Here is a 127,966-nt window from a genome sequence, read left to right on the forward strand (position 1 = left end):
AAACTTGCTAAAATATTATAAAATTTCAAAATCATCATTTTGGCTGTTTTTGTAAACATCCAGAAAGTTCTAATTCAAGCATCTTATTTATGTTTGATTAGCTAGCTTTAACAAATGAGTAAAAGACATTGACATTTTCTCATTCCCTGTTTATGACATCAAATATATTTTACTCAGAAAATGAAGACCTGCTATAAAACAGTTTTCATCATGAGATTCAGTCTTTGAAGTCAGCTCTACAGGAAAGATGATACAGCTCATTTTTGTCTAAATATTGCCTACAGCTTCTTAATTTGTAACTGTAAGAAAAGTTGCATATTGGTTGTTTCTATGTCATTCCTAAAGATGATGGTTAATGATGTGTATTTTTAATTTTTAAAGGATTTTTAGCTGGCATTATTTTATTCATGTCATGTCTTTTTTAGCATGATTGACACCCTTCATACGCATATGAAGTTCACAGAGTTAGTTGCTGCTTGCCAGGCTGTTGCTTAGCAGACGTACGTTTTTACAAGCAATGCATGAAGGAGGCCAGCTAACAGAGGCACAGTTGAGGCAGCCAAGAATTGCAGCAGTCTGCACAGCAGATTGCTGTGAAGGAGTGTGTGTCAGTGACTGCTTAGAACAGCAGACACACCCACAGCGACGGTGATGGTGTGCCACAGGGCATGGTCCCAACAGCTGTTGGAGCAACTGTTCCTGGAGCATCAGAGCCACTGATCCAGTCAGAGCTCTGAATGGAGGATGCAGGTCTCCAGGGAGTGCCCGGGGCCCCTTGCTGAGGCTAGGGCAGAGGGAAATGGCTTTCTGTACTTCAGAAGATGTGTCCTTGTTGAGAAACATCTTTACCAAGTAAAGGAGCTGTGGGAGCAGGTTGGAAAACTGCAGCAGTCATAGATAATGAGAGAGATTGGGCAGGTCTTCTGCTGTTGCTTCAAAAGTCAGAACCTAAAGTGTTCTGAATTAGGCACAGGTGAAGTCTGTGCTTATTGGTCTGAGAAATAAATACTTTCATTATGGCAAAGGGTGGAAGTTTATGACTTCTGGCAACATGAAGACAGTGCCCACTTCATTTGTGGACTTACTATTATTGAATATATTCAGTGCTTCTGCAGCAGACAAGAGCTGAGAGCTCTATCAAATGAAATGAAAGTTTGGCTCAGCTGGAGCCCTGCAACGACATGAGGTGGAAGTGGCAAGTGATGGTGGTGAATGACTCCCTGCTGTGGGGTACAGAGGCCCTCATCTGCCAACCTCACCTATTGCGTAAGGAGCTTTGCTGCTTGTCAGAAACTCAGATTAAGGATGTGGAGGAAAGACTGCTGAGGCTGCTGTGGTACTAAGGCTATTATCTCCTGCTGCTCTTATACATGGGTACCAATTATATTGCCAGACATCACCAGGAAAGTATCAAATATGACTACAATGATCAGGGAAGAATGGTCACAGGGTGTACAATGGGGAGGTATAAGGGGTGTTCCTGATCAAGGAACAAGGAATCATAGAATCACAGAATTTTCACAGAATTTTCTAGGTTGGAAGAGACCTCAAGGTCATCGAGTCCAACCTCCAACCTAACGCTAACAGCCCTCCACTAAACCATATCCCTAAGCTCTACATCTAAACGTCTTTTGAAGACTTCCAAGGATGGTGACTCCACCACTTCCCTGGGCAGCCTGTTCCAGTGCCTCACAACCCTTTCAGTGAAGAAGTTCTTCCTAACATCTAGCCTAAAACTCCCCTGGCTCAACTTAAACCCATTCCCCCTCGTCCTGTCACCAGGCACGTGGGAGAACAGGCCAACCCCCACCTCGCTACAGCCTCCCTTGAGGTACCTAAAAAGAGCGATAAGGTCGCCCCTGAGCCTCCTCTTCTCCAGGCTGAACAAGCCCAGCTCCCTCAGCCGCTCCTCGTAGGACTTGTTCTCCAGGCCCCTCACCAGCTTCGTCGCCCTTCTCTGCACCCGCTCAAGCACCTCGATGTCCTTCTTGTAGCGAGGGGCCCAAAACTGAACACAGTACTCGAGGTGCGGCCTCACCAGAGCTGAGTACAGGGGGACGATCACCTCCCTAGCCCTGCTGGTCACGCTGTTCCTAATACAAGCCAGGATGCCGTTGGCCTTCTTGGCCACCTGAGCACACTGCTGGCTCATATTCAGCCGACTGTCCACCATCACTCCCAGGTCCTTCTCTGCCTGGCAGCTCTCCAACCATTCCTCTCCCAACCTGTAGCTCTGCTTGGGGTTATTGCGCCCCAGGTGCAGGACCCGGCACTTGGCCTTGTTAAACTTCATGCAGTTGACCTCAGCCCATCGGTCCAGCCTATCCAGATCCTCCTGCAGAGCTTTCCTACCCTCAAGCAGATCGACACACGCACCTAACTTGGTGTCATCTGCGAACTTACTGAGGGTGCACTCGATGCCCTCGTCCAGATCATCGATGAAGATATTAAAGAGGACCGGCCCCAGCACCGAGCTCTGGGGGACGCCACTAGTGACTGGCCTCCAACTGGACTTGGCTCCATTCACCACGACTCTTTGGGCCCGGCTATCCAGCCAGTTTCTAACCCAACGAAGCGTGCGCCAGTCCAAGCCAAGAGCAGCCAGTTTCTTGAGGAGAATGCTGTGGGAGACGGTGTCAAAAGCCTTGCTGAAGTCAAGGTAGACCACATCCACAGCCTTTCCCTCATCCACCCAGCGCGTCACTCTGTCATAGAAGGAGATCAGGTTCGTCAGGCATGACCTGCCTTTCATAAACCCATGCTGACTGGGCCTGATCGCCTGCTTCCCCTTCAGGTGCTGCATGATGACTCTCAGGAGGATCTGCTCCATGAGCTTTCCTGGCACTGAGGTCAAACTGACAGGCCTGTAGTTTCCTGGGTCTGCCCTCCGAATCATGATCAAGGATTGTTTGGAAGAAAAGAGATTCACTTGATCAAGTGAGCTAAAAGTGAGCCAGAATACAGCCACCTTTGTCCTGTGAAGACTGAGTGACTCATATTCTTACAGTTAAAGCCTTGGTCTAGGTTAGGATTTTATCATGTGCTGATTGATAAGAATTTGACCCAGTTTGTATAGGGTCCAGGTGACTGTACAAACAAACAAACAAACAAGTCTCAGTCTTCATGATAATATCTGTAGAGTAAATGCTTCTCCATTTTCTTGGGATTAAGTGGATCTGAAGCCACAAAATGCTGTATAGTTCCCTTGTTTTTAAGCTTATATTGCTGTTCTCTACTAAAAGTGCATAGTATGTATGAAAGAAGTATCCCCTGGTCTTGATCACCCTGTCTACGGCAAACAGGAGAGCTATACAGCATTAGAAGTGGACCCAGGTGTCCTTCAGCATGAGATATATTTACATGTCACCAAAGGAAGTCTTCCTGTAGCCACTGGTGCCTTTAGAAGAGGAGGCTTTCTTTGTTGTCCCTGGTATTCAGTTCCTAGGTGCAGAAACACTGCTTAAAATGTATTTCTTTTACTTTATACCAGCTGCCATTACTACAAATCTGCAAGAAGTGGAAGCACTGGAACCAAAAAAGTGCTGCTCATGAGAAAAACTGGCCTGTTGCTACTCAAGAATCTGTCATATACTTTGTAATTGCAAGTCTGTCAGAGATAGATCCCGTGTGTCAGTTTTCTTTGAAGTATTTTAAGCAGGTTAGTTCAATATATCTGTTAAGAAAATACCATTTGGCCTTATCCATATCTAAAATATCCTAAAATAGTATCTTATTAACTTTGCATTTAAAATTTAGCTCTTCTAGAAAATACATTAATAGTATTTCTCAAAATATGGCATTGCTATGGATCTTCTGAATTTACCCTGAAATTTGTTTGTAGACTAGATTTCATTGCTTTATATCTCATGAGAGTTCTCATTCTATTTGTAAATATATTGTAAGAAGTTCAAAAAAATCAGTAAACTTAAAAAAAGTGCTTTATTACAAAAGCAGATTATTTATTAATCCTTATTTTAGGTGACAGAAAAAATCTGTAATTTCCGAAGTGTGTGCGTGTTTATATATATTATACACATATATATGTAAATTTTCTTTTTAAGGTCATGATACTTAAATAAATCTTACAAAATACTCTTGGACATTGAGAGCAACTCCCCTGTTCCAAAGCACGGCTGGTGATGCCTGGGTCTCTCCCTGCAGGTATTTGCTTAAGCTGTTATTAGTTATCTTCAGTGACAGAAATTCTGCAAGTTCTTTACACCAACTATTGCCATCCTGATTAATATTCATCACCTTTTAAAATCAGGTCACTTATACTGTGAGGTGACTGACTTTAGGCAACTAAGTATCAAATAGTGTTTGGCTAAATCAGCTTTCTCCAAGGTCATACAAAACTCTGCAAAAGGGACCAGTTATTCTGCTCTTATTTTACCTGATATTTCATGGCATTTGTGCTGTGGTAGTCAGTCACCCCCATCAAAATAAAAATAAGAATATGTAACTATGTAGTTTTCTCATCTTAAAACAAGTCAAATTTTCTTGTTGTTTTGCCTCCCTGAAGATCTTGGTACATGAGTTGGGCATCTTAGAAGTTGCCTATAGTATAGAGAAAGTAGGGAAAGTTAATGGGAAGTTGTGAAGACCTATGAGATCTTCATTTTAAACTGGAAAATAGTGAGTATAATTTAAGAACATGTTTATAGATATATTTAAATGCTATTTTCAGTTTATCTGTTAATTTAATAATATATATACATGGCTTTTCAAATAGGATGCTATTAGTAGTGGTGTTTTATAGCATTTATATTTTGTACATTGAACATTGTATGATTCTTGAGTTTTTCTTTACCTTCTCATAATTTCATTTTCACCGATTCTTCTCTCTACTTGCCAGCTTTGTGCAGTTAACCTTGGTATTCCACAACCTGAAGATACCATGTGATAGATGTGTTACAAAAAAGCACTCCCAGATTTCAGTGGAATTCAAAAGGACATAATTTGTACACCTATCTTAATTTAATTAAGTCACAAGAGAAATTAGATTGGAAAGATTGTTTCATGGTTACCAATCCATTGTTTCAAGGTGTTTTTGTTTTGTTTTGTTTTTGTTTGTTTGTTTTTTGACTAACACTGCTTTGTTTCATAGAACTATTATGAACAGTTTCAACAATAGTGACTCAGCTCTGTTGGTAGGTGACTTCTCAAAAGTCATTTCCTATTTCCTCTTGCATAGGTGAAAGGCTCTTGTCATACCTCTGCACAGGGTAGTCTGCTACTGGAATCTGACTGGATCTGCCTCCCTGGAAGAGCAGTGGGAGCACTTCCACCCTGATACCTCATTCCCACACTTTCCCGGTCTTTCTCCTGATCTCAGTCCGTATCAGTGATTATGCCTGTTGCAGTATTCTGTCCTCACTCAAAATTTCCGACAACAGGGGCCTGGGTAAGTCCATCAATCATACAGCAATTCATGTCTTGCTTAGACCAGTGGGGCAGACTATCATATCAATCATATTGTTTACAGCATTTCTACTCAGCTCACTCTTTCAAGCACTCCTTCTTAACTGCAGGGAAAAGGATCTATATGTTATCACAGAATTGCTGAGGTTGGAAGAGGCCTCTGGAGGTTACTCATTTCAAATCCCTTACTCAGGACACTTATTTACTGATATTTATGAAAAAAGGAAAAAAAAAAAAAAAAAAAGGCTTCTGACATCATTTTATCACCTAGTCTATTTTAGTGTGCTTCCAAGTGAATGTAATAAAAAGGTACACTTGCTTTGAGAAAGTTCAAAGCTTTTGACTTAAAGGCAAAAAATGTTTCTCATATTTGTGTCATACATCTGTTGGATAATTGACACAACATATTAATACAAATAATGACAGTTTCATATGCACTAAGCCAGAAAACTGGTGAGACTACAGTTCTGAACCATTTTGTACAGGGCAACATGAGAAAGAAAATCTGAAATTAAGAGAAAAACGTGATACTGACCATGCTTCAGAAATTAATTGAGGTGAAGTGCTTTATGGAAAAAAAGTTATGGTTCTTGCAGAATTCTACCTACTCCAAAAAGTCAATAATTGTCTGTGAGAGGAATCATAACATGAGATGTGAACTGACATGGAATCCCTACAAGTCATGTCAAGCTTGATGTAGGGTAGACCCACACTAACTTGTTTCTTTAGAGCTGTTGAGGAGCAATATGCATCTGCAAGATCTTGCCTGCACTTCCTGCACAGAGGAATAATCAGTCTTTTTGCAGACTGAAATACTAGAAGGCCATTTAAAGTCTTTCCCTACGAATGGAATAGGAATTGTGGCTTCAGTGAAACTGCCTGGAAAGACTGCTCTGTTGTAGTTTGACCCTGTGTTAAGGAACAGTTCCAGCTTCTAGTGTCTGTTCACAATTTCTTGAAACATTTCTAGTGTAGAGTTAATGTTGTTTGAGTTCATAGTTTGCAAAGATCTGTGAGTACATTCTGCTTGTGGGTACATTGAGATAGTTGTTTTTAGATATCATAGTTTTTCAAATTAGTACCTTGAGTGGTTTGAATTTTTGATTTATATCAAGGCTTGTCTGCCTTAACTGCATGACTGTTTGTCATAAGCTTGGACTCTGACACAACAGAGGCTTTTCAGGAGTTTGCAGAAGGTTGAAAATATTCAGAATGGTAATGTTTACACTGTTTTATTGTATATACCAACTGGCTGGTATTTTCAGATATCAATATTAAGTATCAAATGTCTAATTGTTTTAGTAATATTTGGGAAATTAATTCCTTAGGTTTATTTGAAAAACAATTCCTGCAGGCCCCATTGAAATACCAGTCTCTTCTTTGTTCTCTTAAAGTATATAATTCTACATTGCCTGTACACAAAGTCCTAGTCCCATAACAATTGATGAGATTTTACAGTTGACGTTGATGAAGCTGGGATATGAAATCCCTGCATAATGAAACTGTAGGTAATTCTTTCCACTCCTGTTTATGTGTGCCGTGTACTCCATATTTCTAAGAACAGTAAAGGTTTTCTAAGAATATGCTTAAATTCACATAAAACAATACAGTGCCTAATGATGACGTGGTTTCTGGCCATTAAACCACTGCCAGCAAAGTGATGGGATCATAATTTTGGTTGTACGTAGCTCTTCAGAAAATTAAATCCCTTTCATTTTGGGTCTAAGTATGAGACTGAGAACCCTGAGTTCAACAGTCAAGCACAAAAATGTGGCAATATTTTTTAAAATAGCAAATCCCAAAGCTTCTACTATTGCAAAAGTGTACTTAGAAAGAACACATAAAATTTATTCTCTATTTCAGACTGGGGTCAATTTCACTAGGGTAAAGTCAAGTATCTATTGCAAAAACAAAAGATAAAGGATGTAATAAAACTATGAAATTGGGGGTTTCTGGAAATGTCATGTAGCAGTTTCATGGATGTTAGTTCCGTAAAAGCTTTTAAAATATGCAACAGTATGCAATTTTCATGCTGTGATCACTTTTATTCTCAGTTGTAGAGATTAATGAGCAAAGATTATGTATTTTTATATATTCTTAATATGATGCAATGTTTTCCTAGTTTTTGTTTGTTTGTTTGTTTGTCTGTTTGTTTGCTTTAACCTTGCATTCACAGAAAGATGAAGAATTTTCTAATCCAAAGACTACAATCAAAGTAGACATATAGTCCTCTTACGTAGTACAGTAGTTCAAGGCTCTTACTTGCTGCCTGCAAGCTCATAGGTACTCATCTTGAAGTCCCCTATCCCAAAATAAGTATACAAAAAATGATTAATTTTACACTTTAATAGGTAGTGTCTGTTCAGATTCTACAATGTGCATCCATTTTCCAAGACCAAAAAAAAAAAAAAAAAAAAAAGCAATTTTCTAATTTTTGCCTTCTAGCAAAAAATGTGAAGTCTTTTCTTTCTTACAGTAAGTAGCTTTCATAGACTATAGCTTTCATAGCCCACATCTTTCAGTCATAGTCTAAGCTGCTGCCCTACTTGAACTCCCCTATTATCTTGTCCATGAACCCTGTTAGCCACCTCCCAGATAATTATCCCCCCTTTTTTTCTGCTGTCACTGAAAGAGCCATCATACACTAGAACATTAATGTCTTTGCAGAACAAATAGCAGTATGCTCTCACCCTCTGTGGCAGGAGCAACCCACAATTACTCAACTTTATACCTTCACTGCATTTGCTTGGCAATAAAATACCATCTGCTTACCAGTGTGACTGAAGTTTTTTCCCTTGTGGCTGACTAGGCATCTGTTCCACATATTGAGGTAGTCCATGCACAGATTTGCACAATTTATTTCACAATGTTTTCACTCTGGAGCCATAATCTATGTTCCACCTCTGTACCCACACAGTGATGGAGTACCACAAGTTACTGCAGAAGGCACTCACAGTCATTTCTGCAAGTTTGTTAACAGTTCTTCGCTCTTCTAGTCACCTTTCCTACTTTCTGCTTTATAATTAGTGGATAGTATTCACTTCAGTTATCATAGTTTTCCTACCTGCCAACATTCATGCCAAATTCAGGCTACTCAAGGCTGCATTGTTACTGTCCAAAATTCCACTGGAGTCACAACCTCTGCCTACAGGACTAATGAAAAGTGAACCACATAGTCAACAGTAACTATGTTTTCCCTCTTAATACACTCACCACAGCTCTAAAAGGACTCAGGGTTGACTTAAGTACGTATCATCATTTACTCAATGTTTTCTACTCTAGCCCCATATACTTTTGATTTGGCCATTACTTATTTTTTTCTTACTTACAATTAGCTAAGAGGGATTTATAATTCCTTTATATTTCTCCATCTGTGTAAGTTCAAATCTGTATGTGTTTAACAGGTTCCTCCACAGCACTAACCAGTTGTATCCAGTCTGTGAATGTTCTCACCAGGATTGCAGAGTGTATATAAGGTGCTGATTGCTCAGAGTGAAACACTTTGTCCATTTCAATTTGCATTAATTCCACTGAGAATATTTTTAGTAATTTCTGAATAGTCTAAGATTATTCTTTCCCTGAATGATAAGTAATGTTCATTATGATATTTTGCATATGTGTAAAAACAGATATTTCAAGGCCCTCACCCAGGACATTCCTCATTTTTCCCAACTGAAAAATGTTGTAAAATTTGTAAGACACTTGACAGTCTTTCTTCCACAATCTTCTGCACCTGACATGTTACATTGCCAAAGCCTGTTTTGCTTTTTATTTTTATTTTTTTTTAAATTTCATGTGTTCCTTCAAATTCTTTTTTTTTTTTTTTTTTTTTTTTTCTTTTCAGGAATATATTATTCTGCTTTTCAGCACATTTTATTCTGATTTTCTCTCCTAGCTATCTTTATTTAACATTCATTCAGAATGATCTCTCTTGATGTTATTTATTGATTAATCGTTAGATTGAGTAATGTGGCTTTTTTTTTTTTTTTCCTAGCAGGAATGTTTTGAATTTCCTTTTCCTTCACCGTGAAGCCTTGAAGAGAGTGTAAAAGTATCTTATCTCCTTTGTCATTAAAATTCATTACATTCATGTCATTATAAAATTCACTGCAGAGTGCATTGTTAGTAACCGCTGTATTTCCTTTGGCATAAACTTATACACTGATGTATATTGAGATAAAGGTTTGTATATTGTAATAAAGGTTTTCAAGCTCTTCCTTAATGCTGAAAAAAGTCAATCTTTTCAAATAACTACTAATTGTTAACTTACAAAATATCAAGTATGCCACTAAATCAGCTTTGCAGGGATATTCTTTCTAGCTATGAAAAGTTTTTAGTAATTCATAGAATTCTGAATTGCCTCTGAATATCTATACTAATCTTATAGTCATTACAGGCTGAAACTGAGGAATTACAGTTACAGATAAACCACCCCTTTTTCCTAGATTTTAGTTTAATTATGTTTTTAATTGATTATCTTTTTTTTTTTTTTAGTTTTGAAAATAAAAAAGTTTTTACCATACTGATTAATTGTGATTAATAAATGCATCTTGCTTTGCATTGTTATATACACAGGAAGCAAATATGGAAACTTGTGATAATAAAAGGAAAGTGGCATGTGTTATAAAGGAATGTACTAGTGTTGACAAAACCCGCTGCAATGATTTAGGACAATGCACATTTATATGTTGAGGCAAATGTTCTATTCAAACACATCTCCTAGATTTCTTGACAAATGAAAATATAGTTTCCAAACACACTTTGTTACGTTTTATATGTTTTTATATGATCTTCTATTTATTAGAAGCCCTGTAACTTGTCTGTAATATTCCATTATACTTAATGTTTTTTTTTTTGTTGTTGTTTTATTTTTATTTTATTTTATTTTATTTTATTTTATTTTATTTTATTTTATTTTATTTTAATTTAATTTTATTTTATTTTATTTTTGTAGAGCAAATATTTTAAAAGATAGAATCATAGAGTCACAGATCATTAAGGTTGGAAAAGCCCTCCAAGATCACCTGGTCCAACAATCCCTCTATCACGAATGTCACCCACTAAACCATTTCCCTAAGCACCACATCCAACCTTTCCTTAAACACCCCAGGGATGGTGACTCCACAACTTCCCTGGGCAACCCATTTCAATGCCAGACTACTATTTCTGAGAAGTAATATCTCCTAATTTTTAGCATGAGATTCTTTAAAGAAAGGTTGGACCTGGTGCTTAGGGACATGGCTTAGTGAGTGACACTGGTAGTAGGATGATGGATGCACCAGAAGATCTTGGAGGTCTTTTCCAACCCTAATAATTCTATGATTCTATGTTTTTAAATGAAGAGAAGCGCTTTTGAGCATTCCTCCTAAGTAAAATCCTTCTTATTTTGCAAAACATATCCCAATATGAGTTATAAAGATTTGTTCATTCTGCATCACAGAGTAAGTTCTTGTTTACAGATAATTAATTTCATTTTAACATCAACATTACAGTTCCTCTGACAATCTTTATTACTATGTTAGAGAGGTTATATGTGTGAATATTTGACTCTTCTTATATTTGCTATGGAGAATGAATTGCTGCCTCAGTTCAAATCTTAAAATTTAGCTTTTTTGATATTTTTTGTTTGTTTGTTTGTTTCCTTTTCCTTTTGAAATATGACTAGCCAGTCATATTTGCTTTAGGGTTTTGCAGTCCCATCTCTGAGACTCTACTAGAGAAAAAGGAGAGCATTGGTTCTTATGTATTACAAAAGGAATTCAAAGAGATGCTCCATCTATGAGAATATCAATTCTATTAGCTTGCTTTTACAGTAAATGCCAGGCCCTGAAAAAAAAGTAAAAGTTACTAATACCAGAAAAATCAATGGTTGTGTGGTAAAGCAAACCTACAAGGTAACATAGAATTATCTCCTACAAAGCATGTACATTAGACCCTGGAGACAAACTCTACAAAATATCTGTATATTCATTCACCATAAGCCATATAAAGGTTTGTTGGCTTGTTTTCATTCAGCTTCTAGTGGAATGAAAACTGATTAATTCCATCAAATTTAGGAGCTGTGACATCCATTTAGTCTTCTTATAATCACTTCTTTATCACTATTCCTTCTTGTTTATCGTGTCACATACATTTATATTTGTATGTGACGTATATATTCAGTGAAAACTCTGAAGCAAAGGTCAGAGCATAGCATAATAATTGTCTTTGTTTTAGCCTTTCCCTTTAAAACATCTCTTCCTTTAATTTCTTAAGCCAAATGTGTGGGGTTTTTTTTGATAGCATCCTTTTGCAAACACCCTTGTAATTTGCAATTATGGATATAGCATTAGTTTTAGAATCTTTCTATGTCTACTAAGTTTTATTCATTTCCTAGTAAAAAACTCTTTTTCATGCATAGAATTTGAAATTATTTTTTATACAGTCATTATCTGATGTTAAGACAAAATTAATTCAACAGTTCTGGTGATCATGCTGAAGACCAAAGTTTTAGGTTACAAGTGAAAAATGCAAAGACAAGCATTTGTTTTACTTCTGCGGTGATTCTGTTTATACAGGAAACAGAGCAGTTGTGTGTATAGACGGGGTAAAATTAGGTGTCCATTCAGATGGCTAATTAAGCAATGAAAGGATAAAAAGTATACATAGGCAGGTGCAGCAATGACTGTAGTGAAATCAGTATGCAGCTTTTTATGGACAATGTTAAAGACTCAATATTTTCGTGATTTTTATGTAAGATAGATATTTTCTAGTATCACTTTTTTTTTTTTTTTTAATTTAGCAACTGAAAGGATCTAATTATTATATATTAACACTCCCAATACTGTGCACATGACAACAAGAGTCAGTTGCTCCTACATTCTGAAAAACAGGTTTGGAAATAAAAAATACTATTTCTTTGTACATTTTAATGTTCAGTAGGAATCTGTCAATATTGTAACTGAATTACCTGTGGAAGGCAAGTTACTGGTAGCTAGGGTCACAGATGTTTTTGAACAGCCATAAAGAGCTTTTTTTTTTTTTTTTTTCTGACACATTCAAAGATGATTACTAATAGTACATATAGAGCATAGAGTTACGTAAACATATTCCAAGAAAAGGATGAAAATGTTTCAGTTGGTTAAAAATCTGAGTAGAAGCACGAATTCAATGTCTGGTGTTGTATTTCTCTTCTATGAATGTGAATTATCATTTACTTTCATGTGTTTTTTTTTGTTGTTTGTTTTTTTTTTTTTATGTACAGAAATGCTAATCCACAGCTCTGCCGTGGGACCCATGGGCTGCAGGGGGACAGCCTGCTCCACCAGGGGCCTCTCCCTGCACAGGCCATAGGGGAACTGATGCTGCCTGCCTGCAGCACCTCCTGCCCTCCTGCGGCACTCACCTGGGGGCTGCAGGGCTGTTTCTCACTCCTCTCTCCCAGCTGCTGGAGTGCAGCAGTTTTTTCCCCTGTCTTAACTCTTCTTTCCCAGAGGCCCACCCAGCATCGCTCCCTGACTTGGTTCTGGCCAGCAGTGAGTCCCTTTGGAGCCATCTGGAGCTGGCTCTGTTCTGACATGGGGCAGCTGCTGGGCTCTGCTCACAGAGGCCATCCCTACAGATCCCCTCATATCAAAACCCTTGCCTCATAAACCCAATACATAATATTGTCTGCAAACTCACTGAGGGTGCACTCAATCTTTTCATCCAGATCACTGATAACAACATTAAACAAAACTGTCCCTGGGACAGCCCTGGGGAGCACTACTGGTGACCAGCCACCAACTGGATTTAACTCCATTTACTGTGACTCTGATTAGCCATCCAGACATTTCTTCAGTCAGAAAACTGTGACCTGTTCAAACCATGATCAGACAGTTTCTCCAGGAGAATCCTGTGGGAATCTGCCACTACTCTTGAAAAACTTTGCCATCCATTTGCATCTTCCTGCACATGTTTCCTTATGTTGAGTTGCATACATCTTCAGATACCTTAAAGCCAATCCTTGTTTTATATTGGTAATATGTATTATATATAGACTGACACCTATTGATTGTTCACACAAAACCATTTTAATATGTAAGTCATATGAAATACATTATATATATACATGTTTGTGTAACTGGTGTATGCTTTGTTCATTTGGATGAACTTTCCAAGATTTTAAGAATATATCGAAAAACTTGTTCTGACTGATGATCCAGAAATCTTTAGAATGCATGAAGATGCCAATTTAGTGTTTCAGGTTTGTAGGTTTTTCTTAAAAACATTTCTAAACAAATATGTTAAATGAATTATACCTTGTAGCTTAAAGGGCAAATTTGATTTAACAATCACAGTTTGTTAAGCAGAAATAACAAGGAGTGGCTGCGCAGCTCATTAGATTTGGCTTTTTCCACATTGGCATGAAACAGAAAATTCTTGGATGTTTTCTTCAACACGTCTTATCAAATTACTTATTATTATTATATTCTATGTTATATGTTATCCATGGTTTTGCACAAATCAATCAGTTTTCATGTGCTAGTGGTTTTACACTGTCCAATTTCACAAAGAAATACACCAAAGGAAGACTAAGAAGCTGTTCATATCCAGGTTCTCAATATTAAATTAGTTAAATCTTTTTTATCTTTCCTAGAGGGACTCCAGTAATCCTCTAAAATCTGCTTGAGCGAGACTTTTACAACAACTGATAATGTGATATGTTTACAACCACTTAATATAAGGAAGCTTAAGACTTTCCATACAAGCTAAAATATAAACATGAAGGAAAAAAATGTATTTGTTTACGGTTAAGGTTTTGGGGTAGAACTGCAGTAATTTTGTACAGCTGCTGACTGCACCACAAATACCCAGAGTAGACTGGAGTAAGTCATTTGATCTCTTTATATTTTTGCTTCCTGTCAGCAGAAAAAAAATGTAATATTTCTTGTTTATCTTCCTATACCTTGTTTATCTAATCTGAAAGCAGTTTGGATTGACTGTACACAGCCAACAACATATGAAAATAATTTTGGTAGTTTTATTAGTGCTTCTGAGTACACAATAATGACATTGCATGACTTTAGAAATACATATATGTTAATATTCCCTGTATCATTTTTAATAACCTGATATGCAAATCACACTTTTACCACTTAGCTACCAGTTGCTACAAGATTTCTAATTCTTTACATTTCTATTCCAAATTTATCAAGCATCAATACACATATCAGTCCTTTTGCAAATATATCAACTTGAGATTTTAGATGCAGTTTTGAACAGAAACAGTTTACTTACATCATAGCCCTCTGTTAGGGAGAAGAAATGTCAATTTATGTCTACAGTGCAATATTAATTATAAAAACTAGACTTCTACAGCAATAAACTGAAATCCTAGCACAATAAAGATGGAGGTTGTACCTCCTAGAAAATAAGGAAGATAAAGGACATGATATTTAATAAACTTTGTTCCTCCAGGCTTGAAATGAGAATTTAATAACATCTAGTCCTAAGATAATTAAGTCAAAGTATTAAAATTTGAATACGTTTTCTTATGTTTAAGACCTCATTCGGTAATACATCTAAGGATTTTACTGGCAAAATTAGGAACATGCTGAGGAGAATAAACCTCTTTATGAAGGAAACAGTGAAAATTGTCCTTAGAATGATCAGCACAAAGTATTAATAAACACTTGAAACCAACTTGGAACATTTATCTTTGATTTAAGTAGTATTCATGGTCTACAATTTAGTGCAAAGGAATAGATGCTGTGTAAAATTAAAAAATATATTTTTTCCCAATTCCTTGGAATATTTTTCCTGTGCAGTTGTTCTTTTACTAATAGCTGAGAACAAGTAGACATTTGGTGTAGAACAGCAATTTTAAATTTTGAATGGAGCAACTTAAATAAGACCATCATTCCAAATACTGCATGGAAGCATTTCCCATGGAAAATATATATATATAAATAAATAAATAGGAAGGAAAGAGTAGTAAACATGAGACTTCAGTTGGAAAGTGCTCTGAAGGATTCCTGTTTTTCTATTATCTATCCTCTGTCCTATATAAAGAGACCGATATTTTAATTACAATAATATCTGAGTTGCAGCCATGGTCAACAGCACAAGGATGAGGGAAAATCAGTGAGGAAATTTTCTAGGGCTCATTAACAATATCTTGTCCAAGCTCTATGATATTTCAGTGTCACATATCTTTCTCAGTGCTGATATTCTGTATTATAAAGTCTGGTTGTTAAAACCAGTGAAAATTGGTCCACTGTTTAATAAATTCACTTCTCACTGGAAGCACTACAATGGACGGCTACAAACTCTACAGAAGGGATAGGTAGCCCTGTACATTAGGGAGTATTTGGATTGTCCTGAGATCAATAATGGTGATGACAGGATTGAATGTTAATGCATGAGAATTAGGGGGAAGGCCAATGAGGCAGATGTCCTGGTGGGCGTTTGTTATAAACCACCTAACCAGGCCGAAGAGGCAGATGAAATACTCCACAAGCAGCTGGGGGAAGTCTCAAAATTGTTAGCCCTTGTTCCCATGGAGGATTTCAATATACCAGATGTCTGCTGGACATACAACATAGATGAGAATAAACAGTCTAAGACAACTAGCGATGGCACTCTGCTAGGCCTTTTGCAGGGCAAAATATAGAGAAGGAATTGTGGGTGATGTGAAGGTTGGAAGCTGCCTTGGGCAAGTGACTTAATAGAGTTTTCAATTCTTGGAAAAGTAAAGAGAGGGTTTAGCAGAACTGCCACCCTGGACTTCCAGAGGACAGCCTTTGGCCAATTAAGGAGGCTGGTTGGCAGAGTCCCTTGGAAGGCAGTTCTGAAGGGCAAAGGAGTCCAGGAAGGTTGGACACTCTTCAAGAAAGAAATCCTAAAGGCACAAGAGCAGGCCATCCACACATGCCAAAAGATAAGTTGGTGCAAAAGAGGACTGGACTGGCTGAACAAAGAGCTAGGGCTAGAGCTTAGGAAGAAAAAGAGGGTTTATGACCTTTGGAAGAAAAGGTGGCCACTCAAGAGGACTACAAAGATGTTGTGAGGCTGTGCAGGGAAAAAGTGGAGGGCCAAAGCCCAGTTGGAGCTCAGTCTGGCTAGTCCTGTTAAAAACAATTAAAAATAAATAAATAAATAAATAAATATTATAAGTACAAGAAAAGAAGGACTAAGGAGAATTTCCGTCCTTTATTGGATGTGGGAGTAAACATAGTGACAGGAAATGAGGAAAAGGCTCAGGTATTTAGTGCCTTTTTTCCTCAGTCTTTCACAACAAGACCAGTAGTCCTCCGGGTACTCAGCCCCCTGAGTGGATAGATAGGGACAGGGAGCAGAACAAAGCACTCATAATCCATGAGGAAATAGTGAGTGAACTGCTACTCCTCTTAGATGTGAATAAGTCTATGGGACAAGATGGGATTTACTCAAGGGTACTGAGGGAGCTGGTGGAAGTGCTTGTCAAGCCTCTTTCCATTATTTCTCAGCAGTCCTGGCTACCAAGTGAGGTCCCAATTGACTGGCGGCTTTCAAATGTGACACCATCTACAAGAAGCATCAGGAGGATCCGGGAAACTATAGGCCTATCAGTCTGACCTCAGTGTCAGGGGAGCTCATGAAGCAGATTATTGTGAGTGCCATCACACAGCACATACGTTATAACCAGGTGATTGGGCCCAGTCATCATGGGTTTATCAAAGGCAGGTCCTGCCTTATGAACCTTATCTCCTTCTACAACAAGTTGACATGCTCAGTGGATGAGGTAAAGGCTGTGGATGTGGTCTACCTGGATTTCAGTAAGACTTCTGACACAATTTCTTACAGCATTCTCCTGAAGAATCTGTCTGCTCAAGGTTTGGATGGGTGTACAGTTCATTGGGTTAAACACTGTCTGGGTAGGCAGGCCTAGAGGGTAGTGGTGCATGGAGTTAAATGTAGGTGGAGAATGGTCATTAGTGGTGTCCCCAGGGCTCCATACTCGGGCCAGTTCTTTTCAATATCTTTACCAGTGATCTTGACGAGTGCACCCTCAGTTAAGTTTACAGATGCCACCAAGTTAGGCATGAGTGTTGATCTACTCAAGGGTAGGAAGGCTCTGCAGAGGGATGTGGTTGAGCCACCATCCCTGGAGTTCTTCAAGAAACACATAGGTTTAGAACTTAGTAGCATGGTTTAGTGGTGGACTGTAGTACTAGGTTAAAGGTTGGACTAGATGACCTTTGAGGTCTTTTCCAACCTGAATGATCCTATGTTTCTAATAAAAGTGCACTTGTCATAATGCCAGTTTCACATAACAAAATAGTAAATATGCATATAGCATATAAAAAGCCAAACTTCTAATACCCGTGAAAAATTGCTGTACTTTGAATGTTAAAAGGAGGAAAAAAAAAAACGATCATAATCCACTGTTAGTGCATGAAAATTGTTGCATAAAGCATAATTAGGCAGTAAATTCTCATTTATGCATGTGAATATCTTCAAAAAGGTATGATGACTGGTGAATATAAAGCATGTAAGATTAATCAAAACAGATTTTTTAATATTAAATATATTTATCTGCTAAATGTTAACAACTGCAACACAGCATAAACACTTAGGAGTAACAATCCAAACACTTCAAGAAGTAAGAGCTCTGAATGGCAATTGGTGTTTACAAGGCAGATTATAAGTGTGTTACTGGGACAAATTACAGTGTTGAAAGCCTCTTTCAGAATACCTTCCTCCCCCCCATCCCTCCCCGGGCCAGTGATGCAAATGTTATCTGGCTGTATGGAATAGACAAAATAGCATTTCATGGGATCATACCTAGTTATTTTAACTGAGGATTTGGCTACTCTTAGATTGCATGTTACACAGTGATTAGATACCTGGCATAAAACCATTCCTCTCAAAATAAAAGATAACCATGTGGGAGTAAAATTTCCTACAGGTGTTTTTAAATCAATGCTTTTCATTATGTTTTAAGTAGAAAACCTTGAATAATAGTTCAATTAAGATTAAACTCTTTTAAACCTGTCATAAAACAGAAACTAATTAAACACCTTCAAAATTATGGTGGTCAGTAATTGTATTCCTATCTGCAACAGGCACAGGTGTCCATGAGAAAAACATGGTATAAGAATGACTGTGTCTGACTTGTTTGTGTATTGTCTGCACATAAGTGGAAAAAAAGGAAGGATCTCTAAATGGAGTTGGAAGTCTTAGGCAATTAGAAAAATCATCTATTCAAATAGATGTTCATGATGAGATGTCATAGCAAAAATAGATATCTTTTGTTCCATTAGTGAAAATAACATCCTTTTCCAACACCAATTTTTTAAATATTCCCTTAGCTCTTAATTTCATTTATTTGCTAAAAGAAAATTTTAACACTTACATCACCTGAAATGCATAAATCTCACAGCAGTTTACATGGTTACTAAGCAGCCACAACTGTGCTACTGAAATGCTTTCCCTGCTTAGATTTACACATGTATTGAAGAGGTATGGCATTTGCCATGGATGACACAGCCTGAGATATCTCGTTTGGGTAGTTTTTTGTCTAACTATATATGATGTGGCTGCATTAGCAAGGTATGGCCAGCAGGTCAAGTGAGGTGATCCTTCCCCTCTCCTCAGCACTGCTGAAGCCATACCTGGCGTACTGTGTCCAGTTCTGAGGCACCCAATGTAAGAGAGACCTACACATACTAGAAAGAGTCCAGTGTAGGGCCATCAAGATGATCAAGTGACAGGAGCACCTCTCCTACAAGGAGAGACTAAAGAGTTGGGACTGTTCAGCCTGGAGAAGAGGAAGCTCAGGGAAGGTCTTATCAGTGGCAATAAACATCTGAGAGGAGGGTGCAAAGATGATGGAAATGGGCAACAGTGCCCTGTCCTTATCTCAACCCTTAAGCCTTTTACATCATATTTTCTGCACTTTCCCTTTGAGGAGAGGGAGTGAGAGAGCAGGCTGTGGTGCAGCCCAGCTGCATAGATGAGTAAAACCACTACACAGGAGAACCCATCTCTGCACATTTTTTGGAGGCCTACATAGTTGAGCCCTTAGTTTAGATAATCTGTGAAAAGCAAAGGCTCTGAAGACCATTCAAAATAAAAGTAACCTGCACTTAGATACTGAGGTGTGAACATAGAACCCCAGCTGCAAGTCTTATTTGAAATCACTTCTGACATCCTTGCCACCTTTCAGGTATACCGCTTGTGAACAACAAAAACAATGAGATTTCTTTATGTCTATGAAATCAGTTGGAATCACAGAGAGTCTGTGTCATTAATGTTTCCTAGAATTGAAAAGTACAGGAATAAACTGGAGTTTAGGTGTTTCTCACTGTGCAAGTCATTCATTAATCTTTACTTCAGTCAATACGAAAAGAGTAAGTTGACAATATAACGTTTTTTGTGAAACAAGGTCTAATTCTACCTCAAATATAGACAGTACAGTCTCTCATATCTGCCTGGTGTTAGCTGGAATTTACATTCTCCACAAGGACAGGGTCAGCCAAAAACACTACATACATTCTGCACACGTAGTGGCTCTCTTCCATGTAAAACCACTGAATGAGGCGTGGCTGTGGACTGTGCTTTCTGAATGTCAGCAAATACAGCACTGAAATCTTTGGCTCCCTTTGTTAAGAGAGACAGAGATGAAGAAAATAGGTTTAGGTACAGGTTCTGTCTCACCCAGTATTCAGAGAAGATCTTATTCAGAAAGCTGAGCAACTTGAAGTTACCTTACTTGTTCCACAAGGATTTTTGCTTTTGTGCTCAATTTAAACATAAACCAGTGGCAGGAGACATTTTTGTGAGACTTGAAGCCATACTGGTGACATGTGCTTGCTTTGTCAGGTTCCTTTCAGGCCTGCAGTGACTACACATGATCTGGAGACTGAACTTCATCCATGCCCCCCCTTCTCTGGGGCAATACATTCAAAAGAACCCACAAATGGTCCTTCCTTCAGTATCAGTTACTTCAGCTTGGAAAAAGATTGATTGGACCTAAAATATGTGACTGATTTTTGACCATCCAGTATATGTTGGGTTTTGCAAATTTCTTAGCTTACAAACGTCTATCACAGTATAGAAAGTTTTTTTTTTTTTTTTCTCATACAGTCCATACCAGGATTTTGTTAGCCTCACTCCTGAGACTATTCTATAAACTCATAGAAGGTTTAGGAAGGAAGACTGAAAGGTAAAATGGACTTAATCACAGCTCATGATTTTCAGAGATGTGTAATTTGTTAATGGAGTCTCCTGTCAGGAAGTGTTCACCTTTACTCCTTAAAAGGTTTACAGATACATGACGATACTGATGTTGAGCCTGGTTATGAAAAAGCTGATATCAGCCAAGGGAACTTGTCTCTCCCTTGACAGGTGCAGTGTTTTGTAAGGAAAGTGAAATGCTCAATCCAACATTTACTGCTAAATGTTCAGTAGATATGTCCTGTCCTTAGGATGCCCTTAGGATGCCCTCTCTGCAGCAAATTAAGACTCCCATGCCAGGCACCTGCCATAATGTTATCTCTGAGCTCAAGATAATACAAAGCTCTGAGTGAGATTTTCTCCTAACACAAGGAAGATGTTAGAAGTACACCAGTGAGTTACAACCTGAAAGGGAGTTAACATAGTGCATGCCTGAAAAGATGAAATTAGTTATGTGTCCTCTGCCCATTTAAACTGGTGAATAATACCACAAGATTCTGCACATGGTGAACACTGAATCCCAAACAGCTGGCTTTGCCACTTGACAAAAAAACATTTTCACTTTTTACACTTTAACATTTTTTATTTTTTATTTTTTTTTAGGCGTTGGACTCGATGATCCTAATGGTCCCTTCCAACTCAGGATATTCTATGATTCTATGATACATTTATCTGTTCAGGAATTCCATTAGACATACTCCATCAGTGCCATCCAGGAAAAAACAACAACAACAACAACAAACAAACAAACAAACAAACAAAAAACTCAACTGAGGGGAAACATAGGGTCTGTCTGCAAGCAAAACACTTTGTTATTTTGCCAAGAACACTTTACTAACATGTAGTAGAAAACATATGGTCACTGAATTACAACATGGAACTAGTATGTGATCTTCAGTCAATTAGATAAAAGACAGGCTCTTTTAATGTGTTCATGGAACTGGGCATGTCCAATATTAATAACAGAAGTGATGACAAAAGTCACTTTATACTATTTCTGCATTAAAGCCTGTTAAAATGACAAATCAGGTTGTTGCTGATTAGATGTCCACAGTACCCACAGCTTCCATTTTATAGCAGCTCTGGAGGAAACACATGGACAGAAACATGGTTGACTTTTTGTTTCATACCAGTTTTGGAAGTGACTCCTCATGTCCAGACCCTGACATGCATCCCCTGGTATTGTGTAACAGAGAGTTCTCCTTACAAATAGGTCTTCCGCTCTCCCACTAACAAATTCTATCAAGTTCACAAGAATCTTCCATGCTACGCAGATGCTTACTATCAACAACTAATTTTCAAAAGCTCAGATTTTCACTTGGCAATCTTTTTCAACAGTGGTGAGAACCTGGCTGTTTCTTGCTCTGAAAACTGATCGTCTCACAGATACCCAAACACAAAAAGTTGAGACTTTATATATTTATATATATGATGTTATTCTTACTCTGCAGAAGCAACAATTAAAAAGGCAAACAGATAGACAAACAACAACAACAAAACCCAGAGCCTTAAATAAGAGGTATGTGGTTAACTTCTGTTTCTGTAACATTTTAAAATTATGACTTGAAGTCTCTCTGGAAACACTCAAAAATAATTGCTGGCTTTGTGGTGATGACAGAAGAGGTGGAAAAAAAATCTATAATAGTTTTATTTAAAAAAAAAAAAAAAAGTTCCTGCTCTCTGGGCCAATGCAGAATATTCTTCTCCAAAGCCCTTAGGAAGCTGAGTACAAAATTTTATCTCAGGACAGCAGTAGATGCAAGTATCTCACTTTATTAGTTAAGGATTTGGGAATTTCATGCTGAACTTGATGTCTTTCAGCTTTAACTATGGGAGCTGCTCAGCTCCCATATGAAAGAAGATGCCAACCCAAGTTTGCTGTGTAGTCTTCTCTCCAAAAGCCATTTGGAATTGAAACACAAAATTCACACAGCACAGCTGCTGAGAACTCTGCTGTTCATCATTACCATTATGGTAGTGGAGTATGTTTCTGGACACTGGGATTTCAGCCTGCTGCTAGTCTTCGAGGCATTTGAAAATTCAGAGCAATGGGAAGGATGTGCTGCAGAAAGGCCCTTCTGGCACATTTGAAATGGTGTATCCAGCATTGCTGCAGCTTGAGCCTTCCCAGCTATTGCACAGCATCAATCTCAGGTCATTACCTTGTTCTGTCTGATCTCATATGGAAGGTGTATTTTAAAGTATTGGAATCTAGTCTATATAATTAGGTGCTAGTGATTCCCAAGCAGTTGTAAAATATGTCTGGGATGCATCTGGAAAACTATAAATCCTCTGTTATTTGAGTTTTAAGATTAGTTATGTTGGAAGCACTTGAAACACAGCTGCTGTTGATCCCATGTTGGTCAGTAGAAAGATTGTGTGAATGAATTGCGTGATATTTGATAAGGAGTCAGAGCTAGAGATCCAAAGAGAATCTTAAATGGTGACGGAAAACAGTTGTGATGGAGTCTAGCTTTAAAAGCTACCGTGTCAAATATAAATCCAAGAGACATTTCTACTCTTTCCTGTGCAAAACCTGTGTGAAAGCACAGTAGACCCCTAGCAGCCTTCAGTCTGTTCAACATGAGAGAAAGGGAGCCAACTTTCTGAGCATACGCATTTTTACAAAAATTGAAATGGGAAGTTTTGTATATTTTGGGTCCTTTCTCCCTTGCTCTGCATGCAATCAGGAGGAAAAAATGTAAGAAACCCTTGTTTTGCTAATAATTCCAAACTGGATGTGGAATTCTGGTAAGGGGAGGTCTTCCAGGCAAATTTTCTTTTCTGAGCCCTTAGCACAGACATACATGTATTCTCAATGAATGTTTTACAGAGGTTCAAAATATTCCAAATTCCAGCAAGAGGAGATTGATGGAAGAGATTTTAATTGAATCATAGAATATCTGAGTTGGAAGGGACCCACAAGAAGCATAGAATAGCCTGGGTTGAAAAGGACCTTAAAGATCATTTAGTTTCAACCCGCCTGCTCTGGGCAGGGTTGCCAACCACTACAGCAGTGGTTCTAACTAGTTCCCTGAGCAGTCTGAAATCTGCTCTCCCCAAATCCAGGTTTTGGCAGCAGTTTTCCTTTTATGACCAAATATTTTGAATTCTACTATCTCATGGCTTCTATGGCCAAGACAGCTACCAATGCCACCTCACCCACAAGACACCCCCTGTTTACAAGCAACAGGCATAGGAAAGGTACCCCCTTTCCTAGTCAGATGGATTCACCTCTATTTATTTCCATGGTGGTTTCACAACGTTTGGCACTCTTATAGTATAAACCCCACAGTTAGCCATGTTCTTCAATAATATTCTGCTGATTTATACAACTCTCTTACTCAGGGAGTGTGGTAACTTAGTATAAGAAAATATTTTTGGCTCAAAAATCTTCTACATCTTTATTATTATCAATACGAAAAAGTTAATGTTAGTTCTAAAGAACTATATGGTTTTACTGTAGTAAATACATTTCTGATATGCACTGATAGAAGTTATACAGCCACACTTTCCATGGTGGAAGGCAAAACAGCAGACTTTCAAGGGTGACTGCCAGTGTTGTAAGAAGATTGAAAAACATATTGTTCCAGGTGTATCTAGGTATTTGAGTCAAGACACCTCAGAAAACATTGTAACCCGAGTCAAAGTGAAAATTAGACATTGATGGTATCTATTGTTTTTTATGCTTCATGAACAAATCAGGGCTGATTCTCATCTTCTTATGCTGAATACTACCATACCAGAAACCTACCATGCCTTCTTACAAATAAGGCTCTCTTTAGCAAAAGACAATGCATAAGGGCCTTTACTGTTATGTTTCTGTGTTACCTGGGAAGGGTAAGAGGATCAATGCTCTTCATGTATCACTTGTGTAAGTGCCTCGACTTTGTAAGGGACATTGTGGGCTAGTTCCTTTTTGCCTTTTACCCTTTGTAGTCATTTTGGGATTTTTTTCCTTCTCTTAGAATTATGTAGTACTTTGACAGATACTCTGTGACACTATTTAGCCATGTCATGAAGGACTGTTTATCAGTAAATACAGATGACGCATCATCCTCTCCAAGGGTGCTGTGATTCTCAGAAAAATATTAAATGTATTGGCACTTTATTCTGCATTGTCCTGTGTGTACAGTGACTATTTTCTGGGCCATTTTAAACTAGGTCACCCTACAATTTCTGTGCTGATGGTGCTATTACCTTCCAAAAGGTTAAGTGACTACTGAATATCAAAAGGATCTGCTTTACTTTGTCATCTTAACAAGTAAGCAGAAAGCAGTTTCAGTCTAGTTATAAAGATTTGTAAACTGCATAGAGCTAACATAATTTGAGTTTTAGAACACTTCTGTAAGAGACAGTCCAGCCCTGCTATGTAACAGTATTACATAGTAAACTGTAAATTGAAATTTTTATTTGCACTGGAATTAATAAAACAAAAATGATTGAAATTAATATTCCGTTGCTGTTTTCAGACAGTTTCTGTCCTTTTTCTGATCCTAACATATACACATTCAGTTAAAAAGACTCTTATACAACAAATCTACGTTTCTTGAAAAATCATGCTTTGCATTAGAACACTAAGCTATTCTGACTGTGTGCTTTAACTTTAGCTTTTATCTTTTTATCCTGTCACTGGAGATTACTTTCAAAATGGAGATCTTCAAGCAAAAATATTAGTGGTCCTTGAGCAAGTGTTCCAAAGGTCATTTAGCATCCTGCATCATCAACTGCAGAAGTAAATGATATTTAGGCTTTTTATTCATCTATTGTCCCTGTAACTAAAGCAATAAGATACAGTGAGCACTTCAGCTGCAGTCCAGGAACAGAGCCTGATATGACTAACCCAAAACCCCATACCAGTACTGCAGTTCAGTTAAGATATTTTTAATAGGCAAACCACTCTTGAATTGCATTCTGCAAGGTCAATTTCGTAAGCAGAAGCAACAAAATGGGCAGGAGAAAGAATGAGAGATCATGGCAGTTTTGTCTTGCTGGCCCAGAAAGAAGTACTTAGAGCACTAAAGCTCCTGTGGAGGAGAACAAGATCTCAGAAATATGGATTGAATTTTTAGTGGAGGTTTTTAACCATAAATCATTGCTACCCCTCTGAGCTGCACCCAGAGCTGAAGAAACTGCCATAAGTACAGAGCACAAAAGCTACATGAAATACTGAACAGGCAGCTGTAGTCAGAACCACCAGGGTGCTTTTTTGAACACAACTCCAAGTGGTGTGATAGCTCCATTGATGTGATGGTCTAATTTCAAAGCTACAGAGGTAGCATTCATAACAGTGAAGTCTCTGTCTGAAGGGAGCCATCACACCCCTAATAAAGAGCACTAGAGGAGAAGCTCAAGAACCTGATCCTAAAAGAAATAGTTTCTTGTTCCTGAAGACTGTATAGCTATCAGCTTCACCATCACCTTTTAAATTGAAACGTTTTCTCTTGAGTAATAGTTCTCTTGCTAATTTTCTTTTTCTCTCCAATACTGATGGTGAGAAGGATTCAACAAGCAGGTATGGGAAATATTAATTCTGGTGCACTAAGACTTGGAAGAAAAGGAAGGTGTGGGCCAGCCAGAGAAAACAATAAGTTCATGTTTTCTTTTAGTGAACACTTAGAAAAGTGCTGTGTTACCCCAAAGAGGGGAGGTGCCTGGATCAGATCATATCCTTTTGCAGGTCTGTGGTGATCAGTTGGCAAAATAAAATCATACCAAGAAAGGTGTCATCGCCACGACATCAGTGAATGGAAAGAAGCTATTGAGAAGAGTGCCGTATTGCCAATATCTTCCAGCCAAATGTCATGATATAAATATATATATATATATTTATTAATTGATACTTTGATACTTTAATTGAAACATTGCTGCATGAGAATTTAGCAAAATAAAAATAACCTTTTACACAATCTTTTTAACAAAGTCATATACACCTAGCTTGAAAGTGGACTGTACTAAAAGATTTGCAAAAAATGTTGCTTAAATGTGGTGTAGACCATGGACAATAAATATGGAATCTGACACCAATGAAATCATTGGCAAATTTGCTACGGATTATGCAAAGCCAACATTATTGCCCTAATCACACAGAGTTAATCACTCTATGTTGGCAACTGTGACCCAAGAAATCAGAGATATTTCAGATTAAGTGAAGATGACAGCTACAGTTAAGCGGCAAGAGCACTGGAGGTGTTCTGTTAATGATATGTGTGACTGTCAGCATGAATTTTCTTTCCATCCTCAACAGCCAACATTTCATACATTAGAAACAAATTAACAGAAAGGTGATATTCTGGCAAAAAACAATAACAATAATAATAATAAAGTCTGTTAACATATTTACTGATAAAACATTCCAGACACTGCACTGGTAAGAGCTAAGAAGATGATAGTTTATTTTCTTATATGCAATATTCAGGATCATAAAACTGCAGAGAGATGTCTGTCAAATCTGAGAAGTAAATTTCACAACCGCACTAAACAAAAATGATAAACCATAAAGAGATTGAAAACAATAAAACGCTGTAAATCTTACAGTCATGAATGTATCATTTAACTTATTAACAATATTTAAAAGTTCACAAATACATAGTAACACATTGACACTACTGTTAACTTGTAATAAATGCATTGTGCACTTGAATTCTTGTCTATTATTTGTAGCAGATGATGACAGAATTACGCGTGGAATTAGTCTAGGAAATAAGTAACAGAGCTCAATATGTATACTATTCAGTAGCTACAATTACTAACATCAGTAATAATTATCTCCTAAAATTAATTTTATCCCCATCAGTGTATGTTAGCACATAAAAGTACACTTCTCTCTTTTGAGTTAAATTACTTAGCAGAATTACTGGTAATATTCACTTTTAAGTTACCTTTCTGCTCTTTGTGTTTATCTTTGAAATCCTTATGTAAAATCCTTTGAAACAGCTTCTATGAAGTTTGGAGCAGACATGAGTATTGTAAATGTGCAAATGATGGCAAAAAGGGTAAATGCAACCAGGCATAATCTGTCTATAACTGCAGCTGCAAACTTCCACTCGCTGCAGATTTCTTCACCCTCGTCTTGCTTCCTGAAGCGCGTTGCTATGAACTGAACTTCCTCCAGGATCTTCACAATCACTGGGATAGTATCCATTAAAGCTTTCTTTTGAACAAGCTCATTGTCTTCTGGCAAGGGGCAAGAGATCTTTCCACTCTTGCTACCGAGGTCATTGTTCTGGGGGCAGCATGGATTCTCCATTGCATGGTAGCTGTAGATCATGTTGCCATTGCTGGACTGGTGCCCAGGCAGGGTGTTCATCTCCACGCTCTTCACGCTTGGATGGTGCTTGGGGTAGCTATATTTGCAAGAGAGGGGCTTTAGGTTTTCTCCAGGTTTTTTCATACGTAAAAACCACGCACACCAATTCAGCAGAATGACACGGACCTGAAAGAAAGTGGTCATGATATAAATAAATGGAAATTTAGTGCAATTTAACAGGTTTTGAAACACTCAGTGACTGTTATAGTCAGTCTGTATGTTCTGCTAGAATGACTGGCTGCTGTTTCTAAAGAAAAACAGAAAATAAGTTAGACTGGGCAGTTCAAGTCCTAATGCTTTTGTTGGCTGCTGATGTCTCCCCATAATCATGTGTACAATTGCTTGAAGCATTGTGAGAATGCTCTAACCTGCACATGGCAGACTGTGGAGTGTACATTTCTTGTAAAGGTCATCAGTTGAGACAAATGCGGAGAGTGCATCCATCTCTTTTTCCTTGTGAAACGATCTTCTGGTGTCCTGCCTGAAATCTGAGCCTCCTATAATTCCTGTATTCGACATCATTTGTTGTGAACTAAATCAGTAGATCTTGTAATTGTGAAGTCCTGCAAGCAGTATGTATACAAAATGGACATTTGCATGGTGCTCATGAGTTACTCCAGGGAGAGAGAGGACCTCTGTAATGACTTTGTCATTCTGGCTGCAAGTCCAATAATCCGCTGTTTGGGAAAAAACAAAAGTGATCACTGGTTTTGGGAAGAACAGGACTCTTTCTGCATTTCTAGTTGCAGTCATGTCAGCCACACATAGCTCAGCACCACCCTCTGCCACCGTGGTTGTTTTAGATAGAGGCTGAGTTGTCTCCTATGTTTTGCACAGTGAAGATACAGGGATGCGGAAATTGCAGCAAGCACGTCAAGTTGCTGCTGTAATTACAAGCATAATTTCAGAAAGGAGAAAGCATTAATTACCACAGTTGGGAATAATACTAATAAAACCCCCAAGCAATAGAAAGTGGAAGATGGTTACACAACTTTGAAATTCTACAGTAAGTGTTCTTGTGGTTTGCAGTCTCGTACTGTTTTCTGTGATCCTTCCTGCTTCTCTCCTATTAATGAATCATTTACTCTTCATCATGAAGAATATTTCCTGTGTTTCAAATTACTGTTTTTTTGTTTGTTTGTTTGTTTGTTTGTTTGTTTTTTCCCAAGGGCTTTAACTGTTTTATTTCCTCCGTGGTCAGCACAGACAAACAGAAAACTGTAATGTAGCAGCTTAAAAAAATCTGTCCTCAATTTAATTGAACTTACTTAATTATAATGTCCTCTGACAGCCTTTAGACAGAAAATGAAACATCATTGAATAAAATAAGGTCTTAATTACTAACAGTATTTTAACAGTGTTTGTGGCAAGGGGGAGAAAGACAAATTTATTCTTCAGTACCATGAAATTCCAGAATACTGCACCAGGCGAACTTTCTTATTAGAAAATGTTAATAAGTCTCTTAGCTCTGGAATGAGACGTGAGGTAAAAAGCTTTTTTCTATGTGAATGTTACTTTTCCTTTCAAGACAAAGTGTTTGCTCCCTAGGGAAATTAGATTTATAAATATAGCCAAGCCCATTTCCCATAGAAAAATAAATATGTGCAAGAAAGCAACACAGCTTTTAATTTGCTTGAACTTCAAAATGCAATATTTCTTTGAAAATAGAGATGCTCAGGCATCAAAATGGTCTGTCATGCCAATTAACTCAGGAGACAGACACGGCACAGGAGCTGTCAGAAAACAGCCAGGATTTGATGGTATGAGCCTACATTCTCATCTGCACTGTCATTTATGGGTGTCTGTGGAGGAATGGCACAGGTATGCCACCTTCAGAAGTTAGCAGCCTGCCACTGTTGCAACCTTGCCACCACCACACCCTTTCTGCTCTCTGTGCTCTCTGTCCTATACCTCTCACCTATCCAATCGTTTTGCTTGCCAGCAGAGGTGGGTTGGTGGAGCTGAACCTCACACTTGATATTATCCACTCTCAGATTGTCAGCAAGCTGGACTTTGCCTCACGCTATTTCAGCAGATGTTTTAAAAAGTGCCACGTTGCCATGAGATCCCACTTCTGAGCTGAGTAACCAGCAAATACCATGACTGAACACCTCGGATTTAAGCTTCTCTCTCGGAAAGATGCAGGCTCTAGTAAATCATCTAAGATTAATAGACAGAATGGCACAATTCTCAACTGTGGAGTAAGGGAAAAAGCAAGAACTTGCGGAGAGCTTAAAAACTAACACTCATATCTCCTCCCTCCTCTGGCCCAAAGGCCAAACACCAAGCCCTTGAGAGACAGGCAGGGAAAAGAAACTGCTCAGTTGTGAAAAGTTTAGAAAGCAGATGTTTCAGCAGTGCAGTTGGCTAGGTTTGACGCTGCTTCCACACAAACCCAGTGCCTTCCCCTGGAACTTACCCCAGCACTAATTGCATCGGAGCAGGAGGTGAAAATAATTGTGTAATGTTATCCAGTCAACTAGGGCGAGAGCTCTGCAGTACACTGGTGTCTGGCTTTGTGAGGAGGAGGAGAGTGTGGGGAGAAAGTAGCTGGTAGGGGAATCTGATGAAACTGGAATTGCAGAGGAAAAAAAACAGTATTTCCTACTTTCTGCAGACAGATGTATTATATCCCATTTTTTTTCACTGAGCAAAAGTCTGTAAAGCTGTCTGGGACAGAAAAATGTAACATGCCTTGAAAGAGAGGGGACAGGAAAAAATGAAAAATGGAGAATGTGCCATGAATCCTAGTAACTGAGACTTGGGCATGTATTGCAGAGGACTAATGCCCAATTTTGTGGAATTAGGCTCTTCCCCGAGTACCTGTCATTTTTTTTCTCGAGATCCCTTAGCCCTGTCAACTTGCCTGTTCTGCATATTCCATAGTCTTATCATCTGCTCTTTGCAGAGGTCCATTAAAGAGTTTTTGCTTCATAATTGTTTTTTGTTTGGTTGGTTTTATTGTTTCTATTTTGTTTGTTTGTTTGTTTGTTTGTTTTGTTTGTTTGTTTGTTTGTTTGTTTGTTTTAATGCATGCCAGTTCACCAGTTCAGCAGTCAGGGCACTGAACCATGTTCATCAGGAGTGTTAATTCTTTATACTCAGTGTTTCCAGATGAGAGGGTGGACCTCAGCAGCTCTGTGGCAAGACCCCAGACTACTCAACCAGGTCTTCTTTTATCTGCAGTTTTGATTCTTTCATCCTTTGGTCCAGATGTTGTCAGGCACAGACCAGGTGGTAGTCACAAAGCTTAGCAGCAGGTCTCTGGTGGGCTCATGAGTCCCACACAACATGCTTCAAAACATAGATCTAGAGTCCTCCATTCCCTCTCTTCTCACATCCCAGCCCCTGTATTCCCAGACTGGTTTCAAGAGTCTGGTTAGGTCTAATGCCAAAATGGCCAGGCCTAATGCCCAAACTGGCCAAATTAGTAGAAGCTCCCGTCTTCGTCAGCTGTGTTAGCACAGGAGGTTGCCATGGGACTTTGCAGCACTGTTCTCTAAGGTTCGTGCTCTCTCATGAGAACCTCCCAGAAGAGTCCTGAATCATCATTTCCTGCAAAATCTGAGCACCATATGACAGTTTCCTCAGCAAAATAACTGAGGAGGCCTGAGAGGATCTCCTGCCATTCTGTGAAAGAGAGAAAGAACTGACTTGGAAGGCCTTGTGAGCATATTTAATATGAGCCATTTTGTCCAGGCTCCTCAAAAAGCAAGAGGAATAATAAAATTGCTCGTGGGAGCTGTTAAGCTGCTACATACTCTGTCTAGGCAGGTATCTGAAACATGTTTACCCAAATTTTTGCCCTCAAGTCTTGCTTGCATGGAGGTTTATCCACAATTCACATGCTCTGGTGTCTTGAAAGTAAAATGATCTTCAAAGATATGGCACCTTAAGAAATAATTATTAGTAGACTTATTACTCTTGGACTTCCTTTCATTTATTTATTTTTTAATTTGCACTGATGTTGCAGTTTATTTTTAGAGAAGTCAAATTAGAAAACATTTCTGTTCTCAGGCTGACATTGGTAGGCTTATGACATTTAACATTGTGTCAGGATAATTGTCTAGCATGACAAATGTGGTGAATGAGGTACTAGAGGATGCTGTAGGAGCAGACGTTTGCAAAACCAAGGTAGGCAGATGACTATTTGTATCTGCTTATGCCTTCATTGCTTTTCTTTTTGCAATAGCAAAGCATAACCTTCTTATTCTGAAACCTATTCTAAGGGAAATGAGAGAGGAAAAAAAACAACATACTTTTGTTTTAACTGGAAAATCTAAAATAAAGTCATTCCTCCTCAAAGGCATCTGGGACAGGTGCCAGACCTCAGTGGGAAAACAGAGTCTTCTGCTGCAGAGAAAAGAGGGTCCACATGTGAGCTGAACTGAGAAGTGATCAGATGGAAACAGACAGAATTAATTTTCCACTTGGAGCAGTAGATATGCTTCAGCAAAGGGCAGATAACTGAGCCAGTGATGTCCAGGGATCTCCTTGATGCCAGAGCGAGCCCAGCCTTTCTGTTTTTGCTGATGGTGCATTAGGAGCCATATCCAAGCTGTGAGAAGCATCTCTGTGCTCTGTGTTCAGTAATGAGTTGTTGGTGTTCCTGGTTTTCCAGCAGCTCTGGGAGCCAGCTCGTAACTGGGGCAGTTGCAAGAGAAGATAAGCAAATTGGCCTCACCTCCTGCCTTTGTTCTGGGGGATTACAGCTCTGATGTTAAATTCAGTGAGAATCTGTGAGGGAGCAGAGCAGACAAACTGCCCAGCAGAGACCAGTCAGTGTTTGCTGGTGCTTTGTAATGCCACATTTTATTGGTGTCTGCTGCATAAGAAATCAAAGGTGCTGCCCATGCGGTTGGTGCTTACAAAGCAGGTGCTGAGAGAGATTACTCTTACCTACCCCTGTTTAAAGTTTAAATTAAAAATAAATAAATAAATAAATAACAGATGCTATTTTTAATGGAAACCCCAATTTAGTATGTATGTTCTTCCACCCTAACAGCAAAAGTAACAGTGTAAAACAGTGTCCATATTGACACTTAGGGTTAATGAGGAACAACGTCTGCCCCTCATCAGTTTGCCACCACATTTAAATTTTTCCATCAGTAGGTTGTTGAATATTTACCACCAGAGGTACTTACCCATCTGGGCATCTTTCCGGCTTGTGGGTCATGATGGTGAAACTGCAGAACCAGCACCGTTACAACCACAGACAGACCAACGATGACCATGATGCTAGCGAAATACTGAGCTGCAAGTAGAAGGAGGATTTGGTTAGGAGGAAAAAAAATAAAATAAAATAAAAAATTATTCCTTGCCCAGGCCCTGAGAGCTACATTTGAGAAGCACTGCATCTTATCCAAACACCCTCTTCTCTGATCTTCAACATTGGAGCATTTGAGGCCTCTGAGGCTTTCAGTCTACCTGCTCAGTTCCCTCCTCTCCACCAAGAAAGGCCAGAACCAGTGAAAGGCTTGTGTTGGTGAGTTTTTGTTCCCAGAGAGGAATGTACAGCTCTATGCCAGGGACCTGCTCCCTGTCTGCTGCCAGGACAGCAAGGTGCCTGCAGAGCTGACCGGAACACCTTCATGCCATCATTGCTCACAAGGGGTTAGGTGCATTTTTTCAACATCCTCCTCAGCCCTTAGGGTCACCTTCTAAGTGCTAAATTTAAACCTTCCATGCAGGAAAGAAAAGATCTTGAAAGCCAGAACTGGGACCTGAAACTGAGTCTCCTCAGTGTCAGTAGAGCCTCCTCATTCCAGCAGTGGGGTTGATGCGCCAGAGCATACAGAAGAATTATCCACAGGGCTAATGACATTTGAAGGCATCTGTGTCAAAACACCAGGGACCATTATAGCTGGGTGACAGGGAGAGATGTGGGAGAGAATGTGACACCACCACCACAGGCTGCAGCCTCCTTCCATCATCAGCCCTCCCTCCTGCAGCTTGCAAAAAAAAAATTAGAATCTAATTAAGACTCCGAGGCAAGTTTTTCTATCTCAATTTCTTAATGCTGCATCCCACTGCCTCAGCAGGAAAAACAAATAAAAAAAAAATCTTGTTCATAATAATGAGGTTCTGAAACCTTTCTGAAACCAACGCTGCTATTGCTTCAAGAGGCAGTTGTGGGTTTCTGAGACAAGATGAATTTCACAGCTGTATGCTCCTGAGAGTGAGGTGAATTGAGAGGTCTTTGCTGCACCTACTCGTAAGAGAACAGACCCAACAGCCAGGCAGAAGAACAGTGTGAGGAATGTTTTAACAATTTGTGTCCATAAAGAACAATTCTGTTTGAATCCTGTCTGCCTCTGGGCCTTGCACTGGCAATTTAATTCTTGAACCACAGATGCAGTGTGTCCCAGTCTCCCCCTCATTCTAGTCAATTTATCAAGTCTTCAGAAAATACTCCTTACATTTATGAACCTGTTTGCTTTTGTTATTCTGGACTTCTATTTCTAACAGTTACAGTTTTTTTTTTCCCTGTCTTCTTTGAGATTAACTTAACACTGCTATAGATGTGTCTGTGAATGGCTGGGGAAGAATGTTTTAATTACTCGTGAAGCATCAAATAAGAAAGCTGTTTGTGTTTGATGTCTGGGAGTTTCAGAACAACTGATAACAACTAGTGACTGTTATGGGATACTATGCGGATCTTTGGTATGTGGTTAGGGGGGGCCGAGAGATAAAGAGGAAGGAGAAAGAAGCTGAAGGACGGCTGGGAGACAAGACTTGAAGAGAATGTTCTACAAACTTGGCATGGTGCCAAGTAAGTAGAAAGGGGGAGAGGAAGACTACGAGCCTTCAGCATGAAAGACCCCAAACTCGGGGTTGAAAGGAGATGTCTGATTTGATTCCAGCTTGCCCCTTACAAGAGAAGTGTTGGTATAACTGTTTTAATTACTGCCATAAATCACTAAATACTACAGTAAATTCCATAAAATTTGGTGCCTTCAATAAGACTGTGTGGCCTGAAGTGATCCACTTAAAGGGCTTTGGCTTGGATTTTTTTCACAGAATCTTACAAAATTACCTGCCCTGTTGAATTTGAAAAGTACTTGGTATTACCTGACACTATCAAGGTCCAAGCCAATGATTAGGATAGGAAATCAGTCTTAACTTTGTGTGCTGTAAACCCAGCAACTGAGGTCAGGAACTTGCTGTAGATATCTACTAGTAAACAAGGAAAGCTGTTTTTTCAGGAACAGATTGGGAATTGTAGGGGACCCGTGGAGCCATAAAGAAAGGCGTTTTTTGCTTTTGCCTAATGATAGACAAAAGAAAATAGATAAGAAATGGCTGGGTGAGCACCATCCAGTATTTGTCAGGTAGGTTCAATTCAAGGCACAGTTAAGTTTTCAGTTGGAAAGTAAGAATGGAGGGAATAGGGAATTGTACTTCAGCCCAGTTACCAGGGTCAGGCAATGAAAAGTCACAAGAGAATCTGTGAGATGAAAATTGGCCAAATTGGCATGGGTAAACCCATGCACCCCAGGTGCTGAGTTCATCTCAGGGGAAGAAAGCCCCAAATCCATGGAGAAGCCCAGACTTGAATTTTGCCAGCCCGAAAGAACCAGCAGTGAAAGGGGTGGAAGGAAGTAGCAGTGGGTGGCATGCTTTGCATGTTAGCCTTTCACAGCTCCAGTATGCAACATGATAAATGATGTCTCCTGCTCTTCTGTGGCAAGGCAAGGTAGACCTAAGAGTCATTGTTCACAAAGAAATTGCTAGATCCCCACGTCTATCTTTGATCAAAATAAGATTTCAACTACAATCCAAATCTTGTACTGGGACAGAGATGCAGGTAGAGATGACCAAGACCAAGCTGGGCCTGGGTTCAGTGACGGTTCACGTGGAAGGGAAGGAAAGACCCCAGGACTCAGTGTTAAATTCTGCAAGGCAAACAGATGCCGACTTGGTAAAAACATGTGTACCCACTCAGCATTTCCTGATCTTCCCTTCCAGGGTTTGATCTTACAGCCTTCTATTTCCCTGCTGAAAAATGTGGTCCTTCTGCAATAGTCAGGAAAACTGGTGAGTAAGATTCCCATGCCATCTCCCATGCACCTCCCCAAAAGCATTGCTTAATGGTTTGAGAATTCTCCAGCCTGCTGACTTGGCATCTCTGCCCCTGGCAGGTTTTAGCTGTCACAACAGATGGATCAACCCCATCACCTGGTGAAAGCAACAAGGACTGATGTCCCATTTCACACCTAGCACACCCTCTGCTTTGACTGTGACTTTCTCACTTTTCTTAAGCCACCCTATGAGGAGAGGAGCAGGCTGCAGCTGCCCCACACTTGGCCCAAATTAGCCCAAATTAATGAACTCTACTCCTGGGGCACCACTGATGTTGCTGAGCACTGCCACCAAAACAGAGATTCTCTCCCATGAAATGCGGCACAGGAAACAAGTGACACTTACGGGCTTAGGGCTTTGAAGCTGCTGCTTTCACCAAGCCCTACCCTCATGTGTGCCTGTTGGCAGGACTAAATCTGAATCTGATTTCACAAAAGCTCATCCCCTCTCACTGAAACAGCAGAAGGGAAGTGCTCAATCTCTCTCACTAAGCATCTCTCTGTATCCTTCTTAAGAACTCCTGCTTACTGAGATCTTCCCTCATAAAAATGGGTCATGCTAGGGGCTTTAACAAATCACCTCCCAGTGGGTAGTGTCAGCCCTTGGATGAACAAAGGGCAACCCCAGACCAGGGTGCATTAGCAAGAGCACGGGACCAAGTGCTGTGCATCAGCTGCTCTGAGGCACATCTGGGAAATGACTGACCCGTTCTAGAAGGCAACTGCTTCATCTACACTCCCTGCCCTGGACAGCTGCCACAGTCCAGGAAAGGGAGAGATCCGCATTTCCAGCCCCACCAGATACCTGCCTTATACAGCAACATCGCCCAGGAATACCAACGCCTGCTAGATGCTCTCCATTGATTTCAGAGCTGCATGCCACTCTCTTTAGCAATTACATGTGAAAAGGAAAGCTGTTTAAGATTGTTGGCTGATGTCTTCCAAGCATGAAATATTTGCTCTCCTACAGCTGATATTATTCCCTTTGCCAAAGGAGGCGTGATGTAACACGCTACATGGACAGCTGTTCTAACATCTGGGAGTTGTCAGCCTCCATCTCAGCACAGTCAGAAGAAGATCAGGTGCTGCTGTCATAGCAAATACAGATCTAATATAGCCACAGAGACCCAGAAGCTCTCTAAAATATCAGTGACAACAGCTATTTGTTCTTACAGACATCCTCTGACATTGCCTATATCAAAAGGATGGCACTGACTTGCAATTCATAACTCAAGGAGCTTCCAGCATGATTTATGGACCCTCTGTGCCCTTATTTGATGTCAGGAAAGCACCTTAGGATTATTTCAGGAATTATTTGGATCTGATGCTTGAGTGGAACTGGATTAAGTTTAAGGGCTGATTAGGAGCAGGGTAAATAAAACAGAAACCCTGAGGGGTGAAATGATTCCAGATGGATGCTTCACTTTGTTGATTTTATCACTGAACACTGATTCAGAAAGCAGTATATTACCCAGATTTATTAACACAGCTAATCATAGGAAAGGCAGAGCTTCTCCATTGTGGCCATTTACAGTCTTGCTGTTACTATGGAAGAGGGGGAACAAAAAAAGAGTGTCATGATCAAGTATTTACAATGATGAGGTTGGATACCTGCCACTGCCTTTCCTGTTCATATTCCTTCTTTGCTGCAAGCACCAGTTTGTGCATCTGAAGTGCAGGACTGGTTCAGAGCTTCTGTAAGTCAGGTCATTTCAATCATTTAGCACTGAGCACTTCTGGTGAACTCTCACAAAATGGCAGAAAAATCCCAGAAAGTATGCACAGAATGAGATACACGCTGCTCTTCCCTCTGGAATGGCTCCAGGTTAATAAACTGACGCCTGTGGAGGGTGCAGGAAACCCCAGATGCCAACACAAGGACTTCCAGCCGTCCTCCTTATGTCATGGAGCAGGACTGGTGCAGGTCTGGACTGTCGCAGTCTGCAGCAGGTGATGGCTGTACATGGGCAGAGCTTCTTGGAGACAAGGGAAATCAGAAGGTGGAGGACCGACTGCCTTGCTGCCTGACTTACTGTTGCACACGGACGGTAAAGAGACAAGGAAGATGACAAGAGCAAGAAAAAGTTGTCTGTCATTACCATTTGCTGTAGCTGGGACACCTTGTGTTAATCCATTAGGTCTCACTGGCAGTAGAAGGCAAAAAAAAATTGTTACTGGTGCCTCACAAACATGAAATGTATTAAAGGACTGAGAGACTTCAGGATTAGACCCCATCTTGACCTTCTGATTATGGTATTTGTAGAGGGCATGGATTTTCTATCTCTTTTTCCTCCCACGTGCTGCTGAATAATAGAAGCAAGTGTTTGAGGAATAAAACTGTTCTTTTTTTTTTTTTTTTTTTTTTTTTTTTTTTTTTTTTCTCTTTTAAACAATGTGCATCCAAGACTCATGGATTTCTGCAAAGCACCATTGATCACCATAAAAAACTGTTGCAAATAAGAATTTCTGTAGGGTGGAAGAGGTTGGGAGGAGACCTGGCATCAGCAGGTCACCAGGAAGGACCATGAAAAGGGAAGGAGAAAAGTATTCCACAAAACTGGAAAGAGACAGAGAAAAATGAAAGGGCAGCAGCTGAAGACATGCAGGCAGGTAAGAGAAGATGCAATAGATTAATCTCATTTTCTCTCTCTAGTCAGTACCATTAATAACATTTTATGCTCATAGCTTAAACAATCTGTAACTCCTGGAGGTGGCAAAGCACCACACTGCTTCCTTGTCTTAGCAATTTGCAGTCTCATTTGCTGTATGACTAACTGCAAGAAATCACCCTAAGCATCTGCTGCACACATACTTGCCCACAGCTTACAACCTCGATTTGTATTGAGATAACATTGGCAAGATAATGAACGGCAAGGAGCGGAGGAGGCTGAAAACAGGTCAGCACAGTAGAGTCCTGAGCTGCAAATTTAAGTGCTGTGGATTTAGAATAAGCAAGCAGATGAAGAAGACAGAGGAAAATCCAGTTATGCTGTCTGGAGACAAGGGTAACTTGAGGGGTTTTGTGCAGCATTTGACACATCCAGCCAAGGTGTCAGGCATCATGTGGAGGTTGATCGTAGGAAGTGACAGTTCCTTACATTTACAAGCCCCACTGTCCACTTCCAAATGCGCTCTGCACATGTTATCTTTCAGGTGTTTCATGTGTAAGAATCCTTGTAGAGAAAACACAAATTTGGTTGTGTTATTCTGGAGATAGAAATAGTGATTTGCAGTGTTTTTTTAGACATTTGGCTGTGGGGGAAAAAAATCTGACATGATTGAGGACTTCTCCACAACAGGATGTTCTCTGACTGGTTTCAGAACATTTCACCTGAGGATTTCGCTTTTGGGCAACCTGATCTGACATCCTCAGAGCAGTGGCTAGGCTGGAGGGAGAGCAGCAGACTCACAGCTTATTGCAGATTTGGACTCAAGCTAAAGCTGTCCTGCTGTGAGTGCCTCTAGTGCTGTGAGTGCTCTGTATAACTGTCCTGCTCTACCACCCAGGACCTGAGCTCAGGGACTCCTGGTCTGCTGTGAGCTGTGGACCAACAGGAGAGTAAACCGCCAGATTAATTGCAAAGTGATCATTTTAGGGTATGTTTCTCCACTGCATTGCAGACATCTGTCTTTCCGAAAGATTGGTTAGTATTCGTGGTAACTAAACATTGCATTAGAAGCTAAAAATTTTTATGGTGTTTAGTTTACAAGTCCAAACCAGAAGCTTAAACTGAGACACTGATTTTTGAAGACATGCCTACAGCAGCACAAGATTAATGAGATTCTGGCCACAGCTTTACCAGGTACTGCTGGATGTGTGTAGGCATGGTCAACAGCTGTGACATCTTAAGGAGGCTCTACTCAAAGGAGAGTCATGAAGGGACACAGTTACAGTCAGGAATCTAACTTGCCATAAGTCTTGACACAGGGGGACTTGTTCCTCAGTGACTTCTTAATGCATGATTTACTAGCATTAATTACAAGGTTGCTTCCAAACGGGAAACACAGCCTAATGAAACAGACCAGAGATATAGAGACCGTAAGCAGGGAGGCAAAGAGCTCTTTAAAAAAGAGAATTCAGGCATATGTCTATTGCCAGAGGAAGGAACTGATCCTATCTTCAGAGATAGTCATAAAATATTATCAAAAATGGACTTGATTATCCAGCCCTGTTTACCTGAATAACTTTGTAGAGATAAAAAAAAAAAAAAAAAAAAAAAAAAAAAAAAAACCACTCCCAGTTTACATCTGAACGACTCAAATGTAGTTCTCAGATGAATTACCTAAGCCTTTACTTTCAGTGGATAGGACCTAAGCTAGTACAAAAGCTCTAATTTAAATAAGCGTATTTGCTTAATTTCAGTGTGGTCAGTGAACTGGGAAATCAGCACAGTGGGATGCACATCCGTGTAGATATCCCTTCTTATATAATGCAGTAGGCTGGGTGCGATGGTAGGGGCATGAAATCCCTTTGAAATTACCAGCTTTTATTGTGTGAGACAAATCTATGCATAACTGCATAGGTTTTGAGAAGCAGAAAGAACAGTTGTATACGTGAGCTGTACCACACAGGCTTTAGGATTTTAGCCAGGGATCAGTACACTCAGACCAGCCATTTCAGACGTGCAACACATCTGGAGTACTTTGCATTTCTTTATGTTCCTTCCTGAAGTAATGGCATCCGTCTCTCTACTTACACAGATTCTTCATAAATATTTCCAAAGAGAGAAATCAGAAATCAAACCATGTGTGCAGCCAGACGCAGTGCCCATGAGGAATGATTAAGCTACACCAGGGAGGGTAAGTTTAGGACACAGCTGCTGCTGTGTGGACGCGGTCTGAAAGTCTTTTAAGGAGCTACACTCCAGAGCTTTGAGTGCCAGGAGGGACCTCCAGGACCCAGAAGCGAAACAAGCCTTGTGTATAGAGTTGACTTGTGTTGGGCTCTGGCCAAACCATTGTGTTTGTAGATGTCCTGGGACTAAAATGTTCTTCATCCAAATGGCTGAGCTGGTTTCTGTTGCTAGGGGTAGTTAATTTTTTAAACAGAAACAGAGGCATCCTTGCTCTGGTTCCCAGGCTTCTTTCTTTGGCATCACAGATGACTTTGCAGAAGGGCAGCATTCAACTTTTGAATGGTTTCTGTGCCTTGCTTGGCACGTACTCATGCTGCTGAAAATTGGGTTTTGGAAGTACTTTTTTTCCCCCAAACATGGATGCTCTCCTGGAGAAGGATGGGAGCAGATGTGTTTCTATTCAAGGAGTAACTAGCTTCTGATATGAATGCAAACCCCCAGGAAGGCTGGGAGAGAGCAGGGACCAAATGTCATCATCCAGACTACCCAGATAGAACATTTGGCAGGGAAATAGACTGAATCATTGTGGGAAAGAAAGTTCCAGTAAACACAACCCTGCAGTGCCATGGAGCATCAGGATTCTGGTGTTGGGAAGTGCTGAACAGCCTGCTGCTTATCCCTAGGCCAAGATTTGCTGCTTCCTCTTTGCAGAAAATAAATCTTCTTGTTTTTAATGTGTATTAACACAGCATTTAGAGGGCTGTATAGAGGGCGTCCGTTGTGAGGGGAAGTTGAACATGACGAAGTAAGAGCAGCTTTATAAGCAGAGAAAGAAAGGGCACACACACCAAGGAACCAGGGAGCAGCTTCGTGCAGAGGTAGGAAAAAGCAAATGTCTTGCCCTGCCTGTCTCCCTGTGTCTATTTAGTGCTTTATTCACTGTAAATATAAGTTGAGGACACAAGGGAAGTGGCCTCAGCTAAGAAGAATCAGGCTGTAATTTCCACATTTCCTTTCAAATAGAACAACCCTAAGAAGCTAGTACTATTCTAAGTGTTGTATTAGAGCAGCATTCCTTTGTCTCCTCAACACAGACACTCTGAACAGCAGCCGTGATAATTTCCAGCATTATTACCTACTATTATTTAAGTAGTTAAAGCTGTGGTCAGATGGTGGGGAAAAGTAAGATGTACAGCATGTTTGGGTTTAGTGTTTTTACACTAGGGAAGGCCAGAAGTGTTCAGCCATGTCCAGGTAGCAGTGAATGAATGGCTGTTTAAAAAATAAAAATAAAAAAAAATCCTAGGAATATAATGCAGATTTTCCAAAGCACGTGGGGTTTCCCACATAAAGACCAGCAACAGTGGCTTTTCTGTAGACTAGCAATGGATTTTTTCAGCTGTCAGTGACCTTGAGAAGAGGATAGAAGGTGTGCTCTTTATGGAGTCATTTAGGTTGGACAAGACCCTTAAGATGATCAAGTTAGATTGATAACATCAACCTAACACTGCCACTACTAAACCATGTCCCCAAGTGCCTTGTGCTCATATCTCTTTAACATCTCCAGGGATGGTGACTCCACCACTTCACTGGGCACCCTTTTCCAATGCTTCAACACCCCTTCATGAAGAAATTCTTCCAGACATCCAAACTAAACCTCCCCTGGCACAACTTGATGCTGTTTCTTTGAGTCCTACCACTTGTCACCCGAGAAAGGAGACCAACACCCACCTCGCTACAACCTCCTTTTGGGTAGTTGTAGGGACTGATGAGGTCTCCCAGACTGGGGAAACGAGTGAATACCTACAAGGCTGAACTATTTGGAGGAAGGGCTGACTGAGCCAGCAGACAATTCAGGCCAGAGATATTGGCAGCCCTGGCCCTAGGCACGCAGAGCCCATCAGGGGTCCAGAGGGCAGCTCTGGGAGATGGCACAGGCTACATGGGGCTACACAGGGGCCAGCCATGTGCTGGGGCAGAGTGGGCATGGGGTGAGGATCCAGGAGGCCTGGGGGGGATCCCTCCCTTCAGCAGCAGCCAGTCCTCATCTAGGTGCTCCTTTCTGGGGCCCTGGACAGGGCGGATGACGGCAGACTTTCAGACAATGATGCCTGAGTGGACCCCACCATGTGGAGGGTTGGTTTGCTTTTAGGCTGTTACAGGGGAGCATCAGATGAGAGTAGCCATGGGATTGTTTTAGGCACCCCTCATCTGGATACCCAAAGTCAGTCTCCAGCACCTTACAAAGTATTTGTTTGTTAGCATAATTATATTATAATGTTTCACAATGCAACATTTGTCTAATGAACAGATGAAAGAAACAGACTGCATTTGACCTACATGACAACTTTGAGATTCCAATATATTTAATATGCTCTAATTATTTAGGCATTAGGAAAAACTTGTAACAATATGTGCAGCCAATGAGGCAAATTTAGTATACTAGTTGTGAGAAGAGACCTCTTTATCACCTCCCTGTCTTTGTGATCTAAAAAGGATGAAAAGGTGTGGGAGGTCCTAATATAACTGAGACAACATTTACCTGGAGAAACAGACTGTTGCATAGTCACCCTCCTTCTCCACAGGTAGATCTAATTTTTTTTCTCCTTGAAGTTAGATAATGAGATGTCTGAGTAAATGTTATTTTGGTATTTTTATGATACAATTCATACTAGGCTTTAATTTTACAATGATGAAGTGCACCTTCTGTCAGCACTTAGATATATTGTTGAATGTTTTGTTTATTTCAACTGCCTGGAATGTGTACCTTAGTCATGATTTATATGCAAATATTGACCTTAGCTCACAGGAGAGGATAATTTAACAATTTCTGAGTTTTTCTGACATGTTCATACTTCTTTCTTTTGCAAACCAGAACAGTTTTATTTTTCCTACCCTGCTATGAGGTCAGGAAGCTATGCTTTACCCAGTTTATCAGAGAGAAACTGAGTCCTCGTGAGATCAAGATAGAGTGATGATCCTATGGAAATAAAAGTAATAATACCTGTCTGGATCACTCAAATCAACTTCAGGATGGAAATGACTCAAATAGCCATACAGCAGGTGTTGTTAGCTGGGTCCTGCAGAACAGCAGAGTTCCAGCCTCATTTTCTCCTTTTTAAAGCCAGGTCCAAATTAAGCAAAAGGAGGATAAGGAGATAAAGGACTTCACTGCACTCTTAGTCCCAGTGAAAAAAGCAACTACTGGCTGCTTTGCCTGTGCCCACAGGATGACTGTCATCAGCTTCTCCTTCAGCAGGTGCTGGTAGTAACTCAGGCTCTGCAGCCAGATACACGTGCATCCAACAGAAAGACAACATGAAAACCTGTGCCTTCATTGATCACTACTTGCCACCCATCCTTCTACCTCTGCCATCGAATTTAGCCATCACAGCTCTGCTGGGTTTCTTCCTCCTCATCCCAAGAAAGATGGAGAGGCACCTGAATCTGCTGGCTGTCTGACCAGCCTCAAGGCAGTCCCTTCTGCCTCTGCTTCTCTGAAGGCAGAAGGGAGCTTCTTGCTGCATCTCCCTCTCATGCTGCTGCCAGTGACAATGCAGCTGGCTGAGGAATGTGCAGCACACGGAGGTGATTTTCCCTTCCTGTAGTTTATGTCACGTGCAGCCTCAAAAACAAGATGCCATCAAGTCTGTCTTTCTCACTTTTTCTGTTAAGGTTCATAATATCCAGTCATTGTCTTTGTGTGCTAGTACCTTGATATGACAGCCCTGTAACAAACAAGCCATCTCTCCTCCCACATCAATTTACCTTGGAGAACAAAAGTGAATCCCTCACCTGACTTGTTATTTGACACTCCAGAAATAAAAAATAATAAATAAATAAAAATAATTACAACCCTCTGTCTTTCTTATATGACTTTGGGCAAATCATTTAGTCCTTCATAGTGTCTTCACTCCTTGTCTGAAAAAAATGGGAAAATGTCATTCCTTCCAGCTGTTTCTTTTTAATTCCCATCCATTGTGTGCTCTGTGTGCTCAACCTACTGATATGGAGCCTTCTGATACCACTACAGTGACAATGTGAGTAAAAATCTATGCTAACTCCACATAAGATTTTTTTTAGAGGTTTCCATAGCTATTTTCTAGCTCATAATAAGAATGTATATCTAGTATAAGTTTCTATTTCTTGTATTGTCTTCAGAGGTATTTGACATTGGTCAATGCCAGAAAGAGAATTGACTAGAAGGTTCCTGGTTTGGATTTTACAGGGCTATATCTAGCCTTAGAGATTTTAAGCCAGTTATGATTGTGGGTTTTTTGCTCTCAGTGTAGGCTGTGCAGTCCTACAAGTATTTCCCCCAGAGGGTGATCTCTTATCCATTTTGTGTCTGTGTTAACTTCTCTATCTGTAGGTTGAGTCTTGCTGTTCGGATGGTGGTGGTAATTTCTTGAGTCATTTGTGCAAGCCTCACCACTCTGTTCTTACCTTAATTCCTTGGTAAGGACAAGCTCCCCTGCAACAGCATAGCAATTTAACCCACACTGGTTATTTCAAAAGAGCAACTCATGGTACACCTATGGGGAGTTCTGTGTCTAGCTTGGGGGGATGACCACAAAGAGAAACTGAGACTTCAGTGAGGTTTAAAGGCTCATGACACACCTTTGCAGACTCCCTGTAGATCTGCATATGGTGGCAGGACTCTGTCCAATGTTCATTAGTCTTTTTTTATATTTAAGCAAAAAGATGAGTTTAATTTTCATCAGGTAGTTCCCAACAGTGCACAACAGGATGGATTGCAGGTGATGTGGAAGAGGAAAGAATTTTCTTCAGCCAGCAGCACTGACATCTTCAAATGGGCCCAGCTTCATCCAGAGAGCTGTCAGAGTAACTGTACCAGCAGACCCAATGATCCTAGCACCAGGGATGAGCAATATTCCTGTATCCCACACACACTCATGTACTGGTGGTGCTGTCCATTGTACTTTGCCTACCCAAACCTCCACATTGTGTATTGAGTCTTTGTCCCATGAATCACTCCAATTACCAGCTTATATGATACTTCCAGAGCCCTCTATCCCTCATACAGGCTCTCTCTGCATCTACTCAAACAGTTAAACCCAGACAGAGATTTACTCCTGGTGTCGCTGAAATGTGAAACTCTGGTAAGACAAAGAGTCAAACCTCCAACGGGCATTGAAGAACTCTTGGAAAGTGTTGTGCTTTATGCACAGAGAAGAGAAAATCAACCTACCTATTAGTGGGACTGAGTCAGAAGTTGCAGGCATGATCTCAGCCACAAGCAGCATGAACACAGTCAGGGAAAGCAGAACAGTGATACCTGCAGGGAGTGAACATGTAGGGAAAAGATGAGGAACATGATCGATGCAGCTCCTCCTCTGATGTCTTTGCTGTTAAAAACAACTTTGTCTTGATCTATGGCTAAGCCAAAACCATGACTTAGGGCTTCTTAGGGCAAGTGAGAGCTTTTACCAAGTGAGAACATCTTTCGATATACATTTATCTGCTCCCTTTCCACTTCTCAATTGCACCCAAACCTTTGCTGCTCTCAAAATAATAGATAAATCTTTGCAGGTCACTAAAATGGAGCTTGCAGAGCTCATGAAATACACCGTTCTTGCAAAACAGAGCTCATAAAAAAAACAGACACTTATTAAGGGCTAGGAGACACTTAAAGAGTTTTGGCTATTGCACGTTATATAACACCCTCCACAGAGATGCATGCCTATTTCAAAAGGAGCTCATTGTCATCTTGTTCTCTCTGGAAAGGCTGTTTGCAAATCCTAACTGCCCTAAGCTGAGAAATTGCTTTTTATTTCACATGTTTAATGTATGAACATTATATCCCATTTTTATGACAATATTGTACTTTAGCTCAGATAGTCCTTTTCCCTGCCTGCACACTGTTTTTCACAGGCAGCAGTCTTATCCCTCACAGCCCGTGTTTTGCTTCTTGTAAGACCGGCTGCTCAGTAGATCCCCGATGGTTTTAACAACCAAGTGCATTTGCATGATTTAAAGGTCTCTATCCTGATTGTATTTGTGCACAATTGACTCTAAAGGTCTTAGCTGGGTCACTCTTACATATTTACAGCTTCCCCTGTCTTTTCTTAGAATCACCATCCTGTCTGTATTGGTATGCATGACAGTAAAGCTTGTTTAGCTATTCCTTTGCTGTTGCTACTTTGCATTCCTTGGGAACTCATGGTTTGGAGGTTTGGGAGCTGTACTTGGAAGGCAAAAATAAAGTACCCAGCTGCTGCTGCTCATGACCCTTCACTCTCTATATCTCAGCAAGTCCTATTTGAAAGAGAGTTAATCAGCTGTGAAATCCAGTGAGACATGCTAAGGAACAGGACGACAGGGAAGACAGAGTGCTATCACTGCTGCCTCTGCCAGAGATGAGTTCTGCCTCATCCCAGGGTAAAATCCCAAGGATGATGTAAGTGGAAGTACTTAGTACAGCGTGTGTGAATGCTATACAGAAAGCTGTTACCCCAGTTTCTGCAACCAAACAAGTGCTTCTATTGTTCCTCCAGGGAAATCTTTATTCATCAAGCACCATGAGGCATTATTTGCCATTTTATGGGAATCCCTAATGAAATAAATGAATTCTTGACCACTTACCTAAAGAAATCTTCTCTCCTGAATCAGCTGGCAAAAGGAAAACAAGCAGAGCCAAGCCAGATATGAGGACACAGGGAATCAGTAAGTTCAAGCCATAGTAGAGGGTGCGTCGGCGCATGGTGATGGTGTACGTCACATCTGGGTAGGGTTCTTTACAGCACTCATAGTACATCTCGTTCCTCTTTCCTGGGACACCTACAGAAAGGGAGGTCAGAGCAGCAGGGAGAGGTGCAGGACTGCCCAGCATCCATCCCCTTGGAAGGAGCCAAGCACCAATGGCTTATGAACCAATGTCTGGCTCGTAAGGGCCTCTCACTGTTACCAAAAGGATCTCCAGAGACCCTCTAGTCTGTCCCACAGCCACAAGCAGATCCAGCTTTCTTATTTCATATTCTTATGAATGAAATGTTTCTTATTTCATGTTTCTTATTTTGTTGTTTCTCAGATGCCCTGGCTGGTAGAAATACTGTAATCAGTTGTTCTGGGTCAGTTTTTCCTTGGCTACATATCTGGATTAGAAGATGAAACATCCTTGTTGCAAGTTCTCATTAAAGTGGTCTAAAACCTGTCCATTTCTACAGCATTACTTCTGATTTACAACTTCTTAAATGAGTTCAGAATATCTCACTGAGATCAAGCTATGAATAACCAATTCTGGACATGGGTTCCTCTTTTAAAAATGCAGGTATCTTCTGAAGCACAGAAGAGAAGAGAGACATAGTGAGGTGCAGTTATTTGCAGATTTTACAGACTGGAGGACACTTTGATGGTTTTCTGGCTGAGAGGGATTCTTTGCAAAAGCTCTTTCCAGTTTTGCTGAAATAGTGGTTTTTGCACCAATCATTTTTTGGCTGATGTGTTAGAGTAGATGTGACAGTAGTGTTCAGTGTGTCTACATGAGGCACATCTAAGTATAGTACTGGCACACTGCTCAGATGCATCAGCACCAGTAGATTTCATCTATGCACTTAGTTTTAGGCAATTGCTTCAGAACACAGTGTTTTCAGACACATTTCAAAGAATGTATTTGAAAAGTTTTTTCTGAACTTTTTTTTTCATGCTGTTGTTTTCATGGAAAATCTTAGTATCTGTATTTCAAATGTCTCAATAAGATTGATCATTTCTATATATTTGGGTTTTGCCTTTGAAAATTAAACTACTGAAAAATAATTTAAGCCAGATAATTTACCCACTAAATCCCACTCTCCATTTGAGATGTAGTTGGAAATATCAGCATCAAGCATCTGCAGGTCAATCAGCCAGCCACTGTGAGTCCAGGAGCCAAACTTCAAATCACACTTCTGCACATCAAAGGGGAACCAGCGGACATCAATGTAGCAGGTGCTCTTCAAGATGCCTGTGGATAGACATAAACCAGAGTCAATAGCATGCAGGGAGCAGTTCTCCTCCACCCTTATCTGTCCAGTTGAGTGTGAGCAACTTTCCTCTGCAAAAGCCTGTGTGATGTAGTCGTGGGTTAATCAAACTATCACAGGTGGAAGATGTTGGTCTGTGTGGAATATCATCCCTTCCTGGGCACCAAGGAAGAGCAGAGAAGATGACCGGTGCAGCCCGTGCCACCAGCAGCTGGTGGCAAAGCACAGATGCCATCCCTGCAAACCCTCACTCCTGCAGGCTTGTAGCTCTGCAGCCTTCACCTTATCTCCCCACCTCCCCGGGCCAGCAGCCATCTCAGAGGTGCTGTGCGATGGAGAAGCAGCTCCTGCTTCATTAGATAGTTATCTCCAATGCTGTGCCGAGGTGACCTGTTTGCAGTAGTTGTTTCTGTGTGCTCCCTAAAACACCAGCTAATATGAACCCTAGACGTGAATCACCTAAACAGAGTCTGATGCTTTGCTGTAAGTACTCAGGCTGTGATTTTGAAGATAAAATCCCCAAAATAGAGTTACTGTGTTGCTGTTTCTGCCTGCTGCTGCAGAGGCTCAGGGCATTCTGGCATAACTGTATATTATGTGCAGGATTATTTATTTCCCTGCACAAACACTGATGTTCTTCAGAGGCTAGATTCCCTCCTTTTGCTCCATCACCTTCTGGTAGGTCTGCCTCCCACTGCCACAGCCACTGTGGGGTTGGTTTCATGGGTGTTTTCTCCTAGTTTTCCCAAATTTTGGCTCTGCTCCCTTCCTTCTCAACAGACAGCTGTCTCCTGCTTGTCCTCTCTCTCCACTCCTCCACCAAGCCATATGTACCAGAGCTTGTTTCTCTAATGGAGAGCAGTGGTGAGTACAGTCTGCTCTCAGTCATGGGAAATAAAACTTTCATGAAGCCTTGGAAACAACATCTTTTCCTCCTTTCCATGTTTTCCAGTCTCTTGATTAATCTAGCTGCTTCTGTGAGCACTTGCTGCATTAAGTAGGCTGATTATCAACATTTACCTTCTAAATTGGATTGGGCAAAGCAGTTTAGCAGCAGTTAAACTCATTTAAGAAATTATTTCCTGTGCTTTTCATGAGACATTTCTATTACTCCTTATTCTCTCTTTTCTATTTCCTTGCGGTCTTAAGTAACCACAGTGTTTGTAGCTCACCATAGATGTACTCTGCTTGTGTGGTACGCCTTCTCCTCTGTTAGGTGAAAAGAGACTAGCAGAGCATCAGATCTGCCCACCCAGGCACCTTTTCCATCACCTACTCGTACAGACCCCAGAGGAATGAAGAAGGCTCTGCTCTGGTGCATCCTGATTTTATTCCTGTCACCTGTTTCTCCCTGGAGAGCAACCGTTCCCGTGGTCTGCCTCAGGAAAAACAAAACAAAACAAAAACTTTTTTTTTTTTTTTCTCCATTTGCCTGTTTGTTTTGTTTTGTATGTTTTTAAAGAAGTCTCAGAGGTAAGGATCTGTTGTGGACCAGCCACCAGGGAAGACCAATTTGTTTCCTGGTGTCCCTGTGGATGTCCTGGCATCAGTATGCCAGCAGATTTGACACAAGGTTTGGACATTTCTTGCCCACCAAATGGAGGGGCTGTGGAGATAGCCCATGTGTTTTCTGGCAGGTGCTGGCTGCTGGGCCCTCTGGGCACTGAATCATGAATACAGACAGAAAGCAGGATGTGTTTTGGGTCTGGCTGGCCAGCACTGGACTCAGTTCATCTTTTCTCCTGGATCTGCAGGCTCAGCCTCATGAGGTGGATTTGGCTGCAGAGGGACTGCTGCTTGTGGGTGCCTCCTCTGGTACACAGCTCTTCTCACTCTCAGGAAAGAGCTAGTTGGTTTACATGAGAAACTTCCCTCTGTGATAATGTGACCTGTGGTGTGTATCACCTTGCTTTGGGCAATACCTCAGCTGGGCCTCTGAATGATCAAACTGCTCAGAAGAGAGATTTACTGATTTATGAAGTGGAAATATGTTAGTAATGATGGACCTAAATTACTTCAGTGGGTCTGTCTAATAATTAAATTACACAGATTGCAAAATTTCTGCAGACTGCTTCTAAACACTTTGAATTCATTTATGAAGGAAAACTGCTTGTAGTTATTCAAAGCTACGCATTCACTTAAAGCAAACAAACACACTGCATCCTACCTGGAGGAATATATTGGCAGGATCCAGAGTAGTTCACCAGCACATTTGTGTGAAATGTTGCATCAAATCTTTCATCCGCGCTATAACATGATATAAAGAAAACAAAAGAAAAGAAAGAAAATGTAGGCTGATTTTGAGTTAAGATGAAGCAACTTCCAAGAGAATAAAAACAATCTTTTGTGAGAGTTCAATGCACAGAATCAAGGTCTGGCTTACACCTCAGCAAAGAGCACACCCTTCAGTAGTAGCTGGTCTTCTGACAGACACCATTGGCCTGCACCCAGACATGCTGGTGACTTTCTTAACGTCCTTGGAGAGTCTGGGAATCATATTATAGAATGACTTGAGTTGGAAGGGGCCTTAAAACCATCTAATTCCAAACCCCCTGCTATGGGCAGGGACACTTTCTACCAGACCAGGTTGCCCAAAGTCCCATCCAGCCTGGCCTTGAACACCTCCAGGGATGGGGCATCCACAGCTTCTCTGGGCAGCCTGCGGCAGTGCCTCACCACCCTCCTAAAGAATTTCCTCCTAACATCGAATCCAGATCTCCCCTCTTTCAGTATAAAACCATTCCCCCTTGTCCTAGCATTATCTACCCAAGCAAAATTTGATTTCCATCTTTTTTAATAAACCTCCTTCAAGTATTGAAAAGCTGAAGTGAGGTCTTCCCAAAGCCTTCTCTTCTTCAGTCTCAACATCGGATGTCTCAGGGCAAAGGCAGAAGAGAAAGGAGCAGAAGTATCATAGTTTTTGAAGTTTCTGAGTGGTTTTCAAAGATTGGACTGTAGGAAGAGTTTTTTTTCAGGGGCTGCTGTCAGAATCAGGCAGCTCACAGTGTAAATCAAGTTATTTTTTACCTAGATATTTGTTATGAGAGCAAAGGTTTCCTGAGGCTACAGTTCTGCAGTCTCTTAGGATACATGGGGGCCAAAGGTTTGCTTCAGACAATGGAAGACGACACTGGAGAGAACCTGTTTCAGATCTGGGAATCATAGGACATTAGTGATTGAGGCTGTAAGAGCAGAAACCAAGCAAAAGGGACCAGGAAAAGTGAATTTATTTAAGGTTCCAGAGGTTCTGAGAATACAAAGGGAATGGTGTGCCAAGCAAGGGCAAGCATTCTTCAAGGGAGCAGGCATGGGGACCTGCTCCAGGTTTAATAAAGAAGGTTCCTCACAATGGTGCTACAGACCCTTGCCTGTCATAGCTATGTGCAGGTCTTTGTTGCAGGCCTCCACCGTCTTACACACCCTGTCTTACAACCAAACAAGTAAAATTCAGGTCCCCTGTTCCTCTTATGACCTGCTCTCTGTTCCTGTCTGAGGAGTCCTCGGGCAAAACATGCTGGAGAAGGAGACTCCATACAGGACACACAGACAGCCTACTCTGATGGGAAAAAGTAAATCACAGTGTCCACTGCTTCAGGATCCTCTGCATCAGGGCCTGGAAATCAAGGGCTGAGCATTGAAAACATGGGAGCAAGACCATATGCCTCAGGATAAGATTAATGAAACAGAACAAACCAATGGGGATGAAATTGAAAAGACTAAGGTGCAGGACGAGTGATGATATAAAAGGCAGCAAGAAAGGCTTTCATTAATAGAAGAAAACAAGAAAAAGTCAAACTGGAAAAGTCAGACAGGATAGACCCACTGCTTGCCATGGTACAAGGAGATGCAGTATCTTGTACCCTCTGCACCTCACTCTTCACAAATTGTGGCTCACCCTAATTAATTCTCACACAGTGACAGGAGCCCAGGGCAGGAGAGGGGAGGAATAGGTTAAAGAAGTGTAGATAAGAGACTTTCCAGTTGGCAGCGCTGATGAAATTTACTCTCGAGTACTGAAGGGACTGGCCGAAATGCCCTCTGAAGCATTAACAATTATCTGTGAGAGCTCGGGGAGAACAGGGAAGGGCTCAGTGAATTAGAGAAGATCAAACAGAATTCTGACTTTTTTTTTTTTTTTTTTTTTTTAAATAAGGTGAAATTACAGACACATCAGTCTAACTTCAAAGATAATGAGGTGAAAACAGCTGGCACAGATTTGTCAAGGGCCAACTGGATCAAATCAATCTAATTTTCTTACTGACTTACTGAATAAGAGGAGGTAGAAGATATATCTGAACTTCAGAAAGCATTTTCCATTCCTTTCTTATAAATAAACTAGAGTAATATGGACCATACTGTATTACTCATTTTTGGTGACAGAAAATGAGTAAAGAGACTGCAAAGTAGTAAAGCTAGAGTAAAGAATTATACTTTAAAAATTTCCAGGTCACTCCAAGCTTCCTTCAGATATTGCGGGGACTTGGAATGAAAAATGGATCTTGGTAGACAGTAGAAACCAGCAGAATGAAACTCATCCCAGATAATTAGAAAATATTATGCATAAAACTGATAGAAAAAAAAAAAGACAAAAAAAAAAAAAAAAGACAAATCAGTGTCAAATTCCCCCCTCCTGGAAAGAATTAAAGAGAAGTGTCAAGAGCACTTTCACTGCAACCAAAATGGCAGAAGTACTGTCCAGAGTACTGGACTCTCACGGAAAAGAAAAAAATAATCTGGAGTGTTAAGAGGAGACAAGGAATGATGAAAAGAAATTTAGAAAATGTTGGTGATGGGTAATGTGCAAAGAAACAGATTGTTCAGTTCAGGCAGGAAGACTGTGGCAGCAGCAATTTTCTAGCACAGGTGTGGTAATTATAAGGAGAGTACGGATTGTTTGCTCTGCACATTCATTAGGATAAGGGAAATAAGACACCTGCAAAACAATAGCAAGATTTAATATTTAAATATGTTAGCTGGTGCTCATTTAATTTTTTTTTTATTTTTTTTTTCAAGTGTAGGAGACAAAGTCCTGGATGGCAAAAGCCCTGGAATATAAATGCAGCAATGCTGTTTTCCAGCACCTAGTGTTCTAGTGTTAGGCTCTCGCTGGATATTGTGCACCTTGCTTACCTGTTATACAGAAGAATGTCTGGTACCCAAATCTGGTCAGCGGGAAATCGTAAGTTCTGCACCCCTGGGTATTCGTACTGATCCCAAGACAAGTAAATATCAACCCAGTACTGTTGGAAAATACATACATTACGTTATACAAGCTAGCAAAAATCTTTTAAGGTACCTGGAATATTTAAGGAACAGAATGGGTGTTGCCAATAGCAATAGCAGTAGTCTGACAGTATGGCTAAAAGGGTGTTATGCGTGCTATAGCTGAAGACACCCTCTGCAAAGGACAGGATACATGTAGGCTGTGCCCTGACAGTCCCGTAGTCCCATGAGTTGGTCTGCTTTAGTTTTTCCAATAGAGCTAAACCCATTCTTTCTGCAAACAGCAGCAGGTAGCTGCAGAAGAAGCAGCCTGTTCAGTTGCACCCATTAACTTGACATAGTGTTCGGCTGCTTAAGTCAAAGCAGAATTAGCTCAATCATTCAAGTCTCCCACAGGCTTTTCCCTGCAGAGCTGCATCTTTGCTGAGCACAAACCATTAAGGAGATCGGTTTATGCTCCATAAGAATAGATCATATCTCTCACCATACGCCACCAGCAGCAGACATGGTGGGAAGCTCCCTCCACCACAGCCCTAAGCGAAGATCAGTTTTGCTTATCCTGCATGGCCAGCACTGGTCACTGCTCAGCTGGAGAGGTTTGCAGGAAAGGGAGGAGGAGCATTTATGGGTGAGGTTTTTAAACTGGGAGGGAAGCTCCTAGGAAGCTGTGCCACCAATGAGCCTGGGCACTGCTGACAGCAGTGTAGCACAGGGCTCCACGTGGTTCTCTGCATTTAGGAGTGCATGCTGGGGGGGTTTTGTACAAGCCATGAGAGCAGGGCACCCAGGTCTTACTGTGACTTACTTCACCACAGGTCCTCATCTCTGCCCTTGGAGGGGCCCTGAGCCCCTTGAAGAGTCCTTCACTTGTGGTGGGAGTCTACCTTTGGGCTCTCCATTGCAAGATCCCTATGCCCAGTGGCCTAACAGTATAGGCTGGTATCACCTCCTGAAGCCACCAGGTCTGCCCAATGGATTAACTCAATCTCCTTTGCTTTGTTTCAAATGCTGAAAGGAACATTGGAAAAAAATCAAAGGACTCAGAACATGCACTAGTTTCACACTGCAGACAAGTTAAAAGGCAGTGGTCTTGCTTTCCAGGTAAGAAAATGTATCCAACAGCAGTTTGGTATTAGGAAGAGGCGGGTTGTTTATTGACATGGGTTACTCACCATCTGTAGCCAAGCATTTGTGATCAACACCTGGTTCTTCTCATCCTTTAAACAAAAGGGACAAGGGATAAGGGATAAGAGACAAGGGATAAGGGATAAGGGACAAGGAAAGGGATAAGGGATAAGAGATAAGGGAAAAGGGAAGAGAAAAAGGGATGAGCCTCAAAGTACAAATAAATTACAGGTGGAAGAGTTCCTTTTCTGTTTCTTTGAAAACCCATGCTTTTGGAGTAAGCAAACACAAATGCTACGGCGTAGACTGTGAGTTCAGCACAGTGCCACCCAGCTGCTTTGCATGGCTCAGACAATACTGGCTCTTTCTATCCTTTAAAACTACAGACCTCCTGAATTTATCATAACAAATCACTATCAGAAGCGAAAATAATAGACAACAGCTGTTATTTTGCTGGAGACAATTGAAGAGCTTACCAAATGCACAAGCTTTTCCTTTCATCTAGTTGGGCAAAACAAGTTATTTCTAATACCATGAAGTATGTGATAATTGGAGCAGGTTTATGTCATCTCTGCTGCCACTGCAAAACAGTAGGGAAATGGCACTGGAAGCACTCTTCTTTTCGAGTCTGCAGAACCCCAGATCCACACCCATGCTTTGCATAGCTTCAGATACCACCATATGTGTGCCCTGCACTTACAGGGAGCTAAGGCTGGGTACTCCATGGTGCTGGCTCACTGTATGCACAGTCCTGTCCAGCTTGAACTGAGATGGATACTTAGGCTTGGGTTTGATGTTGTGCCTGAGGGTAGGTCTGACCAATGTAGCCACTTTCCAAGAAAATCACACTCTTGGCCAAAAGGCATGCCAGAAAGCAGCAGTTGTCTTCTCTGCTTCAGCTCAGATCTCTTGGAAGGAAAAGCCATGGCCTGGACAAGGTGACTCACTTGCCCACAGCAAACTGGGAATGCTTTCAACCAGTGTTCTCCCAGACCATCACACCCCATCATGCATTGACTTGCCTACCCTTACTCCAGGTAAGTTAATATAAAGTACAATTTGGGCTCCGGAGACATTACTCTTCTTTAACAGATTTTATGATTGTGTTCTTTCCTATTCTTCCATAGCCAAAGAGAAACATCAGATACAGAACTCATGCAGAGACCAGAGTGATTAGTGACATTACAAGGAAGATGTGGAGATCTCTGAAGGAGAGAGAGATGTTTTATCATCAGACAAAGCCACTGTAAAACTCTGCAGAAAACCCTGTGACTGCACTGCAGTGATAAAACCTCAGGGCCCAACAAAGCAACAAATACTCATGGAGAGTGTGCAGTAAGAGCAGACAGACAGAGAACTTCACCAAGATGCAAGATGATGTGTTGTCCTACCAAGTTTCTGAGTAGAAATTTGCCAGTTGGTCCTGGCTGCCACCTAATCAAGTTACTTCCCAGGCTCATGGTGACAGCCACGTGGTGCCAGTGCTCTGGACTCCCAAGCTACCAATTAATGAGTCTGTGTGTGTGTGGATGCCCTACGAAGCATCTGTTCCTTTCTGGTGTTTGGGGTGGGAGACACTGCAATTACATACTACTGGATGGTTTCTTCAATGAGGCCTCTTGAGTTTACCTCTTTTGTGTCCCATGCAGAAACCACTGCACAACTGCAGACTCCCAGGCTAATGCCTGAGGAAGAGCTGCCTCAGGAAGCCTCCTCTAAGCCTCTCTGGCACAGAAGATACTGAATCACTGGCACTGCTTTACCCCTAGCATAAAACTTGTTTGTGTCGTGCTTCCCTCTCCTCTCCCACTTGGCTTGTTGGAGCTGCAGAAACATCCCATTATAGAGAGGAGGAAATCATTGATCTGGAGGATTCATGATTGCTTTGGCAATGTGGCAGAGATATTCTCTGTTGCCAGGCACCTTTCTCCAGGAAAAGCATGACACAGGTCTTTGCCATGGTCCTCTATGCAAATTTGTCTATCACACCACCTCCTCTTTCTCACCTTGCATCCCCTTGGGATCAGCCTAAATGACTTATGCTGCTGGAAGGTACTACACAGAAATCAGACGAGATTTTAGATCCTGCTATACTGGTAATTGATGGAGTCATTAGAGTTATTTGTGCCAATAGATCTGGAAAAACAGCAACCCTACAATACCAAGGAAGTGTCCCAGGAGTTCTCACAGGCCTTCCCTACCTGACTGATGCCTGTCTGGCCTGCCATGATTCCCCAGGTGGCATCTGGCATGGTGGGCATAACGCTTGTCTGAGTTACTCATTAAATCTTGGCTACGTTTTGTGCTGCTTGGCAAACAATAAGTGCTTTATACTTCTAAGCTGCATACATCCTCAGTGCAAAGACTTTCTGTGTACTGCTGAAGACAGCTGAACAGAGTGATCTAAAGAGGGGCTGTAACAGCTAGCCTGCTCCTTTCCCCAGCCTGTGCAAAACGAAGGTTTTCCAAGCATACATTTTACCTCATGGCGAAAGTGGGGAGGGTAGCTTCCCCTTTCTGTTGGCTACCCTAAAGCCAGAGTGGGATGCAGTAAAGGGTAGCACGGATCTGGAAGGCCTGTAAGTTTACTCCATGTGGAGATGTCTCTGTTCAGGGGCCTTTAACTCTTGACTCTGATTTACAAACAAACTTCCTTTAACTTGATGTAGTAAGTTTATTCTCAATAAACTCCATGATTGCAAAGAAAATCACCTAGGGCAGACCTCTGTACTTCACAGAACTGCCTGTTGTGCTTAGCTGCTCACCCATCATATCTTTATGAGGTCCTTATTCAGAGTCAGGTGCTAATGACCTTGGCAATCAGCTTTGTCTTCAAAAAATTCATCAGCCACCGCACAGCATGTGGATATTTCATGTAGCACTAAACACATTACCTTGGGTACAATTTGACTTCTTGTCACAAGGCCACAGTGTTCACTGTGTTTGTTCTGCTCCTCAGTTTTGTTTTGCAGTCAAGGTTGGACTTTTCTATTCGAGTTGTCACACATTCACCTGGAACATAAGCACACCCTGCATGGTCTTCCTGCCTTGCTTTTTGATAAGCACAGTCAGAAAGAGCACAAAGTCTAACCAGAGCTTTGGGCTGCTTATGACTCTTTTAGCCTTGGGGGAAAAAATGTCACTTCAGGCTCTTTTCATGGCCATTCAGAGTCTGTCTATTCTCATCCTCGCCTCCAGGCTGCCGAGCTTTCAAAGGCTTTATAGACAGCAAATGCTATTTCCGTATTCAGCACTGATCAAAAGATGCAACCTGACGGGTCCTTCTTATCACAGGATGGAACAGAAAGTTTCCTAAACAAGGATCTGAGTTTGGGAAGAAAAAATAAAAGGCTGTTCTGGGGAAGCAGAGGGGCACAATCCCCTTCCTCCCCTGCTGGCCACCCCTCTGTTGATGCAGCCCAGGCCTCAGTTGACCTTCTGGGCTGGAAACACACACTGCTGGCTCAGGTTGAGCTTCTCATCCACCAGCACCCCCAAATCCTTCTCGGCAGGGCTGCTCTCAATGAATTCTTCTCCCAGTCTGTCCTCATGTCTGGGATTGCCCTGACCTGGGTGCAGCACCTTGCACTTGGACTTGTTGAACCTCATTAGGTTCACATGGGCCCACTTCTCCAGCCTCAGGTCCCTTTGGATGGCATCCCTCAGAAGGCCCCTCCTCAGAAGGACCCTGAGGAGCCAGGCCTTCCAAGAGTGCATCCTGAGGCTGCCCAGGAGGTGAGGGTGGTAGAAGTCTGGAAGTCTGAGTCTATCATACCATGTTTGTGCAAGGGGCTTTTAAGGCCTGAGATGTTTATGGAGCTTTCCATCTTTGAAAGTTTGTTGTTTTACTGGGCTGTGTAGCTTTGTAACCTGTAAGGAAATAGTGGACTAAATAGCCTTTGGAGTGGACTGGTTTTCTGACCTTTCCAGAGCTCTGGAAAGATAGGAGAAAACTTGAATAACCCAGCACTTCTGTTTTTTTTTTTTTTTGGTCAATTTGCAAGGTCTATTCCTCACTTAGCACTGTCAGCCCTGGGGATGACCTTCCCTCTGCTTTTCACTCTCTCAGCTCTCCCTACAGCAAAGCAACCAAAGCAGCCTAGCCAAAATCCCAGGTGAGAATGGAGAAGACAAGCCCCCAGAGATGCTTTTTCAACATTCCTCAGGCTGTTCCCCCGGGCTGAAAATGTTCAGCTCAAACAAATCGGTTTGCTTCTGGTTATTTAAAAATGCTGGGAAAGCTATTTCTGTGGTCAGTAGCCAGTGCAACAGTTGCCCTCTAAATCCTTTCTTTCTTTATCTGGGTCACATTCTCCCCTTTCTATCTTCAGACTCACCCCAGTTAATCCTCTCTCTTGGACATCTGATTATTCCTTTAGCCTTTGACCCATGGATGTTTCCTCCAGTGCATGTGCTAGGACATATGTGAGTTTTATTTTTATTATTTATTTTTCCCCACTGCCAACTCAAAGCTCACAATATGCCTTTCTTTTGCACCAATGCCTATCAGTAGACTCTCCCTTGCCAGGCAAACTATGCCACACAATTATCTGGGTCATGGAAGAACAAATGCAAAGGTCTTCCTGGTTTAGTAGCCACATCCTATGGTGATGTGTCATCTCTCTAACAAGGCATTTGCTACCTGGTGACTGACTGACCTCATTAATCTTTGTACTTTTGCAGAGGGAGTTAATTCTGCCATTGATTTATCACAAGATACAAAGCTAAAAAGTCCTAAATTGCACAGGTAACTCTCAGCAGTGACTAAAGGCCATATGGGGCTACTTTGGTTGATTTCTTTTCTTTTTTTTTTATGCTGCTTTCATGCCTGAATGTGTAGGAGGGGTATGGCCAAGAGAGAACACCATTGACCTTGAGACTCAGCTTTGTTAGCAGAGGCATCATTCTCCACACTGGATTTTTCAAGAGAATCAAAAGGAAATGGAAAGGCTTTCAAATGCTCTTAGGCTCCGTCTATGTCTGCAGCAGGCAGTCCTTTCCACTGCTGAAACACCCTTCTACCCGCTACCTTGCAATGATTAAGTAAAACAGCTTTAATGCACTGTATGAATGAAGCCCCACAAAACCAGACGGCTTGGGGAAAGCCTGGGTTGCCCTGGCAACAGTCATTAAGCATAGCTGGACAGCCTTTATACTTTTTTCCAGTGTTTGTTAACCATAAGTACTTGTACATCTACAATTTGCCTTCTGAAAGAGCGTTTAAAATGTTGGAATGAACGTTGCCATAGAAACGTCAAAATTGAGAAGATAACTGATGTTTAAGTACTTCATCTCCGTACTTTCAAGAAGGCACTTTCAGGAGGAAATGGGAACTGGGGAGATGGCCTGGGGCCAAGAGGAAGGGATGATGAGGGACACCAATATACACTGGAACAACAAAGAGGACCAAACATCTACTGATGTCTGCTAAGCATTTCTGTGCACATCAGGATGGAGACATGGTAAAGTTTGTCAAGCCAAGATATAGTTAAGAGCTCATAGATGAATATCCTCTCCCTCTTGCTTGTCTCATTTTACCACCTCAGGCCTTTACTCCTACGTTAAAGGTGTTTTCTTTAACATCCATGGGATGCAGACTTAGTCTCACACCTTTCATAGTGCATGGCATTCAACTACAGACTGTGGCTGTAGGTGCATTACTGCTGAAACTCTTCAAATTTTTGCTAAAATGCAGCCACTCACCAGAGCCTGAAGACTTGGACTGCTGGAAAGAGTGCCACATTAGAGACTCTAGAGCTGGTTTGATGGCTATTTAGACTCAATCCCTTCAGCAGAGACCTGCACATTCAAGGGACCCCATCCCCACACTGTGGCAGGGTGCTGGGAGGAGTGAGGGTGCCTGCTTTGTCCTGCCACTTCACATACATTTCCCTGGGCAGCCCCAGGAGCTGGGACAACAGGCCTCACATGGCTTTCCAGCACAGGGCTGCTCTCTGATGACTGCTTGGATGAACTGACATGCCTGCCCAGTTCCTGAGGGAAAGGATGTTATGTCACAGCCTAAAATCAGCCAGCCCTCCGCTGAAATACCAAGCCATCCACATGGAGCATGTAGGTGGTTTGTGTATTCTCCAGGGTGGGCTCCTTATCCCGAAATAGCCCTCTGTGTGTTTTGTGCACAGTTGGCAGGTGTTCTGATAAACAGGACTCGACAAAAAATAATGTTATTCCAGCGCATTCATTATTCATTGCCTTTTTCAGCATTTGAAATCACAGGAAAAGCAGTGGGAGAGGGGCAGAGAAAGGTCACAAACAGGCCAACCCCAAGCACTCACCAAAGTCTCACTCCCAGGACACCTGCAAGGGTGCCTCTGCATTTCCTCCTGTATCTACATGCTACCATGACAGGACATGAGTCTGTTCTGAAACACAAGCAAGCACTTAGAGTCTTTTGTGAGGGATGGGAAATGGGGGAAGAGGATTTTACTTAAGAACTGAAGTCACTCTCAGGAGGTACACTCAGAGAATACAGCAGCACTAAGATATAAATCTTCTAAACACTGACAAACTAAGAAATGGACAAGGACACACTGACAGCTTTGGTTTAAATGCTTTATTGCAGCTTGTGGATTTAGAAACATGACCATTTGCAGTACTCCTGTCTCATGCCATTTTCCACATTTTCCCCTGGGCAATGGCCAGAAGTCTGGTTTGTGGGGACTCTACTGCCTTTACTGGAGGGGGATGTGGAAAGTGTCATGCATTTCAAGCAGGTGAGTGCTTCTCCAAAGGACAAGTTTCTTTCCCTGTCACTGCTACCAGGCTCTTGAGTGATAATCAGGCAGATCTCACCTTAAATAATTTTTGCTCCTTTGTACCTTGTCTAGCTGAAGTAATAAGTGCTAGGGACTCTTAAAAATCCTAGGTGCCTCAAATTAGTTACACAAGATTAGGGACTATCCATGGGTTCAGAATCTAAATTCCCCTTCTTCAAATGGGATAGTACAGGCCTTTTTGCCACATAGACAGAAGACTGGGTAGTTATTGTGAACTAAAAAAAAAGGAAAATCAGTGTATTTCTTGTTAGAACCACAGCCACCAAGCACAGCTTGGAGACCCATGCCAAATAACAGAGCAAACAAGCTGTTGGATTGGTGCTTACTAGGTGAACCCCATCCACTCCTTACCCTGAGCCAGGCAGAAGCCGGTGAAGAAAAGCTTTAGGTTTTAGGTTAAGAGGCGGGTAATTAAGACTTCATGACAATGGTTAATGTAAGTGTGTGGGCAAAGATGTATCAGCCAGGAAGCCATAATTCCCATGATGCCCAACTTCATTGTGCTAGCAAACTCAAGTGTTGCATGTTTAATTGGCTTAGTAAGACTGACATTTTGATAATGCCTGACACTTAAGAGGAAGCCAAACTACTAATTCATGACTCAATTAGCCCTGGCATTCCCACTGTTGAAGCTTCAACCACACTAATGAAGAGGCCAATTTATTTAATTTTTCTTCCCAGAGTTCAAAATTGGTCACAGTAAGTGAGCTTTATGACCAGGAGAGAGTTGTTGGGATTTAACTTTAATGAATCTATTGGTCTATCAACCGTTCCATAATTTTCTGCTTGGAATTTTAATGAATACTTTTCATGATCACTAATTACTGATTTTCAGCTTTTATAATGATGTCCAGTCTGATTTGCTTCTCAGTTACACAGTTCTGAATCAGTCTCACTGCACTGGTCTCCATGAATTTGCTGTTGCAAGATGAGAATACAGTTTCTGGTGGAGAAAAACCTTTCAGGAAGGAGATGGGGTTTTGGAAAGTAGGGCTGTAGAAGGAGAAACAGAGCAGATGTATCTCACAACGACTATGTTGGAAGCCTGCTGATAAATAATCACAGAATCACAGAATTTCTAGGTTGGAAGAGACCTCAAGATCATCGAGTCCAACCTCTGACCTAACACTAACAGTCCCCACTAAACCATATCCCTAAGCTCTACATCTATAAATGCAAAGGCTTGAATAGGGAACAGTAACAAAAACAAAAAAGGATATATAAATGCAGAAGAACTGAAGGGCTGAAAGAGTTTTTCTTCCTACCTTTTGTCAATGTTTTGTGAATAAATAAAATACAGAATGTCTGCTTAATAAATATTTCCTTATGGTATCTCTTTCTTTTATATGCTCTGTGTTTCAGTCTTGAGTGGTCAAGCTTACACTTTTTAAGTTATCTACTCTGAAAAGATTTGTACAGGATGTACTATCAGGATTACGGTTTAATCTATGAATAGTTTAATCAGTGAATACTGATGCTATATTGGGAATAATATGTGAATGGGTGCTTATGTGTTTGACGTATTTATATTTATTTCCTTGAATCATTTGTGAATTGACCCAGGTTTGCTGTGCAGATATTTGGACACGTGGCAGTGTCAGGATGTAGGGTGGGAGGGGATGACTTAGCCACTGTAAAGTCAATTTAGGAATGGAGAGGAGAATTAGAGCTAGAAAGACAATATTTGAATTTTCTGATTGTTTGGTTCACTTGCAAAACCAGTGTGCCTGGCTGCCACCCTCCTCAGCACCTCTGGCAGGACCAGCACCACCACCAGCACCGCCACCAGCACCAGTACCACCAGCACCTCTTGTCCTTAGCCAGCTTTGCAAAAGGGGAAAGCAGTACCTTCACCATATTAACGTTTTCTGGAAGGAATAAACACATTTTCAGATTAGAAAGCAGAGCTTGTTTCATAAATCATCTGAGTTTACAGCTTATGAAGCACTTGAAAACAAGGAGATGACTGCTAAAGATGTTCAGATCTGACAGAGATTTTGCAAGTACACTGACACTAGGAAGTCTGCATCAGATGGCAGGTGCCACACAGCTGGCCTTCATCACCTTCCTCCTGCCCTTTACCTTCACCTTGTGGCACAGTCTACTTACAGGCAACCTTGTGCTTCGGCAATTTTTAGGCAAATGGAGTAAGAGCCAGCAAAATGCTTTTTCTATACCAGCTCTTGTTGGCTGAATTCAAGGGCCCTGCTAACTGAGGAGCAGATCACCCAGGAACTGAGCTGGCAGATGAGGATATCCCTACTATAAAAGCTGCCTGCAAGGAAAAATTGTTATCTCACCAAACACTTCCTTAAAAAAAAAAAAAAAAAAAAAAAAAAAAAACAAACAAAAAAAAAACAAACAAACAAACAAAAAAAAAAAAAAAAAAAAAAACACTTTTCGGGGCTGCAATCCGATTTAGAGGAAAAATGACATGAACTAAAGCTTGAATCTGGAATTCTGATGAGTTTCTGGTAGATAAAGTTAAAACTTCTGTGTTGCCAAGCTAGCACGCTGCTTATAGCAGTAATAACTGCATCTGAGTACTCAGGGAAAGCATGCGCATATTTTCACCATAATTTCCCTGCCCGGAAAAGCACAATATGCACAGTTCCAGTTTTCAAGAGACAAACTGCATATTGGCTCTTTATTGCTCCATTAAACTTGTCTGTGACCTTGTCTTGCTACTTTGCACACCAATCCAGAGCTTCGAGAAGCACCTAAATCTGCGGTTTAAGTGGGACTGTTTGCAAGCATATGATCCGGTTTGGGATGATCCTGCAATCTGTGGAATGGACAATCACTCTACACGCTGTTCAATCAAATCAAAACAGCGTACAGTAAATTTTCCATATATAATATTTGTTTGGGGTTTATAGCTACAGCAAAATGATGGATTTTTTCACTTCCAGAAGTGCCAAGTTGCTCTTGGGTGGCAAGATTGGTTTTGTTTTAATATTTTTATGCCTTCCTATTGGGGGTTTGCCATCCCTTTTTCTTATAATTTTTCTTATTGCATTTCCTCTGAAACAGGGGGGCTGTTGCCACTGAAGCACTAACAAGAGTGTGGTGCTACAAACTTGGGCAACCTTGCTACTCCTGGCATGGTTTTCTGGATCAACAACCAGACCTTCAGGGTGGCTCTGCAGAAGACGACAATGTCAGAGTGATGGACAGGCCCTCCCCCTTTCTTGCATGAGGCTAATGAGTGTGCTTGGCGTTGTGTAGCCTCTGAAAGGAAACAATGCACTTACTGGAAACCTCAGAGCTGTGTTTGCTTTTAGAAAGGACTTTTGAGTCATTTATTACCTCTGCAGCTTTGTGCCACCTTGCAGCACTCTTCGTAGAATGTGGCTCTTTAAATATTTTTTTTATTAAATCTGTGAGAATTGCTGCAGTTTTAGTCATGATACACTTCTATTATTTGTCTGGCTGGTTTCTTTTTCTCTTTATACATCTAAACTTGCAGTTTGGAGAAACGTGGCCTAGAAAGCTAATCAAACAAGCTTTTCTTGCACCAAAAGCAGTGTCTATTGTTGCAGTGGCATTGATGCACTGACCCAAAGATAACGATAAATAGCATCACTAACAGAAGGAAAGCTTAAAAAAATACTGTATTTTTTAAAAATGTCTCACCATTTCTTCATCATAAAGGATGTAGACCCCCTCAGATAAGGTCTCCTGCAGATGCCAGCAGGAGCAATCAAAATCACCATTCATGATGACAAATATTTTCTACTTAGCAGGCTACCATCACAGTGAGCCAAAGGGAAAATGCCTGCACTTCCTTGCTGTGAAAAATGCCTTATTTTTTAATTTGTCTAGCCTGACTAACAAGCTGGGCTTTCAGGCAAATTAAAAAGAGGAATCTCACTACAGGTACTCTTGGCTATGCTGTATGCTTGTTGAGCTGTCAGGGTGTGTCAGTGCTCCCTGTGCTCCTGGGGAAGTTCAGCACCCAAATCCCCACTGGCTGTGCCAGGGAAGTGTCCACTTCCTCCAGGGAAGGGTGGGGGACAGGCCCCAGGAAAAAAGTGACCCCAAGATGTTGTCCTCACATGTTTAGGACATGGCAATCTAAACTAAGTCCTGATGCTAAACAGGTCCCCTTCCTACTCCTTTGTTTCCTGGGTGTGAGAGGTCTGTCTCGGCTGTAGATGTGAATTAAGACCATTTTGGAAAAATCCTAATGCTAATGATAAGCTGTTCTTCACATCATGCATTTGTCTACTGGTCTATTTGTTGTCTATTTGTACAACTGTGAAAAACAAAGAACATGTTCTTCAAGGCTTTGAGTATGGCAGCTGGCTTTGGGCTTTGAGTGCTAAAAAAAAAAATAAACAAAATAAAGGCAAACAAAAGTTGGTGGCTACAGAAAATACAGTCTATGGAAGTCATGCTATAAAGTTTTCTTTGAATGGATGAGAGAAGAGGAGGTGATACTTTAAGTCATTATTATTTGGCAAACTATAGGGATCTCAGAGCTGTCTTTCCTCTCTGTGTAGCAAATTGTCATCAATGCTGCTATTAGAAGCCTGGCTGCAGAAGATTAATTTAGATTTTTTTTTTTTTTTTTGAGTTTAGACTTGATTTTCTGTTCTTCCCTGGAGGAGACAGGCACCTATTTTACATTGTGTAAGATATACATTTCAGGTTAGTACAGATATTTTTTTAAAAACACCATAATCAAAGGTTGCAATACCATGAGCCCGGGATAAGTCAATAATGCTCTGAGCTTAGCTTCTAGCATCTGTAGTGTGTGCTGAGGCAGAGGGAAGCAAAGCTGTGATTCTATGTAGGCATGACCATTTAAACGACCTCTTTCTTATTGCTGAAAACCCAAAAGAAAGAGGAATTAAATGTGTTGCAATGGACATACACATAAGGTAGACAGAGCACTTAAAGAAAGGTCTGCTGAAAGGATATATTTCACATGCAAATGTGAAACCCAGCTGAAAAAAGGTTTTATGTAACTCTTCCCTCCTCCTGACTGAGTGACTTTGAAAATGTACAGTCACAGCCGGAAGGCTAAAAAGTCCTCTCTTCTACCCTCAACCTTCAAATTACTGCATGAAATACCAGCGGAAAAGGAAGGTTTGAAGCAAGATCTTTGGAGCTAAGATTCCTCTGCTAAACCTGGAATTGCTCGCTGAAATTTACTTGAAAGTAGCTGGAGGATTTCTCTGCTCTTTCGTTCATGAAGAGGACTGTGAGCCCCTGCTGTGAACGAGTGACTTCAGCTAAGGGTACTGATCTCCTCTCTCTTCCAGCTCAGTGCAGTCACTAATGTGTCAAAGGAGAAAGCTGCTTATCCTGCCTGAGTGGCTGCTGCCTGCCCCCGGGGGAACCACAACTGGCTGGTCCTGCCGCTGGTGCTGCACTGTGCTGGGGGGCTAGGCCTCCAGGGGCTCGCTTGTCCCTTCAGAAGGGGCACGTGGTGCACCATGCATTTCCATAAAAATTATGGGTACTGTAAGAATTTTAAATATTTGAGACCTCTGTCAAATTGCTCTGCAATTGCACCAATATTTGCAAGTTTCTCCCTCTCCTCCTCATTCTCTCCACAACAATGACCGCATGTGGGAAACCAGCCCATACTACTGCTTATGGAAATGGCAGGATGAAGGGAGAAGCACTGATGTATTCAGCTGTTTGTTGCACTGGCCTAAGTGATGGTGGTCAAAAATTCTTTGTTGTCTGTTTTTTGTTTTGTTTTGTTTTGTTTTTCCATGCACATGAAGGAAATTCTCCCCATACAGCATGGCTTACTGTAGAGAATCATCGTTGGGGTGAAAAAGAGATTCGGGTTTAGATTATTATATTAAAATTTTTCCATGGCTCAAATCTCCAGTTCTGGAAAAGTATGTTTCAGAGAGATTGGTAAAGACAATTAGAGGGCTATGCCTCCAAGTTTTTATGTATTTTATTATTTTTATGTATTCCTAACCTAGTCGCAAGACAGGCTCTTTCAACTGTCTGCTAAAGATGTGGTTGGAGAAGAGGTCGACACCATTATAATGTCTAAAGAAAAAGTGTAAATGCAGTGATGCTAGCTCCTAATGCTTCACATTGTCTTCAGTTATTGCATCCTGCATGGTGCTGAGAAGAAGATGTCATTAATAATTTGTAGTGACACATGGCTTCTGAACTATTTAATTATTTTTTCTGTTTAAAACAGAATTATTTTCTCTGTCTAAAACAAATGGAAAAACTGCATAGTCTTGCAGCTCATGTTGTATCAGAGATGACTGTGATTCTAGGATGATATTCACTCTTTTAAAGTGTAAAAGCATGTACTCCAACAATTTTTTGAGGGTGCTGAGCCAAAGACAGTACGCTTTCATCTCTGATAGCCTGATTAAGAGGAAATGTGTAGTACCTACATGAGAGATAAGATTAGTTATGCTGGATGGGTGCCATGGAGAACGGAGCAGCCAGTGACTTACCACGTCAATTATCTGCAGCAAAGAAAGCTGAAGCTCGACTACAAGGGGCTGGGAGTCGTTCATGACCGGTCGCTCAAGACGATTGTAGTTTCTCAGCAGCTCTCTGTACAAGCGCCTCTGGCTTTCACCCTGCAGAGAGACTAGGGGAAAAGAAAGAAGGCAGCTGTCACTGAGGCTGGTCCCATTGTCCCCATCGCTTGGCTATTTAGCTGAAAAATCCCTCTTAATATGTTGGTAATTTGAAAGCTGTTTTCCAAAAACTAACTTCCCCCAAACTCTGTGCGTAGGTGTGACAGACACGGTTTTTCTACATAGGTGACTGGTGAGCTCCTAAATAAAAAGAAAATAAAAAGAAAATAAAAAGAAAACAGAAAACAAAGAAACAACAACAACTACAACAACAACAACAACAAAAACTATTAACACTTTAACTGGTTACTAACACTCAAAAACTACCAAACATCCTTTTGGACTCAGAGTAAAAGTCCCCCACTGCTTGGCCCCCTCCTGATGATGATCAGGACTCCAGAACTGCCTGACAGCTTGCTGGAAGGCAGTGAGAGCACTTTCATTTGCTTGTGCTTATTTTATAGAGATGGGCTGCTGTGTGCCAGTGCTGGTATTACCTGGACAAACAGCATGTTTACTCAGCATATATAACAGGTATGCTTGTAACTCAGGGCTGATGTATCAGCCCTTCTATGAGTGTGCTCAGGAAGCAGGAAAAAGCCTTCTAAATACCCTCTTTGGTTTTGTGTGGAAGCCTCTACAGGCTTTGGGTTGACATTTTTCCTTCAGATGGCAGCACACTTTGCTGGCACCAAATGAGGCAGTGGTTTGGAGGCCAGAATGTGCGGCAGGTATGTGTAACAGTGGTATTGAGCTCATGCTGTTAGATGCTTAACTGGGTTTCCTGTGGGAATGGTCTCAACACAGCCGCTGTCATGCAGACAAAAAAAGCCTGTGAGAGACTAGTGGGATTTCAGTCTGTGCTTAAATTGCACCATTCTTCTGAGTCCTGTCACCCTGCTTTTGTGATGGGCATGGAGCATGGTCATGTACCTGGTGTTGCAGTGTTTTCAGGCCATAGCAAGCATGGATGAGGCCGTGTAGCAGTGATTGCTCCAGTTTCTTCCTGTGGAAACACCAGCAGCTCACTGGGGTTTGCTTTCCAGGAGCTTGGGTCCCATAGGACCATGCAGGTTTTGGTGCTCTGCCTGGTGGCAGCCTGAGCTCAACTCAGAGATCATCAAACAGAGTGTGGGCCATGGGCTGCAGGTTCTCTCAGGCCAAACCAGTCCTGTCTGCTCGACTGTACATCCCTTACACTGTAGAAATGCAACCTCTGGCAGTGAATCTACACACTTGGGGCTGAGGCATTTTTAATACACTGTGACTCTTTTCAACTCTTGAGCAGAGGTCTTCACACTGAGACCAGGAATCCTCTCACAGTGGCTGTGATGAACACCTTTTTGACAGTCCAGGCAAACTCTAACAACTAATTCTTCTTTCCCCAACATTTTGCTGTGCTCAGCAAGCCCTGCAAGCCTGGAACAGGTATCTCCAACACAGCAGCCATGCCTTTTAAAGCTGATGATGTTGCTCAGTTAAAAAATATGTTTAATTCAGATTTGTTCCCATTTTCCTGATACTGAGGGGAGTTTTGTGGCTTACCAGTATGGCAGTGCCTCGTGAACAAGGAGAAAGAGGGTTTTTGTTTATTTTGGTGAGTTACACTGATGCATCATCTTCATGGACCCTCTCTTCTCTTGAATAATACATAGCATGTTCATGGGGGCCCAGGGAAGCCGATGCTGTAGGGCTGCTCCAGTAGCCCTTGCTGACACACTGGACACTGCATTACCATCTGCATTGACAAGCTCTGGCCACAGTTTCTCACTTCAGCAGCTTAAGCAAGCTTCCTTGCAAGGCAGTGATTAAGGTCCTCTTAATATATTAATTTCCAGTGCCTCAGCAGGCTCCAATTACCTTTTAAGATTCTTCCATGGGAAAGAAACCAGTGAAAACCACAAGACATCATCCTATGCAAAGAGGCTCTGTGTTTTGAGCAAATCTGCTGTCCTTTGACTCACCTAACACACTCCCCCTGCTCCCCTCTCCTGTCCCTGTGCTTTAGGGAAGGAATGACTGCCAGCACTATTGCCCTCATTCTGAGAGGCATTATGTAATTTTTGCCTTTAACATCCCTTTTAAACTGTCTACCTCAGCTTTTTGCAGCAGAGAAGTGCCCTTCACCAGGCTTGGGAAGTTGGCTGGGCTGCAGGAGTGCCCCGGTACCGTCACTGTCATGGTGCATTAAAACAGCTCACTGAGGGAGGCCTGGATTGGAGAAATCTCAGCACAACCCTTTGCAGTGCGCTCCATGAAAATGTCTTTGCACCATCAGCTCAATTAACCCACCAGTGCACTTTTTGTACCTGGTTTTCCACCCTGTCTTCAACTTTCCCCTCTGCAATGGGGTCCTATTGCTTTGCAACCTCTTGTATCCAAAGTTGTTAACATAACCTTCGCTGATCTATACTTAGCCTGCTGAGTCAACAAGAGTAGCCACGTTTGTGTGCTGCCTGGTTGTGTTTACAAAATTACACAGATTCAGAAGCAGCAGAGCTTCTGGGTTCTCCTGGCATGTAGCCTTGGCAGCTATCGGTATCACAAAGACCTGGTACATCTAATCAAACCACTGTCTCTCTGCTGTATTTTGGAGAAGAAACTGAGTAGGCTGAGAAGTCAGGGTTGTGTTTTCATAGGCTTTTTCTTTAAATTGTAATTTTCAAATACTTAATGTTTCCTACTCCAGAGAGATTGCTGCTTTTTTCCCCTCTGATGCTTGTGCTAATGCATTGTGACACTACAACTCTGAGTGCTAAATGGAGTGTTTGCTGGAGATGGGGAAATCTGCATCTCTCAGGAATAATGGTAGAATAAGCTTTACCATTGCCTACCCCTCAGCTGCAGAAATCTCACCAAAAGCAGTGTCACTGTGAGCTCACTGGTCCCTAATACAAAGTTTCATCTTTTAAACTAGGCTGGAAGCTGAGCGTCAAAACTTCAGCTTACCAGGTCAGTCTCCCAAAAGCAATGCCATACACATATGTTACAGGGAAAGTACAAGCAATGGTCATTAAGGAAGATGCTTGCTAGATGCAGCATCTTTAAATAAAAGAGAGATTCGTGTGTCACACTGCCTCAGCCAGTGTCCCCTGTGCTGCTCAATTATCTCTGAAGTAGTAGCAAAACACACTGTCTTCACTAAAATTTGAGGGAAGCATGCCCAGTGGATGATGTTTATCTTGAGTTCAGCAAGGCTTCTGGCACTATTTCTCACAACATCCTCAGAGACAATCAGATGCTAGATAAGTGAACGGTGAGGTGGACTGTCAGGTTCAGAGGGCTGTAATCAGCAACATGAGGTCCAGCTGAAGGCCAGTCAGCATCGGAGTACCCCAGGGGTGGATGCTAGGGATACTAGCTAATTAACATTGTTTATGTTAATGTCTGCACACTCAGCAAGTTTCCAGGTGACACAAAACAGAATAGCTGATGCACCACATATTTGTGCTGCCTTTCACAGGGACAGATTGGAGAATTGGCTGACAGAAACTTCAGAGACTTCATGAAGTTCAGTTAAAGGAGATGCAAAGTTCTGCATCTGCAGATGAACAACCTCAGGCTGGAAGCCCACTGGCTGGAGAGCAGGTTGGCAGAAAAGCCTTGGGGGGCTTTGTGGACACCAAGTGACCCAGATGAGCCAGAAATCCACCCTTGCAGTGAAGAAGGCCACCAGCACCCTGAGCTGCATCAAGCAAAGCCTCACCAGCAGGTCAGAGGAGGTTATTCTTACTCTCTATTCAGCACCGGTGAGACAAACCTGGAGTGGTGGTTCTGGTTCTGGCCTCCCCAGGACAAAGGAGACATGGGCTTACTAGAACAAGTCCACCAACAGGCCATAAAGGTGATGAAAAGACTGGAACGCCTCTCCAATGAGGAAAAGCTGAGAGAGTATTCTTCTGTTCAGCCCAGAGAAAAGAAGATTGAGGTGGGGTCTTACCAGTGGCTACCTGATGGGCAGAAGTAAAGAAAAGGGAATCAGGGAAAGGGAAGAGGAAGGCTTAGGGCAAGGGTAAGGGAACATGATTTTCAGTATGGAATGTAGTAAGCCTCTAGAACAAAAGCTACTACGCCTCAGTATCCTAATCAGGACTGCTGAATATCTGTCTTCAAAATATGCTGGATGTCTCTCTTCAAAATATGCTTAAACCAAAAAGCATGGGTTTGGGGTTGTGAAGTGAAATGCAATGTTTGAGGTAGGCAGAGTTTTGGAGATTGTTATTGCCTAAGTTTTACTCTCTGAGTAACCTAAATTGGTTCTCTAAACTGTTGTGGTTTTTTTGTTTGTTTGTTTGTTTGTTTTTGTTTGTTTGTTTGTTTGTTTGCATCTGGAAAAGCAGAAGACAATTAACCCATGGAAGAGATAGAGTCCCTTTATGGTTTTCTGAAAAGCTTTATGGATAGCAGGGGTATTCATGGACTATATTCATCTCTTCAGTACCTCTCTGAATCTCCTCCTATACAGCTGCATGTGGAAAGAAGTCTGCAAAAAGCCCTTATTGTGATACCCACTGATTGATCAACATGATCTATAAACTGCAACCAAACCTCTTGGGAATACATGTTATAATGGGACTGCATCTTTCTTTCTAGGACGGAGTTGCTGAGAACTGCACTGCAAGGTAACTTGCCCAGGAACTATTTCTCTATTACAGTATGCTACCATCTCCTCCAGCAGGAGGTGTGAGAATATATAGGTCTCTTGTAATGCATTACCAAGAGATCGGGTAAAGCCCCCGTGGAGGTATGGTGTCCTCTCTGCTGGATCAGTGGGTCCTGTGATGTGAAGGAAGAGCCTGTACCAAGGAAACAGAAGATGGAAGCCTCCCTATGGGCTCATTTCTGAAATGCCTCTGAACAGCTGCCATTCTCCTCCTTCATTCCCTTACAACATGCTCGCCTTGAATTATTTCTGCTGGAGATAAAGCAAGACGCCTTGGTGTTATTTCACAGTCTGGGCTCTGTCTTTCTTTGCACACACAGAGTCTGTGTGTAAGATTTCATCATTGTTAAGTGCAGACATGTTGTAATGCCCCAGATAGGCTAGGCAGAGACACTAAGGGTGAAACGTGGGATAATTGGATATCAAATAAACATCTGCAGAGCTTTAGTAGCTAAACAGCAGAGATCTCTTCAGGGCAAATCTAGAAGCAAGAACATCCAGGTATTTGGATAACACGTGGCTTAACAGCTACAGGGGGAGAGGCATGTTTGATGGGGCTAGCACAGATGGTGTCTCATACTGACTGTAAGGTATCATATATAAAGGGTTTTGAATTCTCTGAGACGTTGCAATTAAATTAGATCAAGCTGGTGCTGGATGATGTCAGCTCCAAGCCAGCAACTCTGCATGCTTAAGCTCAAGCTCAGAATGAACTCCTCGTGTCTTGCCAATGATGGCAAAGAGAGCTGCCTCAGTAGGCATGCGTGTGTGATGGTGACTTCAGACGTGCTGATCTTACTGCGACTCAGATATCTGTGCATGCTGCAAAACTAATGATAAATGTTTAAACAACCCCAAACCACTGCAAAGAGAGGAAAAATATATTTAAAAATAAAGAAAGAAAGAAAAAGACATAAACCTGACTAAAACTAGTGAAGCCATTTCCCCTGACCTGTGTGCTGCATGTGGTTTGTGGCATTGCACTGGTTTCCTCCTTTCATGTTTTGCTTGGCCTGCTGAAGAAACAGAGATGTGTGTCCTGACATGTGGCTGTGGGCTGACCACAGACCTCTTCTACTTTCTGTCTGTCTGGGTTCCTCTGGGCTTGACTTGCCTCTTCTGTGCTTGAGTGGCAGCCTGAAGTCCCCCAGCGTGTCACCGTAATTCTCCTTGCACCTTCTGTGGGTTTGGGTTCAGATCTGGTTAAGAATTTGTTGGGTCTGGAGGCTGTTCAGTGTTGTCTGGTAAGTATGGCTGTCAAAATTGCAGCTATCTCTGGCCAGACTGTCCATATGCTATCCCCAGGAAGGCCAGATGCTCCTTCCTTTCCTAAGAGTAGTGCTGTCATATCTTGGCTGATAGATCCCACTGCTCTGCTTTGCATGCAGAGCTCCCTGAGCTCCAAGGCAAGAGCCCAGCCTTGCCAGCTTCCCAGGTTTGCTCCAAAAGGGGCCAGCTTCTTGACCAAGCAACCCCAGTGTGGGTGATAGGTTGGCTTGCTATGTACAGTAAAGAATAAATATTAAATCGTAAATATAAACAAGAGAGTAAGTGGACTAATGGAGATTTTCAAAGCTGGTCTGAGACATATTTTTCGTGTTTAGTGATCACTCTTCCTATTTTTAATGTTGTTCCCTGGATTTATTTTGATAATCTCTTGACTTTTTTTGTCTATATTGTGCCAGCTTCTAGCTGAATGCTTTCTAGTTGTTGCTAATTTCTTTTGGCACAGGCATGAGTCTTACACACAAGCTATTACTTTATTCATAGAAGTTTATAGTAGTTATTTGTACCTAAATAATTTCAGTTCAAATGTCGTATTTTTCCTATACGGAAATATTTTTCCATCACTTTTCTTGACACATACGCATGCTAATATGCCTCTGAATTAAAACATGCCTTTTTTTCTTCCTTCTTCAAAAACAGTTCATAGAACTATTTGCATACAAACAGCACAGTAGGTTAAAGTCAACAGCATATTGTCAACAGCATATTTCTCATTCATCACTTTATTTCTTTCACGTGTTTTGTTCCCTGCTACTTTCAGAAAGCGTCCAAAACTGCAACAATATTGTGGTTGTGGTGTTTATTCAATCTCCTTGCACTTTCTGCAGGTATTTAACCCGAATTTTTGCCTTTTTTTTCCTCTTTGTTTCTTTGTATACTGTGGTGTGTTGTTTTTTTTTGGGGGGGTTTTTTTTTTGTTTGTTTGTTTTTTGTTTTTTGTTTTTTTCCCCCCCATTCCTTGTTTCTTTTTTGGGTGTTTATGTTTGTTTGGTTTGGTTTGTACTATTTTGCAAAAGAAATTGCGTGGAGTTCTGCTCTTTTTTGAAAATCAGTGTCATTATACTGATAGGTATTCTTACATTTCATTATATCACAATTGCCTACAATCTCGGTGTGACTGAAACATTTACACAGCAAAAGACATTAGGAAAACATTTGTGCAGCAAACCTAACTCCCAGAACTTTCACGTACTTTCCTAACAACCTGCAAACTGTTCTGGAGTACCTTATATTCTACTAGTTATTTTCTCTTTAGTTTATCATTGCAGGGTTACAGGGGTTTTAGCTATCTCTGAGTGAACACAAATATAATGATCACAGGCAGATGCATACCGTACACGATTATGAATTGTGGGACAAGTAACAGAAGTAATATCAGAGAAAAAACAAGTTGTTTCACATGCAACGTAACTGAAATAAATAATTGGAATGACAACAGCACTTGCTAAAATGTGGTATGTTCTACTGCTTTGGTAGCTATAAAAAAGCATCTGCCTAATTTTGTATATTTTGCAGATTTCTGAGAATGTAAAGCATGCCACTGCCATATGTCACTTAATCCCCAGAGACACAGATGTGTCCCATCCGCTTTTGTTCTTATGTGCAGCATTTTCACTTTTGTCTGTGTCTGCAAAGGCATTATTTCTTTCTTTGCCCTTTGGTTTAAAATGCACACCATCGCACCTTCGGGGAAGAGTACTCACATACAAGACAATGGAATCATATCAGCTGCCTCAAGCCTGTGTATTTGTGTGTGTGTGAGTACTGTGTATTTGAATACGTCTGTCATTTAAAATCTCTTTTTAATCTGCTTTCCTTCTGGGTAATATTTGACTCTTATCTTCAGCTCTCACTACGCAGATTGTTTTTGCATCTTACACTCAAAACTCATTAGTTACCCAGAGGAATGTGAGAAATGCCTGCTTTACCTACTCAAAAAAAAAAAAAAAAAAAAAAAAAAAAAAAAAAGGACCTAATCTTCCTGATATTGGTCATCTCTGCTCTTTTATACCAGATAAAGAGCTCCCAGCAGAGATGGGTATTAAAGGGTATGTGAGGAAAGGTTTCAACTCAAAGACTTTAGGCACATGACAACATGCTAAAAAGAGTATATAGGCCATTATATAATGAAAGGACAGGATTATTTTTTTTTTTCAGTGGTCCTGATGGCTTGGTGCAGATGTTTTAAAGGCTGAGATATGTGTGTAAGGTGAAGAGACATGCATTAGGATATTAACAGTGGGATACCTCTCAAATTCATGGCAGTTAGGAGAAAAAAAAAAAAAAAAAAAAAAAACAAAGGGGAAAAAAAAAACTGTATTTTTTTTTGTATTATGCTAGTTTACATCATCTCCATGCAACATAAGTGTAGTTAATGCAATCATAGAGGTGGAGGAGCGCAGGAGGAGGGAGTCGGAGCAGGGGTGAAGACTGGGACTCTCCTTGCCAAGACATATTACAGGGAGCTGTGGTTGTGCAGAGGTGACTCCTGCTGGCCTTCCAGAGATCACTGGGGACGAGCAGTGATGGACACCAGTGGAAACAAATAAAATCACACGGTAAAAGTGAGGCACTGGTGACACGGCCATCAGCATGCTGGAGCAGGCTGCTGAATTCGCCACTCACACCGGCTCGCAGAGCAGCATCCTTCCACATCCTTTCACCTCTACACAGTTCAGTACCCAAGCCAGTAAATGAAGGGAAAGCCCTCATCAAAAGAGCACTATGAACCTCACTAATCGAGTGCTGCTAATTAGGCAGCCATGGTGATCTGCACCACATTCACAGATGTCTCTAAAAAGGAGCCCACTCAAGCCCACGAAATACCATTGCTACTGACCATAACCTCTGCGACATGTTTGGTCACACTGCATCGTGCTTCATTTCCACAACAAGATGGTTGTGTGCAACATTTTCACTCTGACCTGTCCTCTGCGTCATCCAGAGCAGTTCGACTGCCAGTGTAGCTTCAGCAACATCACATCAAGGCAGTTGTTTTGAGGCAAGGTCCCTCCATCACCCCTGAGCTGTGAAAAAAAGAACAGCTTTCTCTGCCTAGCAGAGGCAAGTTTGTGACTAAGCAAGAGCACCTGGGAGAGCGATGTCTGATTTTCATCTTTGCTTTCTTCACATCTTGGGAACTTTTTATCATCCTGGGAGATCAACTATTTTCCTCTTCTTCTTCCAGGGTCCTGCTGATCCTGGATTTTTTTATTTTTATTTTTATTTCTATTTTTTTTCTATTTATATTGTGATATTTTCAGGGTAGAAAGTGGAGACTGAACAACTGGTTTGCACAATAAACTGTATATGTCATTCCGGCCGCCACCACTATTATTATCTACAATGGGTTTATATAGAGAGAGATAAAAAAATCTCTTCCTATCATCTCCTCAGCCCCCAGCAGATTTACCTATTTGTTTCCTTTTCTGAAATCATATTACGCCTGCCTGTCCACCTAGGTTTTCCCAGATCTGAGCAACAAATGATGAACTTTTGCCCTTCCAGCCTGTAAACCGTACTTGCACAGCAATTATAACCAGCAAAGGCACTGAGGATTCAAAAGCCAAATTCAGTGATGGCTTCTTCTGCCTTCGTCCTGCATTGTTCAAGACTCTGCTGTGGCCTTGGAGCAAAGTGGGAGGGCTGCACTGCCTGCAAGGCATGGGCAAGGGCAGTCAACATGGACCTGGGAATGTAGAGAAAGTTGCAAGGATTCTGTGTTAGAAACTCAAATGGTGGATGGCAAGAAATGGTGGGTGTCAGGGCCCCATGAAGGGGGTGTGAGCTTCCCTGCTGGGAATTTTGACAGCACCTTGAACAGCTGCTCATTTCTCATCCTTTTCTGTGCTGCACACCTGAACCGGGAAATATGAATATACATCTTCTCAAGATCCAAAATAGGTTACTGCGAGGGAACCAAAACTTACATAAAACATCTGTGGATGAGAATCACCCCTGTTTGAAGCTGCAGTGCTCAGGTTTCACTAGGCCAGGCTAAACTTGCAGCCCATCTATGTGAAAGATGCTGCATTGATAGATAGCTGGTGATAGTTCGGAAGTTTTGGCAGCCAAAGAGGCTGCTATCAAGCAGCTTTGCTGAGGGAAAGAAGTCTTAGTCTTTGGTGGTCCAGGTCTTCAAAGGCAAAGGGAACTGTAAATACAGGCATGAATATTCCTAGCAGGGAGTCTGAATCTATTTTGCACTGAAGACAAAAGCTGCTTCTAGGAGCGTCTCAAGATGATGAGGGAAATGGCTGATTCTTAGCAAATTAGACTTGTGACCAATCAAACAAAGGTCTGTGGAGATCTGACCCAGGACACTTGAAATTGTAAGATGTGCTTTGATTTGGCTCATTTCAGCACAGATTTGCCTTTGCTTATATCAAATGGTTGAACTCAGGCTGTATCATGAAGGATACAGCTGTTTTCTTCCACACGCTGAATGTCACAAGGTCTCAGTGGCACACGTGTGGTTATTAGCTTTGTTCTGTCTCCATTTCTGGGATGGTAAATGCTTTTGTCTTTCTCTCCTGTCCTGTTTTTTAGGGGATCAACAGGGAGATGAAATATGTTGTTTTCATTGCTGCCTTCTGCCAACCAAAACTGTATCAGCTGACTAACCCTGACTAAGAGAAATGAACTGCAGTGAAAATGAGGTACTCCCAGGCAACGATGGCATGGGAGCCTGATTTTGACATGTTTTTATCTGCCGATTTTAAAGCCTTGGTAACCTCAATGTACTGTTCCTTCAACCCAGTGCCTGCTGAGGTGGAGTGAATCTGTAGCTCTGAGAGATGATTTTAGCTCTGTGGTTTGACTATCTCTGTTTACTGGAATCCGTGAGCAAACCAGGCGTTTGTTTTGTTGGGAATCCATAAGTAGGTTGACTTTGGAGAGTGTTTTTTAATTAGCTTTCTAGCTGACAGCTGTGGAAATAAGCCATTGTAACAAATTATCATTACAATTATTACAAAAACAGACATCCAGTAATTTGCCCCATATCATTCATGTCTGTCTTAGCAATGCATGTGTGAGGGGATCCTTCCTCTCCAGCATGGAGGGTTGCCTGTGAAGTCTCTGACCTCCTAAATTCTTGGTCTCCTCTATAACTTGAGGATAAAGCCTAAACAAGAATGGATACAATTCAAAGTCACTGCCTGGGTGACAGCTGAAGCACTGACAACAGAAAACCATATAACAAATGTTTTTTATTATTATTATTTTTTTTTCTCTATTCCTGTTCTTGCAGCTGCTCCTTCTCTAGCTAGTGTGCTGATGTCTTTTCTAAAGTGGAACAATATTCAGGGCATATACTTCATTTGTCTTGACCTGCTCTGCCACTCTGCAGGCTCAGGGCAAAAAAAGTTCTTCAAAAAGAGAGAAGGATGGGTAAGAAATGTTAAATGTATTTTCCACATCATTATATAAAAACAACAACAATTTGCTTTTTTTCCCCCTAAACCTACTGACTCAGAGATTAAAACAATAAGTAGCATCCTACTCCACAGCCAGCATATATTCAGCATCAGCAAGGCCTGCTGCATGACACACAATTAGCTTTGTGCCTAACGAAGCCTCCCTAGAGCAACTGAGGACACTGACCCTATGGAGTGAGTCCAGTGGGTATCCCTGAGAGGAAGGGCTGCTAGAGCACAGCACATCTAGTGAGAGGTGGAGTGAAATTGGCTTGGTGATGAGAAATCAAAGGGGAGCTCTTCTGGCTGCCTCATCTCTCGCAAGGGAGGGCTGATGGTGATGGAGTCAGACAGTCCTGAGAGGTGCTCAGGCACAGCACCAATCAGACAAAAGTCACATCTTGGGGCTTTTCCAGGAGATCAGTGCAGCCTACTTTCTCTGAAGGATGTTCAGCATAAAGGAGACCACCACTCCTGAGGATCTTCCCAGACTAACTGCACTAGGGTCAACTTAATCGAGCTCCTCTGAGAAGGGGTATTGGACTGGGCAACATTTGGAGGTCCATTTCAGCTGAATTATTCTATAAGTCTATAATCTACAAGTCTACATTATCTTATATTTTTTCCCTTGCCATTGTGGAGATCAAAGTGCCCTAGACACTCTTTTTTACATAATCACAGTTGAAGTTAAGGGAACACAGGACGTGGTTTTCTCAAACCAACCTGCAAATTATGGCTTTAGGTTGTTTAAGCAGCAACAGACTTCCCACCTACCATTATGTGGTCTTCAAATCACCTGCTAATAAGAATATCATGGTGCCCTGTCTTTGGTCAAAGGGAGGGGAACACAGTCCCTCTTGTCCTAAGTGGTGGCATAAGACAGAAGGCTTAATGTGTCTCAAAGAAGGAAGGAGGAAGGATGAACTCCTCCCTATCCTCAATGTGAAATGAGATCTCAAGCCTGTACCTTTCCCATAAGTCCTTTGTCCAAATCTATGCCACATCAAAGAGATAAATAGGGACTTTGGCTTTCTGTTAACTGATCTGTCCTCATGCAACATCCTGGAAGACAACAAGGCTTGTAGACATCTAATTCTGGAAGTCAGTAAGTACTGCAGACATCCATTTTAGTTCTCTGGTAACCACAGTTTCTCTTAGCTGGGAAAGGCCAGTAGATAGCACGGCAGGGCAGGGTCACCTGCATCTTGTGTTTGATGAGCATAAGTACTCATGCTCATTATCTTATTTTTCTATTGCAATTCACTGACTTAATTGTGAGCCGTAGGCAGAAAGACTGTTATTTCCACTTACATCATCTGGTTCGGGTCTCTGCCTTGTTACCAGCTGCTTTGCTCAACACAGAAAGTACTTGATAAGCAACACATTTTCTTCAAGCTATATTTGCTCAGCAATAAACTCCTGCCTACCTGGCTCACTCCCTTGGGTGCTGCCGATTGCCACTGCTAGCTCTACCTGTCTAAGGTGGCTCTGCTCTCTTCCTTTATTAGATTATGCAGGCAGTAGGTATCCTTGAACAGCCATGCCAGGAGTGATGCAAAGGTTTTGATCTACTTTGATCACTTCTTAGAGCTGGAGAAACTTTCTTTCTCCCTGCTTAATTACCACCTACAACATCCAATAGGTTACTGCCATCACTAACTCATCCTCTCCTCCACCTCTCTTTGGAGAACAAACCAGAGGGAGCAAAAAGGTCTGGAGCTCTCTTTAGAACCTGAATCTTGTGCCTGAAATGGGAATTTCTGCTCTGAGGTTGTCAGAAGTCCTCCTGTGCTGGAGCAAGGCTGAATGCTCCTGAGGCACCATTGGCCATTCTCCCAAAGACGACTTGGAAGATACCTTCCTGTGCACTGTACCAGCTGCTGGAATGATGCAACCAAGAGAAGATCAGCTCAGAAGATGTGGGGAACTGGGCTGAATGTGACCTTCAGACTTCAAATTAAGAGCATGAAAAGCTCTAAATAATATGACTTTCATATCTGGTTCTAGTCAGGGAAATTATGAGATCTAAAGTTGAAGCTCTTCCATTGACTACCCAAGCTACCATGAAAACACACTATATTCTGTTAAGGCACAGGAATTCTAGCATCTATTCAGCAATGTCTCCTTGGACTAAACCAGTCTGATATTCACAGCTCACTGTGGTTCCGTCAGTCCTATGCAACTGAGGCCCAAAGTTTAGACTTCATATATAGACATTTAAATACCATCCTTCATTCCTCCTGCTACAGAGATCTCTAAACTCCCTTCACTTCCATTTTAACTAGTTCACATTAACAAAATTGTAGCTTGGCAGCAGAATCTGGCCTTTTGAGACTGTCTTGCCAATGATTTTGCTGCTGTAGAAAGAGCACCTGCTTACATGGAAGTGAACCAAAGCCAGTATCCTAGTGAGGATTTGCTCCTAGAGATCACCAGCTGTTTTCTGATGTGATCACCAGAGCTCATCTAAACCAGCAGAGCCATGAGAAACCAAAAGAGGGGTACAGCACAAGAATTCAACTCTGTACTGTGAGACAAAGAAAAGATTTTTTTTTTTTTTTTTTTTTTTTTTTTTTGCACCAGCTCAGTAAGCCAAGTCAGGTTAAATTACTTCATCATTTACATCTTCTAGGTGGTAGTCTTGTTTGCAGCATCCTCTGCCATGGGTTTTGTCCAACCCAGCTTAGCCCTCCATTCCCACAGGATTGCAGGGTATGAGCTCGATCCTTACTTTGCCTTTGCCTTGGCTGAGCTTTTCAAAACACACAGCCGGAGTAGGGCCCTGATGTCAGCCTACATGGAGCAAAGAAACTAAGAGGTCTGACTCTGCTCTGTGTGGTGTGTATGGCACTTTTATGACTTCACTTAAAAAAAAGAAAGAAAAAAAAAAAAAAGGACATAAAAGTACAGTAATTAAAATACATTGGTTAGCTGTTCAGCTCAATATTTAGCAAAGTGTGTGTCTAACTCCTGGGTTGTTCAAACCCAGCAGGTGCCCAAGCACTGGGCTAAAGGTAATGCTCCTTGGGGAGGCTAGGTGCCTGTATGGTCAGTGAGGTATATTTCTTGGGAGGAGAACTCCCTTACAAAGTCATTTGCAGCTGTGCCATGCCTCTGCTTGAGGTTACTATGAATCTGATGGACTCACAAGGGACTTCCATCCTCTGGATGCTCCTTCAGGAAGCTGATGATGAGTTTGCCTAATTTCACTAAGGCATATATCCCAAGAAAGCATTACTAGCTCCAGGTGCTTTGGGAAGGACAGATGCAGTGACCTAAGAAGAAGGGCACAGCTCCCAGCAGTAGCACAAGCAGAGCCGGGATGAGGTTGCTGAAATGAAAATTCATGGGGAAAATAAAATGAAATAAAATAAATCTTGTGTTTTTTGTTTGTTTGTTCGTTTTTTGTTTTCCTAGTCCTTTTAACCACTTCCCTGTCAATCAGCCCTGCAGGAATTTTCAGTAGTTGAGGAACTGCTACAAATTCTGTTGAAACAACCCAGCACTACCTGCGAGTGATGTTAGTTATGACAGGCTTGCTGTGAATTCCACGAGTAGTCTTGTGGGAGTTCATTTGAAGCTTACTACTAAGAAGGCTCCACTATTGACAACATGTTAATAGCATCTTGATTTTTCTTCTGTTCTGCCCCAACTGTCCAATTTCTGTGGATTTTCTCTTTTCTAGAAATAAAATACATAAATGCCCATAGAGCAGAGGGTAAATAGGGAGCACCTTCATTACAGGTTCATTTTATTCTGTATTAGCAGTTGTCTATAAAAGCATATACTTGTAAACTTCTGGTAAAAGCACCTAACAAAAAATCCCCTGAATTATTTATAAAAGCTGTTCGAGTCTTCGTGTGCTGCTCAGAGAAACTGAACATCCTCCTTGGTGAATTAGTGATTACTCAGTATTCAAAAGGCCATATTTTAAGTGTTTGAAATAGGACTGCACGTAAGCTGAGTTATATCAATAACCAGCAGCCATCACTTCGATGTTAGTTCAGCTCTGAAGTAGCACAGAAATGTCTTAACAACAAAGACAACAAGGTTCTTAATCAAGCAAGGGGGGGGCAACATTTTCTGCAATACCACTGCTACATCAGGCAACTGAAATGTGGAGCTGTAATAATGACGTGCATGGTTGTTCTGAGGGTTCAGATAAACTAATGAGGAATTAGGGTGACTTGTATAGTCCAGTGCAACAACACAAATATGTAACTTTCCAGTGCACCTGCCTGTCTGAAGTATGTGGACTACCTTCCCTGTTTTAAAAGGCAATCCTCCTTTCTCTATGTAGAAACCATGGGTAACAAAACACGGTCCAGCACACCTGCAATGCTCAATTTTAAAATTTGTATTTGCTGCAGGCAGGAATGTTTCACCAAAAAAGCTGTCAGAGAGCAATAAAAGTGTGTTTTGTGTAAAACCCAGAACATCTTTCAGGACTATGGCTATTTCAATCTCCCTTCCCATTTAAAAAATCTTTGTCATTAGCGTTGCATTCCTCTATGCTTAGAAAGAGTCACACAGATACTACTTTTGTTTGTAACATGACAAAACTTCAGATGATAGCCTGAGCACAGGTTAGACAGCTTAGACTACAGCAACCCATTATTATTTTTATTAGGTATTTCCAACTTACACCCATCACTGCCCGAAAGGACTCTTTTTAAACGAACTCAAAGGTAGAAGAGAAAAACGTTAAACCACAAATAGCGAAGTCATACATTTATGCAGCTGCGTATCTTACCAAATAATGCACAGAAAGTAAACAGTTACTAATTTTCTTCTGGTTATATTTTCTTTGTAGAACAACATAATTTCAGCATCACACCTACAGGGTTCTCACAGCCATCCTGTCCAGTCTGGAGTTATAACTTCTCATTCCCAAAATAAACACTGATAGAATAAAATTATAAAGGAGAGCAAGAACATTTTCCACTCCAAATGCAATCATTTAATTTCTGAAAGTGAAAATGGCTCAGGTTTCATTTAAAAAGCACACCTTTTCCTTTCTTAAGAAAAGGTGCACAGTAGTGTAAGATATACAGACTTAATCAAACTTATTACAAAACTTTTCCTAACTTCAGTACTGCACCCTGATGAAGTTTAAACTACATGCAGAAAAAAGTCCTGAAAAAGAGCTGGGGTGAGTGTGACTGGTGTTTATGAAAGAAATTATTAAAAAAAAAAAAAAAAAATCAAAAAACAGACAACCACAGATGAACTTACCTTTAAAGAAAGACAGGAACAAGGATGCCCAGAGACATAGTCCAGAATAAAAAAATCCCAAGCACTTTTCTGTGAGCATTGTCGAAACTGGCTGGCTATCCCTCCAGAGCAGAAGGTGAAATAGGACCAAGTCTTGGAGAGAGCCTGCAACGACTGATGGATTTGGCAATTACAAGTAAAAAGGCACCAAACAAAAAGCTTCCTACCAGGAGAGAGAAGAGCACCTGCCTGTGTGCTTCTCCAGTCCCCAGGAGCCAAATCAGCTCAGTGCTGGGTCAGTCAATCCAAAAACAAAGGAGCTTGCTACTTTGCTTGGGACTCACAATCCCAGGCACTCTGAGCCTTTCCTTGGTCAGAAGCAAATGCCAGCAATCCCCGCACACAGCTGTGTGTGTGTTGCAAGGAGGGGGAGCTGTGCTGTCTGGGAGATGCTTTCCACATCCCCAGATTGTACCTTACTCGAGACAGCACGTCTGCAGCGCTTCCAGTGCTTGCACTCGAGTGCCTCTAGAGCTGCTTCCCAGAAAAATGAGTTTGTGTCCCTCTCTGCTCTCTCTCAGCTGCCAGTGTGACTTGCAGCATGCACCTGTGGCATGGTCTCCCTGCGATCCACCTGCCCTTTCTCACGGGAGAAATGGTCCAGGTGCAGAAGGTGGGGATAGTGACCCTGGACAGTCTCACGCCCTCTTCAATTTTCCCCTTTCCTATCTTCACATCCATTGAAGGCAGGCAGCTGCTCTCTGTGCCCCTTCCTGAGCTGCCCACTGCTCCTGGCTCTGCGCTGAGGAGTTTTACACACACCGTGGCTCCCCCAGGACAGTTCCTCTGCTTCTCCAATTCACTTGGTCAAGACGCAGAAAAATCTTGTAGTTCTTGGGCAATTTTGCCAGCCTGTGATCTGTGCTGGATTTCAACAGTCACTGTCTTCATCCTGGCTTGCTTGGGGGTAGGAAGGATGTCTTGCACTTTTCTGTCCATTTTAACCAGTACCAGCTGGACATTGTGGCTGGGATTGAAATTTGTGCACCCTCCCCCTGTCCTCAGTTCTGAACTGGGATGACGAGTCTCTCCTGAATGCACACCCAGACCCTGCTTGTCTCTGCCCACACCTGAATTGTGTTAGGTTTGGGATGCAGATGGAAAGGAAGAGGGTTACATCTTCCATGCATGTAGCTGTCTGTTAGCACTCCATCCCCTTTTCTTCTGTCCAGCAAACCTCCTAAGAAAACCCCACACTGACACCTCAAAGCAATACAGTTCTCTCATATCCTAGAGAAAGACATGGCAGGGACATGCAGATGTAGAGATTTCCATTGGGCAAATTTGGACTACTCACCCATAAAGACAGATAACAGGAGCCTCCAGGGCATGCCTCACCTACTCACTAAGCTCTATGCTGGTACTGAATGACTTATACAAAACACAGGCTACCCCTTAGTGCTGCACCTGTAGCTAAGATGGGATTTGTCAGAGAATCAAAGGATCAAAGAATGATTGAGGTTGGAAGGGATCTCTGTAGGTCATCAGGTAAAAGCTCCCTGCCCAATCAGGGCCACCTAGACCATGTCGCTGAGTACCACAGTTGCAGTGAGCAGGAGCGAGGCCTGGGGCGATGGGGATGGGCACGGGCTGGCCCCAGGCACCCCCTGGCACCAAACCTCCCGCTGGGAGCAGCTGCAGAGCTGCAGGCCTGCGGCTGGGCAGCACGCGCTGTCAGGGGGAGCACAGCAGTGGGGCCGGGCACCTGGGGAGGGGAGGGGAGGGGAGCGCCGAGACGAACACCCCAGCCCTCCTGGCCAAGGGCGGCATCGCCGTGCCCCAACCCCACCAGACCTCACAGCGGGAACGCGAGGAGGCGGTGGGCACAGCAGCAGGAAGAGGCCGAAACGGCAGGAGGGCTGGGGATGGCGACACCAAATAAATTGTTAGCTACACTGAGACTTTATATATATATGATTTATTTCCTACATTGTATAGATGTATTTCCTGAAGGCCTTCCGTGTGCCCCATCTGCTGGCCCGGCCCTGTTGTGGCCAGCTCCTGGGGCGCTGCCCTAGTGTTGCCGGCGGGGTGGCCTCTTCTTGGCTGCTGGAGAAGAGGCCTGGGACGTGGGGGCCCTCCTCTTCGGGGCTCGCCGGGGCCCCCTTTCGGGATGGTCCCTGCCCTGGTCTGCTGTGGAGGCTCCAGGCACAGCCTCCGGTGTCTCCTCCTGGGGCACTTCTTGCGCCAGGCTGGAGGGGGGGAGGCCGGGACCCCCTTGAAGGGCAGCACTGGAGCTGCCCGCAAGTTCCTCTGCGCTGGCTCCAGCAGCGTTGTTGGAGGGCTCTGCACCAGGACCAGGAGGCCCCTCTCGGGAGGCAGAAGGCCTGGGGGCAGCTGCGGGGCTGCCTGCCTGTCCCATGGCAGCACGGGAGCCCTCCAGGCCCAGCAGGCGGTGGGCCACCCAGCTGCACCGCTGCACGGTGATGCTGATGAGCCGGTGCACAAAGCTGGCTGCGTGCTCCGGCATGGAAAGCTGCAGCAGCTGCACCAGGCGATCTTCATCCAGCCCCAGGAGGCCCATGGCGGAGGTGAGGAGCTCTTCCACCATTTGCGCCTCCGCGTGGTCAGCCCCATGGATGCGCCTCAGCTCCTGGCGAAGCCAGGGCAGCACGGGACGGATGAGAGTTGGGTGGTCTCGCAAAAGGGAGGCCCAAACTTCAGGCTGGAGGCCTCCCACAAGAGCCGGCCCTGCAGCTGATGGTGGAGATGCTGCAGGGTGGTGACGGGGGTCGGTGGTGGCTGCGCGGCCACGAGCTCTCCCAGCCGGCTGGGTGATGAGAGACGCTTCTGCCGGCGCTGGGATGACGACCTCCTTAAATTTGTTGTCTGCTCGCACCGAGTGCACGATGGAGCTGACCCTCCTCTTGCAGAGGGGGCACTCGGGCTTGCTCTCCACCCACTGCTGGATGCATCGGAAGCAAAACTGGTGGAGACATGGCATCACGTAGCCCGCGTTGTCCCAGGTGTCAAGGCAAATGGGGCAGCGGCTCTCCAGCGCCGTGGCCATGCTCTCCAGCTGCTGCAGTGGGCTGCGTGGAGCAGGCGATGAGGGGCTGCTCCTCCTCACTGCTGCTGCACCAGCAGCTGTCACGCTGCAAAAGGCAGAGAAGAGGCCACGGTCATCGGTTGGTGTGGGGGCAGCTGGAAGAGCTGTGCAGGTCCCCAGAGGAGGAAACCCTTCCAGCTGCCCAGGGCCCAGGGGGAGGTGTCCCCACCGCGCTCACCTCTGCTGCTGCGAGCGCTCCTCCTGGGTCTCCCGACGGCCCGAACGAGGCAGGGCCGTGGAAGAAGCTCTGATGGCTCTGGGAAGGGCACTGAGAGCTGCTGCAGCAACTCCCAGGGCACGACACCAGCACCAAGGCCAACCTCGCTCCTCACTCCAGACCTCACGTAAACGCTCAGCCGGAGTGCGGGCACTAGCCGGCGCGGTGGGACTCTGCGCCCGCATATGAGCAGCGAGGGCCACGCAGTCACAATGCATTGCTCACAGACGTCACAGTCCATCGCTTGGAGACGCCACCAGCCACCCGTAGGAGATATGCCAAGGGCCCATCCTCACCTCGGCAGCTCTCTGGCCCCAGATTCTGAGGCCTCCCGCAGTGCTCGTGTCCACTCCATGCCCCCCAACTTTTGTCTTGTCCGTGGCACTGGTGTTTCCCAGCAGTGCGGGGTCCCTGGCTGTGCCTTCCCAGGGCTCCATCCAGGTCACCTTGGCTACGTCATGTGTCTTCAAGCACATACAGCGGGAGGGTCCGTTCGATCACAGCTCGGGCCTGCCTCTGAGGCTGCACCACACAGTCCCTCCAGTCCTGCCCATCTCCAGCACTGCTGGCCTGCCCTCTGGGCTCCTGTGCTTCCTCCCATGCTGGGTGGAAGTCAGCCCTCTGCTTGCTCCCAGGGACTTTCTCCCATCTGTCTTTACTCGCTGGGGAGAGCAGGGCTGATGGTGCCCTCTGCTCAGCACCCATCAGGCCTCACCCAGGCACTGCATCCTTTGTAGGGTGCTGGGCAGGAGACACACGGGGAAGCTGCAGGGGCCCTGCCAGGAAGGCCTGTGCAACCAGGGCTGGGTCAGCATGGCTCCGAAGAGGTTTAGGGGCACCTAACAGCACGCTCTGGTGCCTTTGGGGAAGGCATCAAGGAAAGGGGGCCTGGCTCCCCACAGCAGTGCCTGGTGAGAGAGGGAGGAGCAGTGGCATCAGATGGAACTGGTCAGGTTCAGGCTGGATACAAGGGAAACAAAAGCACAAGGATCAACAAAAAGTCTAAAAGACAACAAAAAAAGGAAAACTGAGGCCTGTTGCTGACTAGAAGCCACATGCTGGAGCAACCGGTGACCCAGCCAAGGAGATGGAAAAACTGCCAGTGAAGCAGAAATATTGTCTGATGACCACAAGCACAGGCAGGTTGCCAAGTGTAGAAAAGGCACATCTGTCAACCAGCTCAGAGTCTTCCACCTAAGGCCAATCCAGGAGATCTGAAGTGACCTCCAAAGCTTAGGCCTCCTGTGTGATACCGTCCAGACCAGGAGGAAATACACTTTGTGCTGCTTGCAAATATGGCACCGGCGCTGTTTAACATCTGTGTTGGTGACACAGACAGTGGGATCGAGTGCACCCTCGGCTAGTTTGCCAATGCCACCGAGCTGTGTGGGAAGGGATGACACGCTGTAGGGAAGGCATGCCGTCCAGAGGGAGCTGGACAGGCAGGAGGGGTGGGCCTGTGTGAACATCATGGGGTTCCACAAGGCTAAGTGCGAGGTCCTGCATCCGAGCTGGGGCAATGCCAAGGATAAAGAGAGCTTGGGCAGAGAATGGATTGGGAGCAGCCCAGAGGAGAAGGACCTGGGGGTGGTGGTTGACGAGAAGCTCACCATGAGGCAGCACTGTGTGCTTGCAGCCCAGAAAGCCAACCGTATCCTGGCTGCACCAAAAGCAGCGTGGCCAGCAGGGCTGGGGAGGTGATTGTCCCCCTCTGCTCTGCTCTCCTGAGACCCCACCTGGAGCACTGCGTTCAGCTCTGGGGCCCCCCAGGAAAAGAAGGACATGGATGCATTCAAATGAGTCCAGAGGAGGCCACAGAGATGATGAAGGATCCGGAGTACCCTTTCTGCAAAGACAGGCTGAGGGAGTTGGGGGCAGCCCCAAGTTTTGGGTCTCCATTTGGTGAAAGGGGTTGCACCCAGATGCCACCATGGAGACACCACAGGACACAGTCACTTTTCCTAGGAACTTTTTGTGTTCAGTTCCTGTGGCCCCTTGGACTGGGATGGATGTAGTGCTTGGGTCCCAGCTCAGCTGTGGGGCTGAGCGGGGCTCAGCACCCCCTGGTCGATGTCTGCAGGGTGATGGGGTCACACAGTTCTGCTCAGCCCCGGGGTCTCTGCCTGCCCTCAGCAATCAGAGCAGCACTTGGGAAGAAAGTGCAGCCTTTTCCCTGTCCAGCCTGTTTGATTTGGGAGACCAAGGCAGTGCCTTTTTGGGACAGGAAAGAGGATGCACCCTATTGCCCAATTCCTCCAACAGTGTCAGCCCACAGAAATACAGACCCCAGGCTGAGCAGTGCCCATGCTTCAGGTTCCCTGGACAGCAGCACCAGTTTCACCTCCTCACCTTCCGTGGCGTTTATTGCCATTGATATGATGCCCCTTGAGCCTCCTCCGGGCTGAACAGTACCACCTCTCAGCCTCTCTTCGCAGAAGAGGTGCCCCAGTCCCTTGACCATCTTAATGGCTCCACATTGGACTCTCTCCAGGATGTGTAGGTCTCTCTTGTACTGGGCACCCCAGAACTGGACACAGTACTCCAGGTATGGCTTCAGCAGTGCTGAGGAGAGGGGAAGCATCACCTCCTTCAACCTGCTGGCAACATGCTTACTAGTGCAGCCCAGAATACCACCAGACTTCATTAGAGCAAGGTCGCATTGCTGGATCATGTACAACTTCTTATCCAGCAGGATACCTGCCTCCTTTTCTGCAAAGACATCTTTTAGCTGGGTGGCCCTGGCAAATACTAGTTCATGTGTTTTTTCCCCCCCTGATGTAGGACTTTGTACTGCTCTGAGAAATAGTTTTGAAAAGAGGTCATTCTCCACAGCTCAACAGTTCTGTGGGCACTCTGAGCAAAGCATTGGGTTTGTTGACCTTCAGAGGTCCCTACCAGCCAGCAGGATGCTGTGACTGTATGGCCAGGGCGATGTCTGCATCCTGCTCTCATTCTGTCAGTGCCTGTACGTCTGTGTGCGGCCTGCACCAACCACAGAGGTATCTCATTGGCTGTCACCAGACTGCTCTCCAGGTCATGCAATTTCTCCTTAAAGTCAGACTTTAGCTCTTTATTTACAAAAATTCCTCTCGCTGTTATTGTCTAATGCTCTGGGGCTTGACAAATGTCAGAGTGAAGAACAGGCTGTCTGATCACGCCTGTCCACTAGTGAGGCCCAAAGCTAGCCAGACCAGCCTTTCCTGAGCCTGCAAGTAAGTGTGCAAACAGACACCTGTAGCAGGAAAATATCCTGAGAACAACACTCCCAGGCAAGAGGTCTCCTGAGGGTGGGACTAAAGATTGTGTTCAAAACATATTCAGGCCTCACAGTGATGTTTCTGGCAGCAACTTTTGATACTACAATGTCAATGGAAAGGTATGACTGCGTCCTCCCTGGAAAAAGCTCTCATGTAGCCAGGGATGAGAAATGAAGAGGAAGAGAAAGGGCAGTGAAAAGCCCGAGGATGTAAACAGCTTCCTTGTGCTTGAAAGGGTGCCTTCACTCCGTGGACAGTTGTCTTTGTGTTTTCCAAGAGGAAAAATGGACCAATGTTAGATGGTTTAATGTGCAGTCATACACTCTTACTTCGATGGAGTTTGCAATCAGCAAAAGATCTCAGCCTGTAAATCCAGGCCATTTTCATGCATGGATAAAGCTAACATGTGGGATTGTCTCCTACATCTAGAAAAAGTTGTTGAGCATCTGTAGAAAGCCCTGGGAAGGATGTCTCATCCTTGGCAGTGCTTGTCTAAGAGCCCAACATTAATGCTGGATCAGTATGAAAGAGGTTGCATTTTTGGAAGTGGCATTGTAAACAGTCTTGTGGAACAAGAACCAAAGCTGTTGTTCAACTAAAGGGGAGGAAATTCTGAAGATGAAATGTTCTTCTTTCTCAGCACAATTGGTTCTGAGATCCTTTTCTTCTGAACAGCTTCACAGATAAGGAAGACAGGCTGTTGCCTCCACCACATTTTAGAGAATCCAAAGTATATTGGCTTTAACTTGATTTGAGTTCATCATGTGAACTGTACTTAAAATCTGAGCCTCTGAGATGTCCCCACTGGTGAATCCTAATGCAACTGGCACCATGTGTGACCTGGCTAGACCCAGACTAAAGGCAGAATTTTGCAGGGGATAGGAAAGCTCCTGTCAGGCCTCAGGAATCAAAACAGCTGCTTTTTGGTCATTCCAGTCCCTTTTGTAATGCCATAGATAAGGCTGAACCTAAAGGTCATATGTGGGGATGGTTGAGCTGGTAATGCCATAATGCTGACTGGTGTTGTACGAAGGAAGTTTTGCAGGAGGAAATTTGATGCAGAGAAGTACAAAAATTGCAACCTTCACATTTTAATATGGACAGAAAATTGAGGGGACAAACAGTTGATAGTTCAAAAATAATGAACTGTGCTCTGAAAAAGAGACAAAATAGATTAAACAAAATAATCTGATATGTTCCTAATAATAACCCACAAAAATTGCTGAGAAATTCTTCTGAAATGAATCAAAGCATGCTTTCCCAGAACAGAGTACACTTTTCCCAGAGAGAGAAGATGAAACTCAGACATTTTTTTACAGACTCAAAACTGTACTAAAATGATAAATAAAAATAATAATAATAAAATAATAATAATTTAAAAATAAAAAATAAAAAGGGGGAATGATAGAGCACATTTTGTTCTAAGGAAGGGATTAAACAGGCAATCCAGTTAGGGAACTAAAATAGGGTAAAGAAAAGGTAAATACAATTTTGTAATGGTATGGACAAGGAGTCTTCAAATGCATTATGTCAAGTAATGCAATGCAGTCTGCAAAAAAAAGTTGCTGTTGCTGTTAGGAGATAAACTTCAAATCAAAAAAGTCTAACAGATTACAGCTGGTAACGAAACAGCATGAAGTGTGATCTTGTAGACTTTCAGTGCTACAAGTGGGGAAGCTGATGGCATGCACTTTGAGGAGTGTGTGGGGAGGAAACATATGTCAGTACTGAAGAAGGTGCCATTAAGGATTAGATGCTCTGCAAGAGGAACAGAGAGCTGTGAGGATGCATACGCATATCTTTTTGCAAAATGGTGTGGAACCAACCTGATTATAAAGGGTTGTGATTTGAATAATGTGTGTGTGAATGGGACATGCAAAACTGTGCTGAGAAGCCCCAGGTGCTGAGAGGCCCCAGAGTGACAGTGATAAAGAGGCAGATGACCACTAGCTGGATTAAACAGCAACTGAGGATTCACAAAAACACTTTTGACACAAACAAGGAGTCGGATTGAAAACAAGTAGGAAAGAAGCCTGAACCTTTGTGATGGCGGAGGAGGAAAGCAGTAAAGAGAGAAGCAGTCATGTCATTTGGCAGTGCCAGAAGTGGAACCTCTGGCATTGCACCTTGTGGGGAGACTGGCTGAAACACACATAGTTGCTTTGTATTTATTTATTTATTTATTCAAATTGATTAGCAGCAGAAAGTTTCTGCGGAGGAAGACAGAGTAGTTGTAGGATGAAGGCAAAGGGCTGCTTACATTGGCAGTGCTGCTGAGACACAGGTTTGGCAAAGTACACCCTGCAGTCTTTCATGTAATAATGAAAGCATCTTTGAATGCTTGCCTGAGGGCAAGTGTCTTTGGAAAAGAGAGGAAAACTTACAGGCAGGCCCTGTCAGCAAGACAAGGGCAGATGTAGATGTGCTCTGTTCCTTTTTAACCTCAAGGGTGCACAGTCAGGGAAGATCTTGATCCTTTCTCAGGATGTCCATCGGGGTACACACCTCATTGCTGTTTCTTCTCTGGCTGCACTTAGTTATGCACTTCAAAATTACTTGAGATTCCTACTGTGCAGGGGAAAATATATAAATATATATATAGACAGCTATTCTGGTTTCTTATATGTATATTAGAAACATAAATCTAACATATATATATTAGTAACCAGAATAGCTGGGTAGACACTTCAGTTCTAGCTGTTCCAGTTCATCACATCACTCCACTGCTCTCATCCCCATCTCTGTTCTGACACAAACTTCTGCCCTACCTGAAGACATGTAAGATTTCCTCAAAGGTCCTGTGTTTTCTTAATCCACATACATGTTAGTCCCTCTTAGCCCAGAGACACCAGGGTCCCGGCAGTGGATATTCTTACATTTGAAAGTGTCATTGTCCCTGTTTCAGACAACTACGAGCGACTGGAGGAGACTCTGATGAATCAGGACTGCTAACAAGATGCTACGTTAGAGGTATGAGATTTGGAGTTGGCACAAGTGGTTCTTCATGAGCAGCAAAGCCAGCATGCTGTACTGAGTTTATGTGGCAAAATTTTGATAGCATGGGGAGCTAAAGAGGTGGCCTCTGTGACAAGAGACATGTGTCTGCCCCTGTGTTGGACAAGAGCCGGTTCCACCCAGCTCCAAAATGGACCTGCCACTGGCCAAAGTCAAGTGCATCAGCGACAGTGCTGGCACCTCTGTGACCACAGATTCACAGAATCATTCTTCTTTGAAAAGAGCTCCAAGATCATCTGGTCCAACCATCGCCCTACCACCACCATCACCCACTAAATCGTGTCCCTTATATTAACTATGTGATAGCATATGTGATAACATAGTTAATATAAGTTAATATCATAGTTAATCACATTATTAACTATGTGATAACAGTTAAGAGAGGGAAAAGAACACTGTACAGCTTCTGTGGCAGAGGACTGAGAAAAATGTGAGAGAAACAACTTTGCAGACACCAAGGTCAGAGAAGAAGGAGGGCAGGAAGCGCTCCAGGCATCACAGCAAAGATTCCCCTGTAGCCTGTGGAGAAGGCCATGGCTGAGCAGGTTATCCCCTTGTGGGCAATGGAGGACTGTCTTTGAGCAGATCTCCCCCTTGTGGGCCGCGGAGGACACTCTTTGAGCAGATTTCCACGCTGCAGCCCACGAAGAACCCCTCACTGGGGCAGGTGGATGTGGCCTGAAGGAAGCTGCAGCCCACAGAGAGCCCTCCCTGGAGCAGGCTCGTGGCAGGAACGGTGTCCCGTGGGGTCCCACACTGGAGCAGTCCGTTCCTGAAGGACTGTTCTCCATGGAGAGGACCCACACGGGAGCAGCCACAGGGCTGAACTGAGCACACGGTGCGCTGCTACTGCTCCATGTGAGACCCCAGGCCTGTATGTGTGTCTTCAGCCTAAGCAAACCACCACCTCTTTCCCCACGTACATGTATGAGGTGCTTTAAATGAGACTGTGTAGCAATACAGTCCCAGAAAAAGAAGAAACCACGGTGTTTCACCACCCGCTGCTGCTCAGAGCCGTGACTTCTGTGGTGCACTGGCAGCTGCGCACCCATGGGTGCTGCTCCCACAGCGGGGCCAGCCACGCCAGCAGCGAGCAGGCCGTGAGTGCTGCTCGCATCCAAATCACATCCAAACTGACTAGTAAACTCCCCTAGAAAAGGAAGACCTTGCCACAAGGATATTCATAATGCCTACTTTGAAACTAAATGCAATGTGTTAATAAGCAGCTTTATCTAGTTTTGTCTAGTAGGCCAACTGCAATATTAGCAGTTTGGTGCTATGCATACAGAATATTGTCATAAATAAAATAAAATAAAATAAAATAAAATAAAATAAAATAAAATAAAATAAAATAAAATAAAATAAAATAAAATAAAATAAAATAAAATAAAATAAAATAAAATAAAATAAATAAAATAAAATAAAATAAAAGGTGAAGGCAATACCCATTGACACTAAAGTCACTGCTGATCCTCTCACATTCCATTGTAAAGCAAACCCAAGAAGCCACATCAGTAAAGCTGGGGGTCACGAATTGCCTCCTGTTAGCTCAGCCTCAGGTATTTTACTCATTGTAGATTCAGGTTCTACTTCCTCTGGAGATTTTTCATACAAACACGGGGAGGATATTGTTTGTTGTAAAACACCTTATGATCAGAAACTTCAGAAGCTTCCTCCTCCTCCACTGAATTTGGTTCAGAGATATCCTGCCATTTCCCCTTTTCCTTTACAAGACATTTTAGAGTGTCCCACTTCTTGGTTCTAAGAACCTGTACCAATCTGGATCATCTGTGAACTGCAAGGTGGAAGACAAATAAAAACAGAGGGCTGATGGAGCCACTGAAAGGCAGTTTTCCATACAAACATTCTCAAAAGTCTTAATTAGAAGATTGTAATTTGACTGATGCCTGTGGTTTACTTGCCTCCTTTGAAGAATAATCACTTGCTTTGACAGACCCTGTTCAGTTTAAGTCACTACTTCTACGTACATCCAGCACCAGCTGAACTCAAAATGCCTATAAACTGCAAGAGTCATGACAGAGGAGGACATTCGCTCTGCCTGCAGGCAAATGTACCAGATGGGCAGCCTTGATTTTTCATAAGACTATTTAAAACCAAGTTTCAGCATGTCACGGACTCTCCAGTTACACAATAGTGCCACAGCAGGAGTAACCATGCACTCTGGACAATGCTCTTGCCTGGTTGTTTACAGCAACCCCCCAAAAGGGGAACAAAACAGCATGTCTAGGAGTCAGATCCAGAGAGAGATGAAAACCAAGTCCACTTCCATCAGACTGCTGAGTAACAAGACAGTTTTTTGAACCATGACATAATATATATATATATATATTGGGATATATATATAAATATAAATATAAATATATATATATATATAGCCCAATGACTGAATGCTGAACAGATCACAGTACATTTTTTCCCTGCATCAGCAACTGGAGCGAAGGCATTCCTTTGCAATGCAACACACTGAGCAATCTCAATTCTGCTCATGCAGGTGGAAGAAAAGGATTTTTGCTACTCAAATAGAGACAACCGGCACTATTGATCTAGCTGGGACTCCAGAAGAGTATTTGGCTTCTAACTATTACTTTGGAAAAAGACAAATATCCTTCCTCACAAGGTTGTAACTGATCTTTGCATTGCTGAATGGGGTGAATGGTGCAAATGTGCAGCACATCGCCTCCCAAGGAGGCTGGGAGGTGTTTCCTGATGGTGACATGAATATGTGGCTTATTTTAGCACTTGAAGCCAAGCAATACATTGGCAAAAAGCTGTGCTATGAGCTACTCTTAGATGATTGATTTCACCCATTTTCATCCTGGGTTTCCTCATCTATTCTTTTTTCCAGTGACTCTATATTCCAGGACAGAAAACCATGCATTTATCAAGCAGCCTTAGACAATACACATTCTGGGGACAACCACTGTGAAATGAGAGGTCTTCCTTGTGCATAAAGATACCAGCCTGGTCCTTGAGTGTTGACCACTTGGAGATGTTGTAAACTGGCACATGCCTGGTCACAAACACAACCCTTCAAAGCCCCTCCTTTACCAGGGCTGTCTGTGTAGCAGTGACAGGGTAAAGTGCTACCTAAACCAAGCCAAAATTCACAGAATCATGGTTACAGGCACACATGCTCCCTGGGGTAACTGTAGTCTCTCATGCTGCTCCACGGGAAGATGCTAACTAAGCTGTCACCCCTCCCCAGGGCTGGTCCCTAATTCTGATTCCTCTCAGGGCAACAGTGCTCAACTCACATTGCTTTTCTGGTCTGCCATTTAACAATACTCAAAATTGGAACTATTTAAAGACTTAGTGGATGAGATCCCCTGGAACACTGTCCTTAGGGACAAAGGAGCTGAACAGGGATGGCAACTCTTAAGGATGCTTTTCTTAGAGCACTAGAGCTCTCCCTCCCCCTGCGTAAGAAAGCAAGCAGGGAGGGCAGGGAACCAGGCTGGCTGAAGAGGACAGGGATGCTGCTTGGATGTGCAGGGATGGGATCAGGAAAGCCAAGGCACAGATGGAGCTGAGCCTGTCAAGAACAAGAAGGAGGGATTTTATGGGTACATGGGTCAGAAAAGAAAGGACAAAGAGTGCGTACCCCCTCTGATGGATGACGAGGGAGGACTGGTAATGACAGACATGGAGAAGGCTGAGGTACTCAGCAACTTCTCTGCCTCAGCCTTCACTGCCAGGCAGTTCCCACATCTCTCCAGTGCCCTCTAGGCAAGGGCTGGGGGAGCAAATTCCCTCCCGCTGTAAGCAAAGAGCAGGTTGGAGACCTCCTGATGAAACTGGACAGGTACAGGGTCTGTGGGGCCTGGTGCCATGCACCCCAGGGGCCTGAGGGAACAGGCAGATGGAGCTGCCAAGCCTCTCTCCATTGTATTTGGGAAGTCCTGGCAGTCAGGTGAAGTCCCTGGAAGTGAATGAAAAAAGCGAAACACCACTCCCATTGTTAACAAGGGTAGAAAGGAGCACCAGGGGAACTACAAACCGGTGAGCCTCAGCTCTGTGCCTGGTAAGATCATGGAACAGATCCTCCTGGAAGCAATGTTAAGACACATGCAGGACATGGAGGTGATCCGAGACAGCCAGCATGGCTTCACAAAGGACAATATAAATTATAATTTTCTTATTAAAAAGAATGGAGAGGGACTCTTTACTCATGTAGATAATGATAGGACAAGGGGTATTGGTTTTAAACTGAAAGAGGGGAGATTTAGATTAGATGTTAGGAGGAAATTCTTCACTCCGAAGGTGGTGAGGCACTGGAACAGGCTGCCCAGAGAAGCTGTGGATGCCCCATCCCTGGAGCTGTTCAAGACCAGGCTGGATGGGGCTCTGGCAAATGGGATCTACTGGGTGGCATCCCTGCCTGTGTCAGGGGGGTTGGAACTAGATGAACATTAAGGTCCCTCCCAACCCAAGCCATTCTATGATTCTATGATTAATGATCCTTGTGCTTTTTTTATGATTAATGATTGTGCTTTTGTTTCCCTTCTATTCAGCCTGAACCTGACCAGTTCCATCTGATGCCACTGCTCCTCCCTCTCTCACCAGGCACTGCTGTGGGGAGCCAGGCCCCCTTTCCTTGATGCCTTCCCCAAAGGCACCAGAGCGTGCTGTTAGGTGCCCCTAAACCTCTTCGGAGCCATGCTGACCCAGCCCTGGTTGCACAGGCCTTCCTGGCAGGGCCCCTGCAGCTTCCCCGTGTGTCTCCTGCCCAGCACCCTACAAAGGACGCAGTGCCTGGGTGAGGCCTGATGGGTGCTGAGCAGAGGGCACCATCAGCCCTGCTCTCCCCAGCGAGTAAAGACAGATGGGAGAAAGTCCCTGGGAGCAAGCAGAGGGCTGACTTCCACCCAGCATGGGAGGAAGCACAGGAGCCCAGAGGGCAGGCCAGCAGTGCTGGAGATGGGCAGGACTGGAGGGACTGTGTGGTGCAGCCTCAGAGGCAGGCCCGAGCTGTGATCGAACGGACCCTCCCGCTGTATGTGCTTGAAGACACATGACGTAGCCAAGGTGACCTGGATGGAGCCCTGGGAAGGCACAGCCAGGGACCCCGCACTGCTGGGAAACACCAGTGCCACGGACAAGACAAAAGTTGGGGGCCATGGAGTGGACACGAGCACTGCGGGAGGCCTCAGAATCTGGGGCCAGAGAGCTGCCGAGGTGAGGATGGGCCCTTGGCATATCTCCTACGGGTGGCTGGTGGCGTCTCCAAGCGATGGACTGTGACGTCTGTGAGCAATGCATTGTGACTGCGTGGCCCTCGCTGCTCATATGCGGGCGCAGAGTCCCACCGCGCCGGCTAGTGCCCGCACTCCGGCTGAGCGTTTACGTGAGGTCTGGAGTGAGGAGCGAGGTTGGCCTTGGTGCTGGTGTCGTGCCCTGGGAGTTGCTGCAGCAGCTCTCAGTGCCCTTCCCAGAGCCATCAGAGCTTCTTCCACGGCCCTGCCTCGTTCGGGCCGTCGGGAGACCCAGGAGGAGCGCTCGCAGCAGCAGAGGTGAGCGCGGTGGGGACACCTCCCCCTGGGCCCTGGGCAGCTGGAAGGGTTTCCTCCTCTGGGGACCTGCACAGCTCTTCCGGCTGCCCCCACACCAGCCGATAACTGTGGCCTCTTCTCTGCCTTTTGCAGCGTGACAGCTGCTGGTGCAGCAGCAGTGAGGAGGAGCAGCCCCTCATCGCCTGCTCCACGCAGCCCACTGCAGCAGCTGGAGAGCATGGCCACGGCGCTGGAGAGCCGCTGCCCCATTTGCCTTGACACCTGGGACAACGCGGGCTACGTGATGCCATGTCTCCACCAGTTTTGCTTCCAATGCATCCAGCAGTGGGTGGAGAGCAAGCCCGAGTGCCCCCTCTGCAAGAGGAGGGTCAGCTCCATCGTGCACTCGGTGCGAGCAGACAACAAATTTAAGGAGGTCGTCATCCCAGCGCCGGCAGAAGCGTCTCTCATCACCCAGCCGGCTGGGAGAGCTCGTGGCCGCGCAGCCACCACCGACCCCCGTCACCACCCTGCAGCATCTCCACCATCAGCTGCAGGGCCGGCTCTTGTGGGAGGCCTCCAGCCTGAAGTTTGGGCCTCCCTTTTGCGAGACCACCCAACTCTCATCCGTCCCGTGCTGCCCTGGCTTCGCCAGGAGCTGAGGCGCATCCATGGGGCTGACCACGCGGAGGCGCAAATGGTGGAAGAGCTCCTCACCTCCGCCATGGGCCTCCTGGGGCTGGATGAAGATCGCCTGGTGCAGCTGCTGCAGCTTTCCATGCCGGAGCATGCAGCCACCTTTGTGCACCGGCTCATCAGCATCACCGTGCAGCGGTGCAGCTGGGTGGCCCACCGCCTGCTGGGCCTGGAGGGCTCCCGTGCTGCCATGGGACAGGCAGGCAGCCCCGCAGCTGCCCCCAGGCCTTCTGCCTCCCGAGAGGGGCCTCCTGGTCCTGGTGCAGAGCCCTCCAACAACGCTGCTGGAGCCAGCGCAGAGGAACTTGCTGGCAGCTCCAGTGCTGCCCTTCAAGGGGGTCCCGGCCTCCCCCCCTCCAGCCTGGCGCAAGAAGTGCCCCAGGAGGAGACACCGGAGGCTGTGCCTGGAGCCTCCACAGCAGACCAGGGCAGGGACCATCCCGAAAGGGGGCCCCGGCGAGCCCCGAAGAGGAGGGCCCCCACGTCCCAGGCCTCTTCTCCAGCAGCCAAGAAGAGGCCACCCCGCCGGCAACACTAGGGCAGCGCCCCAGGAGCTGGCCACAACAGGGCCGGGCCAGCAGATGGGGCACACGGAAGGCCTTCAGGAAATACATCTATACAATGTAGGAAATAAATCATATATATATAAAGTCTCAGTGTAGCTAACAATTTATTTGGTGTCGCCATCCCCAGCCCTCCTGCCATTTCGGCCTCTTCCTGCTGCTGTGCCCACCGCCTCCTCGCGTTCCCGCTGTGAGGTCTGCTGGGGTTGGGGCACGGCGATGCCGCCCTTGGCCAGGAGGGCTGGGGTGTTCGTCTCGGCGCTCCTCTCCCCTCCCCTCCCCAGGTGCCCGGCCCCACTGCTGTGCTCCCCCTGACAGCGCGTGCTGCCCAGCCGCAGGCCTGCAGCTCTGCAGCTGCTCCCAGCGGGAGGTTTGGTGCCAGGGGGTGCCTGGGTTCAACAAGTCCGAGCACCAGGTGCTGCACCTGTGTCGGAGCAATAGCAGACATGAGAGGAACTCCCTGACAGCAGCCCTGTGGAGAGGGATTTGGAGGTTCTGTTGGATGAGCAGCTCGACCTGAGCCAGCAGTGTGTGCTTGCAGCCCAGAAGACCGGCTGCCTCCTGGGCTACATCAAAAGCAGCGTGGCCAGCAGGGGAGGGAGGGGATTGCCCCCCTCTGCTCTGCCTTTGTGAGGCCTCACTGGGAGTGCTGCATCCAGGTCTGGAGCCCACAGCACAAGAAGGACACAGGTCTGTTAGAGCGTCTCCAAAGAAGAGCCATGAGGATGATCAAAGAGCTGGAGCACCTCTATTGTAAAGAAAGGCTGAGGGAGCGGGGGATGTTGAGCCTGGAGAAGAGAATGCTCAGGGGTGACTTTATTGCAGCTTTTCAGTTCTTAAAGGGGGCTTTTAAAAAAGATTGAGAGCAACTTTATGCTCAGGCAGGCAGTGCCTGGACAAAGGCAGATGGACTTGATGATCCTGGTGGGTCCCTTCTATGACTCTAAGGGGGAATGGTTTTAAACTAAAAGAAGGGAGATTTGGATTAGATGTTAGAAAGTCTTTATTCAGAGGGTGGTGAGGCCCTGGCACAGGCTGCCCGGAGAAGCTGTGGATGCCCCATCCCTGGAGGTGTTCAAGGCCAGGCTGGATGGGGCTTTGGGCAACGTGGTCTGGTGGGAGGTGTCCCTGCCCATGGCAGGGGGTTGGAACCAGGGGATCTTTAAGATCCCCTCCAACCCAAAGCAGCTCTATGGTCCTATGATTCTGTGAATATCAGGTGGCAGAAGTGAGTATTGTCTTGTTACCACATACACAGCCTGGAGCTAGAAGCCATCCTGAAAACCCCAGTTTCGGATCGTGGTCCTGGGAGGCAATGGTGGACAGGTATGTATGAGGGATTTTTGTATCACGTGTGTGGGGAGAGGCAATCTGGTGAGCAGGCCTGATGCCACCAAGTCAAGCTGTGGGCAGTGATGACCAGCTTCAGCACAGGGATCCTGGCAGGCCAGGCCACGAGGGACTAAGGATAAAGCACAACCCTGCTTTCTCTTTTAAAACCCAGGCAGGGCACTGGTGCTACAAGGTGCAGGTGTCTTCTTTCACCTCTTAGACAGAGTCTGGTTCCTCTTCCTTCCTCACATGGGGCTTGGTCATCAGAGCAGGGCCTGGATAAGGGGTTCCCTGCTCACAAGCTGCTAACAAGGAAGGAAATAAAGGGAGGGAGCTTGTCCTGCACTGCTACTCCTCCCTCTCATTGCTTCTACTCTCTCCTGGGCTGCCACTGTAAACGTCTGAGAGACAATAAAGCCAAACTCTTCAGGCTGAGGTCCTGTGAGAAGCACGCACAATGCCCTGAAGCTCAGCACCTGAGGCTGGGTGTCACACAGCACTCTCGGCCACAGTCACACTTAACATCTTAGCAAGGAGAAAGGGCTGGATCCCTTCAAAGGGTCTGCCTTGCCCTTTGCTCTTTGTACCAGCTTTGTGGTAGCATCCTAAATATCTTCTCCATACAGAATAACGAGTGCTTACAGCCATCTGTATGCACCTCTGTGCTGTCTGCTATGGCTGTACCCTACCAGGATAAGCAAAACAGAAGAGCCACAGCCACCTGATCTGCATCAAAAGCACCAAGAAAAGTGAAAGTGCAGCTCCAGGCAGGCCAAGAAAAAGCTGAGGCAGTACAAAGCTGTTCTCCGCTACGAGCCTGGCGGTGTGATACCCCTGGGCTAGAGGGCTAGGGGTCGGGATGCAGGGGAAGACCTGACGAGGGTGCTGCTACGCCACGGGGTCTGGAGATGAGAGAGGAGACACAGCAAGGCTTGGCTCTGTGCAAGAGCAGCAGCACGGGCCTCTCTGTGCATCCTGTGGGCTCAGCCAGACTCACACGTGCTGGCTCCGTGCCCTCAGGCTAACTCATGTCAAGTGCAAGCGCATGCACCCTGCCCTCAGCGCTCACCCCAAGCAGCGCCAGGCGCATGTGCAGTGCCCCTCACCCCGCAGCACCGGGCGCAGGCCGCAGCGCAGGCCCCGTGCCGCTGTCAGTGCCCCCTTGCTTTGTGGGCCTCAACGCTCCCAAACCTCACTTCAGGGCACCTGAAATGTTCTCTGACACTCCGTGGCTTCCGCACACTGAGCCATACCCTGCATAAATGCCCCCAAACACCTCAGTCTCTATGCCAGGGGCCAAAAAGACCCTAAAACTTGCCGCAAGGCCCCATTTACCCCACACACAGAGCAGAAGTATCTCTAGCGTTCCCCAATCCTGCCCAGGGGCCCATACACCTCCCAGACCATGCCATGGGGGCTAAATACACTTCCCCAAATCTTTCAACAAACTTTAAATATCCTCAAACTCTGTGCCATACTTACTGGCTCAGAGAGACTCTGTATCCTGAGCAGTTTTCCTCAAAGAGCCCCAAATCCATTCCAGCCTCTCCCCCCCCCCCCCCCTTTCCCCCTCCCCACACACACAACTTACTTCAGGATTCCTAGAGACCTCCCCAGAATCCTACCACATGGCCCTGAACCCTGCCACAAAAGCTCCCAGAAACACGGAAAGCCACACACCCTGTCCAAGTGCTCCTGAAGCCCCCAAACCTGCTTTTTGCCCAAAACACCCAAAGTGTGCCCTGGGAACCCAATAGTTTCAACCAACCCCTCCAAGCAGATGTCCATAGCCAGCTAAGGACCACAAATCCTGATCAAAAGGTCTCTGAAGGACGTTTCCCAGCCCCTAATCATATTCTGGTACCCCCCCAAACTCCCAAATCATGCCAAAATGCTTCATTAAAACCTGTCAGAAAATTGCTAGGATCCTGAGGCACCCTTATAACCTGCTTCAGCCCTCAAAGACCTCAAAGTCATCAGCCCTTATACCTTGCTCAGCTGCCGCCAAAGAGCTCCAAACCCTGCCCCACAGGTCCCCAAACACCCAGTGATCTGTCCCAAGGGTCCCCTACTGCCAAACGCTGCCCCTGGGTCCCCAGACATTGGCAAAATGAGAGACACCAAACACCCCACACCTGTGCTAAAGCCCCACATAAGCAAATCCTCCCAGCCCCATAAAACTTCCCCAGACCTGCCAAAACCATCACCCAGGGTCTGCAAAGGTCCCAGACCATGCACAGGTACCTTCAGAGATGCCCAAACCTGCTCTTGGCTGCTGAGTGACATCTGCCCACCCCCAGGGCCCCAAAACACTCCTGAAACTCAAGCTCAAACAGCTCCAAACTTGCTTCAGGACTTCCAAACACCTCCCAGTTCTATCTCAGCATCCCTAAAGAACAATAAAATCTCTTCAAAACTCTCACTGGTTCCTTAACTACCTCAAGATCCTCCAACACCTTTCTCTCATCCTGTCCAAACCCTGTCCAGCCTGGGTTTCCTGCTCTCCTGCAGAGGCCATCTGATTTCCCATTCTCTGTGGAGCACATGTTGTGCAGCCACCTCCAAACAGAAGAGGCACGGAGATCTGTGAAACAAGGAGCCAGTCAATGAACCCAAACCAAACGTTACTCCTGAGTACATGCATATTCATCCGTCAGCTGGGGAACTGAGTATCTTTTCCTTAACAACACATTTCTTGTTAGTGATTAATTTCTATGCAATATTCTTTATTCTTTCTTCATTTCCCATCCTGTTGACACTGTGCTCGATGATTTATGAGTATGACATAGCCGATACCATCTTTTCAGCATGGCTGGCTATGGTCCTGGGTGGCTCCTAGTCACAGAGAGGAGGTTGATGAGACTCAAGCTCTTTGAGAAGAGAGGTCAGGACTTTAATGGGCTTGTTTTTTCTCTTCAAAATTTCTTCACTCGTGCCTGACGTTTTTATGCCATTGCCTCTGTCCCCAGACAGGGAGAGGAAGCCTTCTCTGTTCCTGACACTCCTTAGGGCTCAGACCCCAACCACCTAAAAATGCCCTAGAAAGCTTCACACGCATGGTGAACCAGACACCCACGGTAGGACGTGTAGTGTGTCAGCTGTTAGATCCATTTGGCACCATCTGCAATCTGCAAACAACAGGCACCCTAAAAGTTTGGGTCACACAGTAGTGGTGGTAGTGGCAAGAGGAAGGCTGAAATAGAGCTTGGTGATTTGAAGTGCATCTGCCCAGACTTCTTCTTAGAAGGAAGCGATGCCAAAGGGACCAAGGAGGGTTTTAGCTCAGAAGAAGAGCTAGGGAAGGGAACAGGGAGAGGTTGTATATTTTATTTTATTTTATTTTATTTTATTTTATTTTATTTTATTTTATTTTATTTTATTTTATTTTATTTTATTTTATTTTATTTTATTTTATTTTATTTTATTTTATTTTTATTTCTGAACAGAAATGAGAGCAGGTCACTCTTTAAAACAGAGATAAGGCAGAATGGACCGGGTGAGGCAGAGTGAAGTTTCCACCATTTCTCCCTGCAGGCGTGCTGTGTTATGCCCTTTCTCCAGGGGGGATGGTCTCAACTAAATCATCTCTTTTATTAAAGGAACATGTTATAGCAAACTAAATCATATCAGTACTGTCCATCACATGTTAATAAATCTGAGAGTTCCTGAAATAGGATCTCAGAGTATGTACATGAGGGAAACTTACCCAGGCAGAAAGTACTATAAGAGGTCTTTCGGCTTGTTAATGTTTTGCCTAGCATCTTTTGGGGTGCCATTCCCACTAAGCCTCTCAAGTAATCTAGTTTTCTTCTAGGCACTGAATGTGAACAATAGCTCAGTTATGCACCCTTAATAAAGGTGTATCACAGTATGATAACTTCAGCTATGGTGGTAATTAGGCCAGCATACACCCATGCCCAGATTTTTTTTTTTTTTTTTTTTTTCTAAAGACAAACTGTGATATTAGCAGAAGCAGTACAAACAGCTGATGGTGCAAGCTAAGTATTTGTGTGAACTACCTGTCTCTGCTGTTAGCAGTACTACAGCGCCTCTACAGCACGCTGCGAGGGTATGACAAACCCTGAGGTGGAGGAGCAGCCTGCTCCTCTTCACATCAGCAGTTCAGAACTAGCCTCACACAACTGTATGCCTCTGCTGGTGGAGAAAAAAACTCCCCTTTCAAATCTCTTTTATATGATAGGATGAAGAGTGCCTTAGCTAGTGCGATGCCGACTCTGACCAGGACGACAGGTTTTGGAGATGCTTTAGTCTCCTGTCTCCCTTAAACTGTCCTTCAGCATAGAGCTAACTGCAGTTTAACCTGCAGCTAATTTCACACTGCCTTTTTAGAGATCTGGGGTAGCATTTATCAACATTTCAATCACAGTTTAACTGCACATATGCCAGATCAGTGACCTTTGGCTTGTGCTGTGTAGCAGATGTGATGCACTCTTGGACCTACAAAATACTTGATTAATATAGCGAAAAAAAAAGATGACTCTTTTCATAATGTTTTCTTAATCCACCCTTTATTAAAAAACATAAGCATTTGTAAATATATAAAATTATAAAGTACCAAGTGCTTTTTGCTTCCCAGTACAGTAGGACTCAGGAGAGATGGGTAAATCTGGTGTTAATCTGTTCAGTGTATTAGGTCCAGTGCTACAGAAATGGTTAATTTCATTCCTCTGACAGGTCCAAAGTTACCTTGTTTTACCTCAGCTTAAGACTTCCTTCCTGCTCCTCTTCATGATAAGACATCAGTGCTTATCAGGGACAGCAAGGCTGTACCTGTAGGAACTAGGAGACTCCATGGAAGGATGCAGGAAGTTGTTTTATAAATGGAAAGATAACCAGTTGCTAATGGGAAGGAGAATTCAGGCATTGAGAGAGCTATTCTTTAGTGTTTATCAGGTAAAGTGCATTCTTTGCTATGTGATTATCCCCTAACTGGACTGGAGAAAAAGAGCCACTGTATTTTCAGAGGTCCAATTTGCATCAAGTTCCCTTAATCAACAAATACTGAGATCCCCTCTGCAAGCTGCATGATATGAAGCATCGCCAAGTCCCACCCATCTTATTTTTTAGCACCAAAATGTCATAGGGTTAAAAGTCCTCAGGCTGTAGGTTTAGACCTCAACACCAGAGCAGGACATTGGGCTCCTGTGCAAGCATTGTTGTAGAATGAAAACCAATTGTACCCACAGAATCACAGAATCACAGAATTTCTAGGTTGGAAGAGACCTCAAGATCATCGAGTCCAACCTCTACCCATTGCAATTCGTAGTGGAACTGAACTCCAAACAGGATCTTTTGTGCTACCAACCATCTCTTCAAACACCGAGCAGCTGTTGCTTGTAGAGACAACTCCAAGGTTCTTGTTGATGTTGTTTCTTACTTGGTCTTCTACCAGAATCCCCTATTAGCTGCAGAAACTCGTGAAGGTGCCCTGCATTCTGTGTGGTCACCTTTGCCAGGTCTTTTTCCAGCTGCTGCCACACCATTACCCCCAAAGTGAGCTGCTTTCTCAATGTTTTTCTGTAAGAGAGCATGTCTTCGCTTGGTGCAGTGCACAACTCTAACCATAAGGTTCATCTTCTTGTGAAAAGCTTGAGCCATTGGAATTGTTGGGCAGATGGGGAAACACCCAGAGCCCAAAACAAACTTTTCCTGAATGTCTTGGCATATGGCAGGGGACAAGAAAGGGCAAGGAAGGCTGTTATGCTTAACTTCTGCTGCTCACTGATTTTTTTCTTTTACAGTCAGCATGGCAGGCAGCACTTTCTTTTTCCTGTTTCTGTGAGAGGACAAAGTGGATATTGCAACAGATTTGTGTTACAGACCATATACCTACACCTCCCTGCTGCAACAGAAAAATGCTCTAGCTCCTACCGAATAATTATTTCCACACTTAGAGTGGAAAAGTTGCTATACAATATGGGAACCGTAGTCCTGAAAGGCAAGTTCTCTGGCAGGTTTGTGATAGCAACCTTCACCTGTCCAAAAGCTTCACTCCTGATCCATGTATGTGAAAATGAAAAAAAAAGGCTGAAATATGATGCTTCACTCTTCTGCAACATTTCTTCAGCTTGAATCATGTCAGCTAAAAAACCCTGTGTAGTTATCCAGTTCCCCTTTGACCTCTGGCAGCACAGCCTGTGTTACAGCCCAGACACACAAATAAATACAAGATAGGGAGAAGATCAGCGAAGGTGCCCCAGTGACTGCTGCAGCCATTCTCCTCTGAAATCCAGGGTGCTTCTTGTGCAGCAGGACCCACGCACCCCAGTCTGACAGCAGAGCACTTGCAGTCTTGGTCCCTGCCCATAGGCCTGAGTCCTTCCCTAACTAACTGGGCCCTTGGCATGCCCCTTTCAGCCTTGTTAGGCTTCGGGGACATCTGCTGATTCTGTATCTTCTGTCCTGACCAAATCGCTGTTTGTCTCCGCATTGAGCCGCTTGTAGTCTGTGTGGAAGAAGATGACGTAGAAACAAGCCATGGCACTGCAGAGGCCAGCCAGCACCAGCACTGGAGCTGCAAATAAGATGATAGACTTTTAGCAGGTCAATCCACACATCCCAAATGGTGCAGAAGGCTAGAGGTCAGCTCCCTTACAACTGCACAGCCTGGGTGATCCCCTCCCAGAGGCTACCCTGAGGACAGCGTGCAGCTCCCAGTGAGGCCAAACCTCATGTCCCACAACAAGGGCTTTGGAAGAGGATTTGAGTGAAAAGTGGAAGGCTTACAGGACTCGTGTCCTGCATGGCTCACAGGCTGGAGGTCTTACACCAGTGCACACAGTGTGTTTGTGGGAGTGCATTTGCATGTACCTGTGTGCATATGTGTGTGGACATTTGTGTGGTGGGGGCAGGTGAAGGATGTTACAAGAAAGACTTAAAACACCTGGGCTTCATAAGACCTCACAGGTAGCTTTGTTTTGTTATCTAAAAGCAAGGTGTATCAAAGGATCACTAAGGATAAACTTTAACTGAGTAAAAAACTTGTGTCTTAAAACTTGTGTCTTGCAGCTTTTCTGATGAAAAAAAAAAATTTATACAATGCCTGGAAGTAGTTATGTTCTTAGTTAAACAGTATCTCAAATAAACACCTCCACACGTTTCTCCACATATATGTCCCTGCGTGTATCAAACCACAAAATGAGTAGGCTGGGTAGTAGGGATGGGTATCTAATCATAAGCTCTGATCTGATGAAGAGGAATGTTGCAGACTTTCAGACATGAAGCAGCCAAATTGCTTTTTGGGAGCAGTTACTGTGATGACTTGTTCCCTACCTGCAAGCGGACTGGCTTCTGGGGATTTCTGCTCAGCTGAGGATTTTATACAAAGGTGTTTGGCAGCCGCTGTTATGGCATGTCCCTAGGACTTGCCGTCATGTAAATATGAACCAGCTGAGAGATCAAGACCAGAGTTTAGCTTACAATGCAAAAAAAAAAATTTGTTGTGTTCCAGTTTCTATCAATTGCTGCCTCTCCTCCTGACCAGCTTGGAAAGGAAGGTGAATATGGAGTACATGTAAGTCAGAACAGAGCTGTACAGGCATGTTACTGACCCGGGCAGCCGCGTGTGCAGATGCAAGGGAATTGACTTTCAGTCAGTGTCTGTGGTCTCGACCTGCCACACTGCCCAGCAGCATGAGCTGTGCTGCACAGACAGGGTTGTGTATCCCGTGACCCCAAGCTGTTCTTCCCCCAGGAGCAGCTGCTTGCGAGCTTGGTGAAGCTCAGGTCTCTGCACAGCAGCTGTAGGGGAAGGAACTGTAACCCACAGCCATCAGCAGCTTTTTTGGCATCTTAGAAGTCTTCCCCATGTCAGCCGTTCAGGACTGTTTAGCAGGAGCAGCAAGGGTGCAGAGGCAGGATGGAAAAGGTGGCCAAAAGGTAGGCTGCAGCAGGAATAAGTCTTGCAGGCTCCCTCACAGTGAGATATGGGCAGGAGCAGGGGACAGGTAGGGTGCAAGCAATTGCCCAGCATTGTTTCCCAGGGATGTGCTTACTTGTCCAGTCCAGGGCTCCATCCTGGTCAAGGGCGCAGGTGGAGGATGGGTCCTCAGAAACACGCACGGTGAGGGCTTGTAGCAGAATCATTAAAATCACACCTTCAATCTGGCTGTGGGGAGAAGCCAGCATGCAGTGACTGCCCCTGACCCACACACAAGTGGAACTGGGCCACCTCTATCATTGCTTAGGGCCTAAGCTCAACGGCTGGCTGGGTTAAACTTGTGTGCTTACCTTGCAACGAAAATCAGTCCTGTCGAGGTGCCTTCTCCCACAGGGTAGGAGCACTCCACAGCCAGCTCCATGGCAATGGGGTACATGGCAAAACCAAAGAAACCAAAGACTGAGCTGGCGATGGCCAAAGCGATGGCCTGACCTCTGAACCGGGATGCCTGCAGGCAGAATAACAGCACCAAAGTCTCAGTCTCAGGCACTGCTGCACAGAGTGCCTCTGAACCCATCACCTGCAGGAAGTCCCAAGTGCTCACTGTCCACTAGTAACACATCTCTTCTTCCTCCAACGCCCTAGTCAACAAATAGCTACACAGTGGAGATTTGGCTGTCAAACTTAACCACGGAGAGAGACAGGACCAGCACAATTATCTGAAAAATGTGCATGTAATTATAATACTGTGACTTGATTTCCTGGACAGTAACTCTCCAGGAGTGCACTCAATTACCAAGAGTGTATCTCCAGAAATACATGAAACAGACACTTCTGTCCTGACAAAAGCTAACATTTCAGAAGTGGCATTTGGAGTGGGTTACATAAGAATTCACTGGGTTACTACAGCTCAGTACACACTGAAAACTACTCCTTACCATGTGAGACTCATGTTTGCAATATTGGAGTACTTCCAACAAAAACCCCAAACCAACATACAAAACCACCTGAAACATCTACAAAACCTGGTGATCCGTTTAGTGCCCAAAACAGCCTCATTCCTAGCTCTTGTGGAAAAAGCATGGCCTTGTCCCAGTGCTAGTGAAGTGAAGGGTGTAACTCCTGAAGCCCCTGTGCGGGTACCTCCTTCTGTAACTATGTTTTGAATTACCACAGAGGAACACCAGGTGTCTCTCCTGGCACAGCTCCAGAGGCCTGGATGGAGCTGGTTAAAGTCAAGGGAAACTGTGTGTCTGGAATCCAAGTTCACAGCATCAGGGCATCAAGCAGATTTGGATGGGTGGTTTTCATTTTACTAGGCAGGGAAGTGGAGGAGAAGTAAGGAAGAGGGGATCCAATGTAAAGGAGTAAATGGCACCAATTTATTTATATCCTGCAGCAGTCTGATTGAGGCTCCACTGTTCCTCTGTGAAATCCACAGGAAATGTTTTCTCTGTGATTTCTTCTAGGATTTATCTAAAAAATCCTAGCCCTTGTAGATAATCCCAAAGTAGAACATGTAATTTAGTAAATGCTATGGAGTCAAATAACCCTGTTCTGAGTTGATGGTTTATTAGATGGCAACAGAAGTAAGCCCACACGTATGGTGCAATGCAAGTGCAAACTCACCACTGCAAACACGATGCTGGCAAGTGCGCTCAGACAGAAACAGATCTTGGTGGACTCTATAAAATTCCTTGTCCGGTCGACATACAGTCCTAGCAGGAAGGCTCCCAGCAAACCAAAGACTGTGAACAGTGCACCATTCAGGCCAGCAAACACCTGGAGGGCAGAAAAACAAGTGGCCAAGAAAACAGAGTGGTTAGGAAGAGGTTTTAATGTCACTGACCCATCCGCCTGCTGCCAGTGGATCATTTCCTGAGGTAGAGCAAGTTTCCCCCAAAGGACTGTGAGTAGCAAATAACTGGGCCCAGAATCACATGCTTGTGGGCAGGTGGGTCACAGCACCACGGTCTCAATGGACAACAAATCTTGGTGAGCCTGAGAAGGAAGGCTGGGTGCAGAGCAGGCATATAGACGTGCAGACCTATCAGCTGGAAAGTTACGAGGACCTCCAGAGGGGTACAAGCAGCAGGACTGAAGGGGAAATGCAGGAACCGGAACAGCCCCTTGCTACTGCACGGAGACAACAGGAAGAATCTCACCTGTGCACGCCCTGTGCTCAGCTGTAAAAGCTGCACCTGGCCAGAGTCCAGGAAGGGATGGGGAAACAGAGCTGTTGCAGTACCTGTGACTTCCTACTGCCTTGGCTTCGTGCAAGACTGTCCAAAGAAAAAAGGAAATTGCACCAGCCTGCTTTCCATGTCCTGCTCACTCCAGGGCCCATCGGAGCCTCCATCCCCCTTTGGGAAAGATGTCAGAAGGCTGTTTAGACACCAGTGCTCTGGAGTGCTTAAGTAAAAATGGAACACTTTTTTTCCTAAATAGTGTTTAGGGAGAAAAAGCTTTTCATTTGCAAATGGGAGCCTGGCCAGAGGCAGTAACAAAAACACAAATCATCCATTACACTGAAAGATTGCCTGTGCATTAATGTACTGCTTAACCTACGTTAAATAATACAAGCAAACAAGATGTGAGACACTGCATCATATTCATTTGAACCTATCATAGATGTTGTGGATAGTGGGGATGAAAGGAGGAAGACTCACATTTGAATAACCCTTTTCACAAAGGATTTGTTCTAGTAGAGCTGAAAAGCAGGTAAACATCCCAATTCCTCCTCCAAAGCACACTGCCAGGATGATGTAGGGCTTGTTCCTCAGGAGCTAGAGAAAAAAGTTAACATATTTAAACAAGCAAAAGGGGAAGAAAGGCCAGGCTGTGACAAATAGATCTGAGGATCTGAGGCTTTGACCCCTCAAAACATTAAGGGCAACCCTGTGAGCACTAAGTTTGCCTCTCAGTGAGCACTGAGTTTGCCTCTCTTCTGTCAGTTCAGCCAGCAGACAAGTAAAAGTAGAGACCATATAGGAAGTAGGGATCTCTTCAGTGCCCCAAATTCTTTCTTTGCTTTGTCACATGCTGTCCTACCCATACCACATCTGTTACCACCTCAGAAGGCTCAGATTGTGTGGTCCTCTTGAATGAGTTCAGATGTGCCTGTTAGCCAGCTGAACAGCAGCCAGCCAGAGGCTGAACAGTCAGGTAATGTCTCTCACGGCTTTGCTGTGAGCAGCTTCTGCTCCCTGAGGAAGGAAGAGAACCTGGTCTCCTTCAGGAGGCTGTCTGTGCCAGGTTTGGTGGAGAGCAATTCAGTCTGCTTTGTCAGCAGATACCACAGCGCATCCCTGTCTGGCAGGGCTGCATCCCTCACCTCAGCACTGTTTTCTCTCCGTGCTGCAGCACTTACCATTTTGAGCCCTGTGAGGAATGGCTGAGAGGTGGAGTTGGTGGCACTGGCTGAAGGAGGTGTTGGAGGAACTTTCTCGTGAATCCCCACAGCTGCTAGAGCACAGGCTGTTACCGCTGGGATGGCATAAACACCCAGCTACACAACACAAAGCAAAGACACGTTACCAGTCTTTCCAGCCCCACTACTTCCAAATATATAAAGAAGCTGGACCCCAATCAGCCCAGCTGGCTGATTAAGCCAGTTTTCATTTACCATCAGTGGGATGTGCTTTCCTTCAGGAACTAGTATAGGTGACAGCACGTTTGCTATGAGAATTCCCAAGGGATTGGCTGAAAGAGAATCAGAGAAAAATACGTTATTCATGCAAGCAGTCATAATCACCTGTCAATCCCCACTACCAAGTCAGCATCGGAGCTGCAGAATGCAGCAAGCAACAAGCATGGATAGACCAAGGCTTATATATGGAGAAACCAGGAGGAGAACACCTGTGAGAAGTTAACAGTGTGGTGTCACTGTTGCCACATCTTAGATTCCTACCTGAATCTGGAGCTAGAAGAGTATGCATGCTAGCCCTAGCTGGGAAATTTCTGAAAGCAGTGTGATGCCCTCACGTGTCACCTCCTCAGCCTTCCTCCAAGTTTAATGTCTCCTGCCTACTCCACTGCCACCATGATTTCCTCACTCTCCTCACACATTGCTGCAATATGATTAGCCATTGTCACTGCTATCCAGCCTTAAAACAGAAAGATTAATCTTTCACAGTAAGCAGAAAAACAGCATCCTATAAGCACTTGCAGTTCAGGAGAAGGAGCCAAGTCACAGTTGGTCCATCTCAACTTTCCCCCACAAGCAGACTGAGTACACCAGTAAGGTGGTAGGCAGCAAGGAGAATTGCCTGGCCACCTTTCTGTGCTTGATATGTTTGTCCATTTCATTCTCAAAAGTAACAAACATGCCATGATCTGGTAGCTCTGAGAACATATGGACATTTAGTCCAGAAAAAAAAAAAATCAGCAAAACAACCCTTTCAAAACATGAGAACCTTTGCTACTGCTGGGTTGTGCATTGCGTTTTGGGAAGACTGTCCATCCAGGGCACAGCGTGTGTCCTGCGTACACCTCCTCCAGTCCTCAGCAGGAGGCTATTGATGATGTGCAGGACAGCCCAGAGCTCAACCACTGTAAATGAAGGACTCTGCTGAATTACAGCAATGTTTTATGTGGAACTAAAGTAGTTCTTCCAAAGGCAAAAGTGCACACAGAATCAGCAAAACAATCAGTGAGGTTGGCAGGTGCCTCTTGAGATCTTCTTGTCCAAGCCCTCCTGCTCATACCAGGGTCAGCTGCAGCCAGTTGTCCTGGACCATACCCAGATAGCTTCTGAATATCCACAAGAGAGAGACTCTGCAACCTCTCTGGGCAACCTGTGCCTGTGCAGAGTATCCCAAGACGTGCCTTAGAGCCTTCTCTGTTCTGTGGTTCTGCTGAGGCATCAGTAACACTGCCATAGCACACAACAGTCACAGAACTTCTACTCTGTGTTTGGGAAAGTCCTAGTTCATGTAACGTGACCTGGGTGAAATGTTATCTGCTCCAAACTAACATTAAGTGGACACAGTTAAACTACAGTTTCCGAGGAGAGGGATTTAAACTTCTGCGTTTGGGCACTGTAGGAGACAGGCTAAAAAAAAAAGTATATTCATGTTTATGACCATGAGCTATCTGCACAGTGAAGCAGCAGATATGAAGGGGGAGGAGCGGAGATGGAAATGTGAGCATTGAGCTCAATTTGACAAGACTAAGAGAGCCTACCCAAGTCATTACAGGGTTTCAGCCTTCTCCTCCTGGGAAGGGAAACGATACAGGCCTAGACTGAGAAAGAATGGAAAGGAGATTGCTGGAGCTAATTAGCAGGAGTTTTGCCTGGATTAGTACGCGCTACCCCACTGCGGGACTGTGTGTTTTGTGGGCAGTGATGCTGGTGCAATAAAACTGCACAAGGGGCAGAAAATGAGATGCTGACAGACCACAGGAAGCGAAGAATCCAGCGGATGAAGCAGAGAGCACTTCAGTGGACTCTAACTCTTTCTTCTGGCATGGGAGAATTTCCCACCATCTTCACAGGGATCCATGCTTGGCCCAGTTCTGCTTCTGTGTGAGTAACTCTACAAGTGATAGGAGGACTGACTGTGGTAAAAACTAAAGAGCACCGATGAGTCACAGTGATCTCAGCTGCTCAGCTGGATCCTGTCTGCAGGGTCTGTTTTCATCTGCATGCAAACACAGCGAAACCTACTCGGAGGTACTAACAGAAGCTGTGGGGATACCAGCAGGGCCAGTTTCTGTGTGCGACGCTGAGTGCTGCTTTGGCATTAACACAGGAAACAGAGGGTGATAAACTGGAGAGAGCCGAGAGAAAAAGCTGATGTGAGCAACAGGCAGATACGTGGGAAGAGGAAGAGGGAAACGTGCCTGTGAAGTGATTGCACTGGAGCAGTTCAGACTTCCTAGACAAAGGAGAGATGAGGCGACTGTCCATAACTACCTGCCAAACAGGTGCAACGAGACTCAGTGGCTGGGGGATAAGGAGCATCAAGATGAGAAGTAGCATGTAGGCATTTGCCAGTGAGGCAATTAACCACTGAAGCAAACGACTGGGCTGTGGCTGGTGCTCCTTCTAGGCAATATTCAAACTTTTTTAAAATGAAATCCTGATTTTGTACAGTAATGGGTGTAACCAGAAACCATTAATGGACGTTTGCTAAACAATAATATGCAAGCATTGCAGCAGATAATAATAACAGCCCTTTCAGTCCTCACGCTGATATCTCAACTTGCCACAGACTAAACACCTTCAGAGCTTGGGTATCTGCTGCTCCTTGCTCTTCAGTTGTATTTGTTCTCACAGTTAAATCCATTTATTCTTGTAGGGGTTGAGGTCACTGTGTCAGTGAAATACTATTTGGCTGCTCTGGCTGTTCTCTCACTTATTAAAAAAAAAAAAAGAAAAGAAAGAAAAAAAAGAAAAAAAGCAAGTTTTCTGGAGGCTGATACTTCACACTGAGGAGAAGGATAGCAGTACCCAGTGGTCCCCAGCAGTGACTTCTGTACTCCTGTACTTCTGTAGTACCTGTATCACACCCCACTGACAACAGAGATCCTTCTCCAGCAGGGAAGGTGAAGATCTAATTCAGCCCTAGGAAAGCAGGTGCACCCAGCTCTAGGGAAGGCAGTGCAAAAAGAATTGCTTTGTCCTGACATCACAAATCCATTCTTGCTAAATAACAGCACCCATGCTCTGGGTTTGCACCAGCACACCAACATTGGAAAGCCGTGTAGGTGTCCTCCTACACTAGCCTTTTCCTCTGACTTATCCCTTCCCACACAACTCCAAGGCAGTGTGGAGGCAAGAGCAGGTGGAGCTCTCCCGTACATGCAGGTAATGCAAGATTTGCCATCTGGAGTCAGCGGGCCAGCCTAGTTTCTGATGCTCTTCTCAAGTCCTTAGAGGGAGAAGCTGGGGACAATGTCATGCATAGGTGGGAAAGAGGTCTATCAAATGCAGTAGTTTCTATCTAGCAGGAAACAAAGGAACCAAGAGAGGGCTGAGATTAGAGCAAGCATACCTGGTGCCTCTCCTCCAGTTTCCCAGCTTCCAGGCACTCTACCTCAGGGACTTCACAAGCAAGAATTGGTTTCTGTGTGAGTAGTCCTCCTGCACTTAGAACACTCAATGTGCTTGCATTGCCTGCTGAGTATGTTTTATGCAGGTATGCATGTATACCAATTTGGAATACAAGCTCAGCCTCGCTACTGGAAGAACTGGTGGGTAAAGTGGATGCTGCAGCCTCACCTCTGCCTGGTTACAGAATTTGGGAACTGTGATCACAAGCACCATTTGCAAATTGGAGACTTGCTCAGCAAGTTGCAGAGATGAGACCACTACAAAGACATTATATTTAATAACACTGAGGGCTGTCCTCAACCACCATGATATATGAACAGAAGGCAGTGTTTCCTCTGCCTCCTGTTTCTGAAAGGCAAACAAATGCTATCAAGTTCTGCAAGGCAGCAATATTACTCTGCAGCTGTCACTTACACATTGATGAGATCATGTTTGCTGTTGCTCTCTGGTGGTCCGGGAACCACAGCGCTGCCAGCTTGGTCGGTGAAAAGATGACAAGGGGCTGAGCCAGCGCGCAGAGGCACTGACCAGCAAACAGGTACCAGTAATTCTGGGAGCCCAAGCTCATGAACTTCATGACGCTGAACGTCCGGATGATGCTACCCGTCATGTTCAGCCCCGCACTCAGGATCACCTGCAGCAAGCAAGACACGGGGTTGTTAATAGCTGCTGCACAGAAAGTTGCCTGCAGACTGTCCCCGTCCCTCTGGCCGCTGCAGGATGCTCCTGATCCAACAGTAAGCTCTTTACCAGTGCCCTTAAAGAGCAAGAAGGCTCTCCTGCTCTACACCATCATGTAGCATATGCAAGACAGCAGGTACCATCGTGGAATTGAGGAAAAATCCAAAGTTCACTACTTTCACTCCATTTTCAAGTTTGCACCATCACCCATATAACTTGTGACAACTCAAAGACCGTGGAAATAAGTCAGGCAGTTTACAGGTCCTGCTAGAGGGCTAGTGTCTCAGTGCCACCACCTCAGCACTTCTGCTTTTTGGGAAGTCTCTGCTGAGATCCCAGGTTGACTTTGCACTGAGCAAGCTGTAAGATGACAAGGGTCTCTCTCTTGCTTGCACCCTGCCCTGCTACTCCTTACACTGGCCTCCCAAGCAAAATAGTTGTGTTAAGAGTCTTCACTAGCAAATCTTGCCTGACTCCAACAAGCTCCTCACAGTCAGCTCACGCCGTCTGTCCCTGTCAGTTGGCCAAGACAACAAAAAAAAAAACAAAGCAGAAAAAGGCACGTAGGGACGCAACATTATTCTGACTTTCCCTGCAGCTCCCCCCTTCAGAGGTGGTGACAGCTACTACTGAAATAGAACCGAGCTTTCAACACACCCATCCTCTGCTGCACTTGGCAAGATTCCCATGCGCAGAACACACGCTAGGGCTTTGTGCAACTAAGCCCACGGAGATGTCACCTCTGCTGTCTCCGGGTGAAAAGCCCGCAGGGTGACAGAACAGTTCAACTCACGGCGCATCGGAGCCCCACGCTGTCGAGAACCCATGTTGCCACCAGACCAAACGGGATCGAGATGAGCAGGTACACTATTGAGAGCCAGTTGACCATCTCCAGGGAAATGTGGAAGTAGGCAGCTATCTTGTCAGCCACAGGAGCGAAGGTCAGCCACAGCTGCAGAGGAGAGAACAAAGGTAGGTGCACATGAACACCTTTACCAGAACAGATTTTCAGCATCCCCTCAAAATAATCACATCATGAAGAGGCTGGCTGCCTTAGTCTCTCCTTGAAATTCGGGTGTTAAGGCTTGTAGTTAAAACTCAGACCTTCAGTGTTTGCATGCTGGTAGTATTTTGGCACTGACACCATCATTATCTTGACCCTGAGCTCCTCATCCATTTCCGTTTCTCATCCCCAGTCCTCCTGCCTTGCTGCTGGAAGCTGGCTGAAGTGAAGGTCAGTGAGGACGTTTTCTGTCCTCAGGCTGAACACATTGGCCCCCAACACACATACTTACCTGATGCAAACCACAACACATCCTCCTGCATTAGCATAAACCAAACAGAGGCTACCTTTTCCTCTCTGCAACTAGCAGCCTCTTCAACTCAGCCTGGCATTACCGGCCCTGGATGTGTCCTTGTAAGAACATCTTTGCAATTTGTCAGCCAAGAGGCTCACACTTGCCCCACGGAATATTTATTTCATGCTGTCCTACACACACTCAGGGGCTGGGAGAGGACCTAGAAATTTGCATCCATATCAGAACGTGTGAGAGGGAAGCACAAGAGGTGTGTTAATAACGATGCGACTGATCCTTCCAGTGCCTTATCTGAAAATATCCCCCTACACCCCGTTTTAGTTGCACTGGTTTCACAACATCACTGTCTGCTCCTGGTTTCTTCTGGGAGTGATGAGGCCTGCTTTGATCCTGAAATCAGCCCTGAGACCATGCCCACAACAAAGAAACAAGAGTGCCATCCCAGATGTAAAGATACTTCTGCGCATCCTTTGCTAAGGATGCATCCGTGTGCTTCCAACACAAGGTGTTCACTCACCTTCCACAACTAGGTGGATGAAGATCACGGGTGAGGAAAGAAACTGTACCCAATGCTTTCAGCACGCAGCCGGGTATATCTATGCCCCATCAGAAGAAGAAAAGGACGGAAATATTGTCCGCCCATGGTATATTTGTACTCACTATTACAGGAGAGCCCCCTTCACACCTCCTCTGGCAATGTGGGATCACCACGGAAAGCAAGTGCACCAAAACTCAAACCATCTGAACAATACTGAAGTTGGAGGGGCATGGCTCCACTTTCAGCTCTCCCTCCCTTTGTTTTGACTTTCTTTTAGCTGGCATTTTGGTTTTTCTTCTCCCACGTCTCCTGCTGCAGGACTGCCTGCTCATTTCCCCATTAACTGCAGGTCTGCTTGGGCCCTCCTGTGCTTTTAGTTTACAGCTGCTCTCATTCTATCTAAGCTTCTTTGCTGCTCTCTCTTCCTTGTAAACTCTCAACTGATGCTAAAAAATGGATCCAGCCCTCTTCCTCACCCAAACCCTCTAAGTTTTCTCCTGGTATCATGCCCTTTCCACCTCCATCTTCCCCGGGGTCTCTCCCTCTGTCCCACTGCCTTTACTTTCTCACTCCCACACAAACTCCCCAGGGTCCATTTCACGTGCAGGACACAGCTTCCCTCCACCCTGATGAAACGGGACTTTCTGCTTTATGACAGGCACAGCTCAGCAGCCCTCAGCCTGGCGCTATCCCAGCCTCGGCGTGCTCTCCCCCACACACCGGCTCACAGCTCCGTGGCTGCTCTGAAGCTGATGCTGCGTGTCCCTCTGAGGCACGCAGGGCTCCTCCTCTCCTGAGACCAAGCCACGAAGCTCCTCCACCAGATTCCTCACCTTCAAGCTCATTGATCACCAAAATGGACACAAAGACTGGGAGCAAAGAGCCCCCAGCCTCACCAAAGGCAGACACCCATGCTGACACAGCAGCCTAGGAAAGACGGATGGAGGTGAGACCTCCAGCTGGGTCAGCTCGCTGCGTGGATCTCAGTTTTAGCCTCTTGCAGCTCCTGGGAAGGCTGGCAGGACACAAGGGCCAGGCGGTGGCAGCTGCGTGTGCATGCGTATCTACAAGGGCACTGCAGGACCGGACAGGTGCAGGTGAGGAGAGTGCACACCCTGCCCTGGAGCACGCCGTCCCCACTCGTGGGGCTCTCCTTTCTCTCCTGAGTACTTCAAGTGCTGGTGTAAGTCCTCCAGGACGGTGAGTCAGGAACTGTCCAGCCACGTGTGAGCCAGCTCCAGCCCCTGGCCCCGCTCCTCCTCTCCCGCCTGCTCATGCTGACAGGCAGAGAACAAGGCAGGAAACACTCTCGCTTGCATTTCTCCGTGCTTTTCTCTGTCCCCAGCATTAAGGCAAGAAGCAGTTCCCCCTGCGAAGCGCAGAGTTTCCACCCTTTGAGCTCAGCAGCAAGGAGGCAAAGAGGAAGGAGGTGTTGCCAAAGCATGCCACTGCTAGAGCAGCTGTCAGCACTCCCTGACTACTATGACACGTTAAGGCTTAAAGTTAAAAAAAAACACACACACACTCAAAACCACAGCATCAGCTTCACAAATCTGGAGAGCAACCACAGGCACAGTAAGGTCACCCCCCACCTGAAATGGTGGCAAAAAATAATCTGGGGATCAATCATCTAAGTTTGGCTTAGTGGTGGTCAGAAGAGCCTCCTGGCCCAGGACTTCAGGCAGGTAGTGAACCTGGTAGACGGTGCCTACTTATGGAGTTTTTAAGATATTTTCAGCTAGCAATTTCCAGAATAGCAGTATTTGGGAAATGAGAACCAAACCTCAGCAAGATAGTACCCGCTTTGTAAAAATCAGAGACAGAGGCTTTGAAACCCAGGTCAGTAACAGAGATTGAAGAAAGAGACCATTTACCTTTGGTGTAAAAGCCCTCCTTATGCCTTATCTACCCTGCTATGCTCCCTGCTTAAAGACAGGACTTCACGTGATGATGCAGAGCAGGAGGAAGCAGTTCCTCTCTCAGCACCACATGATCTGGCCTGGCTTTGCCCAGCCACGATCCTAGCACAGAAGGAACAAAGAATCACTTCTTTCTCATCCTGCCCTTGCTGTGTGACTGAGCGTGCTTTCCTGCTGACAAGTTTGCTCCTACATTGCGTTCACGGCACTGATGACAGCCTCCCTCTCTCAGGATTGTCTGCTGTCACTTTCAGTGAGACACCCCATGAGGTGACCTGTTCTCTCCAAGTCAGACAGCTCCTAAGCCATGCATCCTCACCAGAGGCATTTTGCAGACAGACCGACACAGGTACACACAGGACAAAGTACTGCATGCAACATCTGGAGAGGAATTAAGGACTCATCTGAACTTCCATGGCAATTTTCACCCCGCAGAACTGGTAAATTAATCTTTCCATCTGGAACTCTTAAACAGAAACCAACCACGTTGATCTCATGTTCTTTCAACCACTCCCTCCATTTTCACGTGATTTTCATCTGGAATGTGTAGGAGAAACATCAGCATCAGGAAATGTTCGGTCACAGCTTGTGTGTGTGTCAGCATACTTGCAATTCCAGACATCTGCAGCAGCTTAGAAACAGTATTGCTACCCTAGGGTATTTACTGAGCACAGGGTTTTGAAGTCCTCAAGTTCTGGATCGAGTTGCTACAGTGGCAAAGCAATGTTGTGGAGAGCTGGGAAGTTGGCAGGAGACCAAGCAGGCAGACAAGTGCTCTGATCATCCAGGGCTGGGAGGTTTTCAGCGGCGTGACCCGTGTCAGGGCTGCAGACAGCAGAAGGGCCACTTCAGGGACCTCTCCAACTTCACCCCGAGTGTTTAGCAAAGCGTACGTGTGCCAAGGCGGCCTGGAAAGCTGTGTGCAGCCACTATCCACACGGACAGGGACGGACACCTCACCTAACAGCGGTGCCTTCCTATTATTTCGTGTTCTCGTGCTGTGCCGACGGAGCTGCAAGCAGCAGCGCTTCTCACTTCTTCCCTGCAGGACACCTTCACGCACTCCCAAAGGACATGGATACTTCCCTATGAGAGGGCACCTCAGCTTTTCGGTGATTCAGTATATTCCCTGATCCTCAGCGTATTACCTGATAACCACCCACAGCATGCCAAGCAGCGATTTGGGCTTCCAGTTTGTTAAAGGCTGTGCTCCCTGCCCTCACCCCGTGCCCACCCGGGGGCCACAACCACAGCAGCCCCCCTGCCCTCCCGCTGATCTCCGTCCTCCCAGCCCCACTACGGCCCCAAACCTCGGGCAGGGCCACACAAACCCTGCCCGAGCCCCTCAGCCTGCTTCTTTTTCCCCCTTTTTCCCCCCAGCAGCAGCCGCGGGGCTCACCATGGCGTTGGAGCAGTTGAGCAGGCACACCACCCCCAGCAGGAACCACCGCCGCCTGTACGCCTTGAAGCGGGGCAGCCGCGACAGGCCGCGCTCGGGCAGCAGGACGGACGCCTCGTCCTGCTCCATCGCGGCTGGGATCGGATCGGATCGGATCGGATCGGGGCCGAGGGGATCGGGACCGATCGGGTGGGCTCGCCTCAGCACGGCCCGGCACGGCCCGGCACGGCGCCGCCTCGCTGTGAGCCCGCCCCGGGGCGGGCATGGGGCGGGAAGCCGCCCTCGGTCCTGTGTGAGGCGCTCCTCCTCTGCTCGTGGGGGATAAATAAAGAGACATGTTCGTCCCTTTTCTGCCTTAGGGTTATCCTCTCCTCACACATAACCAGTGATAGGACCAGAGGGAATGGCCCCAAGTTGTGCCAGGGGAGGTTCAGGTTGGCAATGAGGAGCCATTTCTGCTCAGACAGAGCAGTCAGGCGTTGGGACAGGTTGCCCAGGGAGGTGGTGGAGTCACCGTCCCTGGGAGTGTTCAAGGACAGGCTGGATGTGGTGCTTGGGGACAGGGTTTAGTGGGTGACATTGGTGGTAGGGGAATGGTTGTGCCAGGTGATCTTGGAGGGCTCTTCTGGTTCAGCCACCAGAAAGTATGCGTCAAACAAGGCCACAAAAAGGGAAAATACAACTGCAGCAGGAGAGAGCGGCTTTGCTGTTTGGGCCAGAATAATCAGATGAATCTGTGTAAATATCTTACTAAATATCACTTATATCTGGGGCAAAACTCAGTATTTTTTCCCCTCACCTTCTCCTAGATGTATCACACCTGTTCTTTCTTCTAAGCTCAATGTGAGAAGCCGGTAGGCAGCTTGCTTTCTGTCTTTCTTTCTGTCTTTCTGTCTTTCTGTCTTTCTGTCTTTCTGTCTTTCTGTCTTCCTTCTTTTTTTCTGTCTTTCTGTCTTTCTTTCTTTCTTTCTTGGTGCTCTGCTTCTGCCTGCCCGTCTCCATCAGTGTGCCCAGTGCCACCCTCTCCTCCCCACACCCCCGTGCACCCTACAGGTACCCCCTCACCATCCTGGCTTTTGTTTTCAGGAACAGGCAGCTTGACCATATGTCTCAGGTCCTTCCTAGTTTGGTGGTTTTTGGTTTTGTAGGTACTTGAGGCACCTTTGATCTCTGATCTGTAAGCACATCTGATACCTGCTGAACAGACCCAGCTACATAATTTGTGCGCAGAACAGCCTGTGATAGAGAAAAAAAAAAAAAAACTCGTTTTCTGTCAGGGGAGAGACACTGAGGCAGTTGGTATGTGAAAGAAGGTTTTCAACAACGGGGTAGTTAAAGTCTCTGAACCTTGGTTGTGAAATGGGCGTGGAAAGATCTGGGAGAGGACTGGGAGAGGTTTGTGCATCCAAAGCAGTTTTCCAGTACTGATCACTCAGGATGGGAATTACAGGGTAATTCAGCTTTGAAGAGAGCTCAGGAGGACTCTAGTCTGACCTGCTGTTCAAAGCGGAGACAGCAATGAGGTCAGAACAGGTTGCTCGGGGCTCAGTCTGGTCCTGGAAGCCCCCAAGGACAGGCACTACACAACCTCTCTGGGCAACCCCATTCTACTGCTGGACTGTCCTCATGAGGAAGAAGTTTCTCTTCATATGCAGCCTGAACCACTCTTGTTTCAACTTGTTTGCCTTGTCTCCTACCACGTAACACTGCAGGGAGCCCAACCCCATCATGATGATCCTCCCTGTAGGTTTGGGAAGGCTGATTACATCCTCTAAATCCTTTTATCCCAGGTTGAATAAGCCACATTCCTTCAGCCCCTCCTCTTCAGGCAACTGCACCAGTCTCTTGCCATCCTCATGGCCCTCTGTGGGACTCACTTCAGTTTATCAATGTCTTTCTTCTGTTGGGGGATCCAGAACTGAGCACAGTACACAAGCTAGTAAGTACCGACTAGAAGAAAATAATCCCTTCCCTCAACCTACCAGCTGTGATATTCTTCACACAGCCCAGGTTGCTGTCGTCCTTCTCTGGTGCCAGGGCACTCAGCAACCTCCTGTCTACTGAGCATGTCCTGGGGGCTCTTACCAAGGCCCTTCAGTACATTTACAGCAGAAGTGCTCCTCAGCCAACCAGTCTAAAGCCTGTAAAACTGCAACAGGTTCTTCCTGCCCTGGTGTGGGGCTTTGCATTTGTCCTTGTGAAATTTCATTGGCTACTTTCTTTGGCTGGTTGAGGTCCCTCTGAGTAGTAGTCCTGTCCTCATGTGTGTTGAATGTTCTCCCTACTTTGGTGTCACCAGCCAGCTTGACAAGCAGTACTCCCTCACATCCTTCAGGTCAGTTATAAATGAGCTAAACAGGATGGGTCCTGGAACAGATACCATGGTACAGCCTTCAGATACAGGACTACCCACTAAGCATGACCCTCTGACCCAATCCATCCAGTATTTAACCCATCAATTTTTTGACTCATTCAGAACATACTGTCCTAACCCAGATACACGAATACTGTGGGAGACAGTGTTGGAAGTGTTGCTAAACTCGTGGTAAATGACATCCACTCCTCTCCCCTGTCCAAAAATCCAATTCCTTTTTTCAAAAAAAAAAAAAAAAAAAAAAAGACAATCAGGCAGGTCTGCAAAGTATTATTTATCTGTGGTGAATTCCTGCTGATATTCCCAATTGTCTTCCTCTTTATGTATCCGGAAACATGAACCAAGAGTTCGTGTTTTTTTCTAAGGAACGAAGCAAGGCTGAACAACCTTCAGTTATCTGGCCTGTCCTTTTGGTGCTTTTTGGACATAGGCACAACATTTGCACCTTACCAATTGTCAGGAATATTCATGGCCTCTCAAAGATGACCTAAAGCAGCCCTGCTATGGCATCAGCCAGATCTCTCAGCATCCTTGAACGTTGTCCTTTTGGTCCCATGGGCTTGTATGAGTCAAGTTTTCTCTAGCAAACCCCAGTTTACCCACTAATGCTCATCCTTCACTTCCTTGAATCCCAGTTCTTGAGGCATGGAGAGCTTGCTAGTGAATATTAAGATAAAGAAGGCACTGAGTTTCTCAGGTTTGCCAGTGCCAACTTTCACTAAACAACCCAGCCTGTTCAGTAACAGTCCATCATTTTCCTTGATCAGCCCTTTACCACTAGCTTAGCAATAGAAGCTCTTCTCATTACCCTTGACATGCAAGTTTATACTCCAGCTAAGCTTTAGTTTTCCTGACACCATCCCTACATGCCCGGGCAATGTTTCTAAATTCCTTCTTTGTAGCCCATCCCTGCTTCCACCTCCTGTATTTTATTTTTTTTTTTTTGCACTGGAGTTCTGCCATGATTCCCTTCTTAGCCAAGCTGGTCTTCTTTTTTCCTGAGTACTGAAATGACCTGTTCTTTCCACTTGGTTGAGGCTTCCGAGACCTCTTCACTGCTGGGGACAGTCACAGAGTGAAAGGCTGCTTCTTCCCATGCTGTGCACTGGAAGAGGCAGGGAACAAGATGTCCTGAGCTGTAGGATGAAGCAGCCAGATATCTTACGGGTGCACCTTTGGGTTGACTAGCATTGAGTAAGTTGTAACCTTTCATCACGGTTGGGGTATTTGCAATATCCCCCTGTTGCTTGGATCACCTCTTTCCTGCTGACTCTAGTTTTTCCGTGCTGGAGTGCTAACAGGTTCTCTCTCTTCAACCACGGGTTTTCAAGAAAACTATGGGAATTGTGCTGGTTTTGAGAAGGCTGTCCCTCTGCTGAGTTTCATTAAAACTCACTAACAGATAAAAAAGGGGTGAGGATTGAGGAAACAGACAGATTTACTGGCTTTGTTCATTACTTACTCTCTGAGGAGTTGAAAATGGTACTTGAAGGTATAATTAAAGACAATACAGACTCATTAAGAGCGGGGGAGTGGGATTAGGATTGCTCAAACAGTTTTTATTCTGGCATTTCCTAATGGTTAGTGTTTAAAGTAGCAATATTTTTCTTTTCTTTTCTTTTCTTTTCTTTTCTTTTCTTTTCTTTTCTTTTCTTTTCTTTTCTTTTCTTTTCTTTTCTTTTCTTTTCTTTTCTTTTCTTTTCTTTTCTTTTCTTTTCTTTTCTTTTCTTTCCTTTCCTTTCCTTTCCTTTCCTTTCCTTTCCTTTCCTTTCCTTTCCTTTCCTTTCCTTTCCTTTCCTTTCCTTTCCTTTCCTTTTCCTTTCCTTTCCTTTCCTTTCCTTTCCTTTCCTTTCCTTTCCTTTCCTTTCCTTTCCTTTCCTTTCCTTTCCTTTCCTTTCCTTTCCTTTCCTTTCCTTTCCTTTCCTTTCCTTTCCCTTTCCTTTCCTTTCCTTTCCTTTCCTTTCCTTTCCTTTCCTTTCCTTTCCTTTCCTTTCCTTTCCTTTCCTTTCCTTT

General features: G+C 44.2%; 2 protein-coding genes across 2 annotated transcripts; both read right to left on the bottom strand.

Moving 5' to 3' along the window:
- Positions 1–26,972: 26,972 nt before the first annotated feature.
- LOC311427800 (neuronal acetylcholine receptor subunit alpha-7-like) lies at positions 26,973–85,432 on the bottom strand. Its single transcript, XM_084505372.1, has 10 exons — positions 85,092–85,432; positions 68,361–68,500; positions 55,165–55,209; positions 53,900–54,009; positions 50,937–51,016; positions 48,583–48,750; positions 47,394–47,588; positions 46,000–46,086; positions 33,055–33,164; positions 26,973–28,036 (listed from the first exon to the last, which is right to left on the bottom strand). Exons 1-10 carry the CDS (start codon positions 85,168–85,170, stop codon positions 27,515–27,517), a joined length of 1,536 nt encoding a protein of 511 aa, XP_084361498.1. The 5' UTR covers positions 85,171–85,432; the 3' UTR covers positions 26,973–27,514.
- A 21,849-nt stretch (positions 85,433–107,281) lies between these two features.
- On the bottom strand, positions 107,282–123,812 carry SLC49A3 (solute carrier family 49 member 3). Its single transcript, XM_084503516.1, has 10 exons — positions 123,580–123,812; positions 119,201–119,359; positions 118,141–118,360; positions 114,295–114,371; positions 114,040–114,177; positions 113,339–113,455; positions 112,299–112,451; positions 111,020–111,177; positions 110,785–110,897; positions 107,282–109,304 (listed from the first exon to the last, which is right to left on the bottom strand). The coding sequence occupies exons 1-10, from the start codon at positions 123,706–123,708 to the stop codon at positions 109,153–109,155; spliced, it is 1,416 nt and encodes a 471-aa protein (XP_084359642.1). The 5' UTR covers positions 123,709–123,812; the 3' UTR covers positions 107,282–109,152.
- Between the last annotated feature and the right edge of the window lie 4,154 nt (positions 123,813–127,966).

The sequence above is a fragment of the Aythya ferina genome, assembly GCF_964211825.1.
Source record: "Aythya ferina genome assembly, chromosome: Z".
Lineage (NCBI taxonomy): Eukaryota > Metazoa > Chordata > Aves > Anseriformes > Anatidae > Aythya > Aythya ferina.

What these genes read in the sequence shown, in the direction of transcription:
- LOC311427800 (XM_084505372.1), bottom strand. Translation starts at nt 85,170, where the DNA reads ATGCTCACAGAAAAGTGCTTGGGATTTTTTTATTCTGGACTATGTCTC. An exon ending in TGCTGCAGATAATTGACGTG is followed by an intron (nt 55,210 to 68,360) that starts GTAAGTCACTGG and finishes TTTTGTTTAAAG; the next exon opens with GATGAGAAGAACCAGGTGTT. An exon ending in AGGAGAGAAGATTTCTTTAG is followed by an intron (nt 46,087 to 47,393) that starts GTAAGTGGTCAA and finishes CACTCCCTGCAG; the next exon opens with GTATCACTGTTCTGCTTTCC.
- SLC49A3 (XM_084503516.1), bottom strand. Translation starts at nt 123,708, where the DNA reads ATGGAGCAGGACGAGGCGTCCGTCCTGCTGCCCGAGCGCGGCCTGTCG. An exon ending in TCCTCACAGGGCTCAAAATG is followed by an intron (nt 113,456 to 114,039) that starts GTAAGTGCTGCA and finishes TTTTTTCTCTAG; the next exon opens with CTCCTGAGGAACAAGCCCTA. An exon ending in CCAGCATCGTGTTTGCAGTG is followed by an intron (nt 111,178 to 112,298) that starts GTGAGTTTGCAC and finishes TTCTGCCTGCAG; the next exon opens with GCATCCCGGTTCAGAGGTCA.